Below are 144179 nucleotides of genomic sequence, written 5' to 3' on the forward strand. Positions count from 1 at the left end.
GCTGGGCTGCAGGTCCTTCCTACTCTGGCTTTCCCTCCCACCTTTCCCAGGGCACAGGGGGAACAAAGACTTGCCCTGATGCCAGCAGATCTGTCAGGAACAGCAGGTTCAGGTGGCACATGCTCAGAGAAGGTCCTTCAGAAAGGTTTGATAGGGTCTTTGCTTACAAACAGGCGGCACCCAAGGGCGGTATTGCATTGTGGTGTGACATATCGCAATCCACGCCACAGAAATCCGGAGCCCACGCTTTCTAGAGGCCACTGGAAATATTCTTTTTTTTTTTTTTTTTTTTTTTTTGTCTTTTTGTCTTTTTGCCATTTCTTGGGCCGCTCTCGTGGCATATGGAGGTTCCCAGGCTAGGGGTCTAATCGGAGCTGTAGCCACTGGCCTACGCCAGAGCCACAGCAACGCAGGATCCGAGCCGCGTCTGCGACCTACACCACAGCTCACGGCAACGCCGGATCTTTAACCCACTGAGCAAGGGCAGGGATCAAACCCGCAACCTCATGGTTCCTAGTCGGATTCGTTAACCACTGCGCCACCACGGGAACTCCGGAAATATTCTTAATGTGGAAAAAAGGGTGCCTAGGATGGTTTTGCAAGGGGTCACTACAGAGACAAACACTCCTGGCCCTCGACCTTTGTTGTGGTGGGTGTGTTTGTAGATGCCCCTTAGCTTGGTGGACATCTAGAAAAAATACTCATGGCTCACTCACTCCTGACCCTTCATCTGGAATGTCCTGCATGTTGGCATCTCTGTGACGCCTCGAGACAGTGTACCCTGAGGAAGGGTCTCACACATGACAGTGACCGTGACACACAAGGACAGCTTGCTCAGGCACAGGATTAAAAGATCGGTACGTTGTCAGAGTCCATAATTAACGCTGTAAAATTCCAAAATAAGTCCATCGATTCTATAAAGATTCAAGGGGTTTCCATTCAAATACACTGGCCTCACATAAAACAGAGGTTGGGCAACTCCTGTTGGTACAAGCTGAATCTGGCCCTCTGCCTGCTTTTCTAAATAAAGTTTTATTAGCACACAGCCATGTCCATTCGTTTACACATGTCTGCTCTCATTCCTGGAGGGCAGGGTTGAGTAGATGCAGCAGAGACCAGATGGCCCTCAAGCCCGAGTTGTTTCCTGCGTGGGGCTGGACAAGAGAACCTGCCCCACGTCTGCTCTGTGCCCCAAACAAAACCATAGTCATCTTTAGCTCGGAGCCCTGCAGCTGGGGGTGAAGTTTTAAGCTACACAGTCAACAAGGGTGGAGAGAAGGAAAATCCTCGGCGTGTAGCCAGAGAAACCCAAACGAAGCCCTCTGGTTTGCCCCGGAGCTTCTAGTCTATCGTTTATCACCGAGCTATGCTTTTCCACAAACAGATGGTGATGGTTCCAAAAATAAAGTTTTTGAGGAGGTGATTTTTCCCTAAACATTCTGCCCTTGGGAAGCAATACATATTGGAGGCATTAAAAAGCCGCCTCTCTATGATCTAATGCCCACGTGGCCTCAAGATGGTGTTCGTGTGATCTCTGGATCTGAGAGCTGGGTTTGGAGTCCGAAGGCCTGGATTCCACGGGCTGAACCAGGCCCCGCGGCTGGAGGTAAGACGAATGTGCCACGTGGCTTCCGTCTCCCACCCATAAAATGACGCATCCGGGAAGTGGAGCGCTGACGCCCGTTCCAGCGCTGCACCCCGACGCTGTGATTCCAGGCGACTGGGGAGGTTGGCCCCAGTCTGACTCTACCTTACGAGAATGTGTGGCGTGACATTAAAACAAGAAGGAAGCTCTAAACACGAAGCCCTGATGTAGCACGTAAGTGCTGAAGAACCAGCTGAGTGAGTGGACGACGTGGCCGTGCAGCTAAAGCCCTTCTGGAAGCAGACGCCCTGGGGCCAGGAGGAGGAGGGGGTTCGGGTCCGGGGAGATACCAACTGGAAGGCCCACTCAGACCTGACGAACAGTTCTCGTGGGCACGGCTCTCGCGCCGGTGACACACAATATACCAGAATCTGTTTTGTATTTACGAAAACATTTTCGGTGAATACATGACTTATTTAAAACACTCTCATTGCAGATGATTTCAATTTGAGTCATTTTTAAATGTCTGCAAATCCTAACACCTTTCTGGCCTCCAACTTGGTTCTGCTCTGAGTGGCGTGTCCGTAGTTGTCCCCTCTCAAGTGCGTGACCCTTTGCTAATTTCACAGGCTCTGCCCCCCGCCCCCGACCCCGGCATCTGGCGTCCGGGGATCCGGTGGAGATGAGGTGACTCGCTCAGAGTGCGCCCAGCCCAGCGCTGCGACTGAACAGAACAAGCAGAATGCGATTCACACAACGCCTCGCGGTAACTGGCTGCACTGAGATAAACACTCTGAGATTGCAGCGGCCTGCCTGGTGGGGTCGTCAGGGGCATCCGGTACGGATTTCCAGGGTGCAGCCCAGTGCTCGGCAAAGGACAGCTGTCCGGACGGCACTGGAAAAGCTGTCTGAAAGCTGTTGAAGAGCAGACGTATATACGATCGTATCTTGGTATTTCTGTTTATTTTGGTTATGACCTCGGCTTCGTGCTCAGACACTGCAAGCCTGTGAGATGTTCCGGCTGGAAGGAGCTGGGGTTGTGGAGATCACTGCTGGGAGGAGGGCCCGAGAGTCAGAGAACTGAAGTGGCTCATTAGTGGCCGCACAAGTAACTAAGGGCAGGGTGGCTTTTTTAAAAACATTTTCAAATTGTGCTTGATTTACAGTATGCCGTGTTAATGTCTGCCCTTCAGCAGAGCGACTCAGTTTTACGCATCTATGTGTTCGTCCTCTTGCTCTTTGCCTTATGGTTTATCACAGGGTGTTGACTAGAGTTCTCCGTGCTGCACAGCAGGGCCTTGTTGTCTCGCCATCCTATGGGTACCAGTTTGCGTCTGTTAATCCCAAACCCCCAATCCTCCCCCCTCCACCCCCTCCTCCTGCTGGCAGGATGGCCTTTAGCCTTTTCTTCTTCTTTTTAGTTAAAGAGTCACAGGAGAGCAAAGCATCCTCATCTATGTCCCTTAGAACCCTCCACGTCACTAGGCTATTTGGCAATGTCACCGCAGCCCAGAGTCCATGGTCCTCCCCAGGGGCCCTGGAACAGGTGCGGTCACGAGCCTTAGGAGACGTGGCAGAGTGGGGCGCCCTCCCCCACCCAAACTGCACACTGGGGCCCAAATCCCACAGACGAGGGGGAAGGGGGAGCCTGAGCTGTTCTCGAAGGCCCCGCTGGTCACCCTCCCCGGCGGCTGATGATGAGGGCAGGAAACACTTACGACCTCTAAACAGATGAGCGGAACTCGTGTGGGTGCAGCAGGCAGCTGGGACCATATTCAAAGCTGACCGAGCTGTAAGCGATGGAGTTGTTCTTTCCTGGGAAGCCGCAGGTCCCGGAAGTGACAGGAGTTGGAATCTTCTGGCAAACTGGGGAAGAGTGTGCCCACTGATTCCAACAGGCAGCTTTGCCTGGGTGCCCCCTGGAACTGGCCAGGGTAGAACACAGAATCGTGGTATTTCCTCAATTTTGTCCTATTGAATGAACGGACTCCTGGGATCCATTTGTAGGTAGCTTCCCACACCACTCACACGCAAAGGATCCTGGGGGTCAAATAAGTCAGAAAACACTGTATCCCCTTTCCCTCCTGGAGCTTTACTATGAACATTAAAGGCACTGAGAAGGTCTGCAGTGAGAAGAAGAGTGTTTAACTCTGGCTTAAACAAGGTTTCTAAAACTTGGCAGAGCCAGAGTACTTTTTTTTCTGAGTACCGTGATGAGTATCTGCTTTTCTGAAGGCTTCAATCTGGGGGACACTGTTGTCATGGAATCTATACTCTCCTCCTCTGACAACCATTTCTCCCAGGAAATCTAGTCTCTCCTTGTCAGGTAGCAATGGTGATAGGATGAAGGTACCTGACCTTCCATAATTTAAAATTTAGGTCATCGTTTTCTTTAAATAATGTGCTCCTTACTTTTTACGCTCCTTATTTATTTCTAAAAAAACAAGAACTACCCTTGGTTTTTCACAGGGACTCAGGCAATATTGGTTTTTTTTTTTTTTTTTTTTTGCTTAATGAAATAAACTCATCTGTTAATCTATCAGCAGCCAGCGGCTGGCGCATTACTGCCTGGCATTTGCAATGGCGTTTGGGAAGGCTTCTCACGGGGCCGGTGGACGGCGTTCGGTAGGCAGACACTCGGAGCCTCTGTCAAGCCGTGAGCTCAAAACGAGGCTGCTTCTGCTCTGGTCCTTTCGAGCTGAGTTCTGGGGCCAGTGCGAGGACCAGGGCACAGAGTGCTGGGGGAGGGGGCTCGGAGCGCAGGGACAGGCCGAGGCGATCTAGTTCTGAGGGACGCTGGTCATCAGTCGGGGACCCTCTCCCTAGAACGCAGGTGCCCACTTATGCGGCCAGAGGCCACGTCTTAATGGGACCTGATGCAAAAGCCCTTTCTCCCCGCCTGAGGCCTCAAGGAAGAGGGGTCTCAGGCCCCGTCTACTCAGGCCAGTTCTTCACTCCCTGACCAGGTGTGTATGGAGTGCGTGGGGTGTGTGTGTGTTTGGTATGAGCTCTGTGTGTGGTATAAGGTGTATGAGCTGTGTGTGTGTTGTGTTTGGTGTGTGTTTGGTGTGTGGTATGAGGTGTGTGGCGCAAGATGCATGTGGTGTGTGTGTAGTGTGTGGGCTCGTTGTGGTGTGTGTTGTGTTTGATGTGTGTGTATGTGGTGTGTGGGGCATGTGTGTGGGTGTGTTTGTGGCGTGGGTGTGTTTGGTGTGTGTGGTGTGTGGTGTATGTAGTGTGGTGTGTGTGTATAGTGTGGTGTGTGTGGTATGTGTGTGTGGTGTGTATGGTGTGTGTAGTGTGTGTGTGTAGTGTGTGTGTAGTGTGTGGTGTGTGTGTGTGTGGTATGTAGTGTGGTTGTGTGTGTGTAGTGTGTGTGTAGTGTGGTTGTGTGTGGTGTGTGTGTGTGTGTGGTATTCGTGTGTGGTGTGTAGTGTGGTGTGTAGTGTGGTTTGTGTGTGTAGTGTGTGTGGTGTGTGTGTAGTGTGGTTGTGTGTGGTGTGGGTGTGTGTGTGGTGTTCGTGTGTGTGTAGTGTGGTGTGTGTGTGGTGTGTGGTGTGCGTGTGGCGTGCAGGGACGCCCCCAGGCCCCGAGGAGCCGCGGGGGCTTCTGCCCAGAGCCTCCGTGGAATGGCTGTCACCGGGAAGCACTTGTCGGCGACCTTGAGAGAAGCCCGGGCGCCGGCGCCGCCTCTCTGCCTCTGGGGCCCCCGCCCGCGCCCCGCGGGGCCAGGCGGCGGGGCTCCCGCGCAGGGGCCGTTGCTGGGCTGGTTTGCTCCTTTGGAAGTGGATTCTTACCGGCACAAATCTTCGTCATTTTGGGGTATGGATTTTACGTTTTTACGGCTCGGTCTGTGTTTTCGATGTTAGTAAAACTTAATTTTTGTTTTAAAAATCCAACATTTCCCCCAAACCCAGAGAGTCATCTTGTGCTCTTAGGGTGTCGCTTCTTATTTGGGGACCGCGGACCTGAGAAGCGCAGCTTGTCCCATATTGTTGCTTTTGGTTACGTCCCCTGAGATCCACGCACATCGCGTTGTCACCTCTCAGGCAGCTGTAAAGAGCTGAGTAAAAGCAAATATATATCTCGGTTCAGACACCTCGGGTACTAAGACAGCGTGAAAGTCCCACCAGAACCGTTTTACTGAGGGCTTTATTTTTTTATTTTAAAAATTTTTGGCTACGTCTGTGACGTATGGAAGTTCCTGGGCCAGGGATCAAGCCCCCGCCTCCCAGGGACCCCAGGTGCTTCAGCGACAACACTGGATCCTTAACCCACTGGGCCACCAGGGAACTCCTCTGATGGCCTTAGAACCGAGATCTTCGGCTCGGGCCCGGTCACCCGGCCGCAGGAAGTTGGATGTCACAGAGGCACCCCGAACTCCCCCGAAGGGCACCGTCACCACCTCCCCCTCCTGCTGTGCGTTCTCCCCCAAGAACGAGGCCATCATGGCCCAGGTGCCCGAGGCCCATGTCTAGCGTGACCCCGAGTCTTCCCCCTGCCTTGTTCTCTCTGTCCAAGTAGCCATCCAGCCTGAGGAACTGACCTCCTCGGCATTCGGAGGCCAGGCCCTTTGCCCCACTGCCACTGTCACACCTTAGCTCCGGACACCTGCAGCTCCCAGTGCCTGGAAGCCTCGGGTGTGGACGGAAAGGCTGGTGTACAAAGTCCTCCCTCGGGCGTAGACACGTGGCACCTGGGTCCTCTCTTCCAGCGCAGAGACTGCGACCCTTCAGGAGGCAGGAGGCCCCAGGCCATCAGTTTGCACCACAGAGTCCAGGCAGGAAAGGGCCTTTGGGAATTAGAGGGTGTGGCCCCAGGGGAGAGGTGGCTTGTGAGGCTGAGGCCCGGGCTTGTCGCTCCCGCATCTCTGCTTCCCCGTGGGCCAGGAGGACGACACAGCTTTCTCGGGCTCTGCTCTGCCTGGGACCTGGGTGGACCCTCACGTGTCTGGGCACAGCCAGGGTGGGACGGGCCATGAGCTGGAGCTGGGTGAACCCAGCACGTGGGTGCAGCCCAGCCATCTCACCCGGGCTTGGGGTCTGGGGTCCTTCTGGAAGTGGGGACGGCTGGGAGGAGGTGGTGTTTACTAAACCCAATGCAGACGCGACCGGTCCCTCGTGGACGTTGTCCCCTTTCCTCCTCTCTCTGCCTTCCCCGCCACAGCGCCCACCTGGCAAGCATCAACGGTGCTCTCGCATCACGTGTTTTTTTTCGGGCCTGACACGCACAACTCTGATGTAGAAATTGAAATTTCACACTCCGAAGGGCCCCAGCGGCTCCAGAGGTCGGCCAGCAGCTCTGGGGTCCACCCAGCCGTGAGTCACAGGGAGAGACGCCCGCCCCAATTAACATCAGCGGCTCTCGTGCGTCAGAGGTTCTGCGCTAGAGCCCTTTGCTTGACATCTGTGTCCCCACCCCCTCAGCAGCGCACAGCATTTTAAGCCGAGGGGCACGTCCCCTCATCTGGTGAACACATCAGCTGAATGCAATCTGTTTTCCCAAACAGATGTCCCAAGAAGGGGGGGGCGCGGGCTCCGAACACGGGTTAGAAGTTGCCAGAAGGTTCTTTACGAGGTTCTCGTTTTGTAGATGGGAGTGCAATGGCCAGGGTTTACTTTAATTGAAACACACCTAATTTGGGTGCTCGGGCTAGGTATCTAAAACGACTTTTTCAAGTCCCCGTCCAAAGGGACTTTTTCTTTCCCATTCTTTCCTTGGCCTCCTCAACCTGTTTTCCTGAAAAGACCAGAAAGGGATGCAGGGACTGCCGCCCGACCCGGGCAGGCTTGAACAGGGGTGGCGGGGGCGCAGGCTGTCAGCTCACAGAACCGTCTGGGGCATCTACGCTCCAGCAGTGCTTACGGCGCCCCTGCTGCCACCCGCCCGGTAATGTCGCCTTCCTGGGCCCGATCGCTTGCTTATTCCTGACCGTTTTTGTTTGGCCCGCAGGTGTGACTGCTGCCCGTGAGCGGTGAACACAGCAGGCCCACCTGGGGGATGCTTGGGGAGCTGAGGTGCAGACCTCTGTTCCCCACGGAGACTGAGCGTGGTGTTGGGACCCCGTTTTATTGTTCACATTCTTCCAGTGTTAGCAGCTTCCCCCTTTATACAGACCTCAGATGCCTCAGAGGAATGTTTAAATTATTGCAGGGTCCCAAAGGAGACTGCTCTTTCCTCTCAACATTTTCCCCACCTTGCGTTGCTCCCTCGTGAAGCGACTCCCCTGGGAGCTCCAGCTGAGGACCCTGTGCTGGTTACGAACCAGAGAGGGGGTGACACCAGCACAATCCTCGAGAAGGTCTGTAACTGCTTAGATCTTTCTGGAAGCCAAGCACCAGGACCTGAGGCCAGCTGTTCTCCATGGCGAGGGAATGACCGAGCACGCAGCCAGCCTGGACGGCGGGATGCTGTCCGCTTGTCTCTGGTGGTGAGGCAGATGGTGCTTAGAGATGGCAGAGGCACAGCATCCTGGTGGGGGGCACGGGGTTCATCCCAGCCTCGACTCCCGCCGGGTCCACAGCCTCGTGGAAGCTTTTACGCTCCCGAGCTTGGGTGCCCAGCCCAGGAAGCAAGGGCCTGGACCTGGGAGAACCCCCCAGAGAACAGGGTGTGTGGGGGTGACTGTGGCCCCTGCCCCACGCTCCTGGGTGACCCCCCTCCCCTTGGGCAGGGGGACCACCTGCAGCTTGCTCTGAGCCACAGAGGATGGCACTGGGATGGGTGCCTCCCTCTGTCACGTCCTGCGAAGCTCCGTCATGGAGATGCCCTGGGACGCGGCCAGGTGGAAGGAGCATAGGTCAACCTCCAGGCCAGGGGTGGCCCTGCCTGGCCACCAGCAAGAGAAGGACCTCGGCCCTGCCCCCTGGGGGAGGTGCTCTGCCCCCAGCCACGCAGAGTCGGGAGGAGGCTCCTTCCAGCCTGGCACCGCGCTTTGGCGCTTTGGTCAGATCCCGGAGCAGAGAGCCCGGCCAAGCTGCGCCCAGCACCCAACCCGGATGAACCGTGGCATCACAAACTGTGTTGTTTAAAGTCTGTAAGCATGTGGCATTTTGTTGCTCTGACAAACACTGATAAAGGGACACTTGGTCCCCCATGGTGGCCTGTCCCCTGAGAGACCCCTCCCCCCGCCCGGGTCCTGCTCGGTGGGCTCTGGCTGTTCAGAGCTTCTGCCAGGTTGTAGATACAGTGCAGAAATGGGAGCCAAAGACTGGCCACCCTGACAGGACACTTACGCAGAGGACTGGTGATTGTGTCCCCAGGACTGGGGCCCAGGATGGGCTTTCAGCTCAGTGCCATGTCAGAGCTGAGAGGATGCGGACAGGTAGGGCCGGGAGCAGGGGTGGCAGGAACATCCTCGGGCCCCAGGAAGGAGGGATGTGGGCGGGAAGATGGGGCCACAGGGAGCCGGAGTGGGCGTTTGGTGGGCAAGCACAGAGGCGGCCAACGGAGTGGCCTTCCCTCTGGCTGGGTCCCTGCCTGCCTCTCCTTTAAGGAGTGAGGACGGGTGCCTGCAGGTGGGTGATCCCGTCTTGCCAGTGGCAGCCCAGGCACAGTTGTGTCCACTGCAGGAGGAATGTACCCCCCGACACACATCGGCCAAAGCTGAGGTCCAGCTGAGGATGGACTGGACACGGGCACCAGATGCCTCTGGCCCCCGGCTGTCTGCATGAGCCGTCAGGAAAGGCACAGGCTCCCTAAGGGGCCTCTCTCCAGGGGCCTCTCTCCAGGACACAGTGGTCTCCTGGGGACACGTAGTTAGGATACAGATGAGGGGGGTCAGCGGGTGCTTTAATTTTTATATGCAAATTATTCCCATGCGCAAACCGCCTGCCTTGGGAGGGTCTGGGTCTCAGAGGTCCACCTTCCCCGCCCAGTTCTGACCACGGAGGTCCTGGGTGTCTGTGCTGTGACTCGCGGAATCGCGTCTTCCGTTGGGGCTTTGACCGGCTGCCAGGCAGTGCCTGAGCATGGTTTCCGGTGGGCCTGGCTCTGCCTGACTCGCAGTCTAAGAAAGACAAGGCCTGCACGATTGGAGCTGTTCTTATATTAAGCTCCGAGATGTTGGGTGTTGATGAATATAAAAAAATTGAGAAGAAACCAAAGCTGATCTTTTAGGGGCACAGCTAGCATAACCCTGGGAGACAAGAAGCCAGAGGTTCAGAGCAGTGACCCTCCTGGGGCCGCAGAGGTGGGACGTGGCAAATCCACAGCTGATCTGAATCCACGGCTGGGAGCTTGGAGCCGCGACCCGCGTGCTGCTCTCCGGTGGAGCCTCGTGGCGCAGGTGAAAATTCCCATCTCCTCGGTGTTCCGCGTGCCACAGGGGTAGCAGCCTGACTTCAAGGGCTTCAGGAATCTGTCCTCGTGCCCTCTCTTTTGTCCTGACAGCTGTCACTTGGACATGTCACAGTCATGTTTGGATGTAAGCGTACGTGATCCAGGCCCACGCTTGATCGATGGGCTGAGGTGTCCGCAGCTGGTTCTCCCTCTCTCGGCGCCTTTGAGAGTTTGCCACCCTCAGTGTGCTGACCTCCCTCGGACGTGGTGTGCCTGGGAGATGTCCAGTGACTCTGTGTCCTCAGGGAGGCAAGCCTCAGAGCAGAGATGGGGACAGTGGCACCTTCCTCTGGAGCACCTTGTGCTGTCGGCTCGTGACACATACTCAGTGGAGCAAAGAACAGTTTTTCACGCGTTTCTAACTCAGCCAGGTGAGACTTAACGAACGCAGGACCAAGTCCTGGGTGCAGGACCCACTCCCACCCGTGGACAGGGCTGTCTGGCAGACGAGGGGGGCAGAGCACCCACTCCACGTGCTTCCCTCCCTTTGGGTTGAAATGCATGCAGCCGAGAGGTGGGATTTGCTGTCTCAAGGCTGAGGGGCTGATGCCCATCGAGACTCAGACGCAGCTTCATCACTACCTGTGCCAGGTAGTGCAGTCTGTGGGTTTCCAGCCACCTGAGTGTAGGTGTGTGAGGCAGATGTTCAACCACCTCGCGCCTCAGTCACACACAGCGGTCAGGCTCCCAGGGAGGACGGTGTCACCGAGACCCTGTGACACTGTCACCCCCACTCAAGGAGGGGGGCCTGGGGAGATAAACAAACTGCGTTGCCAGGTACCTGAAGCAAGCAAAGTGCCATTTCTGTCCCCACAGGCAGGAGGTCCCCTCAGGCTCTCTTTTTAGAGAAACGCTGAGCTTCTGTACAATTCAGAGCTTCTGTAAACTACCTGAGACCTTTAGCAAATCTCTCTGCTGAGATTCCGACTTTCTCCGCTTGATCTCACCGCAAGGCGACTTTTCTTCCATTTTCTGGGAATCTGCATGAGATGCGCTCAGCTGCTAGCTGTCACTGAGAAGAAAAACAAAGCGTCTTTTCATCACGCAAGGGTTTTGCCCCCAGGAAGGCTCTTGACAGCCTGCGTCCTGAATACCAACGCTTCCCAACTTTTGGTTCTTGTCAGAAAAGAATTTCCTGGTCCTCCTGCACCACGAGTCTAACGTTTGTGGAAAGATTCATCTTCGTCAACATTTAGAACTCAGTCTGTAGGCAGCTTGGGACTATTTGAATTCAAATGTTGGAAGCCTTCAAAGAAACGGAAAAGAAAATTTTGTATGTTTTACTTTCCAGGAGAAAGAGGAAAAGCACTTATTTTCCAAGGAATCGGACTGATTATAAGGATTCACTGGAAAGAAAGAAGCTCTGATGCATTCAGTCTAATGTCTACGCTTCCTGCAGGTGCCTGCACGTGCCCGGGAGTGTCTGGTCCCGATTGCTCCGGGCTCACTCACCTCTCAGTAACCTTCCTTTCCTGTACACATGAAGGCAGAGAGGTAAACGAGAGTGAACCACATATTTTCAATGAGAACGCTGAAGAGTTTTTCTGGGTGGTTTCACTTTCCAGAAGATTCTGTCCATCCGGATGAAGCCATCACCTGCGTGTCCCTGAGCACTGTGGTTTCGGGACAGTAAGGTCTGGGGTGACGTCCACACTTGGGTCAGCCCACGCCGACGCGTCTAAGGCGGGAAGCGAAGGCTTTTTGTTCTCTTATTGAAGGGGTCAACTCTGGTGCTTGGGACGGACGGGGCCCATCCTTAGATCCCTCACTGGAATGGGGTGCAGAGGAAGGCACAGCGACTCCCAGGAGCCAGCGCCTTCAGACGGCCGTTCAGGTGACACCGTTCTGACGAAGCACGGAGAAGAAAGACGTTTCTGCAGAGCCGGGAAGCGCGCCTGGCTCTCCGTGATCACCGGGCCCTGGCAGGTCATATCCTGGCAGAATAAAAGGAAACAGGCTTCCAACCCCGACTCCACTTAAAGAAATTCTCAGAAAAGACGGACGCATGGAACAGCTCCGAGAATTCATTAATTCACCTCAACCCTCCTCCTCCCGTTCACATATAATACGAGGCACCAATTGCTAAAAGTCGAACAAATGGACATGCTGAAGAGATCACCCAGTAGGAGGCAACTTGGGGAGAGGCTCTGAAGTGAAGCCTACTCAGATGGGTTTGAATTATGCATCGGCGGAGACATTCAGAGTTTCCATGACTGTAGCAGCAGTGATTGCTGTTTGTTTTTAAGGGCAACACACATGTTTCAAAGACTTTGTTTGGTTTTGTTTGTTTTTCCTACAAAGTCAGGCTTTGTAAGACAAACACGGCTTATCCGTTAGAGACACAGGATTGAAAAACTCTGTAAATAAAATGCCAAATTCGCAAACAGTTTTGGGGATATTTTCTTTCTGATTTCACGATTATTCCCGTTAACAATGACGAGGACGCAGGAGGCGATTACATTTCTGGTGGGCTCAGAACTCCTAAGTACGTGTCCTTGTTGAGAAAACTTGAGGTGTGAGGCAAGCGCCAGTGTCTGCAGAGGGAAAAAGTCCTGGTTTTGAATCACGGTTTGTAGCTAACGAGCCCCAGACCTTAAGGAAGTCATTTTCTTCATCTGATGTGTGTGCCTAACTGATCCACTCTGCTGTACACCTGCACTCTAAGTCAGCTATACGCCAAGACATTTTTTTTTTTTTAAAAAAAGGCTTAAAAAAAAAACCTACCGCATGGGTTGTGGCACCCTGAAACCTAACTATGCAACGTAGTTCTTTCAACTCCGGCCCCATCGCATCAAGGATCCTACCACATCCCACAGCCTCCTTGAACCAGAAAGTAAAGAAGAAGGAAACTTAAAGACCACCCTTTACCCCTGCGTCCAGGATGGTCGGAGGCCCGTCATCAGCAGGCATGATGCTCGGACACAGGCCGACTGTCGGGTTTCGAATGCGACCCTCCGTTCTGCGGGGATGCTTCGCAGCTGGGGGTGCTTTTCTACTATAGGCGGGGGCTGCCTGTTTGTCTCTCTGGTGGTGCCTGGCAGGGGTGATCACGAACAGGTCTGCTCTCTCACAGCAAAAATGACCCCGCTCTTCTCCTGCCATTCTTTTAATTAGATGGGGTTTCTGCAGAAAGAGAACCTTCCCTCGGTTACTCTGAGTTTGTACAGGAAAAGCAGGATAGGTGCTTGGTTCTCTCGCTCCCTTGTGTCAGGTTTGTAAAGTGATGCATTGATTTACCAGAATCCTTCAAATCTGAGCATTTTTTTAAAAAGAAAAGTATCATTATAAACGCATAGGTACAAATGTTCTTGGTGGGTTCCAGTCCACGGCAGAGTATTCCCTCTATTGATGCTCCGATTATCTCATCTTCGGATGGGAGGGGGTCTCTTCGGACTCCTTTTGACCCCATCCCAGGATTCCAGAGACCTCCCTTGCTTCTGGCTTTTGGAAGAGGTTCCAGGCTCATCCTGCAAACTTGCTGGCTCCAGCCCTGGAATCAGCCATTTTTCGGGGTAACCCTGATTGCTTTGCATGGGAGATGGCATTAGAGATCAGCAGCCTTGGGGCGCTCAGGGGTCCTGAGCGGGGTCCGTGGCTAGTAATTTTTATGGTGTTTTTTTTTACAAGATAAAATGCATCATGAGTTTATTCTGTTATTTCCAGTTTAAAGTCAGGACAAATCTGGCTTTATTTTCGATAGATTGGCCCTTGTTTTCTCTTGGCTAACACCACATTTAGGACTTTTGCATCGATGTTCACTAGTCTATACTTCGCTCTCTGTTTTGATATGTCCTTTCTCACATTTGGCCATTGATGCTCTCCTTGCTTAGCAGAAAGACTTGCGGGGGGGTTCTTCACTTTTGGGGATCTAGAATAATTTATTTAGCAGCAGGATTTTCTAGTTTTTACAGATTTGATAGAATTTCCTTGTCTTTTGTTTGTTTGTTTTTGCCTTTTCTAGGGCCACACCCGCAGCATATGGATGTTCCCAGGCTAGGGGTCTCATCGGAGCTGTAGCCCCTGGCCTACACCACAGCCACAGCAATGCCAGATCCGAGCTGCATCTGCAACCTACACCACAGCTCACAGCAAGGCCGGATCCTTAACCCACTGAGCGAGGCCAGGGATCGAACCTGCAACCTCATGGTTCCTCGTCAGATCTGTTAACCACTGCGCCACGACAGGAACTCCAGTAGAATTTCCCGTGAGAGCATCTGTTTGCACTGCTTTTTGAGGGGATACTTTACTTCTTTTTCTTCCGTGGCGATTGACTTAAGTTTCTGGCTCTACTAGGGTCAAGTTGGGTATATTGTTTTTTCTCAGAAAATATCTATTTCATCTGAGTTTTCAAATATATTTTCACGGAATTGCAAGTTTGTGCTTCGTCTCTCATTTTTTTTCTCAATTAGGATTGTTAGTGAGTTGTCTGTTTTGCGGAATTTTTAGGAGAACAGAGGCTCTTAGGGTTCTTTGTTAGCCCCACTGCTTCCCTCCGCCCATAACCTATGAATTTCTGCTTTTATCATCATCAACTCCTTCCTTCTGGCTTTTCTGGGTTACTTTGTGCTTTTTCTTCTGTTGCTAACTTTTTGACTTGGATTTTTACTTCATTTATTCTAATCTCTCTCTCACTCTACACACACACACACACACACACACACACACACACACGGACAAGTTAAGTCACTTTACGTTTCCTTAATGGGATTAATGTGCCCTGAGTTCTACCAAGAGTGTTTATAAATTGCTTTTCCCCACGTGGTCTATTTTATTTGTCTCTTTCTTTTTTTTTTTGGTATATGTTTTTGCATTTGGGGAGTTGTGTCTATATTTTCCAAGTTTCCCTGTACACTAAGACCTTCATCTAAGCCCATTTTTATCATTCAGGATCCAGTCAGGAGACAGAAACCCAGCAGCAGTTGGATCAGGAAGCCTTTTTTTTTTTTTTTTTTTTTTTTTTTTTTGTCTTTTTGCCATTTCTTGGGCCGCTCCTCCGGCATATGGAGGTTCCCAGGCTAGGGGTCGAATTGGAGCTGTAGCTGCCAGCCTACACCACAGCTCACAGCAACGCCGGATCCGTAACCCACTGAGCAAGGGCAGGGATCGAACCCGCAACCTCATGGTTCCTCGTCGGATTCGTTAACCACTGCGCCACGACGGGAACTCCCGGGGAGCCTTTGATACAGAGAATTCTACCTGGCGAAAGAGATGCACTGCCGAGGGTAAGGGATATGGTGAGAAGAATCCAGCTGGCCTGGGAGACGCTCGGCCCCGGGGGCAGAGGCAGAACAACGGAGCAAGACGGGGACGTAAGGAGCAAGGACTCCCTCTCTTCAGACCTTCTCGAAAGCCATGTGGCTCGGGCCCAATGGCTGTTATATCCCTAAAGACCAAGCTGTCAGAGGAACCTGTGACAGACTCATCTGTAAAATAACAGTGACGATGAGGAGAAAAAGGCCAGCACCTCCAAATAAAGCACACACAGCACACACACACACACACACACGCACGCACGCGCACATGCACGCGCGCACACACGCGCGCGCACACACGCAAAGCTACCTACGTCCTCGTTTCTCCTTTTAACTTTTACAATGATTTCTTTCTTTGTTTTAGGGCTCCCTGCGGTGGAGCCGACTGGCGAGGTTGGGAGCACCTCTGCTGTACAACCAAGTGGTTCAGTTATACGTACATCCCTTCTCTTTGGGGACGGCAGCCCATGCCGCACACTGAGCAACAGGCTCCGCTGTAGGAGGTCTGGTTCTTTTAGTCATTCCGTTGTCGTCAGAGAGACGGGACCCTGCCAGGGGTGCATGGCCACTCACGGCGTGGGACTGACCCCGTCCGCTGCCTCTCGGCGGCATCAGACTCTGGGTGGTCTCACCTGGTTGGGGGTGGCCCAGCTGGAGAGGGGGCTTGAAGAGGAGGAAGCAGGACCCACAGGAGAGATGGGCCAGGGGCGCGTCCCTCTCTGCAGGCTGAGCCACTCCGTCCACAACATGCGAGGGCGCCTGGGTCCCAGTCACCCCGTCACACCTGCCGGGAGCGGCAAGCTTCTCCGCAAGTTGCTCGGACCAGACCCACAGTCTTGGCTGTTAGCAAACACGCACACTCCTGTCAAGGGAAACAAGATTTACTTCTCGCTGAAATATCTGCGGGAGAACAAAGTGCACATCATTATTCCAGGCTTCACCCCCTCCCTCTGCTTTGCTTCACACACACACACACACACACACACACACACACACACACACACACACACACACCACATACAAATGAGTCATACGTCAGGCTTTCTGAAAGTCAAAGACGAGAAAATAAACAGATGCCTCAGAGGAGAGGCAGAGGAGAGGGAAGACTGGTGTTGTTTTAATCAAAACCGTGAAGACAAAGAAAGGAACGGAAAACTCAGAGATTTAAAAGAGCAAAGCCCAATGGCAGACAAGCTCGCACCCGGGGACGCACAGCTTAAGAGGGAAAGCGGGATCTGGAAGCCTCTGTGCCACACACGCGCGCACACCAGTCCAGAAACCAGGGGTTCATTAAAAAGGATGACGGTCCCAAAAGAACCTTAAGAAGCACATAGAAATACGCTCAGGTTTGCAAGGCCATGCGCCCAAAAGTAAGATTCCGCCTCTAAGTAGTGAAATGACGCGCGCGCTTAGCTTGCTTTATTATATGTGTGTAATAGATTTATAATGTATAACCAATGACGTGATTCACCAGACACACGTATGGATTATTCAAAAAACTAGTCCTCTGCCTCATCAGACCAAAGCCACCCTGGTGGATCACCTGCCCCAGATCACTGGCCTACGTCCGAGCAGAGCTGGCAGGGGGACCCTGGTCTGGAAGGTGCTTTGTTTGCAGGATCCTACACACCCTCACCCAGAGTTACGAGCCTTGCCAGCGGGAGGGGAGGGAACTCTGAAATGATTTTTAAGTTAGTTTATTCAGGAGTTCCTGCTTGGTGCAGTGGGATTGATGGCGTCTCTGCAGTGCCAGGATGTCGGTTTGATCCCCGGCCAGGCACAGTGGGGTAGGGATCCAGCGTTGCCGCAGCTGCAGTGTAGTTCACCACTGCGACTCAACCGATCCCTGGCCTGGAATCGCCGTATGCCATGGGGCAGCCAAAGAAGAGGAAAAATAGTTTATTGAGGCGAAACGTGTACAACATGAAATGAACCATTTTGAAAATGAGCGACCTAGTGGCACGGGGTGCATTTTCAGGGCTCTGCCCCTTCCCTATCTAGTTCCAAGGCATTTTCATCTTTCCACAGTAAATCCTACACTTAGCAGTGTGCCCCCTCCTGCCCCCCATCCCCCACAGGCCCTGGCAGCCACCAACCGACATTCAGTTGGTAGGATTTTTTTTTTAAGTGAAAAATTTAACTTTCCTGTTGTAAAGAATTTTTGGAAACCAACCATAACTCCGTTTCAACCTCTGCAGAGGCAAATAGTCTGCTGTTGCCCAAGAGTCATGGGGTTTCCAGGCAGCCTCTTCCAGGTGCAGCCGCTGGCGCCGGCTGGATTGCTAGCTGGCAGAGCCTGGAGGGCAGAGGCCCTCAACCTGGAGAGGCTGGGATGCGCCCCACCAGCCACCCCAGGGTAAGTGCGGGCCTCTCCGGGAGGCCACACCACCTGCTACGCCCTCTTGCAGGGAATCTGTGGATTCTTGGCCCCGCGATGCTACCTGGAGAATATGCAGCGTTAAGAATGACTCCTGGGAAAGCACACGCGTGTCCCAGAGCAGGGCGTGTGATTTCTCTGGTTAAACTAACAACGCCAGCATCCTGCCGTATCCCTCCCAAGGGCCCACGAGGCCATTTCCCTCCCAACAGGCTCCGAGGGGCGCAGAAAGCCCCTCGAGGAAACAGTACACAGTACACGTGAGGGATTTTTGAACCAACTCAAGGACGCTGAAGGTGAAATTTCCTGACAGGCTTAAACGTCCCCTTCAAACGTAAGCATCTTCAGTAATTTAACATAATGGGACTTTAGACTTTGCAACTGCCTTTGGAAGGAAGAAAATGTAACTACTTCGTCCTTGCAGTTGAGGGGGCGAAGAGGAGGGAGGCGGAGGGAAGGGGATGGCAGAGTCAGGCGGAGGCTGGGGTGACTGGCAGCCCAGGTGCAAGGCATTCGGCCTGACAGCCCCGCACCCCACCCGGCGGGCACTTGGGGGCATGGAGGGTTCTGCCTACATTCTGGTTATGTCATTGCAGCCTTACAGCATCCGCAGGAGGTGGGCGAGGACGGTAGCATCTCTGTGTAGGGCTAAGATACCAGGTCTTGGAGAGGTTCCATGAGGCCCTTCCCTAAGCCCCGAGGTCACCTGCCTAGTAAGTGGTAAGAATCCACTCTGGTTTAGAATCCACCCCGTGCTCTGATTTCCACCTCATTGAGCCCTGATCCTTGGCAAGACCTTGACCGACAATTGCAAATTGTTTTTTTTTTATTACTCAATGAATTTATGACATTTATAGTTGTACAATGATCATCACAATCCGATTTTATAGGATTTCCAACCCACAACCCCAGCGCATCCCCCCACCCTCCAAACGGTCTCCTTTGGAGACCATAAGTTTTTCAAAGTCTGTGAGTCAGTATCTGTTCTGCAAAGAAGTTCATTCTGTCCTTTTTTCAGGTTCCACATGTCAGTGGAAGCATTTGATGTTGGTGTCTCACTGTCTGACTGACTTCACTCAGCATGATAATTTCTCGGTCCACCCATGTTGCTAAGAATGCTGGTATTGCGTTCATTTTAATAGCTGAGTAATATTCCATTGAGTATATGTGCCACATCTTCTGGATCCACTCCTCTGTCGATGGACATTTAGGTGCTTTCCATGTCTTGGCTGTTGTAAATAGTGCTGCAATGAACACTGGAGTACATGTGTCTTTTTGAGCCATGTTTTCTCTAGGAGTGGGACTGCTGGGTCAAATGGGAGTTCTATTTCTGGTTTTCTGAGGAATCTCCACACTGCTTTCCACAGGGGTTGCACCCATTGACAATCCCGCCAGCAGTGTACGAGGGTTCCTTGTTCTCCACACCCTCTCCAGCACTTCTTGTTTGTAGACTTCTTGATGATGGCCATTCTGGCTGCTGTAAGGTGGTGCCTCCGAGTGGTTTTGATTTGCGTTTCTCTAATCATGAGGATGTTGAACATCTTTTCATGTGTCTTTTGGCCATCTGCACGTCTTCTTTGGAAAACTGTCTGTTTAGATCAGAATATTTTCTGAAGCCAAACTGAATACACTGCCTGTGGCATCCTTCTCACCCCCATCTCCCCTCCCTCCGTGGGCCCATCCCGAGGCCGCCGTGTCGGCGTGGCGTTGATGACATGGTGTATGTGTTGGCTTTTTCTTGGAGTTTTCTACGGAGAGTAAGAGTGGGGCAAAGAGAAGATAAAGAAGGTTCTGAACTGCTCCGAGTCAGCCCGGCCCCTCTTCTGCCTTGGTCATCAGGAGGTGGGGTCACGGGGACCCCGCGGGGACTTCTGCTGTACTTTTTTTTTCTTTTCCTTTTACGGCCACACCGACGGCATATGGAGGTTCCCAGGCTAGGGGTCGAACTGGAGCTGTTCCCGCCGGCCTACACCACAGCCACAGCCAGGCGGGGTCCAAGCTGCATCTGCCACCTACGCCGCAGCTTTCGGCAACGCCGGATCCTTAACCCACTGAGCGAGGCCAGGGTCAAACCCGCATCCTCATGGACACTGTGTTGGGTTCTTAACCCTCGGAGCCGCAGGGGAACTCCCCGCTTTACCCGTTATCTACCTCGGAACAGTAAAGCGGACTCCTCGGGGCTCCCTGGCGAGTGTGGCGAGTTTCTTTTTATGACGTCGCGCTCTCGCTCCGCGGGCACAGGGCTTCTCTTCTCTCTGAGGGGTTCTTACAGTCCTCTGACTTTTTTCCTGCCTTTTTGCTTTATGTGCTTGTTTTTTTCTTCTTCTGAGTTTTTAAAAAGCTTTTTATTGGTTCTGGTTTCCGCCTTTCCTGTTAAACGCTTCACTCAGATGGCGAACATGGGCTGTCCGCTCACGTGAAATGCCGCAGCGGGAGCTGCTGGCAGTGGGGCTCCCCACGGGGTGCTGGGGAGCTGGCCCCCCATCAGTGTGTGCAGCTCTCTCCTCCTGGGCCCACCAGGTTCTGAGGAGGGGAGTCCTCCGATGTCCTCTCCGTGTCCTTGGACTCCTGTGACAGAGGGGCCTGGGGGGACCTTACCATCCAGCACACAGACCTCTGCTCCCACCTAATTCAAACTTTCACTGAAAATATGCGGACGCCAAGGCATCTTGTGGCCCCTGAAATACAGACCGAACCGAAAATGGGTCCCCAGGGCAGCATTTCTGATGGAGGAGGACCAAGGGGGTCCTGCAGATCCAGTGGGATGCATGGTCTACACCACGCTTTGACCCTGACCTCCTCCAGTCATGGACACACAGGCATCAAAGGTGACACGTGACGGGGGGAGAGACCACACCTGGAGCCAAGCTCCTACTGGTGGGGGTGGGGGGCAATGGGAAGGGGACTCCGGAGAGGGGGCGGGGCAGCCCTGGGAGGCGAGGAGGGCTTCTTGCCCCGGGGAGCAGAGCCCAGATGTGCGCCTGCCAGCTCCCCTCGGCTGGCTGGGGGCCCCAGGAGACCATGTCGGGCCCACGCTTGAGGGTTTGTGAGTTGGGGCGGGGGCTGGCAGGAAACAGGACTCAGCGCAGTGAGGAGGGTGGGCGTGGAAGAAGGAGGAAACACCCCTCGCGCCCTCCTGCTGGCTGGACAGCCCCCAGGGATCTGGGGGTGCAGCAGCAAAGTTGGCAGGAGACTGATCGGGTGGGGGCGGCCGCGGGAGAGTGGGCCTTGCCGCCCAGAACCCCTCCTTGCCTTCTGTTCCCATGAAGAAACGTCCCTCCCCTCCTGGGGGACAAGTATCATTCACGGTGTCCTTGCAGGATAGTGTCACTCAGTCATCCTTCTGCCTGGACCTGGCACCTGGCACCCCTGGTGTCCCAGGGCTGTAGGCAGGCAGAGGACGAGAGAGAAAAACACTAAGAGAAGCCACGCAGGGCTGGTCAGAAGCCTAACTTCCTGCTCCCACGCGGCCCGCGTGCGGCCAGCGTGCGGCCCCCGCTCCCGGCCCCAGGCTTCTGGGCTCCAAACCTGCCTCGGCCCCTGCGGCCCACGCCGTCCTCGTCCTTCTCGCGCGCCCGGGGGGCAGGAGGCTCGGCTGTGCGGGAGGGACGCCCTCTCCCCATGTCGCTTAGAACTGCGGGCACAAAGTGGTCCCCAGGACAGAGCACCTGGAGGGCAGTTACCCGTTTCAACTCCTCCGCGGAGCATCCCCTGCTGGCTGCCCCCCCAGAGCCGGCCGCTCCCACCGTCCCTGCCCCGGTAACTGCGCTCGCCTGACCTGCAGGAGTAAAGCAGCCCAGGGTTTGGGACCAGCCGTCATCATGGGACCAGGCGGCAGGTCTCGCCCTCGCCCAGCACGGCCTCCTGGCTGGTCGCCAGCACCCTCGCGTCCGCGCGGGAGGGGGCTGCAGGCGCTGGGGAAGGGCTGAGTGTCTCCCCCTGGCCGCGTCCCTGCGCAGGTGCAGCCAGCGACTTCACTCCTCTCATCCCTTCTGCCTGGGTGTGGGGTAAAGTAACCAACAGACGCTTTGTAAAAACTGCGGGCATCAAGTCTAACTGCCCCAGGCCTGGCATCCTGACCCAACAGGCCCATTTTCACTCTCTTCAACCCTTCAACCCTTGTCACGTCTGTCCTCTGCCCTGGCCTGTCCCTCCTGGGGCTTCATTGTAGAAGAGAGACAAAGGCCGGATGAGCTGAGTTTGTTTCCTTACCTTAGAAACAAAGTCAGTGCGCGAGAGGGGACGTGGGCATTCAGGTGATCTGGGCATCCTGCGACGGGGCGGGCTCCCCAGGGTTTTCAGGATCACCTCCCGTCCGCTGGCGGTGGGCTTGCCCTCCCCACCCCCAGCGAAGGGGAAGAGCTTCAGCTCTTCCCCTCTGATGTCAAGCAAGGACATAAGCCAACAAGGGTCAGGTTTTGCGTTCGATCTTTGGCCGCCGGAGACCTTTTGAGGAAGTCACTTCTTGGGAAGGTTTCCTCATCTCGTTCCTTTTCTGAGGAGTAACCCCAGGGCATGAGCACAGAGTCGCAGGTGAAACTGGGGAGAAATGGACGCAGGCTCGGCTGCCAAACCCCAAGGTGGAGCTGGGCCGTCAGGATATTTAAATAAATTGCTGCTGCGGAGGCTCAGGTGTGGCCCCAGAGATACCTCAGGAGCCACAGAAGCTTAGAGAAGGGGCACCACTGGGGAGGCAGGCCACCGTCCCCTGCAGGTCCCCTGCTGAGTGTGCTGTGCCATGCATGCCCTGGCGCTGAGCGGTTTCTGCAGCTGGTCAAGGAGGCAAATAGGTAGCTCAAGTCCTGGTGTGACTGTTGCATCTGGTGCCCGGAGGTACCATTCAGCTCTGCAGTCAGGGTGTGGTCCTGGCTGCGGGTGGAGAAGCCAGGAGGTCACTCGTGTCCAGCTCAGGACGGCCCTGGTCTCTGCTCGCAGTGCAAACGCTTCACCATTTACCCCCGTTATGTTCCACATGTAGAAAAGGCTCCAGCGAAACGGCGTGTTTCTGAGTGTCATTAGAGGTAATTCTTGTGGCGTGCTCTCACCCGCGGTTACCTAATCTGGTAACCAGCATGGGCGCAGACGGCAAAGTCAATATGAAAGTATTTGTTGATGCGTCGATTTTATTTTTAGTCACGAAGTTGGCCAAGTAGGCGGCCACATGCTGGAGATTAAGGTTTAACAGGAACCATCGCATCAGACGGGTGTGGAAGACGATTCTGAAAATGCTACTAGGACTCCTACGTGGGCCTGAGATGCAGGGCTTCCCTGGAAGGGCTTCGGTGCCCGGGAATAAAGCTCTTTGGTCTCAATACTTCGGAGGAAGCAAATGTGGCCTTCATCCTCCAGCCTGCGGGCAGCGCCGCTGGAACCCGCCGTGGGTTTGCCCGTTCCCTCCACCTCCTCTCCGAGTGCGCCTCTGAATCGTCCAGCTTCTGAATTCCTGGTTACGCAGGACTCTTCCCCCGTGAACAGAGACTCCCACCTCTCCCAGGAACAGCCCAGGCAGGGGCCCGTGAGCTGTAGGAGAGGTGGGGTCCTTGTGTCAGTGACCGCCCCTCTGCCCATTTCTCTTTTGCTAAACTGTCTCTGCCGTTTCATCCCAGAGGTGGCAGAGGTTTAGGTCTCCTCCACGTAGCCATCGCAGGAAGCCTCTGGGCCTCTTTAGCCCACACTGCAGGCTGGGGCGAGGCCTGGCTCCAGGGAGCCCCGGCCTGTGCGTCCAGGGTCACGGGTGCCCATGAACCTGTGCATCGCAGCAGCTCTGCTCTCAGAGCAGGGGAGGGGGAGCCTACAGGACGAGGGTTCAAGGGACGCCCTGCTTCTGATGCTGCCAGGGGGCTTGGGAGAGACCCTGACAAAGCAGCAGGGCCTCCGGTCAAGGCTGGTCCGACTCGGTTCTGCTGAGGTGGTTCTGGGCTTAGTTTGTTCCCCAGACGCAGCAGGAAGAGATGCAGATGGCTCATCACCCACCTGGCACACAGCTGGGGCCCAGGCAGCTCGGCGACTGTTTAGGTCCTTGCAACGGGGACGTGGGAGATGAAAAGAGAGTGGGGACCAGCCGCGGCCCAAGAACCTGCGTTCGAGGCTTGGGCCTTGTTTCCCTGGTGACGGTGACCTTCCTTTTTTTTGCCCTTTTCTTTAATTGTTTTCTTCAAAATGTTATTGACGTAGACTTAATTTACAACGCTGTGCTCATTTCTGCTGGACAGCACAGCGATTCGGTTAAACATCGACCCACACACTTCCCTTCTTTTTCAGACCCGTTTCCCACACAGGCCGTCACAGAGTGCTGGGCAGAGGTCCCTGTGCTGCGCGCCGGCTCCGTTGACCTTGCTTCCTTCATATACGTCAGTGCGCGGACACCAACCCCGAACTCCCAGTAACTTCTCAGTAACTTCCGAAATGCAGGCGTCAGGAGCCTTTCACAGGCTGCTCTGGCCCCGAGGGCTGTGGGCGGGTGAGGAGAGGGGCAAGGGCAGAGCTCCGCGGATGGAGGGTGCCCAGGGCCGTCCGTGCCTTCAGGGGCTGCCGCAGGGAAAGGAGCCCAGGAGCCTGGAGGCACCGAGCGTGGAAGAAAACAGAGGGGCTCAGGTTCTGAGGTCTGAGGCCCGGACTCCACCTCGTCCCAGGACCGGAGGCCCAGCACTGCCTGGGGCTCAGGTGGGGAGCGCGGTTCCCCCAGGACGCAGAGCCTGGGAAGCTTGGAGCCCCTCCCAGGATGCTCTCCACTAGGCCAGCTGACACCTCCCGGAGCGCCCCAGAAACTCACTAGGGGGCCCACCTGCACCCCGACATCGGGAAATCATCTTCTGCCAGGGCAGGGATCCCTGCAGAGCGCTCAGGCCAGCCTGCCTGGACAGCACACCCTCTGGGGCCGCTGCCCCTGACAGCCTCCGTGTGTCACTGTCACCACTCCCCCATCCACGACACCTACCCTTGTGCCCACACAGGCCTGCAGACCCCACCCCCCACCCCATGTGTCACTGTCCCCACCCCATCTGTGAAACCTACCCTCGCAGCCTCCCTTCTCTCCCGTGCCCCTCACGGCCTGCTCTCTCGCCAGCCCCCAGTTCCTCCCGCTGAAACCCACAGCCTTGGCCAGTCCTGATGGGCCTGCTGAGTCCTGTGGGAGGAGAGAGCGACACTTGGTCGCCTGGTGCCACCACCACTGTCTTCCACCGTGCTCTGCGCCCCTCGGGCCACTCGTGCATTTGTAAACGCGACCCTGGTGACCGTTCCGGGCTGGAGCTGTTCTGAACCCCCCCTTCCCTTCCAGCGTGTGCCCACCCCAGCCCTTCTCGCCCTCAGGGGATGGGGGAGCCCTCTTCTTGACAGAGAAAACTAGGTGGAATCACAAGAAACTGCCCTATTTGTTTTGTTCCTTTTCTGGTCACATCCATGACATGCAGAAGTTCCCAGGCAAGGGATTAAATCCGCGCCACAGCCGCGAACGGGGCCGCTGCAGTGCCAGTGCCAGATACTTAACGCAATGAGCCACATGGGAACTGCGAATTGCCGCTTTTGTAGGTTAAAAACTAGCTAAATATCAGCAGTTTTCTAGAATTCATCCTGTCCCCAGCAGCCACACAGGAGGGTGTATTCTATGATGCACTGGCCTGCGGGCTTCTGCTGAGTGTGTTGTGTTTGTGGCTCAGTGGTTAATGAACCTGACTAGTATCCATGAGGATGCAGGTTCGATCCCTGGCCTTGCTCAGGGGGTTAAGGATCTGGCATTGCCATGAACTGTGGCGTAGGCTGGCAGCTGTAACTCCGATTCAACCCCAGCCTAGGAACCTGCATATGCTGCAGGTGTGGCCCTAAAAAGACCAAAAAAAGAAAAAATCTGTCCTACTGCAAGATCAAGATTATATTTTATGTTCTGTTCCAGAATGTTTAAAATTTTGTTTTTCACTTTAAGTTCGTTGATGTATTTGGACTCAATAATTTTTTTCCAAATCATACTGATACCTGTATGAATGTTGTAAGGAGGAGATCTATTTTTTCCCATCAGTAGTCCCAGCACTGCTAACAGGCAATGACATTTTGGTCACCTGAGACATTTCCCCACCCAGAGAGGTCTGTTTCTGTTTTCCTCTCTGTCTTGGGGTTGTTCACCTATCCTCATACATTGCAACAATCTCTCAGCTTTAAAAGAAGTGTTGATGGGCGTTCCCCAGTGGAAAAGTGGGTTCTCATTGTCACAGCACTGGGAACTTGGTCTTGACGATGGTAGAACAGGCGGCCTCTCTATTATTCTTCTAAATAGTCAGGGCTTCCACTCATCTTCACCCTTGTTTAATAGGAGGGACACCCTGAAAATTTCCAGGGGGAAAACATTCTGTGGGATTTTGGTGGGAAGTGCATTTCATGGGAATGTTAGTTATATTTTCCGATGGTGCGTCTTCCCATTTGTGAACATGACTCTCATTTTTCAAATATTTCTTTTTTTCTTTTTTTTTGTTGTTGTTGCTATTTCTTGGGCCGCTCCCGCGGCATATGGAGGTTCCCAGGCTAGGGGTCGAATCGGAGCTGGAGCCACCGGCCTACGCCAGAGCCACAGCAACTCGGGATCCGAGCCGCGTCTGCAACCTACACCACAGCTCACGGCAACGCCGGATCGTTAACCCACTGAGCAAGGGCAGGGACCGAACCCGCAACCTCATGGTTCCTAGTCGGATTCGTTAACCACTGCGCCACGACGGGAACTCCTCAAATATTTCTTATATCCTCTAATGTTATGCGCTTCTTCCTTTAGAACTTGCTACAATGTTGTTTGATTTATTTCTTATGGTTTTATGGCTGTTTTGAATGATATGTTTGGATTTTTGTAGTTTTTTAATTGGTTGCTCTCATGCATGAGAAGTTATTTATTTGTCAATGTCTTGTATTCTTAGCTTTTTCTATGTATGAAATTGTATTGCATGTAAAAAACATACTATTTTTTCTTTTGCAATCCTCATTTATTTTTCTTGTCTTGTTGCATTATCCATATCTCCAGAGAAATGCTAAATAGATGCACAACAGGCATATCCTTGTCCTAATCCTTTGAAGAGAACAAAACATCTCTTAACTTTTCATTTTCTACCATTTTTAAAAACTCAAAAGAGAAAAGAATGAATACCTGCAAATCCTTCACCTAGATCCACCAGTTATTAATATTTATCTGCTTTTTCTTCTCTATTATTTTTTTCTGAATCATTTGGGTAGCAGTTACTGACACTATGATATTTTACCCTAAGTGCTTCTAGTAGTTATAGACTAAGAACTGGGTATTCTACATAACCAGAGTTGGGAAATTCATCATAGCTTAAAATGCTATTAGCTATTACACATTGTATTATTTAAATTTTACCAACTTGCCCAGTAAGATTTTCCACAGCTGTTTTTATTTTTTCTTAATCCAGAATCCAACCAAGCATCACGCATTGTATTCAGTTGTCACTTTTTAATCTTTAATTGAGAACAGTTCCCAGTCCCCTCACTCCATTTTTGGTCTTTTGTGATCTTTTTAGGAATCCAGACTACTTATTTTTTTGTGGCAAGTCCCTCAATTTGGATTTTGAAAGAAACATTTTTATATTCCCATAAGAATATCTCGAAGGTTTTTGGTAGAAATCTGTTAATAGACTAAGAAATTACCTTCTCTTTGTACTTTGTAGGAATTCTTTCCCTTAATTGTTGATTAATATTTAGTATTATCAAATGCCATCTCTTCCATTTAATTAGATGATCATTATTTTTCTTCTTTGATCAGCTTTTAAAAAAATTTTTATATAATGATTTTTATTTTTTTCCATTATAGCTGGTTTACAGTGTTCTATCAATTTTCTACTGTATAGCAGGGTGACCCAGTTACACATACATGTATACATTCTTTCTTCTCACACTACCATGCTCCATCATAAGTGACTAGACATAGTTCACAGTGCTACACAGCAGGATCTCATTGCTAATCCACTCCAAAGACAGTAGTCTGTGTCTATTAACCCCAAGCACCCCGACCATCCCACTCCCTCTCCCGCCCCCTTGGCAACCACAAGTCTATTCTCCAAGTCCATGATTTTTTTTTTAATTTTTTATTTTATTTTCCCACTGTACAGCAAGGGGGTCAGGTTCATGATTTTCTTTTCTGTGGTAAGGTGCATTTGTGCCATATATTAGATTACAGAAATAGTGATATCATATGGTATTTGTCTTTCTCTTTCTGACTTACTCAGTATGAGAGTCTCTAGTTCCATCCATGTTGCTGCAAATGGCATTATTTTGTTCTTTTTTATGGCTGAGTAGTATTCCATTATGAATATATACCACATTTTTCCTAATCCAGTCATCTGTCAATGGACATTTGGGTTGTTCACATGTCTTGGCTATTGTGAATAGTGCTGCAATGAACATGTGGGTGCATGTGTCTTTTTTAAGGAAAGTTTTGTCTGGATATTTGCTTAAGAGTGGGATTGCTTGGTCATATGGTAGTTCTATGAGTAGTTTTCTAATGTATCTCCATACTGTTCTCCATAGTGGTTGTACCAGCTTATATTCCCACCAACAGTGTAGGAGGGTTCCTTTTTCTCCACCCCCCCCAGCATTTGTTATTTGTGGACTTATGAATGATGGCCATTCTGACTGGTGTGAGGTGGTATCTTGTAGTTTTGATTTGCATTTCTCTACTAATCAGTGATGTTGAGCATTTTTTCATGTGCTTGTTGGCCATCTGTATATCTTTCTTGGAGAAATGTCTATTCAGGTCTTTTGCCCATTTTTCAATTGGGTTGTTGGCTTTTTTTGCTGTTGAGTTGTATAAATGGAAACTATTTTCTCTCATTCCATAAGTTGTCTTTTTGTTTTCTTTTTGGTTCCCTTTGCTGTGCAAATCTTGTCAGATTGATTAGGTCCCATTGGTTTATTTTTGCTTTTATTTCTGCTGCTTTGGGAAACTGACCTGAGGAAACATTTGTAATGTTGATGTCAGAGAATGTTTTGCCTCTGTTGTCTTCCAGGAGTTTGATGGTGTCTTGTCTTATATTTAAGTCTTTCAGCCATTTTGAGTTTATTTTTGTGCATGGTGTGAGGGTGTGTTCTAGTTTCATTGATTTGCATGAAGCTGTCCAGGTTTCCCAGGAGTACCTGCTAAAAAGACTGTCTTTTCCCCATTTTATGTTCTTGCCTCCTTTGTTAAAGATTAATTGACCATAGGTGTCTGGGTTTATTTTTGGGTTTTCTATTCTGTTCCATTGGTTTGTATGATTGTTTTGGTACCAGTACCACACTGTCTTGGTGACTGTGGCTTTGTAATACTGCCTTTGTAATATTGTCTGGGAGATTTATGCCTCCTGCTTGGTTTTTGTTCCTCAGAAATACTTTGGCAATTCTGGGTCTTTTGTGGTTCCATATAAATTTTTGGATTATTTGTTCTAGCTCTGTGAAAAATGTCATGGGTAAATTGATGGGGATTGCATTGAATCTGTAGATTGCTTTGGGTAGTATGGCCATTTTTACAATATTATTTTTTCCAACCCAGGAGCATGGAATATTTTCCATTTCTTTACATCTTCTTTAATTTCCTTGATTAATGTTTTATAGTTCTCAGCTAGAAGTCTTTTACCTCCTTGGTCAGGTGTATTCCCAGGTATTTGATTTTTGGGGGTGCAATTTTAAAAGGTATTCTATTTTTTTCCCTTTTCTAATATTTCATTGTTAGTATATAGAATTGTGACTGATTTCTAAATGTTAATCTTACATCCTGCTACTTTGCTGAATTTGTTGATCAGTTCAAGTAGTTTTCTGGTTGAGTCCTTAAGGGTTTTCTATATATAGTATTCTTTAATCAGCTTTATGGCAAGTTGCATTACTGGATTTTCTAATGTTAAGCCACCTTGGGGTACAGCTAACCTGGTCATGATTTATATTTTTTTTCCAATGTATTTTAGGATTCTAATTGCTGGTATTTTACTAGGATTTTTTTTTTCCCTTTTCATGGCCACACCTGTGGCATATGGAAGTTCCCAGACTGGGGTTGAATGGGAGCTGCAGCCACAGCAACACCAGATCTGATTGCTTCTGTGACCTAGGCTGCCTTTTGCAGGAAAGCTGGATCCTTAACCCACTGAGCAAGACCAGGGATTGAACCTGCATCCTCCCAGAGATAATGCTGTGTCCTTAACCTGCTGAGCCACAACAGGAGCTCCTACTTTGAATTTTTGGCTCTGTGTTCATAATTTTCCTTTAAAAAATTAATCAATTTCCCCAGCTTTATTGAGGTATAATTGGCGAAAATTGTATGTACTTAAAGTGTGCGCTGTGATGATGTGATCTATGGATACAACGTGACATTACAATTACGTTGATTAACGCATCCACCACCTCACCCTGTTACTCTTTTTTTGTGGTGAGAATGCTTAAGATCTACGCTCTTAGCAAATTCAAGTATGAAATGCAGAATTATTAACTCCAACCAGTAGGCTGAAGACCCGCTCCCCAGAGCTTACTCATCTATCAGCCGAATGCTTGTGCCTCCGGTGAGCAGCCTCTCTTCCTTTACCCACCTCCAGCCCCTGCTAAACCCGCGCATTCCACTCTCCGTCTCCACATGCTCTACTTTTTCTGGCTTTAGATTCCACATTTAAGTGAGATCATACGTACGGGTCTTCATCTGGCTGATTTCACTCAGCAGCCTGTCTTTCAAGTCCACACATGCTGTTGGAATGGCAGGATTTCCTTCTTTCTCATGGACGAATAACAATCCATTATCTATCTCATCAATCGATTGGATCGATCTATCATCTATCTATTCATTCATCACATCTTCTTTATACTTTAGCCCGTCGATGGACACTTGGGACTTAAGTTGCTTCTGTGTCTTGGCTATAGTGAATAATCCTGCAATAAAGACGGGAGTGCCTGTACTGCTTTGAGATACTGACTTAGTTTCCTTTGGATACACTTCCAGGAGTGACATTGCTGGATCCTACGGTGGTTTTACTTTTAATTTTTTGAGGAACCTTCGTTCCGTTTTCCGTGTTCCACCCGTAGTGCACAGGGGTTCCCTTTTCCCTGCATCCTCGTCAACAGCTGTTGTCTCTTGACTTTTGATAAAAGCCCTCCTAACAGATGTGAGGTGATGGCTCACTGTGGCTTTGACTTGCATTTTCATAATGGTTAGTGGCATCAAGCATCTTTTCATGTTCCTCTCAGCCATTTGTACGTCGTCTTTGGAAAAACATTTATTCAGATCCTTTGTCCATTTCTCAATTGGATTATTTGGTGTTTTGCTATTGAGATATTTGAGTCCCTAATAGATTTTTTAAAAATATTAATCCCTTGTCAGATGTATGATTTGCAAATATTTTCTCCCATTCTATAGGTTACCTTTTCATTTTGTTGACTGTTTCCTTTGCTGGGCATAGGACTTTTTCATAATTTTCTTTTTTTTTTTCTACCTTACCTTGTTTTGTTACCATGGGTGATGCTTGCCTCATATAAGAGGCAAGAGATAGTCTTTGCTCCTTTTCTAGTCTTTGGAGCATATTAGTTAAAATAGAAGCCTCAGTAATTTAATTTTTTTTTAAAGAAAATTGTCCACCAAATATGATTTCAAATTATTAGTGCAAATTTTTTCATTTATTTTTATCTTAATAACAATTTCTTTTTCATTTTAATATTTATTTGTGCCTTCTTCCTGGATTAATCAAGAAAAAAGATAGTTGTATTTTTTATCAGTTATTTCTAAAGAACCATCTTTTTGATTCTTTTGTTTCTATTGCTTCTTTATTTACTATTTCCATAATTTTGACCTTCATTATTTTTTGTTTGTTTTTCCTTGGTTTTATATTGATTTAAATTATCTAAATTCTTATATTGCATTCTTAGCTCATTAATTTAAAATCTCTCTTTTTTACTAAAACACAAATTTAATATTATAAATTCTTTATAACATCCCCTTCATCTACTTTCCACAGATTTTTGTGTATTGTTTTTTGTCATCATTCAGTTCTTAGTACTTATAATCTCCATTATAATATCTTCCGGAGCCATGAATTATTTAAAAGTGTTATTTAGTTTCCAAATGTATGGATGCATTTTAGCTGACTTTAAAATTTCACTCCTCAACTTGTTGTGGGCTGGGTGTTTTCAAATCTTTGGTATTTTTAAAGACTTCCTTTGTGATCTGTTATGTATGCATTCAAATTTTAAAAACGTATTTTATATGTTTGAAAAGAACGTGTAGTCTGTATTCGTGGGAGCCTCGACGACCTCTCTCTCCCTCTCCCTCCCTCTCACCTGTTATTTCTTTCTGACGTGTTAACTATTTTGCTTTTTTCCCGTGATGTTTCTCATTATATGTCTGTGTCTGGATTTCCTTTGAAAAATTTAATCCTTCTCATCTCCCAGGGAATTTAATTTTGGGACGCCTGCATTTCTTCAATTGTGGATAATTCTGTGCTGCTGTCTGCGGAAGTGTTTCTCCTCCCCGTTGTCTTTATTCTCTCCATCTGGAACTCTGATTAGGTGCTATCTTGGACCCAACCAACGCTTCACATCTCTGAGCTGATTTTCGGCTCTCTGTGCCGCCTTCGAGTTAGATATTCTTAGTTTTGTTTTCTAATTCATTGGTTCTCTCTTCTGCTCTATCTAATAAGATATATAAGCCATCCATTGGCTTTTGTTGTTTATTTCAGTGTTTTTCAGTTTCCTGATTTCCAAATGGATCCTTCTTAATATTGAAATTTCTATCCTCTCACGTAATAGTTGTTATTCATTTTGTTTCTATAAACTAAAACAATTAAAAATTCTAACAATTAAATTTTAATGTTCTTTTCAAATTGCTTTATTTCTTCCTTGTTCCATTTGGTGTGAATTTTCCCATGATTTGGTTCTATTAACTGTGTCTTATGGCAGTAGATTTTGACAAGTGTTTTATGGTTTTATTTGAAACTTCACCTTACCAGGGAATTTTCCCTCCTGCAAATTTGTGTGTAATTCTGTAATCAAAGAAAAAGAAAACAAACATCAGTGAAAGGTAAAGGTTAGTGTCTAAAATCTTTGCTAGGAAGAGGGCTCATGTGAGTAATAAAGAAAAGAACGGAGTTTTCAAGGAATTCAAAAACGGTCGTCCGCAGACCCTCTGCTACAGAAGGTGTCGAACCTGCAGCGCCAGCATTCGGCCTCCCTGGTAGTCCCGAAATACGCATTAGAGTGAGGTAACAGTGAATTTTATCTTCACCCATTAAGTTACAAAAACGTGACGAGATGGTGGTATTTAATGCCAGTGACGCTTTCATGAGACAGAAACTTGCACTCTGCTGGGGAGAGTTAGCTTTTCAGGAAAGTAACCTAGCAATGCAGTAGTAAGGACTGCTCACTTTCTGGGCACTTGCTACGCCTCGAGCTAGGTGCCGAACCACGCGTGTAACGGACAGGAGACATACCTATCAAGGACAACATCTCATTATTTGGGTGGCTTTTCTAAAAGCTCAACAGTCGGAGGATCGTTAATCAAATTACGATATATTTCATTTCCAAAGAATTTTCTCGGCGGGAAGAACACTCCTGAATAGGGAATTTTGAAGCAAAACAAAGGCACTCAACAATGGAAGAATATGCATAGAACATCGTCTGGCTGAAACACACACCTATATCAAGAGCAATTTCTTTCGGTCAGATTGAGGCTGACAGTTTGTGTCTCCGTGTCCTTTCACGTGCTTCCACATTTTCTACAATGTGACGTCATTACTTTAATCAACCTAAAAACATTTAGCAATGGAGAACACGGCTTTAAGCAGTGAATGTTTTACAGACAGGCAACTTTTTTTAAAAACATGCCGATGCCCGTCTCCTGGCCTGCGATGGCTACGTGCCCTCATGGCCCAATTCTGTCTGCTGTTAGCAGCCTCTCTCCGCATCTCTCTGGACCAGAGAGTTTTCCAACCCTCTTCTGTCTTGGGCACATCTGTTGATAAACAATCTTCCATTTCCTTGGGCAGCTGGTTTCTTTGGCAGCTCTGCCTCCTAGAAAGTTCTTTTAAATTGAACTTGAGAAATGTGTTTGGTGATACTGATTATTGATTTTATCCTAAAACTCCCTGGTTCTGGATAACAGTGGGCACTCTGCCCATTCAAATCTGAGATGCACGGTCAGTGTTTAGCTGAATGGTGATCAGGGCTATTTTGGCCCCCAGGGGACATTTGGCGATGTCTGGAAACATTGCTAGTCACCACAGCTGGTTGGGGGGCGGGGGGAGGGGGGAGGAAGAGTGTTCTTCCAACCTCTACGGGGTGGGGGCCAGGGACAGTGCTCAACTTTGTCTGGTGCACAGGACGAACTGGCAGACCCAAAGCTATCTGGCCCCAGACGTCAATAGTGCCAAGGTTGACAGACTGTATTTCATTTCAAAATCCTTGTTTCCAAACACATACAGAGGAGTTTAAAATTGATTTTCATTTTTTGGTACACAGAAATCCTATCAATGCTTTATAGCAACACATCACAGTTAAATTGAGTTTTTGCAAATCATTCTTAAACTTCGAAATGTCCCTTATTTACTTATTTATTGGGCCTTGCCAGCAGCACGTGGAAATTCCTGGGCCAGGCATCAGAACTGTGCCACAGCAGTAACCCCAGCCTCTGCAGTGACAACTTGGGAGCCTTACCCCACGGCACCACACAAGCGAACCCCCAAATGTCCCTTATTAATAAGAAAAACGAGCATTGAGTAACATATTAAACTACTTCTCACTCTTTGATAAGAGAGATGATTGGTTTCAAGGACGGAGGGAATGAAGTGGTGCTCCCGGGAAATCATTTTGGACGTTTCCATCAGGCCTTCCTGGAGAGCATGGTCATCAGAGCCTGCAGTGAAGGCTGTAAGGGCTGCTGGCCGACCTTGAGATGCCCTTCAGTGGGCATCGCTTCTCACCCACTCTACCACTACCCCGCCCCTATCTCCCACAGAGGAGCATCAGGATGGATCCAGACACACCCACACGGAAGATTCTCCTGCAAGGGGCAAAGTGAAGACAGATGTTCTGTCTTGGTTCAAAACAGTAACACACGAGCATCTGCTAATTGACGTCATTTTGCATTTCCATTAGCAGCACCCTCTGCATGAAACCATAAGGGGTTGGAGACATCTCAGGGGGGCTCCCTGGCCCTGTCCCAGGAGGCAGGGAGATGACCTGGCCACATGAAAAGCCCCTGAGCACTGGGGATCTTGGGGCAAGTCCCTCAAAAGCTGTGTAGCTTGGAGAGAGTCCCTTCATTTCCCTGTACCAATTTCTTTATCCGTAAAACAAAGAGGTTATATCAGAGCATCCTCTGGTTTCTTTATGCTTCTAAAATGCTAGGATTTTAAAGCATTGTCTCAAAAAGACAAGACGAGCATCAGCAGTGCAGCAGTTCAGTGCACTTTATAAATATTTCTTTCACCACTCTTTCCTCTCCAACTTTGGAGATGGACTCAGTTTTCTTTCCATGAGGTTTCTTTAACAAAAGCAGCCTGACTCACTAGTTAATATGCGTTTATTTGGGATGACTTTAGAAAGAAAATAAGTTCAAAGAATATTTTGATAGGAAATGAAACCAGAAGTTAGTTGCATGTGGAGGTTGACCATAAATTTATAAGCTAAAAGGTATGACACATTTTTTTCCTACCCAGTGTTTCTTTAAAAAAAAAAAAAAGATACTTCAAAATAAAAGAGTTTGAGATCTTCACATTTGGTTGCTGCATTTCCATTTAATTAATAACTGTCTCTGGCCCTTTTTCATCTGGCAAAGCATCCTGACCAGGAAATAATCAGGAAAGCTTTACTGAGCATACTGCCAATAAATTAGGACATGGCAGCTGAAGACATCTGAGTTTGGTTCATCCTTGATCTGTTCATGGATCATGAGGAGTAATTTCCACAGGACTCTTGCAGGTGGAGGAAAAAGCTGGATATGCTCAAAACAATTGAGTCCAACCAAAGAGGCAGAGCAGAGAATTGGTCATGCTTTGACTGAACTGGAGCCGTCACCCAGCTAGAGTCAAGTTCAGACTTGCCATGACAGACAGATCCTGCGAGCTGACCTTCCTGGCCCCCGAGGTCCTGCTTAACACTCATGACGGCGGCAAAGATGTGGTGCTGGGTCCATGGACCAGTGTTTAGGCTCTCGGGGCTGCTTGGGGACAGTGCCTCAGGCAGGGTTCTAAGAACGCCCCCACATCCCACTCTGGTGTAGATACTCTGTGTAATATGTGAATATGATGCAGGGATTTCACTCCGTGGTTAGGTTGTGAAAGGCACCGTTGACTTGCAGGAGGAGAGGTGGCTGTGTGAACCTGACCTGAGCACATGACCCTTGAAATTCCTAGAAGTCAGAGACAGGGAGTCAGAGCACCAGGGCATGAGAGGAATTCCACATGGGATGGAGGGTAGCGTGTGGCAGAGGATGTGGGCTGCCCGCCAGCAGGGAGGCAAGGACCTCCATCCTACAGCCACAAGGAACTGAATTCCGCCAACAACCAGAATGAGCTCGGGACTGGATTCTTCCCTACTCGAGCCTCCAGATGGGAACACAGCCCAGCTGACCCCTGGATTCAGCCTTGAGACCCTGTTAGGGAACCCCGTCATGCTGTGCCTGGACCTCCCATCCTCAGACCAGTGAGCTAGCAAATGGGAGTGTTGTAAGCTGATACATTTGCAGTAATTTGCTAGGTGGCAATAAAAACGAATACAGCAGCCACACACCCAAGCTGAATGCACACAAGCAGTGCTATTGGAAACGGGAGGGCAATGCCACAGACACGCGAATGTCATCCCCTTGCCGGCATCGTGGCATCTTCAGGGAAGGTGGCTCCTGACAGCTGTACCCACCCTCTCCAGGATGGTTTGAGTCCACGCTGCAGTGTAAAGTGGGAGGCAGCCCTGAGCCAGAGATTGGAGGACGTGGATTCTGTTGTTTTGTGCTTTGCAATTGCTTGATGGCATTTGACCAAGTCTCTTTCCTCTGGGGCCATAGTTCAAGTATCTGTGTGACAGTAATTGAAGCAGATGCTATCTAAAGCCTAAGAGGCTCCGAGGATCTGTTCTGGTTTTGTGATTGCTCACACCCTGCCCTCCCCAGATGGGTGATGAATCTGTGAGCACCTGAAGGCAAGGTGTTGGCAGCTCACTCCACATGTGCTGGCCAGCTACTGCGCATGTGGCAGCAGTTGCCCTAGATGTCATGAAATCTTCAAACTAGCATTCTGAGAACATGCTTAAAGTTCGTTAAGTGAAAGGAGGGGATCTCAAATAGCAGGTGTTGGAGAATCAGGTAACGTCGTTGCAGCTGGGTCTGTTAATCCATCCAGCTATTCCTGGGGATGCACATGCCACAGTGAGGTAAGGGGCGGGGCTGTGGGCTGGCCCCCTCCCTGCCCCCTGGTAGGCTTTGCACTGGAGTCTCTGCTGGCCAAGTGGAAAAGGAAGTGGGTCAGGTATAATAAGAGTCACCACACGCTTCCATTATTGGTAGACATATGGTGGGTTCTCTTTGCTGTTGTTGCTTTCAAACTTTTTACTGTGGTCAACTACACATCACATAAAATTCGCCATTTTGGTCATTTTAAGTGTGTGGTTCCGTGACATTGAGCACACTCATGTGAGTGCAGCCATCCCCAGAACCCTCTTCATTTTGCAAAACTGGAACTCTGCACCCGTCCAAGCCCCCTGTTCCCTTCGCTCAGCCCCTGGCAGTCCGCAGCCCACCTGCTGTTTCTACGAATTTGACGCTTCCAGGGACCTCATATAAGGGAAACCTTATAGTGTTTGTCTTTTGTGACTGGCTTCTTTCACGCGGCACAATGTCCTCAAGGCCCATCCGCGCGTCAGAATCTCCTTTCCTTTTAAGACTGAATAACATGCACTCTATGGATAGACACATTCTGCTGATCACCTTGGGCTGCTTCCGTGTTTGAGCTGCCGGGAATACTGCTGCGACAAACAGGCGTGTGCTCCGTTTTGCTCTAACTAAACATTCTTTTGATGAAGTGCACCACCCCGCGCACAGTTCAAAGGCTGTTGCGACAGTGAACACACACATCCACGTGACGTCTCCCAGACGAAGACACTGGACCCACAGCACCCAAGAACCCCTGCCCGTGCCTCCCACGCATTTCCCCATCTCCCTCCCCGCTGGTCAGAGCCATCCTAGCCTCTGACACCGCTGTTAGTCACACCCGGGCTGGAGGTTTACAGGAATGGAGTCACAAATCCCCACTCCTCATGCTCGGCTTCCTTTGCCCAACACCGTGAGCACGTGCGCGTTGTTGCAGGAGGCAGTGCTCCCATCATGCTCCTGACTGCACACTAAGAATTCCACTGCATGGAAGCACCTCCATTCACTGACTGATTCTGCGGCATGATGGAGCTTTGGTTTGCTCCCCCTCTGGGGCTGTTCTGAACAAGAGGGCTATCAGCGTTTTCACAAGTGCTCTTCTAGGGGTGGGATGGTGGGGTGTGGAGCAAGCGTAGCATCCTCTGGTAGATGCTGCCAGAGTATTTCTAAAGGCTCGTTTGGTGCACATGCTCCTTGCAGTGATGGACGAGGGTTCCAGGCTTTCCCCATCTTCGTCCACACTTGGTCTTGTCCTTCTTTTGGTTTCAGATATCCTGATGCCTGCTTTGTGTTGTCCTACTGTCAGGCACGTCCACTGCCCTGATGACTGGAGGGACTGGCACCATTTCTCACCCTTGCTGGACGCTTTGCCATCCTCCTTGTGGTGGGTTTCCTTTTGTCTTTTTAGGGCTGCACCTGCAGCATATGGAGGTTCCCAGGCTAGAGGCTGAATTGGAGCTGTAGCCACCAGCCTATGCCCAGCAATGCAGGATCCGAGCCTCGTCTGTGACCTACACCACAGCTCACAGCAATGCTGGGTCCTTAACCCATGGAGCGAGACCAGGGGTCGAACCTGTGTCCTCATGGATACTAGTCAGATTCGTTTCTGCTGCGCCATGATGGGAACTCCAAGGGTGGGTTTCTTCAAGTCTCTCACTCATTTAAACATTTGGGTTGTCTTTTTCTTACTGATTTATAGTAACTCAAAAAAATGCCTCCTGGATTTAAGGAGTCAAATTTAAGCCCTGGATTTAAGAATCAAATTCATAGAAACAGAAGGTAGACAGCAGCTTATTATATTAAACACAGATATCTTGTTTGTGTTTACGCTATTTCTGCCGGTGTTTGGCTTTTTATTCTTAGATTTGTTTTCGATGAACGGAAGTTCTCAGTTTTCATGTAGTCCCTCAATCCGTCCTTCACGGTCAGGGCTTTGCGTGGGCTGTGTGGGAAACATTTGCCGGCTACAGTCTCACGCCACCTTCTCTTTGGAGCTGCCTGAAGGCTTGTCGGGTTTCACAGGTTCATCTCCCACCTCTCCAGACCATGTCCCAGTATGATGGGAGGTTCAGGTCCACACTCACTTTGCTCTGGATGAATACCTGGTTGACCTGCATTACTTATTGGAAGAAGAAGCCTTTTGCCTTTGTTATGTGGACTTACCTTTGTCATAAGCCATGTGTCTGTGTATGTCAGTCTCCTCCCGGGCGTCTTGTATGTTCCTTGGTCTTTCCTCCACCCTCCCTGCCCACTGTTGCCCCACATCCTGTGCCCACACGCCTGTGTTAACCCCTGCAGATTAGAGCTTTGTTATATCTGGTATGTAAGTCCTCCAGTTTTCGTCTTCCTCAATATTGTCGGCTCTTCACGGCCATTTGCACATCCGTATCCACTTAAAAAATCATCTTGTTAAGTTTCTCGCCAAAATCATGTTGGGATTTGGATTAGGACTCCATGGAATCAAAAATCAAAGAGGAGTTCTCATCGTGGCTCAGCGGAAACGAATCTGACTAGTATCCATGAGGACACAGGTTCAATCTCTGGCCTCAATCAGTGGGTCAAGGGTCCTGTGTTGCCCATGAGCTGTGGTGTAGGTCATGGTTGTGGCTCAGATCTGGTGTTGCTGTGGCTGTGGTGTAGGCCAGCAGTTGCTGCTCCAGTTCGACACCTAGCCTGGGAACCTCCATATGCCTCAGGTGTGGCCCTAAAGAGACACACACACACACACATTCAAAGAACTGACATCTTCAGGAACAGGGTATGTCTTTCTACCTGTTCAGGTTTTCTTTAACTGCTTTCAATACTACACAGTTCTTTCCAGCACTCTTACTATTTACTAACCTATAGTAAACAGTATCGCCTTCATTTCAAATTTGAATTGTTTGTATACAATTAGAAATAAAATTGTTTTTATTTAGAAATTTAGCGTACTTAGTTATTTTGCAGAATTTGCCTATTGATTCTGATTGTTTAGAGTGCATAGAATATTTTTTCCTCAAATAGGCAGCAATCATCTGCAAATCATGACTGTAATTTCCCTGTTTCCAATCATGATACTGTTATTCTCATTTTATTCTCCATGAGAATATATTCTTCCTTATCTTACGGGCAAGGGCATGATCTACGGTCCCGTTGAATGAACGCCGTAAATAGCGAACACCTTTATCTTTTCCCGTGTTTTCAACATTTCAAAGTTTTCACTATTTCCCCATTAACTATATAATGTTGGCTTTAGCTTTTTTGTAGATGTTGCCTATTAGATTAAGAAAGGTTCCTTTTCTATTACAAGTTTGCTGGTAATAAAACTTTTTATTATGAGTTTGTATTGAAGCTTCAAGTCCTTTTAAAGCATTTATGGGATGATCTTAAATTTTTTCTTCTTTAATGAATGTGGTGAATTATCAACCTTGCATTCTTGGAACGAAAGCAACTTGGTCGTGATGCACTGTCCTTTCCATATACGGCTGGATTCTATTTGCTAATATTTTTATTTAGAATTTTGATCAGATTAAAGTTTTTCATTTTTTACAAAATCAAAATTCTTCATAAGTGGTTTGTATTTTTATCGGGAGGCATGCGATTTTTGGTGTTGTTTGTGCTGTTAGCAATCAGTGGTATAATCTAGATCCATTGTTTCAATGAGTTTTGGGGGTGCAAACTTGGGATATTCTGATTCTATTATTTCTTCAATTATCAGTATAATGCATATGTGAATAAAACTTCCCCTTATCAATTTTTCTTACCCCAGAATATACTTCATTTAGGAAAGATAGGATAAGTACTTTACTGTTTTCCTTTATTTATCTTTTTTTTTTTTTTTTTTTGTCTTTTTGCCCTTTCTAGGGCTGCTCCCGTGACATATGGAGATTCCCAGGCTGGGGGTCTAATCGGAGCCATAGCCACCAGCCTACGCCAGAGCCACAGCAACGTGGGATCCAAGCCGTGTCTACAACCTATACCACAGCTCACGGCAACGCTGGATCCTCAACCCACTGAGCAAGGCCAGGGATCAAACCCACAACATCATGGTTCCTAGTTGGATTCGTTAACCACTGTGCCACGATGGGAACTCCATCAGTTTTCTAAGTAATGATTCTTCAGGGCTGAGCATTAAGACTTCTTTAGTGTTATAATTATGAATTTATTGATTTAAACCTATTAATGTATTTTAGTCTCTTTCAGTTACTATTCTTACTCATGGTCAAATTGTCCCATCTTTGGTCAACAGGAGCCTTTTCAAGTTGAGTCATAGACTTTTTTATTTCCCCGATACATTTTTTTCTACTGTGCAGCATGGCAACCCAGTTGTACCTACATGTATACGTTCTTTTTTCTCACGTGATCATGCTCCACCATAAGTGACTAGACATACTTCCCAGCACTACACAGCAGGAGCTCATTGCCAATCCATTCTAAAGGCAATAATCTGCATCTTTTGACAGGTTCTAATATTATTTGATATCTTACTTGCTTTTGATGTGATGAAATTGTGCCTGGAACATCCTGAATTTCCCTGCCCTGGATCTGGGCTCAGCCGTTTCTCCAAGCAGTTTTAGATCCTTTCAAGGGGAGACGGTATATAGAGGCCAACATCTGGGCTCCAGGAGTGCTCGTTGCTGCTGGGTTTCCCTCACTACTGGGCCTTTCCGGAGGACAGTGCAAGGAAATAGTAGCTTTTTAAAAAGACAAAATATAATTTGCATGAAATAATTTTCCTCCCAACTCAAATTTATGACAATTACAGTTTACTAAACTTAATTGATTCATATTTATCTCCTTTCTCCAAAGTGAAAAATTCTGGTTCTCCATGACAACAACATAATCACTAACTTGTCTTATCCGGTAACACATACACACAGCCACCTCAGGATAGCAATGCAGCACTCACTAGTAGCAATACAATGACTGAAAATAGTTTAGTGTGTGTGTGTGGTGTGTGTGGTGTGTGTGCATGTCTCCCGGGGGTATATTCCACTAGGATGGATAGCAAAATCAACATGTTTAGAAGCCACATTTCAAATAGTTGCTTTATGCTTTGTTTCTCACCAACCTGATGCCCGGTTTTATTTGCTTTATTTTGCTTTAGATTTTTAAGAGTTGCTTTTTAGTTGTTGTTGTTGTTGTTTGGTGCTGTAATTATTTATATGGATCCTAAGTCAGACCTGTAAGACAATGTTACACTCAGAGGAGCCCAGATTTTATCCCTAGCCTCATCATCTTATCCCCTCAATTTTCCCGTATGTAATTTTGTATAAATTTACATTTTATCCTTTTATTTAAAATAGAAACAAACATTTGTATATTTTCACATTCTCCCATTTTTTTCAATGCATAGTGACATACTATACATAGTTATCCATCTTGCGTTTTTCTTTTTCTTTTCTGTCTTTTTTACCATTTCTTGGGCCGCTCCTGCGGCATATGGAGATTCCCAGGCTAGGGGTCTAAATCAGAGCTATAGCTGCCGGCCTATGCCAGAACCACAGCAATGTGGGATCCGAGCTGCACCTGTGACCTACACCACAGCTCACGGCAACGCTGGATCCTTAACCCACTGAGCAAGGCCAGGGGTAGAACCCGCAACCTCATGGTTCCTAGTCGGATTCATTAACCACTGCACCACGACGGGAACTCTGAGTTTTTCACTTACCAATATGTCCATACTAAATGTCAAACCAGAGCAGTATATGGAAATATTCTTCATTTCTTTTCATAGCTGTGTAGTACTCCACTGTATAGAGGAGTATCACAGGTTTCTCAATTAGCCTCCTTTTGATAGGCCTTTATATTGCTCCCACTCTCTTGCAGTTACAACAGATGTCGCAGTGATTAGTCTTATGCATATATGTTTGTGTATTTTCCCCTGTGTATCTTTTGGATACATTTCTAGAGGTGGAATTGTTGGGTCAAAGGGTAAATGAAGATGTTAATTTGCAAGGTATTTCAAGAGCCCCCACCCAGGATCATGTGCATTTTTCATTCCCATCTACAATGTATGAGGGCTCCTGTTTGCTACAGCCAAAACTGTATCCTCAGACTTGGGAAAACTCAATGTATTTTCAAATTCATTGTGCTTGGAAAAACTCTGGAACATTTGCTCTAAAGTGCCTGTAACTTTAATATACAAATAATGTGCCGCTGGAATAAACACTGAATCATAGAAACACGCAAACCAACTAAAAGGAAAACGGCTTAAAGCCCACGCAGTTATAAAAACGGCTCACAGAGGGAAACTCGGGCCCCATTTCTGCAGATGGCAGCATCATTCCCTACAGCATGCTGCCTGTTTGGTGACCGTCCTTGTTCGGGCTACTAAGTCCTCTTCCCTCACTTTTGACTCTTTATAGCCCCCCTTACAGCTGCTTACGATTATCACCTGGGAGCCTAATCCTTTCCTTAACAGGGTCCATAATCACCCCTTTACTTGGGAATCTGGACTTGCACCTTCTGATCTTTCTGCTTGTCTCTGCATTCCAGATTTCCTCCCGTCCCTCTGCATGAACCACTTCTTCTGCTCCTTCCCCTCCGCCCTCCCTCTTCCTGGACCCTTCCACCCTGGACCGTCGGAGGGGCCTGGAGACACCCACATCTCCAGGGCCCCAGTCAAGGGCTTAATTCAGAGCGGGAATCTGTTTTACCTACATCTGCGGGTCTTCCAGGGCCGACTGTAACTTCTACCCTAGCCTCATTTAACCACCCACCATTTCTGCCTATAACACTTTCACGTAAAATTCTATTTACTGTGTTTTTCCCTTATACTTATTTCCAGTGTACATTTTTTAGGATTGCAAATGAATTCATGTTCATTGTAAATTATTTAGAAAATGAATGAAGTAATAGGATGATAGGAAAAGATAAATGAACCCAAAGCCCAGATGTGACCGTATTAACATCTGGGCATGCTTGCCTCTGGGTGCTGTCTATGCTTTTAAATATAACTGAGCTCATGGTGCATATGCACATTTGTATTCTGCCTTTTTATTCCATTTATTGCTTTTTTAGAGAACACATGGTTTTATTTATTAATGGGACTATTCTCTTTTATGGTGTCTTAATTTATCTTTTATTCCGTATTATTTCCTTCTGCTTATATTTTTTAATTAGAAATATTTGGTCCCCTTCCTGTTTTACTTAAATGCCTGGATAATTTCCGTTTACTATTTTTATTCAAAAGGAAATTTCACATATCGATTTTTCTTACTCCCAAGGTAACAGATTCAAGTCAAAAAACACAGTGGGACAAGCCCATGAAAATCCCACTCACTGAGAAACGACTGGTAGTGGCTTTCAGATTGCTTTTATGTTTATGGACACTTTCCCCCCCAAAAGTTTCATAGCTCCTACTTTCTCCTAACATTTTATGAACATTTTCTATGTCAGTATATGCACTGCTTCAACATAATTTTTAGTGGCTACATAGCATCTTACTGTGTAGCTGTACTGTAGTTTATTTCATCCCTTTCATGTTCCCTTATGGCTAAGTTGTTCCTATCCTAACATTTTCCACTAGAAACTCTGTTTCGTAATTAGTATTTTCTAATACTGTTTTTGGACGAAGCTTGCATTTGGAGAAGAGGCGTATTAAAGTTCTTGAGGTAAAATTCATGGGTAAGAGGGCCTACGTATTTTGGAAGCGTCTATTGTCCATGTGTGCAGCCAACGTCCAGTTCAGGTGAGTTTCCACTTCTCTGTAGAGCTGAGGGTGGTATTGCTGTGTCTTCTCCCATTTCCAAGACATCCGACAGTCTTTCCTTCTCGATGGGAACGCACCGCATTCTCCTGCAGCTGCCAGTGAGACTAAACGTCTCCTTAGTCTCTGAGACATTTGTATGCATCTTCTTCGCCTACTTCTCTTCCCTCCTTTCTATCAAGACCAGTACCCGTCTGTCTTGTGTACTGAAAATGTTGTTCCCGTTTCATATTTTCTTTTCATTTTATTGTTGCCGTGAAGGAATTTTAGGTGTTTGTGTAGACGAAGGCATTTGTTTTCTCTTTATGGTGTCTGCTTTGGGCTTTTACTCTTCAAATTCCCCCTCCCCTTTTATGCTCATGTAAATAGTCAACCATCATTTCTTTCTGAACTTTCATAATTTCAGTTTTCTTTAATGTTTAATTTTCACTTTCCTTTAATGTTTAACAACTGGAACTATTTGAGTTTAAGGAAAAGCAGTGTTTACCAGTAAGAATTTATAAGTGTTAGTTACCATGCTCCCCCATTAACTTGAAATGCCATTATTGCGTATTGAGTGTATATTTACATATACAGCAGGCTTAATAAAGAGCTGTGAGATTTTTGCATGCAAGCATCTCTGAGTCTGGGGACCCAAATTCCAACCGGACTCTCATTTCCCCTGGGGGTTTGCAGTGCCCGGCACCCCTGAGGGGGTCCTTCCTGGTCCTCAGGGCGGGATCAGTGGTCCCTGGGTTTGTCCTGGCTTCAGCCTTTCCATCTCCAAGCCATTATCACCTCTCTCCTTCTGCTTCTTCCCAGGCTTTGATTTCAGGCTTCCAGCAATCCAGAGAGCTTTTCTCCCCACAAATCTAACCACCTCAGGGCACGAACCCCTTTAACTAGGTTGGGCTCTCCCAATAGTAGACGCCGAGATAAGGCTTTGAGTGCAAACCATTTATTCTGGAGGTGATTCCAGGAGGCACTGAATGCCGAGTGGGCTATGGAGCAGAAGCTGATGGGAGGAGCATCAGTGACCGCTCCGGGCGGCTGGACTCCTCCCACTGGGGGAACCTCTGCTGACTATGTACCATGCCTCGGAGTTGGTCCGCCCCAGGGGGGTGAGAGCTGGGGTGTTTCTCCACCACCTCTGTCCATCACCGGTGGAGAGCTGGTCCAGGGGCCCTTAATTCCTGGTGTTCAGCTGGCTCCTGCTGCAGAGCAAGGCTGGAGACAGAGCTGCAGGCGCTGTCCATTGGAGGCCACCAACTGTGACTGCCAAAGTCCACTCCCTGCAAGTGTCCCCAGCTGACATAGTCCAAGGGCTACTGAAAACCCTCCCACCTTGGAGAGAATTCAGGGTGGACTGTGCCATGGCGAGACAGCTCTGGTTAGAAAATCCTTCCCGGGGTTGAGCCCGAAAAGCCTTCAAACTTCCACATTTTGTTCTAGTTCTGACTCCTGGGGGGAAAAAGGACTAAGACATATTTTCCAGAGGCATTTGAACAATTACACGGGAACATCAGCATCCTGCACACGCTAGCAAATAGCCCATGTTACACACCTGAGTGTCTGCCTCCTCCTCTCTGAGCATCCCAGCAGGCTGCGGGAGTGGGTGCAGCTGGGGTGGGGGGCACCTCATGTGCATTTCAGTGGGTGGGAGAGAGTGAGGTCAGCTTAGCCATCAAGCACCTTGATAAGGTCAGCTGCTCCAGGGACCTGGGGGGACATGTACCACTGAGTGACGAATTCGTGAGTCATGGAATGTTTCTTCTCTTCTCCAGATTTTAAAAACTGCACAAATGCTTCCTTCCCACAAGCAAACAATTGCCGTTTTTGTTCTAAAAGATGGTAGATGGGCCAACTCTATTATCATTTTAATCTCCTCCCACGTATGAATGGAATACATGCATTTAACTTGGCTTAGAAGAAGAGGGACTCCCAAGACAAGATCTGATTTTAGCCGGCTGCCTTTCGTGTCCCATAAGCAAATCCCAGATGGAGTGAGTGGAGACCAGGGCTTGCAGCCACCCCGTAACGACACGTCCACAAGCCAGTGCACCGGGGAAGGAATCCGTACTTTGCGTTCATTGGCTTTTCTTCAAGCATTTGGGCGGGGCTCTTGAATCTCATAGTTTAATGTCAGGGCGAGTGATAAATGAGATTATAAACTAAGTTCCGTTGTCATCACTTCACAAAAGTGAAGCAGAATCAATTACAAAGGAAACGGGCTAGGAGCACCCCTCAAGGTCAGAAGTTGAGTGCAATAGCCCCGCATTTTGTAAGATGTTTGGGGGTGCCAGAACTCTTGTTTCCACCGCTTCAGTTGGGGCGCGTGCCCAGGTCAGCAGCGGGCACTGAGACTGTGGGATCCGGAGTTCACTTTGGACCCAGAAGCCAGAGGCCAGGCTGGGCAACCCTGTAAAGGGAGGTTCTCATCTACAAAGGCACCCGCTTTGGTGGTGTGCACCCAAACGCCAGTCCCCAAAGCCCAGTTCCTCAGGCTCACGTCCTCCCTGAGCCCCCGACTGTCCCGCACCCCGGAGCTGGGCGCTGCTCTCCTAGCTGGACCTTCACGGGTGGGGGGTGACCAGGGCTCAGGGGTGCCCCTGGCCCTTGGGAGGCTGGTGATGAGACTGGCTTCTGGCTCCAGCCTGCTCTCTCTTGGGCTCCCGAAGCAGCAGAGACCGGAGGAGGCGTTCCACCACGGGGCCCTGCGGGGCCTGGCCCGGGGCCTCAGACAGGGCTGGTGCCACGGCGGGAGCCACCCGTGCCCCTCCCCTGTCCATGAAGATAGGGATAGGAAGCCTGGCCCATCTCAGTACAGCGAGATGGTGGGGTGGGGGGCGGGGTGGGGGGCACTAGAGAGCCAAGTCATTGTGACGCACGGAACAGACTGGAAGCGGCTCTTTTATCTCAACACCAATTTTTTCTTTCTTTCCTTCCTTCCTTCCTTTCCTTTCCTTTTTTCTTTTTCTTTCTTTTTCTTTTTTTTTTTTTTTTTTGACTTTTAGGGCCGCACCTGCAGCATATGGAAGTTCCCAGGCTTGGAGTTGAATCAGAGCTGCAGCTGCCGGCCTACACCACAGGTGCAGCAATACAGGGTCCGAGCCGCAGCTGCGACCTACACCACAGCTCATGGCAACACCGAATCCTTAACCCACTGAGCGAGGCCAGGGATTGAACCCGAGTCCTCGAGGATACTAGTCAGGTTCATTAACCACTGAGCCATGACGGGAACTCCCTCACCACCAATTTTTCCCGGTGGCTTTCGTGTTAGGAGACAGAGGTCAAGATGGAAATTTCAGGGTTTAGGAGGCCAGAAAGGAAATGTGGTCCATGTCTAAGGTATAGCCTGACCCAGAAACCTTTGGAACAGGATCCAGAGTTAGCAAAAACACTGCTGACCTAGAAAATTCGGGAACGAATAGATGTTTATAAAATGTAATCTGTAATCTGTAGGGTATGTGACTTTATGTTTCTGCAAATTTTGTTGCCATTTCACCAGGCAAGGAATGGGTTTAAAGTGGAGGCGGCCTGTGGCATTTCCTGAAGCCCTCGCTGGGGTGGGGTGGGGGTGGGGACGTGGGGGAGGGAGAATGAGGGCCACGTGTTGGAGGCCCTTCGTTCCCTCTGGGGCCCGGCCATGACGTCATCTCTGGTCAGAGGTGGTCCTCAGACAGTCTCAGCTCCCGACTTCCTCACTGGCCCATAAGGTCAGTATGATTCGTACCTGCCTGGACCACACCAGGGGTTTCTGAAGGACCCTCGAGTCGCTGGGCAGGACAGCAGCACGTGGATTCTCAGGCGGGGCTTCTCCCTGAACTTTCCGAGGCGGGGGCTGGGCCCGGCTCGTTTCCTTTCAGAGAACTGAGACCTTCCTTTGGTGTCCTCAGACTCACGCGTTATCTATTTTTATACTAAAAGAGCAGGAATTTCATGAACTCCTAGCAACTGGGGAGAATGTCCATTGCCACATAATATCAGGGACAGATGTTTAATTTCAAGGCATGCATAAATGTCCTGTATTTTCCAACAAAGTGGAAGCCCAGATGCTCTTCGCAGCCCTTACCAATTAGCAGTCCTCCCTGCACCCCCGCCCAGCACACACTGCCGGCGGGGCTTTGTGGTCCCAGAGCCTGGGATTCAAAGGAGATCATCGGCTCCAGTAAACCCCAACACCCACCGGGGTGCTGGCACCGAGGGTGGCTGGTGTTGGAGGTTCCCCGTCCCTCCTTCTCTGCTCAGGCCACCCTTCCTCCCTGCCAGGGTTCCATGGCTCCGGGAGCCCCCGATGAGGGCTCTCCCCAGCTTCTGCCAGGAGACAGGAAGCGCCGAGAAACAAGATCAGATTCAAGCCTGGGCTCCACCGCTCTCTACTTTATGAGTCTGGACAAGCCCTCTTACCTGGGTCTGAGCCTTGGTTCCTTCTCTGAGCAGTGAAGACACACCTTATAAACAGGGGCGCCTAGGACATGTCTCGTAAGTGCGTGTTGCACTGACGTGAACAGATGGTCTGCACTGCTTGACCCCAGTTAACGCTCAGTAGGTGTGGAGCACGACAATGCTGGGGGCTAGCAAAGACCTCAGCGTAGGACTGGCTTAGACAGACACACAACCAGTTCAGGAAAACAACGTGGATGAGGCTGGACAACTGTTTGCACGAACAAGGATGCTTTAGAGTGTACAAACCGCTTGCAAATTCATCATGAACTTCCACTCTTACCTGTGCAGTAAAAACGCATGACTCCTTTTACCCCCAAGAAGGCTCAAGGTCATGGGGTGGCAAGTAGGAGCCAGGCTTGTGCGGGGTCTGTCTCCTTCTGGTAGAGGGTGGAGGCCCGTCCTCTCTGTCCTTGTGCAGCGCCCCCTGCAGTGGCACCTCCTGCCTCTGTCCCTCACACAGCCCTCCCTTCCTCTCCCTGCTCACTTTCCTTCCCCAGCCCCTCTGTTGGGAACGCCCCCCCAAATCCCTGTGAGAAGACGGTGCCTTTGCTACTACAGCCTCCTGCATGACCTCCCCCAGGGACCCCGGTAGAGAAGTGACTTCTTCCCTTTTTCATTTAATTTTTATGTTATATTGGAGTAGCGTTGATATACAATGTTGTGTTAGTTTCAAGTGTACAGCAAAGTAAATCAGTTATACATATAGCCATTCTTGTCCACACTCTTTTCTCATGTAGATTATTACAGAATATTGAGTAGATCTTGCAGTGCTACACAGTAGGTCCTTGCTGTTTACACATTTTGTGTATAGTAGTGTGTATATACTAGTCACAAACTCCTTTCTCCCTCTTCCCAGTATTCCCCTTTGGTAACTGTAAGTTTGTTTTCCAAGTCTGTGAGTTTGTTTTGTAAATAAGTTCACTTGGATTTATTTATTTTTTTTAAGATTCCACATATAAGTAATCTCATATGATATTTGTCTTCCTCTGTCTGACTTATTTCACTAAATATGATAATCTCTAGGTCCATTCATGTTGCTGCAAATGGCATTATTTTGTCCTTTTTTATGGCTGAGTAGTATTCCATTGTGTATATATATCGCATCTTCTTTATCCATTCCTCTGTTGATGGACATTTAGGTTGCTTCCCTGTCTTGGCTGTTGCAAATAGTGCTGCAGTGAATATTGGGGTGTATGAATCTTTTTGAAATATGGTTTTCTCTGGATACATGCCCAGGAGTGGGATTGCTGGATCATATGGTAGTTCTATTTTTAGTTTTTTAAGGACCCTCCACACTGTCCTAGTGGCTGCATCAGTTTACATTCCTACCAACAGTGTAGGAAGGTTCCCTTTTCTCCACACCCTCTCCAGTGATTATTGTTGTAGACTTTTTGATGATGGCCATTCATTCATTTGGTGTGAAGTGATACCTCATTGTAGTTTTAATTTGAATTTCTCTGATAATTAGTGATGTCAAGCATCTTTTCATGTGCTTTTTGGCCATCTGTTTGTTGTCTTTGGAGAGATGTCTATTCAGATCATCTGCCCATTTTTTTTTTTATTGGGTTGGTTGTTTTTTTCTGATCTTGAGCTGCAAGAAGTGTTTGTATATTTCAGAGTTTAATTCCTTGTTGGTCACTTCATTTGCAAATATTTTCTCCCATCCTGTGGGTTGTCTTTTCATTTTGTTTATGCTTTCCTTTGCTGTGCAAAAAAAGCTTTTGTGTTTATTTTTGTCCCATGTGTTTTTTATTTACATTACTATGGGGGTGGCTCCAAAAAGATACTGCTGAGATTTACTTCAAAGAGTGTTCTGCCTAGGTTTTCCTCTAAAGTTTTATAGTATCTGGTCTTACATTTATGTCTTTAATCCACTTTGAGTTTACTTTTGTGTACAGCGTTAGAGAGTGTTCTAATTACATTCTTTTACATGTAGTTGTCCAGTTTTCCCAGCACCACTTCATTTCTTGAAGAGACTGTCTTTCCTCCACTGTATGTTCTTTCCTCCTTTGTCATAAATTAGTTGAACGACCATAGGTGCTCAGGTTTATTTCTGGGCTTCCTATCCTGTTCCATCGATCTATATTTCTGTTTTTGTGCCAGCAACATACTGATTTGATGACTATACCTTTGTAGTATAGTCTGAAGTTGCGAAGCCTGATTTTTTTTCAGTTCTGTTTTTCTTTCTCAGGATTGCTTTGGCTGTTTGGGGTCTTTTGCATTCCCACACAAATTAAAACATTTTTTGGTCTAGTTCTGTGAAAAGTGCCTTCGGTAATTTAATAGGAATTGCATTGAATCTGTAATTACATTACATAGTCTTTTGGACAATATTTGTTCTTCCAACCCAAGAGCATGGGTTATCTTTCCATCGGTTTGTGTCTTGTTTGATTTCTTTCATCAGTGTCTTATGGTTTTCAGAGTACAGGTCTTTTGTCTCTTTAGGTAGGTGTATTCCTATGTATTTTATTCTTTTTGATGTGATGGTAAATAGATTTTTCCCTTAATTTCTCTTTCTGATCTTTCATTGTTAGGGTATAGAAATGCAAGAGATTTCTGTGTATTAATTTTGTATCTTGCTACTTTACTGAATTCACTGATGAGCTCTAGCAGTTGTCTGATGATTTCTTCTCTTTCTAAACCACAGCGACCCCGTGCTATTAAAGCATAAGAGAAAATAGAGTAATATAGTTGAGGTTGGGGGGACAAATACTGAATGAAGGAATAAATGGTGATGTGAAGTAGTCATAAGCTCTAGATTCTGGACGACTCATGTCTGAGTGCCATGCCTATCCTTATCAGCTCTGAGTGCCACGCCTACATCCTTATCAGCTCTGAGTGCCACGCCTACATCCTTATCAGCTCTGAGTGCCATGCCTACATCCTTATCAGTTCTGAGTGCCGTGCCTACATCCTTATCAGCTCTGATAAGAAATGACCTACTCAGTGTGAAAGTCGGGGGACGCCCTCTACCTTGCCTTTCACAGAAAAGGTGGAGAAGAGGCTCATCCCAAGGTCAGGATGATGGCGAGTACGTGCTAAATGCAGGGTGGTTGGGACCAGACTTAAAAGACACCAGGAGCGACCTACTAAAGAGAGAGAGAGGGGACCCCGCAAATGCTGCCTTCCCAGCTGCTGGCGGGGGGGGTCCCAAGACACTCAGGATACCTTGGCAGGTGGTGTCTCCTGGGCTTCCCTGGGCCAGCGGACTCCTGGGAGCTGGGACACTTGGCGGAGCATGGATGAAAATGTGCCGTGGCCATTCTGGGTTCACCTGGAGACAAACGCGAGACCAGCTGGACCGCCGAGGATGGTCCGCCTTGCATCAGGAAGCCCACAGACTCAGGCTGGGTGACGCTCCACAAAGCGAGGTAGGAACAGAAGGGAAAGGCCTGGGCAGGGATGGGCCTCTCGAGCCCCCAGCTGGAGGCCTGAGAGGAGGCTGCCAACAGCCAACAGGCAATCCCCTTCCTTTTGCTTCTGAGGAGACAAAGATGGCGCCACCCCACCGTGAAGCCCTGACTTCCACCTCTGGGTTTATACCTTCAGTTACAGCTGGTAACATCTTTCCAGGCATGACCCCCCAGCTCTTGGACTCGTCCCCAGACCAAGGCTGTCCTGGACCAAGGACAGGAGGCCAGTGCAGCCACAGCTGAGAAGACACCGTGATGAGGCCCTTCTTGAGGCGGGAGCCGCGTGGCTGTGTGGGCCTGAGACGCGTGGTTTGTGTGCACAGGACCCCGGAGCCTCTTGCCTGTGCACAGTCTCAGCAGAGGCACTGTCATACCCACTGTCATACCCACAGTGCCTCTGCTGAGACTGTGCACAGGCAAGAGGGGCCACGTGCATCTTAGAACGGCACCGGCATCAAGAAATGGCACTGGCTTCACCTCAGGGACCAGGAGGAGCTCCGGAGTCTGTCCCTGACTCTCACTTAGCTCCTGCTTGAGTGGGGTCCATGCACCAATTAAACCATATGAACAGAGACGAAGCATGCAATAGTGTAAAAGTGACATGGGTCAGAAAAGAGAGAAACACTTCGTAAGGCACACGTGTGCTACAGGGAGTAAAAGTAACCTGTAAACAGCAAACTGCTTCCCAACTTGAAAAATCAAGAACCAGATTTTTCTGTGTGAAACTGGAGGTGAAAATGAATAAGACAACCAAGATAAAAAGAGCTGGCAAGAGATGGAACGGGAACTCGGTGTGAGAGGGAGCAGGGTTATGGGGCCACAGAGGTCACTTCAGAACGACGATTCCGTAAAGGGCAACTCTGGTGCTCGGAAAGTTCACTCAGGGAAGCGGAGGACAAGCCTGAGAAAACTCCAGAATGTGCTGGAAAAGGCAACACAATTTAAAAAGAGGGAAGATGCAGTTCCCGTCGTGGCGCAGCGGTTAACGAATCCGTTAAAAAAAGGAAGACGTGGTGTAGCGAGAGAAGAACACAGGCCCAGCAGCTGAGGAATCCGTGGTTCGGAAGAGGCGCTGGAGTACATGGAGCAAAACCAATGTTCAGAGAAGCTGGAAACAAGGCGTCTGAGGAGCGCTGCTCCAGAAACGGGCTCCCAGGACCCGTCAGCTAACAAAAGGAGACATGCCTGATACATACCGATTAAACACTTGAACTTCCAGGAGGAGAAAGGGGTCCTCCCAACACGTAGGTCAAAAGGCTCTAGTTCCTCCAGGGATGCTTGAGGGCTCCCTCAGCTCCACACAGGCCTGGGAGGCGGCCGGAGGGTACCTCAGGGGCGCAGGGTCAGTGGGGACGTGCGGGTGAGGCGCAGGGGCCCCACTGCCATCCGGATCTACTCCTGGGAAGGGCTTGGTGAGAAGAGACTGGCATCATGTGACCCGTGAACGAGGCCACTGAGTCCCCCGCACAAGGCAGAACAAAAACGAGCTACAGCCAGAGAGTTGTCTCCTCCATCGACTGAAGAAGATCTGATTTTCTGAAAAATGGTGAGAGCCGGTGTGAGTTCAGAGGTAGCTGGTTATAAAATGAAAGTCTAGCAATTCGTGGCTCGTCCACCTGTTCTGGGCATCGATCAGTAAAACCAAGTTTATTTCTCTCCAAGCTTCTCTCTCTCTCTTTCTCTCGCTCTCGCTCTCTACATATATATCAGTTTGAGGAATATATACATTTCTGCTTACTCCCTTATTAATTTTCTGAAAATCGGGATATTTCCTGATGTAGTAAATATTGCCCACTTTTTTTTTCCTGGAAAGGTGACACAGGTTAATGGTGCATCTTCAAATAAATGACATCTTCCAGTTGATGACACACTTTTCATTTGCAAGAGTAATGGAATCATCAAGACTAGAGCACTAGACATCGTGAGAAATGCGAGCATGCCGGTGAAGGCCCCTTCAGAGTGAGACCTGTGCTTCTGCGTGGAAAGATGTCATATTTGAATCGGCTGGGTCTCCTGGGAAGGCACTTTGACGCCTCGTGGATGAAATTCCTGTTAAAACCCCCAAAGTCTATTGAGGGAACAAAACGATATTAAACTCCCTTGGAAGAATGGGCAAGGATAACCAAGACGACTCTGAAAATACCAGAGAGCAAAGTACCTCAAGACAGTGAGGGAAGCAGCGCAGAACTTGGGCTGATAGAAACAGAGTAAGGGTGGCGGATTCAGACACGACTGGAGACATTTTCGCATTTCTTACCTAAAAAGAGAGAATTAAGTCACTGTAGAAAAGATGGATTGTGCAATAGATGTTACTGGCATAGGTGGTTACAATCTTTGAAAAAAGAATTGCAGTTGGATTCTGACCTCACAGTAAAATAAGTTCCAGATGGTTTAAAGAGATAAGTGTAGCATAAATGAAATGGTAAAGGAATTTGAGGGAAATACGGTGAATATTTTTACACCCTGGGGGTGAAAAGGCTTTTCAAAGCAGAAACCTGAAGTTAGGAAAGAGAACGGGAAAGCTGTGCTGCTCTTTGTGCTGCACGAAACCGACACGTGGGAGGTGGAAGGCGAAGGAAGTGCTGACGTCACCGTCACCATTTGCATCCAGAGACAAAGGCTTTCTCTGTGATTTGTGATAACAGGGACTCACCCTCAGCCCGGCTCTGTCATCGGCCTTCACGAGTTACTTGTTTAGTTCAGACACAGCCCTGCCAGGTGGGTTGGGCTGATCCCCGTGTTGCAGATGGGGAGACCCAGCCACCAGGGCTCGTTCAGATCAGTTTGAGAAACGACAGGCATGTTCCTAGGAGCATCCGCCATGTATGTCAGAAGTAAAAATGGTGAATTAGGAGTTCCCGTCGTGGCGCAGTGGTTAACGAATTCGACTAGGAACCATGAGGTTGTGGGTTCGGTCCCTGCCCTTGCTCAGTGGGTTAACAATCCGGCGTTGCCGTGAGCTGTGGTGTAGGTTGTAGACGTGGCTCGGATCCCTTGTTGCTGTGGCTCTGGTGTAAGCCGGTGGCTACAGCTCCGATTCAACCCCTAGCCTGGGAACCTCCGTATGCCGCGGAAGTGGCCCAAGAAATAGCAAAAAGACAAAAAAAAAAAAAAAAAAAAAATGGTGAATTAATCTGAAGGGGGAGAGGATGGATTCACATTCACCGCTGGTCAAGAATTGGACGTGAGAGACACCCGCCAGGTACTGTTGAGTGGCGTCCGGCTGACTGACTGGCTACTGAAAGGCAGCAAGTGGGGAGGAGGGGCCCGAGCTGCCCCTGCCCTTGACCTCGGTCCTGGAGGGATGGCAGCCTCAGTCAGTCCTACAGGTGGGTAAGTTGCTTGACTTCTTGGCCTGGGTCTCCTCACCTGCCAGGTGGGGACAGGGGTGGCACGGTCACTTCGTGAAAGTGCGGGTTTTGTAACTTCAGGCGCCTGGCATGGAAACGCAGGGACCAAGTGTAAAAACAGTCAAATATACGAGCACAGGGCCCTCGTCCCGTTCGCTGGCTTTTCCCGGGGCACCTGCAGCAGGAAAAGGGGGTCTCCTGGAGTCCATCCCGGGAAACACCACACTTCCCTGTGCTCTGCCCGACTGACTCCCGCGCGGCAGTCCCCGGGCATCAGGTCCAGCTCCCGGCTCCAAAATGGAGCAAACCTCCAGCATCCACAGAGGTTCTTTCTCCTGCTCTGTTGAGGGTGTGAGGAAATCTCTCGGCTCCTTGTTGGACAGAAAGAGGAAAGGGGGCGGGGGGAGGGGGAGGGACGCAGCTGCAGCTTCTGGTGTGATGGTTCAGTGGCAACCATGGAGAAGCGGCGGGTCAGGCTGGCCTTCCGGGCCCGCCTGGCCCCTCCGCTGCCCCTCCCACGACCAGGGCAGAGCCAGGAGAGCTGGTGCCCGGGGAGGAGGAGCGGGAGGCCTGGCCACCCGGACGTCTTCTCCCGTGTCCCCACCAGTGCCGCTCTCACCTCTGACTTTTCCCTATCAGGTCAGATCTGCGGCTCTGCCCCACGGTGCAGCTGCCCCGGGCCTCCTGCCGGCGACCGTGCTGCCCGATGGGCATCGTGGCGGGCGCACCAGCCTGTCCGCGTTCCGCTGGCTTGTGGGCATGCCGAGGACCTCTCACCGGGTCCCCTCTCCTTGGGTTGGTCTGTTGCCTCCCTCACCGTGACCCTGACTTCCCTCACCAGGCTCCCAGCCCGAGTCACCCTGACAGCACCCTAGACAGTCACCCTAGACTCCCGAGGGGGGGTGTGAAGTCAGAAAGGAGAAGAGGGGCAGTCAGTTTTTGTGGGGCGGCTGTCAACCCCACTGACGCCCTGGGGAGGTTCCCGAAGCCCCTTGGACAAGGGTGGCCTCTGGCGTCCTCTCCCCTCCCCCCACTCTGGATTCAGGCAGGCTGGGTGGCACTGGGCACCCGTGTGAAGCTGGCCAGCGCCTGGGGGCATCTGGTCCCTGCAGCGGTGGCTGATGGGAGCGGTGGGGCTGAGGGTCTGGACGTGTTACATGAGAGAGGTCCTTTTCCGGACACCTAGTCAGAGGACAGACACCCTCCCCAGAGGGCCCCCCCCAACCCCTTCCATGAACTTTGCCCCCAGCGTCATTTCTACAGGTAGTTGTAGTTGTCTCTGCACCAGGAGGTTGGGGATCAGTGCCCTCGTGGCTTTTGTTCAAGAGGTTTCAATAAGTTCAACAAGAGCATGGTAGATCGGGGCCGCCGAAGGTGATGGTGACATGAGGTCGTGTTAATAGAAGTAGAGTGTCTGCAGTAAAGGAGGGTGGAATCCCTATCCGTCGGGGACTAGTCAGATCCTCGCCAGAGCGCCTGCTCAAGTTGTGCTTTTGGAGGTGCTGGGTTCCATCACCTTTCACCATCTGGTTTGCAGGTGAATCCTGTTTTCCTGCCCTGAACACTGGTCACCTTTCTCATTATGCCAAGTGTGATGTAGGATGTCCTCCTGCCATGCCAGCCCCGTCTCCCGGGGCTGGAAGCTTGGTGACTCAGGGGCACTCACCCTACCCAGGTGGCCACCTTCATGGGCCTAAGGACCTGAGGGGTGAATTTCTGTTCCAGAAGGAGCCCCCTCGTAGGCGGAAATACAGCTTCCATCCACATCCCTAGGACCCCAAAGTGCTACCTCATGTGGAAAGAGGCTTTGCAGTTCTGACTAAGCCAAGGACGAGGAGATGGGAGGTTATCCTGGACCCTCTGTGTGGGCCCAGAGTCAGAGAGCAGGTGGCAGGGGGACAGCCACGTGATGCTGAAAGGGGAGGGGAGACCTTGGGACCTGGGTCGAGAGAGCAGCCACCTCACCCTGCCCCCACTGGATTAAGCCCGTAAAACTCACTTCAGATTTCTGGCTTCAGGACCGTAATAGAACAGAGCTGGGTCGTTTAGCGACCAAGTTTGTGATGTTTGTTCCAGCAGCAACAAGACAGGAATACGAGCCCCATATTGCCTGTAAGATGGGTTAAAAACATTTAAAAAAAGTTATAAGCGAATTCCTGTATCTGAAAGAATATGCAGCCAGTCTTAAGATGGTGTTTGGCCCGACGATCAGTTCCTATTGCCAACCACGCCGTGAGGGGTCCTGTTTTCCCTGCTTTATGGATGGGGAAAGGGGGCGCAGGAGGTCAAGGATCCTGCTCAAGGTCACAGGGCCTGTTCCGTTCCTTCCGGTTATGAAGCAGAACCTCCTAGCGTGGGTGAGCGGTGGTGCCCAAGTTGTGCCCCCTCCCTGCCCCTCGCCCTCAGACAAGGCGGCCCAGTTTGCCTCAGGACAAACGCATCCCTGGGGACAGGGCTGCGGCAGAGCCTTGGGCGGGGGGCAGAGGGAGAACCGCGAGGGCAGCGAGGGCCGGGCCTGCGGGGCCCAGAGGGACGCAGCGCTCCCCGCTTCCCCTCAAAGAAAAGCTCTCGGTGGCTCCACCGCAGAGTACGTGGGGCTCGAGCTCCGGGGGAGACGCCCTGCAATGGGGGAGGATTCGGTTCGAGGCAGGCAGGTCGGGATGTGTGCAGTGTGGCCACCAGGGCTGCTGCTTCCTGGTGGGAGCCGGGGCCCAGGGCTGGAGCAGCTCAGCACGCCTCTCCTAACCCTAACCCTAACCTCAAGCCTAATGCCTCTCCTGGTCATGCCCTTCCTGCTGACGCATGCCACCCCACTCGGCCGCTGGCTGTCCCTGCAGACACGGAAACTGTGACAAACGGTGCAGGACAGGATGCTACAGCACCCAGTGTGCAGACGGGACGGGGCGGGGACACCAAGGATGCCGCTTTGGAAGAGGTGGCTGCCCCTCACACCCACCCCTCCGCTCATCCTGCCTCTGGCACAGGTGCCAGCCAGACTAGGGGGCCGTGGGGGCGGGGCCCTGGGAAAGTATCCGAGGAGGACCCTCTTACACCTGCGCTTGTACAGCTGCGCTTTCCCAGCTCCGGGGAGTCGGCGCTCCATCCCGTCAGTGGCTTGTGGGCATGATTTCCAGAGGCTTCACCTCCTGCCCTCCGCCTTCTGCTCCAGAAAACAGGTCATAGCTTCGTTTCCCATAGCCGGAGGACCGTCCACAGATGTGTTTGAGGAACGGAGAGAGGGGTGGCAGAGTGGGAGATACAGATGTCAGCTTGAAAGGTAATCGCACCTCTGACTGCTTTTACTTGTGTTTCCAGTGTTTCACCCGGGAGCACTTTGCAGGGAAGCTAATCGCGCGTCGTCCTCTGTTGCGGTCCCGGGATTTCTCTCAGAGCCCAGCCTTTCTTGAGGATGGAGGCTGCGTCTTTTTGTCAAGAGCCTCCTTCTATAGGCTGCTCTGTTAGATCTCTGTGACAGAGAACTGGGGCGAAGCAACTCCCTGTTGGCCTGGCTGCAGCGTGTACACACACACGCACACACCCTTCCCAAGCTGTTTTCTCTGAGATGAGAACCTGAGCCCTCCAGTTCCACACACAGGACTCTGCACAGAGCACTCAGCACTCTGGACACAGTACTCAGCACTCTGCAGTCAGCACACAGCACTCTGCACAGGGCACTCGGCACACGGTACTCAGCACTCTGCACACGGCAGTGGCTTGAGCTCCATCCAAAGCCCTCTGCTCTCTGTCTCGGGCCCTGGTGCCTTCGTGTGCTCTCTCTTTAATTTGTATCTGTCAAGAGGCTCTGGCGGCCCGATTTACACCTTAATCCTCTCCCGGCCTCTCTCCGCCGAGTCTCCCGAGTCTCCCGGCAGCCGGACTGTGAACTTTTCAGCGTCTGGGCTGCCGGCTTCTCCTTCTCTTGGAAGGGCTTCCTTCCCTACCAGAGTGGGGCCCGGGGCAGGGGAGGGCTCTCAGTCGCCGTGACCTCCCACCCTCAGGCCCGACTCCCCATTTCCACCCTCAGCAACCGTCCCCCTCCCCCGGGACCCTGCTAGGCTGGCTTACTTGTGCTGGATTTTCATTCTAGACAATGTCCTGGTTGAGAAATCCTTACACCCCGAGGCACGAGGCTGTGTGTTTGCTCAAACCCACAGTCAGGCCCCTGGATCTAGCACCTCGAACCCCAGACAAAGCTCCTGGGCCGCTGTCCTCAACCGCAGGGTCCCTGGCGTGTTGGGGTCAGAGCAGTAGCTGCCCAGAGGAGCCCCCACAGCGGGGACGCCTGGCGGGCTGACCGCAGGACTGACCTCTGGCGGGTTTGCCTTGACGGCTGGAGGAGGCTCTTATAGCCCTTGTCGGCTTCTCGTATAAGTCAGACTGTTCCTCCTTAGGAACCTCGTAAATCCAGGGTCTTTACATTAAAACGCTGGCTTGTGGCTCAGAAACATAATTCTAGGAAGAAGGGTTTTCTGCGTTGGACACATACTCCACTTTCTCCGCGGTCTGTTGGACCCTGAAAACCCCCGAAGAGGGTTGTCTTGGCTGCATTTTGGGATGTCTCCAGTCCCGGACCTGGGAGTTGCCTTCCGCGGCCTCCTCCGGGTGGCAGAGGCATCCACGTCGCGGAGGCACTTGTTTGATGGGGTCTGACTTAAAAAAAAAAACGGATTCCTACTAAGTAGCCTGTGTGTAACGGTGACAGGCCTGGACCTGGGACCCGGGACCCTTTGCTGCAATGGCTGCGCCTGGACAAACATCTGGAACAACTAAATACAAAGAAACTGTAAGGCACCTAAAGAGAACTGCATGCGGGAGCAGGTGGGGCAGAGTATGGGCAAGAAGATACCAAAAAGCTAAAACCCAACTGCCGCTTGTGAAGACCCCAGCGCAAAAGTAGGTACTCTGCATGCCCCCTGCACAGACCACTGTCAAAGGCGTGGACAGACCACCTGAGCCCCCCTCTGGCCCCGGCCCCGCCCCTACTCTCCCCCCACATAAGGAACTAGCTCCCCCAAGCAAGCAAGGGAACCTGCGGTTGTCCCTCCACCTCCCCACTGCTGCAGCGGTCCCAGCAAAGCCTTGCCCGCATTTACCTGTCTGGCCTCTTATCAATTTCCAGTGATTAAGGCTCCCAAGAGCCCGGGACAGCAACATAACGGCAGCAGGCAGGCCTGGGGCATCACCTCTCCTTTCAACGGGCTTCATTTCCTTCGATGCTCAATGGATTACAAAATACATATTCCTCATGCAGATAAATAGTTTCCAACTTAAAAAGATTAGGCTAAAGCTGGAAAATAAAAATTGCTTAACTCTTCGATGAGATGCATTTGAAATAAATTTTAAAAACAAGGCTCCTTCCTCCGCTAGCCAAAGAAAACCGGCATCTGGCCTTGAAATGCCACAAGGCTGAACCTGAGGCCCCATGACGAGGTCCAGAATAGAAAGCTTCCCATGTTGCCCAGGGCTGCTTCTGCCAGGTGGACCAGGCAGCAGGTATGTGGCGGGAATAAGATCTTGCTGCCTGTAGTCAAGCTTGGCGATACAGTAGTTGTGCCCGGTTGTTCCAGACAGCGGGTGAAGATAAGTGTGACACAGCACAGGCGGTCTGCCCAGGGCGTGGGGCCGCGAGGAAGCAGCAGAGGCCTAGGAGGAGAATGTCTTTGTCCCCCTCAGTCTCATCCCCAAGGTGCCCCATCTGGTGTCTGGCACAGCGACTCTTCCTCCCTATCTACCTGACCCTGGGCAAATGACAACCAGGTGCTAAGAGGAAATAATCATTTAAGTCAATTCACACTAGCGAGTAAATGACTAACAATCAGGGAGATGTTTGTCCTTAAAGGACATGCTTTGCTACATTGTTGAATTTTTTAAATGTAACTTTTGAACTAATTACAGACTCACAAGGAATTACCAAAATAGCACAGGGGCAGTCCATGGACCCCCCCTTCCCCCAACCTCCCCCAGTGGGCCGTATTTGCTTAGCAAGACCGGGAAAAGCAGCAGAGTACAGGTGGGCGGGGAGAGTGCTGAGCTTGGGGAGTGTGAATGTGTGTGCATTACAAGTCTCTTGCTTGAGGAGTCTTATTTTCCACAGTTTCTTTCCTCCTTTGACTGGGCAAGTTCTCTCAGCATATTTGTAAGTGCCCCTGCTGCCTGGCCACACTACTCCCTGCCACCCCCACGGTATCCTGGCAGGAGGGTGGCTCTGCTCTCTGCCCAAAGTGTGTAACCTCCGTTCTAGCTGAACTGACCTCTGCTGTCCCAGGTTCAGGGTTTTTCCCCCATCCGGGATCCGGGCTGCCCAGATGTGACCACCCCCGGTCGTGGTCATCACACCCTGCCGCCATCAGAGGCTGAGCACCCCTGGGGACCTCAGATTATATGAAGGTCGAAGCCCCATGTGCAATTTTCCCAGGTCACTGGCTCAGCCAGAGACACCCCGTCCATGCAGGCACCCCAAGAGCTGTGGAGCCCCATGGCTCCCAGGGCTCTCTCTGGAACGGCCCTTCGGCTGGTCCAGGGCCCCGAGAACGCCATCTCAGCTGGTCTACCTGCCTGTCACAGTTCACTAGAGTCTCTGAAGCTGAGGGGCTGGCTGGCAGCAAGTGTGCGAATTAGAAATCTTAAACTGTTGCCAATGCAGAAAACCCTCCCCAGGGCCTCGGCTTAACTCACATCAGCTCCCGAGGACACCCTCCTGGGCCTTGGGTCTGTCTCCACCTTAGAAACTGGCAAGCCAGGCCTCTCAGGTTGCTGCCCACCCAAAGCGGGGGGCAGGGGGCTTTGTTCCAACACTCACGGGGCTCCCAGCCTCGGCCGTCTGCTGGAGAAACGCGCCACGCCGACCTCCGAACACCAGCTCCGGGGTCTGCCTCGAGCACCGTCTGAGATGCCCACGTCCTGCCCTGGTGGCTTTGGCGTCTGGATCAAAGTGATGTCTGCCCACTGCCCCCCCCCCGGCTTTGACTTGGTGTTAACACTTTATTTGTGCCACTTGCGTCCAGCAGGGCGGTCCCATGTGCCTCCATCACCTTCAACATTTCAGGACCATCTTGCGCCTGTGAGAGACGGGTCTGATTTTTCACCCAAGAGGAGAGCCTCTGCCTGTTAATTAAGACGCTTTCAGTTGCAACGACTGTCAACTGGTTCCATCTCTGACCTTGTGCTCTCCATTTTCCATGTTTTGATTTCTTTCTTTTGCTTCTTTGCTGTTTCTTTGTTTGCCTCGCTTCATCCTGGAGGGTCAAACAGCAGCCTGGTATTTCTGCTAACGGCCAACCTTCTGAGGGAAAAATGTCCCCGTGAATCTGAACCGTCACGGTCACATCCAAAGGGAGCTTCTCCATGCAGCTGTGTGCGGGTGTATGGGGTGAGCCGTGTGGACCAGGGTCTGGGGTGGCCTGAGTGCCCCACCTCTGCCCAGTGCCTCCAGTCTAGCAGGACTTGGTCTTGGGGTTGAGGCAGGGTCACCTGGCTGACCCCCAGGCCTGAGACTGGCAGCAGGGGGAGGCTGTGCTGAGCACAGGGCTAGCTGCTTCCACGCAGCAGCAGGTGGTGCTTCCTGCCCGTTCTGGTCCATAAAACCAGAGGCACCCAGGGGCCAGGCAGAGGTCTGTGCATCAGAAAACTCAGGGGTAAGGGGGCCTCTCAGGATAGCGGATGCAGTCCAAGAAGCCAGCCAGCCTCGCACCAGTAGTGAGGCTGGGAGAACTGGCAGGGGACCTGCCGCTCTGCCCTCAGTCCCCTCCCCTCAGCCTGCGGCTCTGCCTCCTGCCAGCTGAAGTCCAGCTCCCACGCCTCGTGGGACAAGCCCGACATCGAAGCTGTAAGAAGGGTGGCCTGTATCCAGGGCGCCCCTGGGACCAGGCTGGGCTCCCCTGGCGAAAACCACAGCCTCCCGGCTTCTCTCTCCCCATCCTGCTCCCCCTACGGTGTCTGTCTGCGGATGTTTCTCAAGGAGGCCGCCAGAGAGAGCCCCCTGGGGGACCAGCATCAGGTTAGGACCCCACCCACCCACCCACGCCGTCTCCCAAGCTGCCCCAGCCTCTGGTCCACACAGCATCCTGCTGCCCTGCACAGGTGAGCAGGAGGAAGGGCAGTGGGTGTCTTCCCTGACGGCTCCGACCACCGTCTCCACTGGACTGTGACCACGGCTCCTGGTACATTTCAGCAAAAGTGTCCCAGAGGGAAAAATATTTAAGGCTTTACAAGCATCTTCACTCTTCATCTTAGGTGCTGTGTCTGCGCCACCCCAGGGCAGCTGGGTGGGGGACAACACAGGGAAAAGTAACAGGAATTGGAGTCTTATCATCGCTCAGCCGTTTTCACCACGTGGTCCCAGCTCTGCTCAGCTGGACATGTTTCTGTGTCCAGAGAATTAGTGTCCTGAAGCCCTGACCACTGAAGTCCCTTCTGGCTGTGCCAACACTGTGACACATAGGCAACAGGTGACTCTCCCTCCTGGCGATTATGTGGCTTCTGTCCGTTTCCTGCTCCTTCTCCAAAATCATATGACTCATCATAGACTCATGGCCCCTGGATGGAGAAGGAATCTTGGGGCGGGGGCGGTGGGGGGAGCGTCCCAAAAAGCTGAGAGAGAGGCTCTCGGTGACCCAGTGAGCGACTCGCTCCTGGCGACGGTTAGGGGTGGGTGAGGTGCTGCTGAGCTCGCTGTGAGGCTGGGGGTCAGGGGCACCTGGGGACCCACTGTGCACAGCCAAGAAGGCCTGGGAGGTTAGCATTTAGGGAGGGTGAGAGGAACGCTGAGCAGGCTTCCTATATGTTTTTTCCGAAGTCTGGTTTCAATTGGATCCCGTTTCTGTAAGAAGAAAAGACATTCATAATAATTTAGCCAAAAAAAAGAAAAATCTTCCAGTGGATCTGCATGAAAGACACGGCGCGGGGGGGAAAGGAGGAAAGCGGCTGGGGACAGAGGTGCTTCCAGCTGTGGCTCAGTCCAGGGAGGACCCAGGCTGGTGGGACAGGGATGGGAGACTGACTGCACCCACCGCCCCACCCCCACGCAGCGAGCGCAGAGCTGCTGGCAGCAGCCCCCGCAGACGGTCCTCCTGCCCTGACCGCTGTCCTGGGATCCAGACTCGGTCACCAGCCACCTGCTGGCGATGCTCTCCGAGGGTCCCCAGGGCCCTCCTTGCTGGCCGCTCACCCCTCTGTAGGGGACGAGTCTTGCCTCTCCTCCTGCCACCTGCCCCATTTGCTGCCCCCAGAGCATGTCCTGTTCTGCCTCTTGGATGGCACCCCTGTTTGTTGCCCGTTCTCTGGCCTCACTGCACAGCCTGCATCACCCCTTCACCCATCGCCTGAGGCTCGGCCGCCTCTAGAGTCCTTCTTCCAAAGTAACTTTTCAAGGAAAACCCTGGCAGTCTCTGCTTTGCTGAAATACTCTGGAAACTTCTTGCTGCTGGAAAGACGGAGGCCACAGGTGTAGCCTGGCCTTCGGGCCTCTGTGATGGGGCCCTGATCTGTGTTCCAGCAGCACACGGACCATGGGCAGCTCACATCCTCCCCCTAAACCGCCAAACGGGGCAAATGCAGAGGACTCAGCCTGACCACTGGGAAAACTGGGCCAACCAGGAAAGGGTAGGCCAGGGGCACAGGCACTGGCGGCATCTGCCTCTGAAGCCACTCTGGGACCTTCAGTGTAGTCACCACAGCCAGGACTCAGGCTGAGGGGCCGGGGTCCACAGGGGGCCTGATGGGAGTGGGTGGTGCCAGGCGTCACGGACCTGCTGGGCCTTGACCCTGGTTTCCAGACCAACAAGGCCCAAGAAGGACCACAAGGCCCAACAAGGCCCAACGAGGACCACAAGGCCCAACAAAGCCGAATGTCTTACCTGAGTCTAGATGTGCGTAGAATCCACCCTCTTCCCTCCTCACAGCCTCGCCCCCATGCTGGTCCTGACGGACCATGATCGTGTTACCTCACTTTATCTTCTTTTTAAATTATTTATTTATTCATTCGCTTTTTAGGGCCACACCCACGGCATGTGAAGCTTCCCAGGCGAGGGATCAAATTGCAGCTACAGCTGCCAGCCTACACCACAGCCACAGCAACGCAGGATCCGAGTTGCATCTGTGACCTACACCACAGCTCACGGAAACACTGGATCCTTAACCCACTGAGCGAGGCCAGGGATCGAACTCTCATCCTCATGGATGCCAGTCGGATTCGTTACTGCTGGGCCACAATGGAAACTCCAATGAGTCCTCATTTTAGTGCTTTTATTTTTTAATTTAATGATTTTTATTTTTTCCATCATAGCTGGTTTACAGGGTTCTGTCAATTTCCTACTGTACAGCAAGGTGACCCAGTCACACATACACATACACATTCCTTTTTCCTCACATTATCAGGCTCCCGTTGCTTTTGATTCTCATCTTCCTTTGGAAAAAAGTCTCAGATTGACAGGAAGGGTGGAAGAATGAGATACTGAACAGTGGTTCACCCCACTTACATTTGATCATTTGCATTTCTGTCTAGTCTCGCGCCTTCCTTCTCTCCCTTCCCTCTTTTCATATCATGGATATGATTTAGGATGCATCCTGGATCCTGGAGGTTGCCGAGCCAGCCTCTCTGCTGAACCCCCCACCAGCCATCCCGTTGGATCACCCTCTCAGGCTGGCAGCTCCTGGGTGGTGCAGTGTGAGATGGGACCAGTGTGTTCCCTGACCACACACAGGTCCTCCCACTCCTGTGCTGTGAAGTCAGTTCCTGAGTCTCAGGTGAGGTGAGGCAGGACCCTTGTCAATGGATCAAATGCTCCCTAAGCCCCCAAACAGTGATGCTGGCTGGGCTCTGTGGGTGAGAGTGGACAGTGACGCTGGCTGGGCTCTGTGGGTGAGAGTGGACAGTGACACTAGCTGGGCTCTGTGGGTGAGAGTGGACAGTGACGCTGGCTGGGCTCTGTGGGTGAGAGTGGACAGTGACGCTGGCTGGGCTCTGTGGGTGAGAGTGGATCAGTGTGATGTTCTGCAGAACCACCAGATGATCCGGCCTCCTTGGGCTCTGCTACGTTGGAGGGAAGGAGAGTTGACCCAGCCATGGCGCAAGTCCTTTAATGGCGCTGTTGCCATCCAGGTGAATGGACACTGTTTTGTGTCCTCCTTTCTGAGAAAGATATGAGAGGGTGCACTCGCCAGGTCAAAGGCTGTGTTCTATGTACCTCCAGCTGCAGACTGACAAATTCAGTGGGAATAGCATGAGTACCACCACTGTTGATAATTAGGTGTTTGACAGTGGTACTGATTTCTGTCCATGCCCCTGGGATGCAATATTATTTTTGATGGACTGTTGGCTTGGGAGGGGGCACATTTTGGAAGTCTCTGCTACTTCACCTGGACTGTGATAGCTTTATTGCCTGGCCAATGAGCCTCTGTGGGTTTCTGGACATTACCAAGTCTGTCTGTTGCAATTAAACATGTGAGGATGACGACTGACTTTCGGGTGGGTTTTTGGACCTTGAAACCCCCGATGACCCATCCCGAGGCCAGGACTACCTTTAGTATTACATGGCCCCATGTGCCCCCACTCTCACAGATGAATGTGCACCAGGTCCCTGGCAGCAAGGTCATGATGGGAACATTTGGCTATTCCCTTTCCCTACTTGGCTTTGATGGTTAGGTGCCTCCACCTGGCCTCTGTGATTTTCCACTCCTGTTTCCCTCCTTGCCCTCAGAGTCTCATTCTGTAATGCCATCTCATACCATTCTCCCCAGCAACCCTGAGCTTCTCCCTGAAGCCGACGCCTTCTCGTCACTGCATCCTGAATCACTTTGGCAAATGAGGTCTCCTCTAGACCTTCCTGCAGAGCGTAGTCACCCTGTGGTTCTCTGGCCTCATTTCTCTGTCTTTTCATCCCTTCTTCCATCCTCTACCACTGTAGGTTTCTGCTCCATTGAGCATGAGTCATTGCTTTCTTTGAGCTCCCAGGAACCAGTGCGGCAGCGTGCTAGCACTGTCTCCCAGGGCCTTGCAGGATGCTAACTACTGGATCAAGGACAATGCTCCATATGAGCAAACGCTCCCTCAGTCAACCCAGGTTCCGTGCTCTGGGTCCAGCACCCTCAGGACCTGGTCCTGCAGGTCCTCTGCTGACCCTGCTGGTTCACAGTGCCTGAGTTCTGTGCCTCCTCCGGGATGTGGTCCCTTTCTTCTCACAGGAGTACCCAGCTCGTCCCTGGTGGGGCAGCGTTCTAACATCAATAGGTTGTTAGCGAGGCTAAAACATGCATGGCTCAGTCCTTTTAGTTCCCCTTCAAGCTCAGGTCCACAGGGTTCTTTAAATAAGATCTTGTTGATCTTCCATCTTTGAATTTTTTTATTTTTATTTTTCATGGTGAGAATCCCAGTTCCCACCAATACTATGCCTTTGTTTCGGTTCACAGTATCAAGGTTCTCAGATAGCTATGGCAACACCAGCAGCAACAATACAATGACTAAAAAGATCTTAACAAGGGTTTGGCCACTCTTTTTGTCCTTAGGGTGTATCCCAAGAACAGTATATCTTTCCATTGGTTCCTAGGTCTTTCAGGTGAATTTTTAATTGTCCTTCATAGATTTGGAACATTTTTGTTACATTTTTCTAAGTATTTTATCTTTTAAAATTATTATTGTAATCTTCTCTTGCATTATGTTTTCTGAGGATTGTCTGGATAAAAGAAGTGTAATCACTCTTTGCAGTTACACTGATGAAACTTCTTTTGCTCTTCGTATTTGTTTTATCATTGATGTCCAGGAGTTTTCCAGGAAGACTCTCATCATCTAGAAATAGAGGTGGTTTTATTACTTCTTTTCTATTTATTAAGCTACTTGATACTGCTTTGGCCTGGTTATGTGGCATAATACGTTTAACACGCAGCCCGGTTGTTGTGGTGCTGGAGGACGTTTTTCTGTTTTCTCTAATTCTAGGGAAAATGCATCCAGCATTTGTCCATTAAGCAGACTTCTGGATTTGGGGGCTGAAATACATACTTCGCCGATGAGTATCAACAGTATATTTCAGAAAAATCATTTAAAAGTTATTTTTCTTTTTCCGTCTGGAACAATTTAAGTAGCGTGGGAATTATCTGGCCTTTGAAAGTTTGGTGGAATTCCCTGTGAAACCATGTGGGTGGGCCTGGTGCTATCTGGGTTTCAGTTTTTTGATAATATTCTATGGAATGATTGACTTAAACTTTCTATCTCCATAAGAATTGATTTTGATAAATCATATTTTTGCTAGGAAGCTATCACTACTTTGAAGTTTTCACATTTGTCTGTATAGTTTTGCAAAGTAGTTTCATGTTTTTAAAAAAATCTTTTATTCTAACAGTTATTTCACCCTTGTCATTTCTTATTTTTTGTGTTTGCGTTTTCCCCCTATTCATGATTAGTTTTGCTTGTGGTTTTTCTTTGTCTTTTTTTCCCCCAAATAACTGGCATTTAAATTTTGTTATTAGTTCCATTGTTTTTCATTATTCCAACTAATTAATTTTGGCTTTTATCTTTATTATTTCCTTCTTTCTGCTTTCCTTTAGATTACTTCTTTTTCCTTTTCTGGGTTACTAGGAAGACTACTTAATCTATTTCTTTTCGTTGTTTCAGCAACTTAGGCGTTAAACTATGAACTTTCTTATGATGGCTGCTTTAATTTCATCCTCTTGATTTCTCTGTAGCTTTTCCATTGTCATCTTTTTTTAAAGAAAATCTATAATTTAGATTTGTTTTTAGCCTTTGACTCTAGAGCTTTTAATGGACAGATTTTTCTCGTTGTCTGGTAGAAGGGCTTTTTGTTATTAATTTTGAGTTTTGTCTCATTATGAACTGAAAATGTTGTTTGTATTATTTCTACTTTCTGGATTTACTGAGCTTCCCTTTGTGGCCTGAAGTCAGTCAGTTTTCAAGACTGTATTGAGTGCACATGCTTGCTCTGGCACTGAGAGCAGGGTTTTGTGTTTCCTTGCTAAAGTCTGCTGTTCAGGTTTCCTACCTCCTCAGTGATCTGTGTTTGTTGCTCACCAGACCCACGTTTAGCTCAGAACAGGGGTTCAGGCCTCTGGCTATTAGACCGTTTCCATGTCTTTCTCTTGTCTCTGTTGTGGTGACTGTTTATCAATGCTGTTGTATCATTTGGAATATAGATGTTAACATTTAATCTTCATTCTGAATTCTAGTTTTTGTAACAGTGAAGAACAAATCAGACTCTATGTTATATCTGTTTCTTTTACTTTAACCTTTGTGCTTTGTTTCCTGTGCTTCCTCAAGCTGGTTCTTCACCTTTTGTAAAAGAATGTTGACTATCGCCTGAAATATACAGAACAGCCCATGCTCAGGGCTCTGACCTTTGAGTCATTTATATGGAGATAGAAAGTTGCAGAACAGAGACCAACATTTGTCTGGTGGGACGTTTATGGGAACGTCATGATCTGCCCTAGGTGCACAGCCGCAAGAACAAAGGATTCCAACACCAAGTCGTTTGCAACAACCAACCTTGCCCCTCCCTAACCTTGCCTTTAAAAACACTTCCCCGAAACCCTTTGGGGAGTTCTTTCTTTTCTTTTTCGTTTGGCCATCCGTCTCCTCCTATGGCCCTACAGTAAAACTTCTCTGCTCCAAACTCCGATGTTTGGCCTCACTGTGCATTGGGCACCAGAACATGCGTTCAGTAATATTTTCAGCACTATAAACTGTCATTCGTGTCTCACTTAATGCTTTTTTGGCGTGAATCCTACCTTGTCATAGATCAAGAGTACAACTCCTGCTTTCTGTCTGTTTGCATGTTCTCTTTCATTTTAGCTTTTCTAAATCACTTCATTTTAGGCTTGTTTCTTACAGACAGCATGGAACTGGACTTTGTTTTTGAGTTTTTCATTTTAAAATATTTTCCTTCTAATTCATGAGTTATGCCATTTTAACTTATTGCTACGACTGAACTCTGAACTCTCCAACTGTCACAGTATTTAGTGTATATTTATCATATTAAGTATGTTATTTTTACTTGAGTTCCTTTACCATATTTTCTGTTTTCTTTTTTTGTTTGTTTGTTTTATGTGTGTGGTATTTAGGAAGGTTTGTATTTTTATGTAAATTTTAAGATACATTTATATTTAAGTATTTATAATATTTGTAGGTATACATCATATCCCTCATATAATGTCCTCAGTCCTCCCTCCCTTTATTTCGGCTTCTGCTGTTTGCTTTGTCAGTCTTAATTACATCTCTTGGCCCTTATCCATTGGTACTTATTACCTACAAATCGATGAATGAGCTTATTCTGTTTTTCATTTATCCCCCCGAATGTCCCCCCTTGTCAAAGGATATAACTCTTACATAATTTTTCTCACTTGTATCTTCTTTGCTTTGTTGTTGTTGATGATGGTCTTAAGTCTCCAGGGCATCCTCAAAGCCTGACATGGAGATAACATGCTTTTTATAGATTGAAGATATGCTAGACAGCAATGGGTACATTTGTCTGTGTTTCCAGATTTTACAGAAATCTTGTGCAATTCAGTACATCCGGTACTTGGTGATGTTTGGGCACACTCTCTCTATTCTCTCTGGGAATCCAGTTATACCTTAAATCTTGTTACCAAGTGTGTTACATGCTTTTCTCTATTCTTCCTTTTGCTTCTCTGTGTTTCAGTTTGGATGTTGTCTTTTGCTCTTAAATTCTCTAATTCTGTCTTCAGCTGTGTCTAATCCATTAAATTCATTCCTTTTGTTCTTGTTTTGTTTGTATTTTATCACATCCATAATCTTTACTTTTAAACATTTCAGATTCATTGTGAAAATTTTCCATCTGGTCTTTTATTCCCTTAAACATACTAGTGATAATTATTTTAAAGTGTATGTCTGACACTTCCATTATCTGAGTCCTTTTTGGGTTCATTTCTTTTGTCTGTTTTCCTTGGTTTCGATTTTTTTTTTCCCTTGTCATCTCATAAAATTGGTTATATTTTTCCCTGAGTACCAGATACGGTTTGTGAAGAATTGTAGAGATAACTGAGGTTTGGGTTGATATTACATTTCTCCAGAGGGGATTGACGTTTGTTTCTGGGCAGTGACTACAGGCACTGATAATCCCAGATGACCTTAATCCAGTCAGGATTTGAGAGGAAGCTGGGTGCTGTCATTGCAAGAATTCTCTATTTCTGGTTCACTCATGCTCTATAATCTTCAGATATCCAAGTACTGTCTTCTTGGCAGGCTCTAATTTTCCTTTTATTCCTCTGAATCGAAAGCACTGCTAGCTTCTCATCCGTTATTTCTGGAATGGATGTATGGCTCTAGGGAAGAGCTGGGCTCTCTGAGTTTTTTATTTTCCTGGATTTTTGCCTTATAATGTTTCTTTGCTTTGTTAGCTGTCTGATGTCTTCCAACAGGTTTTTCTGGTCCAGCGTTTCTAGTTTTTCTCAGCTGAAGGGTTGGCAAGAATTAACCTACTCTATCATTCCTGGACGTGGAACTTTTGGATAGTTTCATACTAGGAGGCATTTTCCAAATTTGCTATAGTAAACATGTATTTATTTTATAATTATAGACAATTAGGTGTTAAAGTAACAGATAGATGTAGGGGAATATGTCAAAGGACATGGATGAGAATGCCTGAGCATCTCACTCTGCGTTTTATTAAAGAAATGAAGCTGTGGGGGGGGGTGCTTTAATTCTCCTCACCGTGGGGCTCTCCGTTCATTTGTTCTGCAGGAAGAAACAGAATGATGGGGAGACAAGCATGGGAGGAATGTATACTTGGATGTTCTGCCCGCCAGATGTCTGTACTTGCCCCAAGATACATCAGAACCGAATGGCTTTCTGAACACCAGTCAGTATTCGTAAACAGGAGAGTGGCAGTACGGACAGTGGAGTCACCTGCATGTTTTCAGAAGTAAACGTTTTGAGTATTTCTCTTCATGTATCTTGAGCTTTCACCTCTTTTTATGTAACTTTCTTCTCTTTGGCTTTTGGATCGGTCGAAAAGCCCATATAAGTTTACAACATTAATAGCATATAATGTTGTGATATTTTGCAACTTGAAGCCAAGTTACACATATGGCTTTTTTACTGTTACATTGTGGAAGACCTTTTTTTGGAATGCCTTTTATTCATTTCTGGGCAGATCTAATTATAGATGGATTTTTAGCTTGCATGTTAAGCACATGATTTCGTATGTCTGAACAAGCGAGAAGGGGCCAAATCTCTCCTATGGGAACAGGCAGATCTTTTGGTTGTACTGGAGTTTTTTATATCGACTGTTTCTCCAGTGATATTAGTCATTCTCTTGAGCTTCCAAATATCTTACTTATAACCCATTTGTATTACAACAGGACTTAATCTGTGTAATCAGATGAGCAAACTGACAAAACTGACATCCTTGATTTTCAAGTTGACCATCAGTTTAAGTTTTCAAGGAGATGGCTGGTTAGCAGAATGCCTAAATTAGTACTGAGAGCATGCCCCCACCCTGCCTTCTGTCCACCCAGGTCACCAGTGACCTCTGTAACCTCTTTATTGAGCACCTGCTTATGTTTATTCCAGAGCTGGGTCCGCTGGAGGCTATAAAGTGTGGTTCTTGCAACCCAGGGAGAGGGACAGTGTCACAGAGAATAGCATGGAGCATCTCTGTGTTCATGGGATGTTATGTGCAGGTAACTAGCCTCCCTGAGCTCCAAATGTAATAGCGTCTACACCACAGAGTCACTTAGGGAGTTAAATAAGATCATCCATGGTAAGAAACTTAGCTCATCTTCTGGCTCATAGACGCCTCTGAGACGTGTGTGTGTGTGGACTGATATGGCAGTTACTGTATTATTGGTAAACACTTTTGTTTCAATACGCGTTTCTTTTCTCTCTCTCTCTCTTTTTTTCTTCTGTCTTTTGTCTTTTTAGGGCCACATCTGCAGCATATGGAAGTTCCCAGGCTAGGGGTTGAGTTGGAGGTGTAGCTGCCGGCCTACACCACAGCCACACCAACATCAGATCCGAGCCGTGCCTGTGACCTACACCACAGCTCACAGCGATGCCAGATCCTTAACCCACTGATTGAAGCCAGGGATTCAACTTTCGTCTTCATGGATGCTAGTTAGGTTCACTTCCGCTGAGCCACGACAGGAACTCCTAGTTTCATTATTTCTCCTGTTTTCCATGTAAAATTTCTAAGCTGTTTCCCCCCAGTTTTATTGACATAATTGACATGTAGTGTTGCACTGGGTTAAGATTTACAGCATTGTATTGTGAAGTGACCACCAGGGTAAGTCCAGCTAACACCATGACCTCATAGAGTTATAACTGTTTTTCTTGCGATGAAAACGTCTAAGCTCTACCGAGTAATTTTCGTATGTAGAGCACAGTGTTGTTAGCTGAGGTCCTCACGCTGTACTCCTATTTCCAGGACTTACTTATCTTCGGACTGGAAGTTTGTACATCTTGACTGCCTTCACTGCCTCCGGGGCCACCAATCTATTCTCTGTTTCTATGAGTTCGGTTTTGTTCAGATTTACACATACAGGTGAGGCCATGTGGTACCCGTCTTTGTCTGACTCATTTCGCTTAGCATAATGCCCTCAGGGCCGCCCATGTTGCTGCCAATGCAGCATTTTTATGGCTGGATCATATTCCCCTGGAGAGGCAAACCACATCTTTATCCATTTCTTCAGTGATGGACAGTCAGGTTGTTGCCGTGTCTTGGCTGTGTGGGTGGGTAAGGCTGCAGCAGGTGGCAGATGTGATCTTGAGCACTGTCAGGAGAATGGCAGGGAGAGGAGGCAGGTGAGCAAACAACGGCATGAGATGCTGGGGTGAGAATCAGCAGAAGGGGGAGCCCTGGGTGGAAGGCGAGTGTCCAGCAGATCAGAGAGCTGTCTCGCGCCACATCTGGCAAAAGGGCGGCTTTCATGAGATGGAGGAGCAGGGAGCACTTCTAAGGTCCCTTCCCTTTGGGGTTTCCTCTCTCGCTTCTCCCCTCCCAGAACTCACAGCTGCCTCATTCCCCTGCTACCCTGCTCCTAGTGCCCCTTGTCCAATGCTGGCTGGAGGAAGGAGGGTGGATGAAGCAGATGTTGACTTAAAAATACGCACAACCTAAAAGTTGACAGTTAAGTTTTGCTTGGGGCAAAATGAGGACTGTAGCCCAGGAGGCAGTGTTTCAGAGATGCGCTGAGATACAGCTCCAAAGGGGCGGGGGCAGGGCGGCGGGGGGGGCGGGGAAGGTCAGTGTAGACGTGATTTTGGTGAAGGGAGAGGTGCAGGCAGCCAGGCACGCATTTTGCAGGATGTTGCTGCTGGTCTTGTGAAGGTCACTGCCAGTCATGAGGAGCAGCTGGCAACGTGAAGGATTTTAGTGCTTTTCTAGATAGGAGGAGATGCAAGAATTAGACTCATCAAATCTTCTCCTGAAAATTAACGATCTGAAGCCCTGCTCTGCCAGTTTCCCCAGAGCACAGAGCGCCTCCCTCCCGGTCTCCATGCCGAGCTCCCTTCAGGGGGTGCTGAAGCCCCAGCAGGGAGGGTGACTCTGAGCCGTGACTGCAGTGCAGCCTGAGAGTAATTGGGGGGCTCTCAGTGCACAGGCTGACTTCCCACTGGGGCTCCAAAGGGGAGGAGCTGTCGCTGGATGGGAGGGCTGGGGAGGGTGGCATGGGGAGGGGACAGTATTCCCCGGGGAAAGAAACAGTGTAGGCAGAAAGCCCGCTGTTCTTTTTTGAAAATTGCATTTTATGGAGGGATAGCTGATGTATAGTGTTTCAGGTGTACAATTAGTAGGGACTCAGTTATACATATATGTACATAGCTCTTCCTTTTCAGATTCTTTTCCATGATAGCTGATTACAAGATGCTGACTCTAGCGCCCTGCGCCACACAGGGGGTCTCTGTCGGTGTTCTCGTTCACATGTCGTGTGTCCGTGTCAGTGCTAAATGCTCAGACCGTCCCTCCCCTTCCAGAACCGTAAGTTTGTCTTCTGTGTCTCCTGAGTCTGTTTCTGTTTTGTAAATAAGTTCATTTGTATCATCTTCTTAGATTCCACATGTAGGGATGTCACATGATGTTTGCCTTCCTCTGAAAGCCAGCTTTTCCTTCGAGCTCAGGAAGAATGGGACTCTCTACAGCTTTGCTCGGGGCGGATGCAGCCAGACTCGTGAAGGCCAAGAATAGAAACTCAGTTTTGTCACAAAGCTATTTTAAAAAATCGGCCAGAATTATTTGGGGGGAGGAGTTTCTATATCTTCTAAACCAGATATGATATTTATTTATTTATTTATTTATTTATTTATTTATAAGTCCACACCTGCGGCATATAGAAGTTTCTGGGACCTAGGGTCAAATCAGAGATGCATCTGCAAACTACGCTGTAGCTTGTGGCAACACCGGATCCTTAACCCACTGAGCAAGGTCAGGGATTGAACCCGAGTCCTCATAGAAACTGTTGGGTTCTTAACCCTCTGAGCCACAACGGGAACTCCAAGATATGATGATTTATTTTGATTTATTTTCATGTTGTTTTTTCAGAGCTGCACCCCGTGGCATATGGAAGTTCCCAGGCTAGGGGTCAAATCGGAGCTGTAGCTGCTGGCCTACACCACAGCCACAGCAACACCAAATCCAGGCTGCATCTGCAACATACACCACAGCTCACAGCAACACCGGATCCTTAACATCCTTAACCCACTGAGTGAGGCCAGGGATCAAACCTGCATCCTCATGGATACTAGTCAGGTTCGCTTCTGCTGAGCCATGATGGGAACTCCAAGATATGATCATTTAAAAGCAGGTTCATTTGTATAACTTTTAACATTCTTAGACCAATGAAAGGATTGGTGACCTCTAAGTTTTACATATACTTTCATTTAAAAAAAATTCCCATATACATAATACCCCCAACACATACACACGCAAATTTTTCCTATTAACCTCAAAATGTTCTGAAAACTTGCTACTTCTAAGTGATACCTTACTTAGAAATTGACTTCTACACATTTCTCTCTTTTTTTTTTTTTTTTTTTTTGCAGTATATGGGTTATTGCCTGAGGCTCTAGTTCCTGGAAAAGTGGAAAAAACAAGCCTCGGGTTGTTACAGCTCCAATTCTAAATTGCTGAGCTGTGTAGGTTTGGCTCCACCAGGCTAAACACTTAGCAAAACTAGAGAAGAGCTGCAAGTATCAAAACCCTAACGACTGAGTGAAGTTTCTAAGGGAGCGATTTCCCTCCTCTCTATTCGGCACGAAGAAATTAAGCATCTCGGCCTCCTGCCTCACCCTGCGGGGCTGAGAAAAGCGGAAGAGGAGGGGGCTTCGGCTGGAGGCGCACAGTGAGCAGAAGACGCTGCACAAAGGCGGCCAGGTGGGCAGCATCCACACGCATCCGGAGGCACCTGGCCAGTTCTGTACATAAGATGGTAATCCCTTTGGGACGGAAGGTTTTTCTCAGGTGCCAGCCTGAGCCTAAATGGCAGGAAGAATCCGCATTGTTTGAAGCAGGCTGAACTGTAAAGAAAAGGAAGCACGACAAGGTGACCCGTGCTTTGGTCTGAAAACACGGAGGGCCTTGGGCAGGACTCCTTGGGGATCTGGCCTCTGTCTCCCCAGCACGCTGTCCCAGGCCTGATCCGACGAGGCCTCAGCAGCTCAGGGACGGTTTGGGGGAGAACGGAGAACAGGTCTCTCTAAATGCCAAGCCAGCCAGTGTCCTCAACCACCTTGCAAATGTTTCTAAGCTGATGGCAAACAGTGGCCCTTCCAAGGTACCAGCGAAGGCGTGTCCCCAGCCCCACCCACAAATAGGACTAGGCAAGAACTCAGGAACACTAGGGCTCCAGAAATAGCTGCTGATAAAGCCGGTCTTGATCCTGTGGGGCAGGTTAGGGTGGAGTAGCGAAGCCCAGGGGGCACAGTCTCCTCCCTCTGCGGTTGGGGGCCACGTTCTCACGGAGAAAAGCGGGTGCGCTGCTAACGCAGCCCCACCGTCCATCCCACCTGTGGGCTCCCAGCAGGGTGACTGGAAGCACAAGCGGCCACCTTCCTACTTCACGCTCATCACTTCCTCCTCTGCAGGTGGAAGGAAATGGCAGCGCCAGTGTCTAAAAATGGTGCTTTCATTTTCATATCTTCGCCCAGTTTTCACCTGAAGGGAAAGTCTCTCTCCAGTTACTACAGCACGGCTGGATGTGAAGCCCCTCCCCATATCTGGAAGCTCAGGTTGAAATGTTATCTCTTCCTGAAACCATTTTGGAAAAAAAATAGGGAGAATGGGAGAAAATCTTTGCAAATGAAGTAACCCACAAGGGATCAAGCTCTAAAATATACAAGCAGCCCATGGAGCTATATATTAAACAAAGTTAAAAAGTGGGCAGAAGATCTAAATAGATATTTCTTCAAAGAAGGCAGACAGATGGCGCGCACACACACACACACACACACACACACACACACACACACACACACACACAGATGCTCGACATCACTAGTTGCTAGAGAAATACGAGTCAAAACTACAATGAGGTAGGTAGTTTTCGAACCTCACACCAGTCAGAATGGCCATCATCAAAAAGTCTGCAAACACAAACGCTGGAGAGGGTGCAGAGAAAAAGGAACCCTCTTCTGCTTTTGGTGGGAATGTACATTGGTGCAACCAATAGGAAAGACAGTATGGAGAGTTCTTAAAAAACTAAAAATAGAACTGACAGATCCAGCAATTCCACTCCTGGGCGTATGCCCAGAGAAAACCGTAATTTGAAAAAATACCTGCACCCCAATGTTCCCTGCAGCACTATTTACAACAGGAAAGATCTGGAAGCCACCTAAATGTCCATCTACAGAGGAACAGGCAAAGAAGATGTGGTCCATACATACAGTGGAATATGATTTGGCCGTAAGAAAGGATGAAATGATGCCATTTGTAGCAACGTGGATGAACCTAGAGATGACCAGATTGAGTGAAGTAAGTCAGACAAAGACAAGGATCATATGAGGTCACTTACATGTGGAATCTAATAAAAATGAGACAAAAGAACTTATTCATAAAACAGGAACAAACCCACAGATTTCAAAACCAAGCTTCTGGGTACCACAGGGGAAACCATTTACGGGAGGAGGCGGTGTGAGGGTGAGAATAACAGACACACCTCCTGTATCAAATAGATGCTGAACAAGAACCTACCGTGTGTAGCACAGGGAAGTCTACTCACTAGTTCGTAATGACCCATATGGGAAGAAAGGATGGATAGATTTGTGTGTGTAACTGACTCACCGTATGCTGTACACCTGGAACTATTACAACACTGTAAGTCAACTATACTTGAATAAAATTTTACAACATGGATTAGAACTCTTTATAAATTGTTTCTAGAAGAACAATTTCATCTCAACTTTAGAATTTAGCTGGAGGTCAGTCATCCTTTTGTGGAATACACTCTATAAATAATTCCTACTGGTCCCATCTTTCTGGGGTCTTAGATCTGAACACCCAGCAGGAGAAACAACACTTGATCAGTATTTACATATGGGCCAATCATCAAAGTGGACCCTGGTTACATACCATGAATATTAATTTTTCTCTTGGCATAGTGGGATACAATTAAAAGAAGATACATGTAATATTCAGTACTGAGCTTTCAAAGGAAGCCTGCTCTCGAGGCTGTGTATCTGGATGTGCAGACTACTTTGACCATAAAGAGGAGAGTCTTTATTTAAAAAAGAAAAAACTGTAAAAATTAATAAGACTTGGAGTTCCCGCTGTGGTGCAGCGGGTTAAGGATCCAGCACTGCTGCCACTGTGGCATAGGTTGCAGCTGTGGCTTGGATGGGATCTCTGGCCCAGGAACTTCCATATGCCTTGAGTGCAGCCCCCCCAAAAATTAGTAAGACTTAGTCCCCAAATGAACATCGAAAGTTAGGGGTACCAGAAAGGGAAGGCTAGGGGTACAAGAAAGAGAAGTCTAGGCTATCTGACACATTTCTGGCTTCTGTGTGTCCTTGGAGGCACTCACAGGAAGAGCAGCAGGTTTGAGGGGAAGCTGAGCAGTTGTTTCATAGCTGTGGGGAGTGAGACACCTGTCTGACCTGCAGGTGGAGAGGCTCAATCAACACCTGTCTCTGTGGAAGCAGCTCTGAAGGATGGGCAGTTTCAACACAAAGGTAACAGCCAAAACCTGGCGTGTGGATGGACCATTCAGAGAGCAAGAGAAACAAGAGTCAGGGGAGAATGAAGATTTAGGGGAGATTCAGAAGTACGATTTTTAGAGGTTTATTATGTTTTAAGATAAGTATGTGACACATGTTTATATATTGTGTCTAAACCCCCAGCAGGCAGGTCCCCCAGCAGGCAGGTGGGATGAAGACTCAGAAGAGAGAAGAGATGGTGGGTGAAATGGGGTTTCCAAGGAGACTTGCAGTTAAATCCTAAGAGAGGGGAGGGAGTTTATGCTTTAACAGGAGGAGAGACCCATGTCCTCTGAGAAGGGGAGGAGGGTCGCGTGGGGTCCCACGCAGACCGCAGAGGCAGGGCTCCACTCATGTGACCCAAGTCTTGGCAGAACAGCCGGTGACCCTTCTAGGAATAGGGCCAGCTGGAGGGTCCTGGAGGAGCCTCAAGGCCATTTCTCAGCTGCTCCCCGTGTCCCTGTGTCGCAGGAGGCTCCCTGTCTCAGAGGCTGCCACGGTGTCTCATCACTTGTTCACACCAGGTGACACCCAGGCCCCCTTAGGGCACAGCTGCAGCTGTAAGGCCACTTGGGTGTATTTTAGAATTGGCTTCCGGGGACAGACGCCCTCTGCTCGTGGTTGTCATCTGTTCCTCCAGTTCGGTGTCATCTTGTGCGACTAGGGGCAGGCAGCTGGTACCAAGTCCGTCTGGCCTGTGCTGCTTGTGTGAGTAACAAGCGGCTCAGAACCGTCTCCTCACCGCGGAGATCCGCACAGTGTGGCCTCTCCACCTGCCGCAAAGCCCCAGCCTGCTGCTCGGGGACGCACGGCAGAGTTCTGTGTGGAAGCAGAAACGTTTGGGGCGCAGAATCTTCTTGGAGGCAGGATTTTCTGGGGCCGTGGCGGAGAGTGTTGGGAGGAGGATGTGATGGGAAGCGGGTGTGAGAGACGGAGGGGACAGCCGGTGCTGCCTTCATGTCGCCGGGCGGGGATGTCAGCGTCCCTCCCAGGATGGGGGTGGGGGGCTCACAGCGAAGGGAGACAGAGCTCGGTGGCCTAGAGGATGCTGGGACAGCCTCTCGCGGATGCTGGGACAGCCTCTCGCGGATGCTGGGACAGCCTCTCGCGGATGCTGGGACAGCCTCTCGCGGATGCTGGGACAGCCTCTCGCGGATGCTGGGACAGCCCCTCGCGGAGGGCAGAGCTGTCCACTGCGGAATTGGATGTCCTGCAAGAGGCAGCGGTGACTGTCCCACGAGGACCCCACGTCTCCCTCCCAGCCGTGTCCAGGATGGGCCTGTGCCTTGAACGGTTAGAACAGAGAAGGGCTCGGGAGGAACGTTCCTGTAGAAAGGAAGCCTTTGTTCAAGCAGCCTCTTTCTCAGAGCCCTGCACGTGGAAGAGACACCTGTGGATCGACTCGGGTGGTGTGGGGTCGGGATCAGCGATGAGGACGCCAGAGGTCTTGGAGGGAAAATCGCCTGGAGCTTTTGTGGACCACAGACCAAAAGCCACTGGCCTGGTGCAATCGGTGACCTGAGCAGGGAAGGGACACGCCTGAAATCATGTGGGTGATTAGTGATGGGGTCAGTAGGGGCCCGGGTTCTGATGCTTGGAGCAGAGCCTGTTTATCCTCTCATCTAGTTTGTTGGGACGACATCCTGAGGGGGCGGTGGGAAACATGGGCCGGGCAAGGCGGGGGAGGGGCGCTGGGAGGATGTGGGGGGTGGGGAGGAGGCGTGTACGTGGGAGACGCTAACTCAGGTTTGTACACGTGTGTACGAGTATTTCTCTGTGCGCCGTCTTCTCGTCTGGTAGCTTAACCGTGAGTTCTTAGTGCTTCTGGCTGTGATCCAGCACCTCGAGGCTCATTCTAGCCTCATGGAAGGTTCGGCTCTAACAGCGGCGGCCTGGCGCCCCCATGCTCCATCTCTCCTCCATCGTGCGGTTCCCGCGGACGCGCCCAGCAGCATCCTAACTGTGACCCGCGCTTTACTGAGTAGGGTACTTGCATGGCCTTCCTTTCGCTTTCCTCTTAGACTCCATTTATTTCCAAAGTCACCTAAGTCAGCACTTTCCCACCACCGCTTCCAAGCGGTCATTTCAGACATTTGCAATGTATTTCTATTCTCTTTTCAAAATCTGCATTTTTTCCCCCTCTGGGATTCCCTCGATGCCTAAACAAATTTTTAAAAATTAGCATACGCTAAGATTCACTCTGTGTCCTTAAGTTTTATAGATTTTGACAAATGCAGGATACAGTGTATCTGACATTCCGGCATCGTGCAGAGGGGTTGCACTGCCCTAAAAATCCCCGCATTTCACTTTCAACACCGCGCTCTCCTCCCAAACTCCAGGCAACAGCTGAGCTTTTTACGGTCACGTGGCTTTACCTTTTCTGGACTCTCAGGCACTTGGAGTCGTGCAGTATGTAGCCTTTCCAGACTAGCTGCTTTTATTTAGTAATAGCCCTGTCTTTTCATGGCTTGATAGCGCCTTTCCTTTTATTGCTGAGTAATATCTCACTGTACAGATGGACCAGCATGTTGCTCCATTTACTATTGAAGAATATCTCAGTTGCTTCCGGTTTGGGGCAATCAGAAATAAAGTCTCCATAAACATTTGTGTTTAGGTTTTGTGTGGACATATGTTTTCAATTCAAGTGTGTAAAAATACCAAGAGCACAAGTGCTCGATCGTATGGTGAGACTATATTTAGCTTTTAGAGAAACTACCCAACCACCTTCCCAAGTGGCTGTGCCATTGTGCATTCTCACCCGTCATGGGTGCGAGTTCCTGTGGCTCCATATCCCAATCAGCATTTGGAAGAGTCAGAGTTTGGGATCTTAGCCATTTTAACAGGTGTGTCGTAGTATCTCATCGTTATTTTAACCTAAAATTCCCAAAGGACAAGACAAGGTGAGCATCTTTTTGTGGGATGATTTTCCATCTGTACATCTTACTTCCAGAGGGTCTGGTCTGATTTCCTGTCTTCTTTAAAGCTGAGGGGTTTGTTTGTTTGTTTGCTTTTAGGGCTGCACTTGCAGCATATGGAAGTTCCTAGGGTCTAATTGGAGCTGCAGCTGCTGGCCTGTGCCATACCCACAGCGTAGGATCCCAGCTGCATCTGCGAACTAAACCACAGCTCACAGCAATGCTGGATCCTTAACCCACTGAGGCGAAGCCGGGGCTAGAACCTCCATTCTCATGGATACTAGTCAGGTTCATAACGTGCTGAGCTACAATGGGAACTCCTTGTTTTCTTGTTTTTGAGTGTTCTTTGCATGGTTTGGATACAAGTCCTTCATCAGATATGTGTTTGGTAAATGTTTTTCTCCCAATCTGTTGTTTATTTTTTCATTCTATTAAGTGTCTTTGGCAAAGCAGACGTTTTTACATTTTAATAAAGCTGAACATTCATTTTACTATCACGAATTGTTCTTTTGGTGTTATATTTGAAAACTCATCCAACTCGAGATCACCCAGGTTTTTCTCCTATGTAAGCGTCTCAAAATGTTGTCGTTTTGCCTTTTACATATAGCTCTATGATACACTTTGAGTTAATTTTTGTAAAATGTGCTAGGTCTTTCTCTCTCTCTGCATGTATGTATGTATTTTGTATGTGTGTGTGTGTTTATATGTGTATTATATATATATACACACATGCATGCATGTGTGTCCATGCCTATATCTATACATGCTTTGGTGATCTAGGCATCCCAGTGTTGCAGAACTAGTGTTGGAAAGAATATGCTTCCTCTGTTGAATTGCCTTTGCATTTTCGTCAAGGACGACATGTGTGTGGGTCTGTTTCGGGCTCTCTGTTCTGTTCCGTCGATCTGTGTGTATGTTTGTTCACCAGCAGCACACCGTCTTGTTTACTGCGGCGTTAGTAAATTTTGAGGACAGGTAATGTTAGTCCTCCAGCCTCGCTCCTCTCCAGTATCGTGTTGGCTCTTCTGGGTCTCTCCTCACACACGTTAGAAGCAGATGCTAATGTCTACAGAACAGCTTGTTGGGAATTCGATTGGGGTTGTATTGAATCTGTAGATGAAGTCGAGAAGTGATATTTTGCCAATACTGAGTCTCCCATCCATGAACATGGAACATCTCTCCATTTATTTGGATCTTCTTTGATTTTTTCATCAGGGTTTTGTAGTTTCCCCTGTATAGATCTTGGACTTGTTTTGTTCGATTGATACTTAAGGATGTCATTTAAAGGCAAATGTATAAGGTAATTTACATTGAAGTCATTTCAAATTTCAAATACCACTGACTTTTGCATATTAACCTTATATCCTGTGACCTTGCAATAGTCACTCCTAGGAGGTTGTTCTTGTTGTTGATTCTTTGGGATAATCATGTCATCTGTGGATAAAGTTTTATTTCTTCCTTCTCAGTCTGTATACATTTTATTTCTATTCTTTGTCTTAGTGCACCAGCTAGGGCTTCCAAATAGAATGTGGACGAGGAGTGGTGAGAGGGGACATTTTTTCCATCTTTCCAACCTTTCAGGTAAAACATCTCGTTTCTCATCATTAAGTATTGTATTATTAGCTGTTGGCTTTTTGCAGATGTTCTTTGTCAAGTTGAGGAAATTTCCTTATATTTCAAGTTTTCTAAGAACTTTTACATGAATGGATGCTGGTTTTGTCTAAAGTTTCCCTGCCCCCCAAATCAGTTGATATGATCTGTGGTCATTCTTCTTTAGCTTGTTGACATGGTCTATCACATGAGTTGATTTTTGAATGCTGAGCCCATTTGTATATACGGCATGAATCCCACTTGGTTTTTGTGGGTAATTCTTTCTATACATTGTGGGATTTGATTTGCTAGTATTTGGTTAATGATTTTTGTATCTTTGCATAAGAGATATTGGTCTGTAATTTTTCTTAGAATTCTTTATCTGCTTTTGGGATGAGGGCAACGTTGATCTCACAGCATGAATTAGGAAATGTTCCCTCTGCTTCTATTTTCTGGACGAGTTTGTAGAGACTTGGCAATATCGAATCCTTTAATCTTTGGTAGAATTCACCAGTGAAAACATCTGGTTCTGGTGCTGTTTTTTGGAAGATGATTATGTATTGATTCTTTATAAAAATCGTTACAGGTCTTTTCAGATCATTCAGATGTTGTCAGTTGGGGTAGTTTGTGTCTTTCAAGGAAGTGATCCATTTCACCCCGGGTGTCAACTTTGCAAGCACAGACGTGCTCTTAATATTCCTCATTATGCTTTTACTGTGCATGCAATCAGTAGAGATGGCCCTTCTTTCGTTTCTAATGTTAGTAATTTGGGTCTTCTCTCTCTTTCACCCCCCTGGTTAGCCTGGCTAGAGGCCTGTCAAATTTCTTGGCCTTTTCAAAGAATCAGATTTTGGTTTTGTTGATTTTTCTCTCTTGATTTTCTGTCTTTAATTTTATTGCTTTCTGCTCTAGTTGTCATGATTTCCTCTCTTCTGATTGCTTTAGGCTTACAGACAGAGACTTTTCAGTTCTCGTACTTCTCTGAACTCCTCAAGGCATTCTCTCTTCGTGCACGTTTTGTTGTTCTTTCCATACAGGACATGGCCCGAGTGAGCTGCATGGAATGAGATGAAGCGGCCGGTGTGTGCGCAGCATCCGGAGTTACCTTGAAATAGGAACTGGCTGCAGTGCAGCCACACGGCGGCATTTGGAAGAGCAGGGCTTCTTCCCGACTTGTGTTACTTTTTCTTGTTATCATGGGGGAGGAAGAGTGGGAAGCACAGCTGAGCGCTGTGGGTGCCTCCAACACACCTCCTCCTGGACAAGTGGTATTTCCTCAGGGCCCTTCCAGCCGCCGGGACCTCTCAGGGTGCGGTCCTGGCAGAGGAAGCATCCTACACCTCGCTGCCATGCACAGGAGGAAGGGGCGCCAGTCTGTGAGCAGCAGGACCCCCTCCGGGCCTCACCCCCCGCAGACCAGACCTGCTCAGGTGTCACTCAGCAGTCGAGGGAACCAAAGATCAGACCCCTGCCCTTTTTGTTAGAGGTTTACCGGGCGTGTTGGAGGTTTACTGGGCATGTTGGTCTCTCGGTGACACAGCAGCAGCGTGATTTGGAGGCTGGGTCGGAACCGTGAAAGGAATCGTTGTTCACAACCTAAGGAGGCAACACTGCCATTTCTGCCTCTCTGCAGACCGCTCCTCTTTTAAACACACAAGGCTGCTGGCGTTGCTGGCAGGAATTCTAGACAAATCAGGTGATGCTGGGCAGTGTGCCTTGTGGGGGACGTGACCTCTGCCGTCCTATCAGCCGATCCTAGCCGCGCTCAGGTGAAAGGTGGTTCTGAAGACGAGCCCTTGGAGCTGGGGGAAGGCCCAGTCTCTCTGCTTTAACTCTGTCTGGGGATTAAACCCGGAACAATGGGATTGGAGCCTGGACAGTTGCAGCCCAATTTCATACTTGTGAATTTTAATTTTAATCCAAGTGTGTGTTTAAAGACCCTGGGGCGAGGATGGGCTTTCTGAAACACAGGGGCGAGGGTCTGCTCCACGTCCACCAAGCACCCCTGGATGGGCTGGAAGAGAAATGGCCACCAGCAGGAAGTGACTTGGGAGGGTGGACCCCCCAGGGTGGGGGTGGGGAGCAGGACCGGGGGTGAGGGGTGGTTCTGTGCATCTCAGAACGGGCAGAACAAAGCCAAAGCAGCCCTGGGACATTCCCGTCTTCTCTCTTGGATGTCTGTCTTCATTAAATCAACTCAGTCTACATTAAGCTCCCGCCGCAGTAAAAATATACACAACTGAGTCACTTTGACGTATGGCAGAAATTGGCACAACCTTGTAAATCAACTCGACTTTGACTGAAAGCCCTCCAGGGCTTCAAGATGCTCAGGGATAAAATCCCAAAGTGGCTTCCAGGCCACACCGGACCCTAACTAACGAGGCTCTGCCTACTTCATCTGCAGCTCTCTCTTACTCTCCAGTCCCTCCAGACCGCAGGACCTTTGCATATGCTGTTTCTGCTCCCTGGAAGCAGAGTGGGCCCTGACTCACCCATATTCTGTAGAAAGTTTGTGCTCCTAGGTCCGTATCCATCATAAGCACATCAGGACAATCTCTTGTTGCTCCCTTAGCAACTCGGAAAGCAGATTCAGAGTCCCACAGGCACAGGCAGCCACAGCCCCCCCCTGACCACAGGAGCAGGGCTCTGGGCTCCGGGAGGGCGAACCGGGACGACCTGGGTGGTAGAGCCCCATGCCACCCTCCTTGGGAGTTCTGATGTTGCCACTGTCCCCCGAGAGTTCCCAAAAGCCATGCTCTGAGAAGCTGGGGGAGGTCTCCATCAGGGGGCGCTCTGCTTGATCCTGGGTGTGGGCTGCGGGACCGGCAGCTTGTAAATCAGTGCACGCTCGGTTTTGGCAGGTGCCCCGGCGCCACAGCAGAGTGGGGCAAAGGGCACTGAGTCATGAGCCGAAAAGCCAGATACCATCCCGCTCCTGCGTCTGCAGAGGTCTGACTCTGTCCCCCCCATGCCTCAGTCTCCCCATCTGCAGACAGAGGTGGTAATCCAGGCTCTGCCCCGCACAGGTGGTTCGAGGATCAACTGACGCCAAAGCTGCTGGTGGAGCAGCTTCCTGGAGCACCACGGTCAGGAGCAGCCTGGAGGCCAAGGCCAGAATGGCTGAGGGTGGGGCAGGGACCACGCAGCGCTGGGAGGTCTGGAGATGCCACACGGCACCCACAGGGGAACCCAGGCGCCAGGGTGACATTCCGTTGATGATGTCCTGCTTCCTGATCGTGGCCTCTCCAAGTGCGACTGTCATGCTTTTTGCCTCTTAAATATAAACCTCTTCCATTGACTGTCTTTTGGTTAAATCTCATAAACACTCCTGCAGAGGAAAAAGGGCCACAGGACCAAGGAGGTGAGGCATAAACATCCCACCTTGCGGTCCTCCTGGAGCGAGGAGTTGGTTCCACTTAACAGCCCGCCCCCAGCGCCTGCACAGGCGTCCGCCAGACCCCTGCTCTTGCTCACATGTGAACATCTGCCGCCGGCAAAGCAGCCGTCACTACACCCCCAGAGTCACTCCGTAAATCTGCAGGACAGCCCGGTGAGATGGGAGGGGCCGGCAGGTTAACGAGGTGCCGCCTCTGTGATTAATGGGCCGGGGCTGTGCTGGAGGGACCAGGGCAGGGAAGCAGGGCGGAGAGCAAACAAGAGCGAGGATGCACATACATACACTCACGTGTGCGCACACATGCACCACACACATAAATGTGCGCATACCGGCATGCGCACGCGTCACATACATGCAGGCACGCACGCATGCGCAAGCGCCTCCAGGCCTTGCCAGATTATTCCAGGGACCGTGAATGCATTCTCTTTCAGAACTTCGTTCACGGCCTGCCTCCACCCCTGCGCACACCCCCACGCTGGAATAGAAGATTGCAAAGTGGAGAATCGTAACTGGGAAATCCAGATACCGGCGGTGCATAAAGGAGTCTATGGTTTTCTCCAGTTTGGAAGTTTACATTGCATATTTGGGCACTGACTAGGTTAGGAAAAACCTAAACTGTTAGGTAGTGTCCATAGTGGGAAGGCAGAGGAAACCAGAGGAAGCCACTTCCGCCGAGCAGCTGTTTGTCAGAGCTGCAGCCTCACCGCCGCCTACGTCTGTCACTGCCTTTAACGCTCTCGGGGACTCTCTGAGAAGCCCTGCTTCCACACCTTCCAAGTGAGGAAGAGGAGGTTCAAACTGCGTCCAAATGGATATGCAAGGATAGTGGCAGGGCTGGCTCGTGGAATCCACCCCCTGCGGGATCAGACCGACAGCGCAGTAGGGCTGCAGCCTAACTTCCAGACTTACCAGCATTTACAAATGAAACGGCACACCTCTTTAAAACCCTCCCCTTGGCAACTTATTATTTCACTTGGAGGTACCGTCAATTCCTGGTGTCCACCCAGCCTCTCTGATTTTTAGAGCTTAGAGCCCTGAAACGGGCCACGCCTGCCCCGGAAGCCCTCTCAGGCCCCAGCCCAGCACTGCAAGTGGAGGCGCTCATCGGATGCTTGTTAATCAGAGGGTGATGAGAGGAAGGCATCAGTGAGTGAAAGGAATTGCCCTCAATTTCATGGTTGAACAGGTGGTGCATACTTGTCAAATCCGCGGTTGTTAGAAATGAACTAGGGGTGAGAGGAAGGACCATCGCTCTGGCCACCCCCACCTGTGCACTCAGCGCCCAGGCTGGCCCACGAGAGACAGGGACTCACCTATTTGTACATGGGGAGTAGCCTGGTGCCCAGATAATATGCAGAGGCCACCATCCAGGAGGAAGGATGTGGCACTAGTTTGCCTGAAGACCATGAAGGGCTGCAGATGAGAGGGGGGCTGGGAAGCCGAGGCAGCCTGCCCGGTGGCAGGTGCGGAGGCTGCAGCAGCAGAGATGGAGGAGGGGTGGGGTGGGTGGCGAAGGAAAGTAGTGCAGTTGATTTCAGTGCCCGCGGTATGTGAGGGCAGAGGGCAGTGGAGGATGGCACTCAGGTTTCTAGCTTGGTCGATGAGCTGACTACACAGTGTGATCTTTCTTGAAGAGGGAAAATGAGGGACAGGAATATTGTCACAGAAACCAAAGGAGGAAAAATGCTCAGAAGGGGAAAAGTGGCCTACACTGTCAGTCTCTACCTGGCAGTATGGTTTAAAAAAGAACTGAAACGCGGAAGCAGTGATTTCTTCTGCTTCCTACCATGTCTGGATAAATCCCCACCATGGAATGCCCAAAACGTTGTAGAGACCATATGAAGAAAACGGCTTGTAATATGCATGACTGGGTTGGTGGAGAAGGAGAGGAAATTGTTAGAACCTGAAACAAGTGTGAATCGAGAAATAGTCCAGTTGCTGGAGATGGTACTTTCCTGGGGATATCTGCCCATCCCCCGGATTTAACAAGCCGCTTCATTCAGGGATGGAGCATGAACATGAGGGTCTGAACCTGGTTGGGAGTCAAAAATGAAGAACTTTAAAGCTACAACCCCTAAAGGGAGCATCTTCATTGGTAAAACCGGGGGGACCCCAAACAGCGTGCTTTGCTGAAAGAGATGATCTTGCTCCCGGAGGGTCTGGACAAAGGAAGAGAACCCTCGAAGAGTTCCTAACGCAAAGCCCGTACTCACAGCAGGGAGAATGGGATTCACACGGGGCCGTTCCTGGTACTGGAAAAAGGAGTTGAGAATTTAGTCTAAAGATGTTGCAGGGGGTCAGAATGCAAATTTGGAGGAATAAACTTTAAACTGAAGCCTCAGCAGGTAAAATCCTATGGACTATGGAATTCACTATCAAATCCCCAGTTCACACGAAGAAGCAAGACGCCAAGAGACGGTCAGAAGGAACTCCAAATTTCAGAACATGGAGTTCCTGTTGTGGCGCAGTGAGTTAAGAATCCGACTGCAGTGGCTCAGGTCGCTGTGGAGGTGTAGGGTTTGATCTCCAACCCAGTGGGTTAAGGATCCAGCATTGCCATAACTGTGGCTCAGGTTCTATCCCTGGTCCGGGAACCTCCACATGCCATGGGTATGGCCAAAAAATTGTAAAGTGAGACCCACAAAGATGAAGATGGCATTTTTATCAGACACTAGAACATCAAATACACTTCTTTTATCTATTTCAAAAAATAAAAAGATTTGAAAGTATCACAACAATACATTATCATAGTAATGTGTATGAGTAAATACCAAGCAGAACTAAGACAACAGTAAAATATGAAAGATATTGTTAAAAACTCGATAGATGGAGTAAACAACAGAGGCAATACAGCTGAAGAGAGACTGTATTAGAAGATAAATCTGAATAATCTGCATAAAATGTAAACTGCAAAATTGACGGAAGTTGTGAAAAAATAAAGAGATGGAGGTGGAGAAAGTGGGAACGAGACAATATTTGAAGAGCATTTTCTGTACTGTTGAAAGGCTCTAACATGCAGATTAAGAAACTAGTGACCACCAAGCAGAATAAAAAAGGAGAAAATCACTCCAGAAGTAAAATAGGGAATTGAGGAACATCAAAGACAGAGAGCATCTAAAAAGGGAGAGAGAAAACAGAGTCCTTGAAGATGGAGAAGTCTGATCACTGACATTTCAACAGGGGAACCTGGATGACAGTAGAATGATGTCTTCCAAGGATTTTGAGAAAATGATTGTCAATCTAAAATTCTATGCCCCGCACATCTATCTTCCAGAAAATGAGGGTGAAATAAAGGTTCCCCAGACTAACAAAAATGCAGAGAATTCACAATAGACTCTGCGGAAAGTAATTCTAAAGAATATATCTTAGGAAGGAGAATAGTTTCAGAGGAAGGTCTGAGAGTCAGGAAGAACAAGTTTGTGGAACAGTGGTAAACCTTTGGGTAAGTCTGGACATTGGCTGTAAAAACGTGGAAAACAATGCATAACCTGAGAGTGAAAGGAAAGCAAGAGAGCCACACATGAATGAAAGCAAAAGCATGCAAATTGGGAGGGGCAATCAGAGTTAAAGGGACGATTGAAAGTCCTTTTGTAAGGGAGAAAGGTAAAAATATTGCTTTTAGAATTTAAGTGAAAGAAAGGTGGGTAATTAAGGAACAGAAAAGGACAAGGTACCCAAGGAAAGCTATTATACCTATATTAATATTAATATTAGAGCCAAAAAGGCTAAGGCACAAACTCTCCTGGAGTGAACACATATTGATAAAATGATCAGGGAAATATGATAGTTTTAGTCTTATGTGACCTAATAACATCGGTTCAAAATATATAAATAAAAATGGACAGAACCACTAAGGGAGGTGGACCAAATCGCCCACCTAATGCGTATTTTCTCCATTTTTTAAAGTTTTATTGAAGTGTAGTAGATGTTGTGATAATTTCTGCTGTACAGCAAAGTGACTCAGCCACACATATACACACGTCCACTCTTCTCCAGATTATTCCCCACAAGGATTACCACGGAGTATTGCGTGTTTTAACATGCCACACCTAGAGATCGACAGAGGGAGAAGACGACCCCCAGGAAGGGTAGACGCGGCTTAGACGACGTAGTTCAAGGTCTGGGTCGGATGGACGTATGTAAAGCATCACCCCAGCCACCGGAAGGTACTTCTTCTTCTCCAAACACATGGAGCATTTCCAAAAGCCAGCCATACATGAAGCCCAAAGCAGGTCTCAACAAAGTCGAAAGACTCCGTCTCCCATAGACCTTGTTATCTGACTGTGCTATTTGACCGTATTGCAATTGTTATGAACCAATAAACCAGGATACTCTGTCTACGAACCTACTGCAATTGTTATGAACCAATAAACCAGGATACTATGTCTACGAACCTGTGACTAATACCAGCCCAGACTTGCTGATGGATTGACTCAGCAGGTTGATGAGAGCAGGTTCAACCATTGCTTCTGTTAATGGACTCAGGGCAACTCGGGGCACTTTTCTGGGGTGGATGTGCTGCTGGCCTCTCATTCTAGAACTTCTCACCGTCATCCTGCTTAGAGAAATCTTCTCCACGAAAGCCGTGCACTCATTCCACAAATACCAATCAGAGTTTCTGAAAAGGACCGGTGTCACCTTCCTTTATGGTTCACGGGCAGGTCTCTCTGGGCACTAGTGCTCAGACTTGAAGCCACCCTGCAGCCTGGGAATGATGGGCCCACCCCTCATTTCCTTTCAGGCCCCTGCCGCAGGTTGGAAGACTCAGCCACTGTCCCAAGACCATTGATGACAAGCAGATGTAACCCATCCCAAGGAGAATTAGTTCCAGGCTTCTGCCACCTGCTTCCCCAGGAAAGCACCATAGCCCATCCTCACCCAGGCTTTGAGGAAAGAAGCTGCATGGCACATCCTTCTGTTCCCAAACTGCAGTGTATACGCAGCTTCACTGGGGATGTGTGGTCTGAGCTTCTGCCCAGCAGCAAAGTGCACACCTGCAGCAGCCACCCTGAAGCATCCATTGAAAACAGAAGAAAATCCTTCCACACGCCCTGCCAAGGACCCCATCTTCCTGGTCTCTGCTGGGGTGGGGAGGGACCACGTCTTTGCACGTCCTTGCACGTCCATCGCACATCCTCGGGCTCCTTTGCATGTGTTTGCTGGTTGCATTTGAAGTTTTCCAGGCACGTGTGTATTCCAACATGTATTAGCTAGGGTTCCCCCAAGAAACAGACTGATAGGCTGTGTAGGTAGTAAAAGGAGATGGATTAGGAGAAATGGTGTCATGTGATTATGGAGACTGGGAAGCCCATGGCCTGTCATCTGCAGGCTCAGAACAGGAAGAGCTGGAGGTGCAGTTCCAAGGGCAGAGGCCCGAGGGTCACAGGGCCCGCTGGTGTCAGTCCTGGAGTCCAGAGACCTATGAACCGGGAGCACCCACGTTCTAGGGCACAGCCAGAAATGTTTCACCACCCATCCCAGCTTCCCTTGGCTAAGTTGGCATATAAAACTAACCACCCCATGACACCCATTCATTTGGCATTTACTGAGGGCCTGTCGACTCCCGGCTCTAGTAAGGTGGAGATGGAAAAACGGGCCTCCTTCTTCTTGAGTTTATAAACAGGCAGAGGGGCTGCAGGATAGAAACAGGGAGAAATGGTCAGGTGCAAAGGGCCGTGGGGGCACAGACTATGGTATGTGTGTGCATGTGCGTGTGGTGCACGGGCACGCGTGTGCACGTGCATCTGTGCTGATACAGACTTTGCAGAAGCAGTGACATCTGTGGGGGTCCTACAGTTTTCTAGGCCGCCCATGAAAAGAACTCATTGCACAGAAGGAAGAATCAAGGAGAAGGTGAAACCCGATTTCACAACTGATACCTAATTAAAGCCTTTATTCCTTGGCCGGGGCCAGCGCCAGCATCCGTGTCCGTCAAGCTGGGTTCTACAGACATATCTTCTAGTGGGATGTTAAAAAGTTGTCTTCATTTTCTGGATCAACTGGACAGCCAACTGAGAACCAGCTGAGCCTCATAAGGTCAGGCCCAAGTTTGCGCTGTGTTCATGCTGGAGACGTGTAGGCATGGAATTGCTCAAAGGTGCAGAGGAAGAGCAAAGCCAGTCTGTGAGGAGGCAGAGCACGTGCGCAGGTGAGCCCCGGGCTGGGGGCACCGCTCAGGTAGAAAAGAATTCTGAGAGAAGGAGCTTTTCACAAAACACGTGGACCTGGGGGTGTAGGGAGATGCAGAAGAGGGCCCGAGCCACCCAGGATAACAGCATCTTTAGAAGAGACACATGCATTGCTGCAAAATCGCGTCATCCATTCATTAAGATGATGCTGTAAAGAATGATCTTAATGGTTTTATCTGTCCTTATGCATATTTCCTTTCAATATTTTTTGTATAAAGCTATAATAAAAGGTCAATACTTTGGTTAATATTTGTGCCTACGCAAGTGCCACTGTAATAAAAATAATATAAGAAAATGCCGGGCATCCATAAAAATTGTTTTGCCTTAAATGAATCCAGAGAGTCTTCAATTTGGAGAAACCCCGATCACTTTATTTTTCTTTTTAAAAAATAATTGCCTCAATACCCCATACCATATTGCTTTTTTCTTATTTTTTTCAATGTTTAAAACTCTGCTTTTCATTATCAAAAAAGCCAGGCTGTTCTCTTCTTAGATCCATACTATAAAACAAAGAACATGACATTCCATTAAATTAGGCTTTATAAAATGTTGCCATACAGTTTTTTTTATAAAGATGATGAAAAATGTGAAAACATCAATGACTTTTTATCAGAGAAATTTCTTTCACCTCCAAAAGAGACTGGAATTAATTTGTGGAGCTCTGAATGCAGAAGTGGGGGATTGAACTGGCCAAGTTCTTTTTTCAAGTAGTAAAAATGAAAACTCTTGAAGACGAATTTTTCTCATAGTTCTCACACTGGCAAAAGTAACCTCACAGATCCGCACCGTCCTAATTTGGACAGATCACGTAGCTGTCACGTGAATGATAACTTGGGCCGGGTGTGGGTAAAACCAGCTCACCCCATGCATCCAGCAGACTTCACTTAGAAGTCATTTCAGCTTTTCCAAAGGAGATTGTGTCCCTTTGAAATTCCCTTCCAGAAGAAATTCCACCTCTGGTTTTTATTATACTATTGCATTAACTCTTATATTAGGATAAAGAGAAACATACTCTGTTCTCTTTAAACAATAGAAAAGGGAAATGTCACTCACACCCGTCTTTCTTTGGGGGGATTTCTCACACATTCATGGCCTCAAAGGCATTTTTCCTCTTTGGGGGAGAGTTGGCGGATAATTAATATTAGCCCTTGGAAACAGTAAACGTGTTCCTTCCCATGCTTCAAGCCCACCTGCCCGCTTTCGGTTTTATCTTAACAAAGAACAGGATGCCAGCTGAGGTACTTGGGATCCACAGGGACAGAGGCAAGGAAGATTAAGGCAGTTGTGTCTAAAATTACCTGGAAGGAGAAAACGTGGGACAGTGGTCCAACTTGGACCTGACAAGGCTTTGGCCCCCCAGCACCACCTCAGTTTACCAGCCAGCCCCGCACAGCTGCTGTGGGCATGTGGGAGACATGGGGAGGAAGCCTTGTTCTGTTTTGGTCTGGGGGTAAAAAGTTCTTACTAAGTCAATGCTGAAGGCTTCAGCATGCACTCTGGATTATAGTTACGAGAAGAAACACAAACTTTTTGTATTAGAAAACTAGTTTTGAGTGGAAAGCTCAGAGAAGATCTCAGAGAAGAAGGAAATTTCAGAAGGACGCACAGACTGCAAAGAATCATGGAAGATTCACTATTGTTAGTCAGTGTTTTACTGGCAGTAACACTCTTTTTGCTTTTACAGGGGCTGCTTTCTTGTATGGGTTATGTCTTCTCACCATGTTTTGTGTTGACATGGTAGCATCTGGCAATATTTGCAGGGCACATTCAAAGTGCAGGCTAAGCCATTGTCTACTGTCTTCCCTAGTATATTGTTTATTATAAAATATGTAAAATATGTCATAAATTGTTTTTGGTTCTGTTCATTTCATTAGAACATTGAGGTTTAGGCCCATTATCAAGATAGCCCCAAGATGGGATTCCTGCACTGGATTGAGACTTATTGACTAAAGTCTTATTGTCTTATTGGTGATCTGTCGAGCTATGGAGATTTGTCTTATGGAGATTTGACTTAATGCATAGATTACAACCCCGTTTATTAGCTGGATTTCATTATGGTTTTCTCCAGCCTTTCATAGCAGATAGCATAACAGAACAGCATGGCTGTGTCATGCAGAAGGGGGCAGTCCTGTGAAACAGCAGCAACGACGATGCTCTTATCCTCTTTTTTATTAGTCAGTGGATGATAGGAGTGTCTGTCTAACCAGTTTTACTCTCTTCTCTTGCCTATGCTGGTTGAGTAACTTATGGGCAAATTAGTAACCTATTTAGGTTTTTATTATAGTGGCAGCATATGGAACGTCACAACTCTGAGAACTGAAAAGTAAGACTTCCCTGGACTTATCTGAAGTAAGACTTCCCTGGATGGGCTTAGCAGCAGCACAGAGTTAGCAGAATAAAGGTTTGTGAACCTGAAGATAGTTAAACAGAAATGAGTGCATCTGAAGAGTAAAGAGAAAAACAGAAAAGAGTGACCAGAGCTCAGTGACCTGTGGTGCAATAAACCTCTGAACAACTGTTTTCTGTGCACAGCCTCAGTTTTTCTGTCACACCACACGTGAACCACACTGTTTTCCTTCTCTTCCTGCCTAAGGACCAAATCCTAGCTGCTCCTGCATCCTCAAGACCAAGAACACACATGGCATAAATCCAACACTGAGTCAGTACACAGTGAATGAATGGGTGGGTATTGTTTGCCGAATTACTTGCACGTGTGAAGCAATCAGAATTCTCCAAAGTAAGGAAATGGTTAAACTATGCATATCTGTATGATGGAACAGATTACACACCCTGAAACTTTTAACCTTGAGGAATATTGAATGACATGAGAAAAATTCTCCCAAGATAGTATTAAATGAAGATAGGAAGATATACAAGTTTATGTGCAACATGATCTTGCCTTTCCTTACACATGATATCTTTCCATTCATACAGTTATATGGGTATAAATATTCAGATGCTTGTTCATGCACGTTATTGCCAAGTGTCACTGTCCTGGGTGATACGTCTCTGTGTGTGTCTCGTGTGTGTTGTGTGTGTGTATACATCAAACTAGCCATGTCCTCACGGAGTTTATATTCAAGACGGAGAGACAGAAAACAAAATAAATAGTTGCATATTTAATTAGGTGACAAGTAGATGGATTAAAACAAGACAGGGAAGGGACATCAGGAGTTCCCAGGGGAACTTTTAAATAGGATTCTCAGGAAGGTCATTCGAACATTGAACCATGACTTGAAGGAGCCACCTGGATGTCTGAGAGAAGACCGTTCCAGAAGGACTAGGAAGTTCAAGTCTCTGAGCTGGGAGGGGACAGGAAAGTCTGAGACCAGTGGGGGGGCCGTTGTGGCTGCTGCAGAGGGAACCAGATGCAGAGCAGATGCAGGCAGAGGGGGCCTGGGCGCCAGGCTAATGGGGACCATGAAGGTCCTGGCAAGGGCTTTGGTTTTTACTCTCAAATAAGACCATTTTGAACAGACAGGAGATGTGATCTGATGTAGTTTTGAAAGACTCATTCTGGCTGCTGTATCGAGAAAAGACTCAAGGAGGCCAAGGCGGGATCGTGTGTACGTGTGTGTGCCTGTTATGTCGGCACACACATAACAGTGTGTGTATCAGTGTATCAGTGTGTCTGTGTGTGTGAGTGTGTGTCTGTGTGTTCCTGTGCGTGTGCCTGTGTGTGTGAGTGTGCGTGTGTACCTGCCATGTGACTCTGGACAAGAGTGAGACACTCACCTCAGGAGGAATCTCGGACTCCCCATCTATAAAGTGGGATCAGGGCTTATGGAGTTATTCTGGGGGAGTTTGACAAGTTTGCTATGACCTGTAAGATGGCTTCCATCCTAAGATGTCCCAGAATGTCAGTCACCTGTGTAGTTGAACAGGAGCTGAATGGACACTTGGTGAAACACATTGAAATTTTTAGTTCTTTTTCTGAGATTAAGAGCAGGTAGTAGGAGAGAGTAGTTGGGGATTCAGAGGGGCCCTACCTTAGGATCCAAACCACCCTTGACTATGGGAAGCAGTTCAGAGAACTCATTAGAATCTGTGCTCACGGGGTCTCCCCAACATAACTGTGTTTCTTGTGCTCCCGCGAGGCTGTGTGTGGAGAGGCGCTGGCTATTCTTGGGTCTTGCATAGAGTGAGGACTCATAGGCTGTTGCTCAAAGCTGTAACCTCTTTGCCAGACTGTAGACTAAGGAGAAACCTATAGACTTGTGTTTCCCGGGGAGGGGGCAGTGGGAGGGGGTGGACAGGGAGTTTGGGGTTGGTGGACGCAAACTGTTGCATTTGTCATGTTTGGGCAATGGGGCCCTGCTGCACAGCACAGGGAACTGTGTGTGGCTGGGTCATTTTGCTGCACAACAGAAGTTGAGAAACACTGTAAATCTCCATTGTAAAAAAAAGGAGAAATCTGACTGCCCGTTATGTGGCTCTGACAGTTTGTTGACTACATGCTCTTTCACAGTCTGCAGCAGGCTGTATTTTCTCATTCCATGGTATTAAGAGTGTTAATTATTCTTTTTCACCCTTCTTTCTCCTCACCTCAAACACTGAAGCCTCTGAGCACCTGTGAGGTTCCTCCTGTTAATTGTATCTGGAAATTAAACCTGGTGGGGAGGTTTAGCACGACTTCAATGCACCTTTCAGTTGAAGGTTGATCACAACTGGATCCTTTCATTCTGTCCTCTGCCCTTTATTGGAGGCCACTGCTTATAAAACAAGGAACAGGTGCCCTGATCCTGTGTGACTGCACGGGTGTAACCGTGAGCCCCGACTGTTGAGCCGCCCGAAGCTCTTGAAGCCTGTGCTGTGTGTCTCTTGATTTCACAGGCAGCTCTGCCAAATGCAGTCTTGCTGAAGCCACAGTGACAGCATCTCTCGAACAAGGCAGACAATTGAGGTCATTAAGGCAAAGCAGCACGTACGGATAGCCCGCCCATGGTTTTGAGCAAGACTGCTTGAATTTTGATTTTTGGGCCAGGCTGACCTGAGCCCGGCAGTGGCCATAGCAGAAGGACAGCTTTCCCTTTGGCTGCCCCTCTGGGGTGGGTCAGTGGGACCCTTGGCACAGTCCTGTCTACCCACCTCTTCTGAGAGTCAGGTTTCCATCCAGGTCAAGGTGCCACGTCTTGCTGGGGAGAGTAGTGCTGAAGAGGACAGCTCCCCGCGGGCCCTCTGCAAGGACGCCGCCCCGGGCTGCAGGAGGGGCTGTCTCTCTCCCTCCCGAGGTGCTGCTGAGTCTGCAGCCAACGTCAAGGAGAGGAAGCAAGAGCCTCGGCGTCGTCTCTGCCTTCCCTGAGCCGAGATACCACGTGAGAGTTTCCCCATGAAAAGCAGTCTCTGAAATCCACACCCTTTGCTCCACGACAGTCTATGTTGCCGTGGCGACATTCTCATGTCAGGCTCTGACCCCTGTCATGCGTGGAAGAGCGTGTGAAAAATGATGGCAAGTTTCAGAAGAAAGCAGTCTGGAAGATGAGCGAGGAGAGGCTGGTCCTTAAATGTCAGCCAGTATCGTGGAACTCGATGTGAGGCAGAAATTTAATCATTCAGACTAACGATGGAGACAATTTGAAAATAATATCCCAAGGAGTAGCGTACCAATAAATGGTATGAAAGGGAAGTTTAAATCGATGCATCGTATAGATTATTAGAAAACAATTGTGAGTCGTGGAGTTGAAGGTTATGAGAAAACGGGTATTCATCTTTGCTTTTTATGGACTTTATAAATTCAGATTTGAAAACCTTAACAATTCATGCACGGATCAACAGGGTATATTTCAGTGTAGACGGTCTTCAGGTATTGTTCTTTGAACTTTCACAGTTTTCATGGTGCCAAAAAGAATTACATTCATCTACCAAAAAGGTGTTAGAGTAGGCATTGGAGATTTTGAGCTGCGTAGCAGATAACAATTCTAATTATAAAAGTTATCTCTTGATTTCCCAATTGAAACGCTCTGTGGAAGTAGACGAAATGATAGTTAATGCACTAAGTGATTTTAATTTAAAAAGGAGAGAGAAAAGAAAAAGAGACAGCAAGGTTGGGAGGTTTTAGGGATCTCGTCAGAGATGAGATCACTTGCTGTAGGCAAGTTGACAGTTAAATTTCCTCTAGTGGATCGAATGGCCATTGCAGTTGGGCAGCAGAGAACACCAACTAGAGAAGTGCAGAGGACTGCGGATGTGCTGAGAGTCCGTGACTCGTTATTCCACTTTCTAGATCCTGTTGCCTGTGCCTCTTGGTTTTGTGAATAGATGGTTTCAGAACAACGGAAGACAGCACATGTCTCTTTCTAGCGAGACGTCGGTCACTGACTGTGGCCAGTCTGCATGGAGGTTAGATCAATGCATTAAATTCTCTGGGCTGGGGCTTTTCAGAGGAGTGCTCAGCTGACTTGCTAAATCATCATCAAAAACATTTAAATGAAGCCATTTTTAAAGGTTTTTTTTAAAAAAACATTTGTTTCTTAAAAGTTAACTTATGCATAATAGGAAACAAAAAACCACAAGAAGCAAAAAGCAAAGCCAACCATAATCACAAGCAGTTTACAGTTTGACGTGTTCTTCTAGGTCTTGTTTGTGAGTCTACACAACTTTAGTGGAATTAAAATCAGGCGGTTACTGGAGTTCCCATCGTGGCTCAGCAGGTTAAGAACCAGACTAGTATCCATGAAGATGCGGGTTCAACCCCTGGCCTTGCTCACTGGGTTAAAGGATCTGGTGTTGCCACAAGCTGCCGTGTAGGTTGTGGGTGTGGCTGGGATCTGGTGTTGCTGTGGCTGTGGTGTAGGCCGGCTTTGATTCAGCCCCTAGCCCGGGAACCTCCACGTGCTGTGGGTGTGGCTCAAAAAAAAAAAAAATCGTGCAGTTATACATCCCTGTTCTGTTTAGTCAAATGCTGTTAGTTTTTCCTCCAAGTCCCTTGATCCTGTACATCTGACGGCCCCCCACCCCCACCCCCACCGCCTGTCCTGGATAAAACGGGATTGAAGGAACCGAAGAAGCAAGATTCTGCAGCGAGCAGAGCTGTCCGAGTCTCACTGTGCTGGGGACCCCGCTCCCCCAGAGCGGGGCCGAGGCTCTGGACCGCTGTAAGCCACCCAGATTTGGAGGGGACCCGGCTGGATTTTTCATTCTTCAGCGTCCTGTCCTCCCGCGCCCTCTCGATGGGCCTCTCCTGGAAGCTCACGGTACGGGAGCTTCTCTTTGTATGCGCATAGTTCTTTCAGATCTGAAACACTATGCCCTTGGCGTTTGTTTGTTTTAACTTGAACTTGTATCATCCCGAGAGGCAGATAATAAGACTTTTCTTTTACAGAAGTTGGAGAGATTGGAGAACCCAAGTTCTCATCACGCCCATGGACAGGTGCCTTTAGGGGAACTTTTCCTTGTCCGCGCTCTGCCCTGTCCCTGCTGCCCACCCTCCCAGCCTCGGTTTCCCAGCCCATCACCATCGCCCTGCCCAGCTCCCCTCTCCTGCCCATTGTCCCCATCACTGTCCTCACTGGCAAAGCCATCTGCCATCACCCTGTCACCGGTGTGGCCACGAGGCCCCCATCCAAGAAAAAGGCATGACAGGCTGACTGTTTATTACACCCCCATGAGGCTGTTCATTGGTTTGAATGATGTTAAAACATTTAAAGGATGAAACAGTAAGACATTCAATGACATTAAACAATTTTAAAGACAGGAAAATAATAAGAGGAATTCCCGCTGTTGCTCCGTGGCTTAAGAATCTGACCACGGCGGCTCAGGTTCCTGCGGAGGGGCAGGTTCAAGGCGCAGCCCTGGCGCCGTGGGTTGAAGGACCTGGCGTTGCTGCAGCCACAGCATAGGTTGCAGCTGTGGCTTGGATTCAATCCCTGGTCCAGAAATTTCCTATGCCATGGGCTTGGCCGTAGAAATACCACTACCACCGGTAAGAGGAAGAAAGGGATAGTGTCTATTTACACACAGTCGCCGTGTTTGACACTCCCCATTCCGTTTGGAAGGTTTGGATCGCTGCCTGTTATCACTTTCCTTCTGCCTGAACATCTGCAACACTTAAAAAAAATTAGAGTGTGAGTTTCCTGGTGGCCTAGGGTTAGGATCCGTGCTCTCACTGACTGGTCTGGGGACTGAGACTGCACATCAAGAGGCTGCACTGAGGCAAAAAAATAGAGTTAAAATTGGTCAGAAAAAAATAAATTGTCCTCCCTGCCTGGGGAAACCATGGGTGAGCAGTTTTCTGTCAGACCCAGGCCTTTCAGGGTGTGGGTTGCCATCCTGGGGCTGCAATAACAAAGCATCACACCCTGGGTGGCTTGAAGAGCCAAATGGATGTGCTCACGTCTCCCAGACTGGAGGCCAGAGCCCAAGTTCAAGGTGTCCACAGGGCGGGTTCCTTGCGAGCCCGTGTGGGAGACCTTGTGCAGGGCTCTTTCGTGCTCTGGCCACTGCTGGCGACCTTGGCGTTTCCCTGGCTTGTGGCCGTGTCATCGTCTCCACATGGCCTCCCCCCCTTGTATGTGTCTGCACCTAAACTTCCGCTTTTTATCCGGACTGCCATCTTATTAGATGCCCCCCCGACTCCAGTGTGACCACATTTTAACTAATGACATTTGTAATGACCTTGCTTCCAAATTAGGTCCCATTCTGAGGTCCTGGAGGTTAGGGCTTCAACTATGAATTTTGAGGGCACACCGGACAACCCGTAGCAGGTGCTGTTTCCGGCCTGGAGTTCCCTTGTTTCCCACCCCCACCCCAGGCTCCCCACGAAGTAGGCAGGGACCAAGGCTGCAGGTGCCAGGCAAGGGGGTTGGTGTCAGGGCACTGGGACACCCCCACTGGACCTGCCACCGGTCCCCTGGAAGGCAAGCTCTGTCACATGATGCTGTCACCCCAAGATCTATCCCCTAATCATCTTGAAAGAAAGGATAAAAGGGGAGTGTCTACTGTGGCTCAGCGGTCATGAACCCGACTAGTATCCATGAGGATGCGGGTTCAATCCCTGGCCTTGCTCCATGGGTTAAGGATCTGGCATTGCCATGAGCTATGGTGTAGGTCACAGATGCGGCTCAGAACTGGTGTTGCTGTGGCTGTGGTGTAGGCCGGTAGCTGAAGCTCCAATTAGACCCCTAGCCTGGGAACCTCCATATGCTGCAGGCGCAACCATTAAAAAAAAAAAGCAACAAAAAAAGAAAGGATAAGGGGGTAGAAGATTTTTCCATCCTTTAAAAACAGATGCCAGACTTTGAAAACAAACTTACAGTTACCAAAAGAGACAGGCGGGGCAGGGATGGAGGGGGTTTGGGGTGGGCACAGGGGCACTAGGTATAGAGAATGGATGGTCAACAGGGACCTGCTGGGCAGCACAGGGAACTCTGCCCAATAACCTATGTGGGAAAAGAATCTGAAAAAGAGGAGTTCCCGTCGTGGGGCAGTGGTGAACGAATCTGACTAAGAACCATAGGGTTGCGGGTTCGATCCCTGGCCTTGCTCAGTGGGTTAGGGATCCAACATTGCTGTGAGCTGTGGTGTGGGTCCCAGACGCGGCTCAGATCCTGCGTTGCTGTGGCTGCGATGTAGGCTGGTGGCTACAGCTCTGATTAGACCCCTAGCCTGGGAACCTCCATATGCCGTGGGAAGTGGCCCTAGAAAAGGCAAAAATACAAAAAAAAAAAAAAATCTGAAAAAGAATGGACATGTGTGTGTATATACGTACAACTGAATCCTTTGCTGTACAGCAGAAATTAACACAACATTGCAAATCAACTCTGCTTGGATAAAAATAAAAAAAAAACCCAGACCCTACCTGCCCTGCCTGTCCCCTGCCTCTTCTGAGGAATGAAGCCATGAGGAAGAGCCTCACCCCTTTCTCAGGCCCTGGACGGCGTGGCGCTGGTGTCACCTGGGGCCTCGAATACTTCCACTCAGCCTCTTTCCACACAGCACCCTCCCCCTCAAACTGGCTCTTCCTGCTGTAACACCGAGTCCCGCCATCACTTCATTAGCGTTCATTAGGGTCCAAGTGGAGTCTGACCTCTGGCCCTCAACTCCGCCCACCCGGCCATCAGGCCAGATTCTCACTCCAGCCGTGGAAACTGCTAGACACTGCCAAGAGGGAGCCCTCGCCCCGGCCCCCACACAGTTATAAATACTTCAAAGGACCGTAAATGTTTTCAGAAGAAATCACAGCCGATCAAGAAGCCACATGGAGAGCCTTGGGTCAAAAACGTCACCCACGGATATGGTCCTGAGCGCCAAGGTCACCGAGGAGCCGCCCGGACGTGGCGCCTGCCGGGGTGCGGCCGGCTGGTCCTTCCCTGCCACCGTGGCTCTCGCCTTCGTGCCCTGCATCCTCCAGACTCACCCCCCCCCAGCCGGGCCTCTGGGGGCACGTGTTTGCAAGAGGCGGACTGTGCAGGCAGGACACTGAGACCGCTCAGGACAGCCGGGGTCCTGTCTGCTACCTCAGGACCGTTTGACATCCCCAAACCAGGCAGTCACAGCCTCTAGGGGCCAGGAAATCCAGAGACAATGTCCTGTCCACGCCACGGGCCTCAGCAAAGTGCCAGCTTGCAGCTGAAGGCTCCCCAGGCCCCAGACAGACGTGTCTGTCGCTGGTCTCCCATCCCAGGTGCTGCGTGACCAGTGGGAGCTTAGACAGGGACCCCCGTGTCTGGCGCTCAGCAGAAGAGCAGGAGGCATGACGTGAAAGAGCACACAGCGACCAGAGGACATCATGGAAGGCTTCCTGGGGGAGGTGACCTTGAAGAAGGTTGAGGGGAGGAGACTCATGGGAACAGATTTGAATAAACGTGACTATTGCAGGAATTACTGCACGGATCAAGAAGTCTTTGTTGTGCTGACTGCATGCAGGGCAGGATGTCACAGCTGTGGTAGAGGAAACAGACCAGCTCTGACCTTGACTCTCAGAGAGGTTACGTCGAGACTAGTTACTACAGAAGTAACTAGCAGTGATAAACTGCCAGGAGCTGCTGCCAAGAAGCAAGCAGGGCCCTGTGACAAGGGATGACGGGATTGGGGCTTCTCCTGGGATGGGGTTCTGCAGGGCATCTAGAGGAGCAGAGCCTGGAGTTGGGGAGGTGGGGGGTCCGGGGGGAAGCACAGTCCCAGACTCAGCACCGGAGCGGGGGTTGGGGTCCTACCAGTGATGAAGAAGTTTCTGGGCTTTGCTCTAAGCGCAGGGCGTGCTGGCCTGTCTGGAATAAGCACAGTGGCTGCCATCTGCCTGTCTGAGCCGCCCTGGCTGCAACCAGTGTGGGGAGGACAGTCAGAAAGTGCTGCTGTCCAAGCCGCAGAGGGGGACGTGGCGAGAAGCAAAGGGACCAGGCGCTTCTGCGGGTGAGGGACGGGCAGCGTTGGCACTGACGGGACATGGCGGAGGCGGGGAGAGAAGGTGAAATCGAGGTCCCTTTCATTCTGTGCCAGTGGACGGAGGAACCGTGGACCATTAGAGCCACGGAGTCGTGGGCACTTGACCTGAGCTGCATCTGGCTCACTGGCCCTGAACAGCGACACCCCCAAAGCTGGCTTTTCCTCCCTGGAAGCTGGGCCCCATGCCCAGCTTTACCCAGATGCTTGGACCCCTGGGAGGGGTTGGTTCAGACCCTTGGAGCACAGTTCCTCCCTGGGCGGAGCAAACATCATCAGAGATGTCCTTCGACCTTGAAGCTGCATGTGAGCCCTCAAATGCGTGTTCTCATGGGCAGTGTAGCTGGATTCTATTCTGCTGGTTTCTGAGAAGGCCAGCTGCCCTGGGTCACTGCCCTGTGGCTCCAACGTAACAGCAAGGAAGCCACAAAGACACCGAGAACACCCGGAGCCTTGGAGCCTCAGACCCGAGTCCACCTCGGGCTTCTCGGCCCCGGGACATCCTGAGAGTCAAGCTCCATTCAAGTCAGGGGCCGTGCCAACATTCCAGAGGGTCAGCCCGCCTGTTACCCTTTCTCTGGCCGCTCAGTCATAGGAGACCTTTGCTTTCTGCAGTCATGTGTCAGCAGATTGCTCTTTTTCAGGAAATGTGTCCCTTTCACTGGCAGCTTTCTGCAGACGGGAGCAAGGAGCGGGCAGCCCCCACGTGGGCAATGACGGCCCCACTGCGAGCCCACCATGGGCGTCTGGGCGGCACAGCCTGGTTAATGAGAAACACGCCCGGGGTTTCTGCTAATTTGGTTTCCTGCCAAGACAAATCAGCCCTGGTCGTTCCCACTTCCCTGGGGCCCAGAGCCGCCCGGGGGGGGGGGGGCTCCTTGAAACCCTGAGCACGAGGAGAAAGGTGTGTCCTTTGATAATTAACCAGGAGCTTTGCTAAGTGGGGTGGGAGCGAGGGAGGGCTGGGCATCCCTCTGCAAGGCTGGGTGAGGAGGGGCTGAGTGAGGAGAGAGTGGTGGCTTAGCACAACACCCGCCAAGCCCAGGGAGCTCCACTTAGCGTGACACAGGACAATTGTCCCCACCTTCCCCCCCTGACCCTCTCATTCTCACTCGAACCCTCTCGGCCTCCTGTGCCTTGGACAGGGGCCCAGTCTTGGCCCTGCCCCCTCCCGGGGGCACCAAAGACTGCGGGACCTTTTGTGAAGAGATCTGGGGGTAGAAGGTCAGGCTTCAGACTCTGGGTGGCAGGTGGCCCTGAGCTTGGGTCAGCAGGGTGGCCTGACCCAGTCACATTTCAGATGAAACCCCACTGCTGGCTGAGAGGAGCTGGGGACGTTGCTGTGACATGATGCCTGCTTCCCTGTGTCTGTGACTTCTAGGGGACTGATCAGGGGCCACTGCTGGCAGAAAAACATGGTCCAAATAAGACTTAGGCAGTAGACATACACCTGGAAGGCTGGGGACAATGACCTCAGATGCAGGCAGTCCAGCCCCTGCTTTGGTGGCCATAGGTCAAGCCCGTTGGAGGTAGCACCGTGGTCTGGTTTGGACAGATCTGGCAAAACAGTACTGAAATTGGAGAAGGCACAGCCCAGGTCAGAGTTCAAGTTCAGAGAGAACAGAGAACAGGGTAGCAATTGGCCTGGGGCTGGGAAGGAGCCAACTTGCGAGGGGCCACAGGCAGGACTAGCACTTGTCTGCAATCGACTTGTTCATCTCCTATTCATGGAGACTGTATTTTCCGGAATGATGCTGAGGCTGCAGAGGACACCTGCCAAAATTAACTTACCTGTCCTAGAGTGAATTGTTTCCGAAAGAATGTTTTTCCTTCACATCTCCGTATTTTCTCCTGTACTGCTGGCGGGTCTTTTCAGAACACTTATGATGACAAAGCCCGATAGTTTTCCATCAGGTGATCATCTGGGTGTGGTGCAGCCCCTTCTGGAAATACTGGTGCCCAGGAAGCCTTGAGCTTAAAGAGTTTCTGGACTGAGTGGGGACATCCTGTTTCTGCAGCCTGGTTCTCTGACTTTGGGCAAGGGGTTTTATCTGTTGATAACCCACATTTCAGCTCATGTTATCTGTGGTTCCTTTTCTAGAAACAGCAAATGAAAAACTTCAAGCTCCAGACCCAGCTACCCAGGGTCCTTCTCTAAGTTTACAGAATTCATTTTTTTAGATCTAGGAGACTTTCTTCTTGAACACCAGCTCTATTTGTTATTGGAAAAGAATTACTGAGTGAATGCTGATCATTTGTGTCTTTCAAAGAATGGTCCATTTCATCAAAGACAATGAACTTACTGACATAAAGTTTTCATAAACTATCTTCATCTCTTAACCTTTAATATCTAGGATGGTTAAGTCCTCTTGATGAATTGACCGCTTTATAATTATGAAATAGCTTTCTTTATCCCAGTTGGCGTTCTTTGTTTTGAAATCTACTTTGTCCAATGTTAATATCACTGTAGCTTTATGTAAATTAGCATCAGCAGAGCATGGTATATCTTTTCATCATCCTTTTACCTTTCACCTATTTGTGTCTTTATGTGAAGTGGGTTTTTGTGAGCAACATAGAGTTTGGTTCTTGCTTTTTATCCAACATGGCAACATCCACCTTTTAATTGAGGTGTTTAGGCAATTTATACTTAATATGACTATTGATATGATTCACCTTAAGGCTGTCTCTTACTATTGGTTTTCTTTCTGTCCCATCTGTTCTTTAATGTCCCATCTGCCCTCTTTGGGATTAACTGCGTGGTTTTTATGATTCCATTTTATCCCCTTGTAAGGGTCATCAGCCATAGCTCCTTCTTTTGTTATTGAGCAGTTGCCTTGGGGTCTCTGCCAGACATCTTTCAGTTACCACAATCCACCTTACGTGATACTATGCCATTCCCTGTGAGTGTGGGAAACGTACAGTGATGCACTTCTATTTCTCCACTTCTTTTAGCTTTTGTTCTTTTGAAAAATAAAAGGCTTTATTTTATCTTCATTTGGGGGAAGATATTATAGCTGGGTATAAAATTTAGGCTGACAGCTTTTTTGGTTTTGTAAGTTAAGCCTGTTGCTTTACCATTTTCCCACTCATACTGTTTCTGATGAGAAATCTGTTCTTGCCTTATTTTTGTCCCTCTCTATAAAATTCCATTTTTTTTTAGATTTTCTTGCCTTTATTGGCTCTGTGCAATTTTGTTGTGATGCATTTTGTATAAATTTCTTCACATATTCCTCATGATGTGATTCACTGACTTCTTGGGTCTTTAGTTTATGATTTTCACATCAAACTTGGAAATTTTTTATTACTATTTCCATATTTCTTCAAGTACCTTTTTAATTTTTAGAAAATTAAAATTATTTATTTATTTATTTAATGGTCATACCAGCATATCGAAGTTCCTGGGCTAGGGTTGAATCTGAGCTGCAGTTGTGACCCACATTGCTGCAGTCAGATCCTCAACCCCTGTGCCATGGCAGGAACTCCATTTTCTTCAAATGCTTTTATATCTTCCATGTCTTACATAACCTTTGGAACACATGGAATGCAGTTATGATAACTATTTTCATTTCTTTGCTAATTCTAACATCTGCATCTGGGCTATTTCACTTTACTGATTTTTCTTCTCATTATAGGTTCTTTTTGTTTTCTGCCTGCCTGATAATTTTTGATAGGATGCCAGCTTTTGTGAATTTCATTTTGTGGGGCATAGGGTATTTTTGTTTTTGTTTTCTTTTTTTTTGTCTTTTTGCCTTTTCTAGGGCTGCTTCCTGTGGCATATGGAGGTTCCCAGGCTAGGGGTCAAATCAGAGCTGTAGCCACCGGCCTACACCACAGCCACAGCAGCATGGCATCCAGCTGCATCTGCCACCTACACCACAGCTCACGGCAATGCCAGATCCTTAACCCACTGAGCAAGGCCAGGGATCAAACCCACAACCCCACGGTTCCTAGTCGGATTCGTTAACCACTGTGCCATGACGGGAACTCCAAGGGTATTTTTGTATTCCTGTGGATATTCTTGAGTTCTCTTCTGGGATGCAGTTGAGTTTCTTGAAAACAGTTTGATCCTCTTGAGTCTTGCTGTTGGTGGGCCCAGAGCTTCATTTAATGCAGGGTACTCATGCCTCATTACTAAGGCAGGGGTCATTGCTCAGGGCCCTTGAGGCTCTCCCATCTGGCTGGCATCTGACAGGTGTGTGAGAGTGCCAGGCACTGTCTTGCTCACCTTCTTCTCTTGGTCTTGGGTAGTTCTCCTCACACACATCTGCTGATCAGAAATCAGCTGATACCTCAGGGTGGCTTCTGCAGACCTCCAGGGTTCTCCTCTTGGGATGATGCCCCACAAAATGCAGTGGCACTGCTTCCCCCAAACTCTCAACCTTATCCTCTCAACTCAGGGGGTTGGCTGGGTCTTGCCCCCATCCCCCTTCCTGTGCTGTGTCCTGAAAGCCCAAGGTTCTATGGGGCTCACCTCACTTTGTCACCACCCCACTGCTTGATTCCACCGTCTTGAAAATGACTGACTCCTCTATTTGGTCTTATTTTTGTTTTTTGTTTCAGGTGGAAGGAAGTGATGAGGTCTTTTACAGCATCTCAGCTCTCTCCATCCCCTGGCTTCTCTCCTTCCTCTTAAGCAACCCAGGGTGTGCCTCTATGCCTGGCCCTCAGTGAGAACTGAATGCATGTTGAGCACATGAACACATGAGTTTGTGAACTTGACCAGGGAGTAACGAGGCAAGCAGAAGGCATTTTTCACACGTGTTAGGAGTGCAATCACTATGTGTACACTTTGTGTGTCTGAGTTGTATGTATCTTATTTCTTCTTGATGAAAATCTTGAGGCCAAGGAGCCTATCAAATTTACTCTTATGATATCCTTAAGGCTTAACAATTTGTCTTGCATACTATGGGCTTTTAGTAACTATTTGGTCAATGAGAAGCAAACAGTCATTTACGTGTGCGTGTGGACAAATTGGGGTTGGGGTACAAGTACCACAAATTTGTACTTAAGCCCAACTGCACCATGTCTTTATTCTCCACCTGGCACCCTGCCCCTCACAATTCTAGGCTGTTTCAACCCACGGCAAAAGGGTGACTTGAACGATGCCGGGACCCACTGTAGCAGTAAGTTTCACACACGATGTCTTAGTCTTTTCACAGTTCCGGATTGTTTGGGGGATGGAAAGAGGACCAGAGAATGTTAAAGCGGAAATGTGAGCTGTATTGAAAATCAGTCACAAATAAAGTTATAACACAAGTCAGTTGGAAAAAGCAGGAGGGAGGGTTCACAAATGGGAGACCTAGGACAGTGCCTGGCAGGTCACCACTGCTTACACATCACCCTGATTCAACAATTACTCAGCTACTATGGGCCCAGCCTTTGAGAAGGAGCCCACCTTGAGGACATTCTTTCATGCAGGACACATGACCAGGCTGAAAGCGGGGGATCTTGGAAGCAGTTTGGGTCCAGGAGTGGTTATTGGGGAGCAGGTGTCAGCCTCGAAGGAGGGGTGGTGATAACCTATCAGCAGGACGCAGTGTACACTCCCAACCAGAGGAGCTCTGTGTCCCTCAGGTACGGATGCTGGCTGGGATACAGGATGCAAAGAACCCCGGTGGTTGGATCAGGGCAGAAGCCACAAAGACAGGAGAGTGGTCTGCCTGGGGAAAGAGCTTTTCACTCTCCCCCCCTTCCAGACTAGTTTTGTCTGTTTCTAAGGCTACCGGAGTCCGTTCACCCAGAATCCAGTCTGTAGAGCACACTGGGATGCAACCAAACTCGGGGCAGCATGCTGAACCAAGACAGTCGGCCATCCAGCCTGAGCCCTTCCCAGGTTTTGAAACTCATCCCCCGGAGGCTGCAAGCCTGAGGGGTGCCCCGGATGCTTCCTAGATTACTTGGCAATGAAATCAATCCCTGACCCTAAAATATTTTATAGCTAATTTCATTACTCAACTTTCATTGTTAAATGAATGTTTCATTCACTGTTAATTTTTCATTGCTAATAATTTCATTGTTAAACTATTTGGGGTTTATAAGATATCGTATTTCTGAATAGTCTCTGCTCTTCAGATGCCTCCATATGCCTTCTCAGTAACCCTTGAAGAAGCCGTGGCATCACTGAGCCCCAGAAAGAGACCCTGAAATGCCGCTGGAAAGAACAAACCAGAAGCCTGGCTGGGATGGGCACGGACCAAATCTGCTGCCCGCATCGCCCTCTTGTGGTCACACAGTGGATGGAAAACGTCAAAGGCCAGTTACAGGGAGGCTGCAGTTTTGCCCCAGAGAAGTGGGTTCCTCCTTAGAGAAAGCGTTATGGAGCACCCTTTCTTCCACGCCGGGCATGCACACACGCACACACACCGCACACGCACACGCAGACGCACTCTTACATGTGTGAGCGAGCGAGGCGTACCTCCGGACCCCTCCTCTGTCAAAAAGAGACAGTGTGAACGTCAGAGTTTTTCTTTCTCAGAACTTCATGACTGTCCAAAATCACAGGCTGTCCGAGCTGGAAAGGATTCCTGAGATGATCCTGTTCAAGTCCTTCCTCTGTAAAAATTAGGGCGTTTAATGCTCAGAGATACAAGTGTCTTGCCCAAGATCACACGGCGGATGGCTGACGGCTTTGGGAGCAGTGGCTCCAGCCATCCGGCAGCTCCGGGCCCTCACTGGCCACAGCAGGAAGCGGAAGGGCACTGAGGGCCAGCGACGAGGGCCAGGCAGAGGCCCGGAGAGCGGGCTCTGACGCTGCCTCAGCTCCGGGTGGTCCCATGGCAGGGGGGCCTCATCTCTCCTCTAGACACACCTCTTCCTGAGCCAGCTCTCCCCCCGGCCTAGCACGGAGCCTGTAGCCAGGACCAGAAGGGACGCTTGTGGGAGGGGTGTCTGGACAAAGGGGGGCACCAGCCAGGACCCAGGCCCCCGGTCTGGTTCTGGACAGTTTGTCTTAGCTTCTGTGACCACCTCTCCCTGATCAGATGTGACCAGCCGTGGCTGCTCTGAGCCCTCCTGAAGCAGATCACGCGTTTCTGCGGCTTTTTTTTTTTAGCTTGATGTTTAAAAATGTGTTTTAGGAGTTCCCGCTGTGGCTCAGGGGGCTCAGCACCCGACCAGTATCCATGAGGATGTGGGTTGGATCCCTGGGCTTGCTCGGTGGGTTAAGTATCCAGCATTACTGCAAGTGGCCATGTAGGTCACAGACGCCGCTCCAATCTGGCGTTGCTGCGGCTGTGGTGCAGGCCGGCAGCGACAGCTCCAAACTTCCGTATGCTGCAGGTGCGGCCCTAAAAAGAAAAAAACCAAAACCAAACCAAATGTGTCTTAAATGGTGGTAAAATATACACAGCATGTAACGTTTAGCATCCTAACCTCTTTACGTTGCCAACCGGGGCATTAAGCTCGTGACCGTCGTTGTGCAAACATCACCACCAGCGTCTCCCGGACTCTCTTCTTCTTCCCAAACCGAAACTGTCCCCACTGAACCCCGAATCCCCCCCAAGCCCCATTCCACTTTCTGCCCTCATGAGTTTGACTGTTTTAGGGACTTGTCGAACCAGGCGCTATTTGTCCTTTTGCGACTGGCGTATTTCACTTCGAACAATATCCTGAAGATTCAGCTGTGTGGTAGCTTGTGTACAAATGTCCTTGCTTTTTTTTGGGGGGGGCACCTCGAGGCATATGGAGTTCCCCCAGGGATCGGATCCAAGCCACAGATGCAGTACACCTAAGCCACAGCTGCAGCAACGGCAGCTCCTTCATCCACTGTGCCAGGCCGGGCCTGGAACCTGCGTCCAGTGCTCCCAAGATACTGCCGATCCCCGTGCACCACAGCGGGAACTGCGTCCTCGCTTTTTAAGGTTGAAGAACATTCCACTGTGTGGAGGACCGTACTCTGCTTCCTCTGTCCATGGGCCCCGGGGCTTTTCCACCGTTTGCGTGGTTTTCTTGAAGCGTGCGGGGAGAGCCACTGCCACGCGAACTTGAGGGAGGGGAAGCAGTGCCGCCACATTTTCCTCCATGCGTGGGTGGGCATCCCTCCCAGCCAGGCGTCTAGGAGCCCTCCCCGCGGTCGCAGGGCCCTGGGCAGCCTGGAGGCCCTGCTTGCTGCGGGGAGCTCTCCTCTGCTGGGGTCCAGCTCCGGCTGCACCTGGGATGACATGACGGTCCACTCTTAGAACTGGATTCAGAAAGGCCCAGAACCGCAAAGACACGTCCTTGCATTTGATCTGAAAACACAGAAGACGGGGATTTACTGAAAAGGTCATTCTCAGGGAGCGGTGACCGTATGCTGCAGACAGAACGGCCATCAGAGGCCGTCGGCGTGATGCTTCGGTTACCACGGGCTTCGCCGCTCACCCAGGAGCCTGGCACCTTTGCACCAAGCCGCACCCTGGCCAGTCTCCTTAAGACGGGAGCCCTCCCGAGGCCGCGCATTCTCCCACCTCTCACTTCCTGCGCTTCCTCAGTGTCGGCGCAAAGCAGGGAAGGGGTTGTCACAAATCTCTGGTGTGACCTGTTGGCTTTCTCTCTGTAACGGTGGCCACCGGGCCTCAGTATCCCAAAGGGCTCCTTGCTCCCGCGGCCACCGCACAAGCCAGGCCGCTTCCCCAAGTCAGAACTCCGGGTCAGATTGGATGACTTACCACCCTGGCTGCCATTCTTCCACTCTTCCTGGCTCTGAGCAAATGTCCCTTTCTAAATCCTGCCGCAGGCTCACCCATTTCTATTAAAACAGACTCACTCTTCCCTCCGTATCATTAAAAGCTCAAGGGCGGTGGGTTGGTGTCGGCTTTGGTGTTGCTGACATCCTTGGTCCAAAAGAGGGCAGAGGCCCCGGCAGACCTGCATCTGCCGAGCTAGGGTGTCTGAGCCGGGGGACAGCCCGTGGGTCCTCGGCCCTGTCCCGAGGGGCTGCAGGCGTCAGTGGTTTCAGGTCCCAGGAACCCAACAAGCAGGGCATTAGGGGGTAACTGAGTTTCAGACAAACTGCTCCAAGAGCAAACAAATGCAACGAGACAAAGTTACGTAAGGTTAAGCAGCAGAGGAGCAGAAAGCTGTTCTCTTTGTGAACTCCAGCGAATCGCTTCGGAAAAGGAAAGCGCTGTAAAAGCCGTGTTTCCATGGGGACCTGGGCATGCCGGACGAGAATGGTCACCTAGAAAGAAGCCATTTCTGTGACTTCCAAGTTTTGAATATGTCAAGAGCTGTAGTCTCAGTTAACGCGACCGGATTTTTTAAAAACAACTCTTGCAAGTTTTCCCCCAAGTGATAGTCTCTTTAAGTCTTTTAAAACCAATTTTTAAAACTGGAAATGTGTTCTCATAGTGTTCCTTAATTCCCAATAAACACTACGTAGCTCATTTTGTAGTTAACAGAATTCTTTTTAAAATTACCCTTGAATTTTCACTTATTTGTGCTTTGAGAAAACTATAGGTTGCTAAATTGAAACCTAAATGAATTTTTTCTTTCTAATAGTTGAGAAGATACCAAGGCCTTAGCTAACAATTTCACATTGAATTAAAAATCAACAGTAATTTACAACTGTGCAGGAAAAGAGAGCATTTAAACCTTACAGCTTTCTTTAAAAAAAAAAATCTCTGGCTTACTTGAAAGCTCTCCTGACACTTTATATTTTGATAGACGTATTGGTAATTTAAATGTATCTCTCTGAAGGAGTTTCCTTGGAGGAAAAAGGAGATGGTTTTAAAGTCTATCTTCCTATTTTCAAGGGAGTTTCGGACAGTGCACAGTGATATTTTTTGATGAGAACGTCATAGCAAACTTCTGGGTTTTCCTGAATTTGTCTAGATAAAAGAGAAGGACAGAAATATTTTCCATCTGTAATTTTTTGAAGTTATAAGGCTTTTTTTTTTTAAAAAAAAAAAAAACAACCTGCATTAAATTAGCAACGGAAATCATATTCCCGTCTCCAAACATTCCTAAAATTGAGAATTATTTCATTTCTGTAATTCTGGAACGTATCATTCTTTTATAACATGCGTGCCCTTATTTACATTCAGATACACAAACACAATCATTGTGGAGAGCACATTTTTGTAAAATATATGCCTACGGTGTTTTAAAGGAATGTCGCTGGCCCATTGACTTGTAGAACAAAGACTTTATAAAAAAAAATCCGGCTTCGGTTTATTGGTTCTTCACTGAGCCTTTTGCCGTAGGAAGTGTATCTTATGATGAGAAAGCGGTAGGACAGGAGTGGAAAGTTTACTGAAGCTAACTTGCTGTGATATTCCAGTTGAGCACAAAATGCCGATTCAACCCCTCCAGCCGCCACTCTGCATCTGAGCAGCCGTGGGACATGCGGAGAAGAATTGATCGTCCCTTTGTCCAGGCACCAGCAAGCCAGCCTCCCTGCTCACACTCATGTGCTTTCTTCTGTCTGCAATTTCCTGGGGCTGTCTTCTTGACCAGGCGATAAACTGCCTTATTTGATCAGGCAAGGGCTCCCAACAGATTTATAGCACTGAACACACCTGCAAGGACCTCCCCCCGCCCGCCGCGCACATCTGAAAACCCTGCCACGTTGTCTCTGTCTTTAAGGAAAAACAAGCTGTGTCCTTTTTTCTGGACTCATTACAAGAGTGGACTGCTCAAGTTGGGTCCCAGCACTGCTCCTGCTTGTAAAACTCTGCAGGTGTGTCGGCTGTCATCTAGTCCAGCTAGAGAAACCGATTCCAAGATTTCCATGTAATTGGCAGGGCTTCCTTTCGCTCCTTTAATCAGTTGCTAACACCTTGCTGTTTAATATCACAGTGAGCGTGGTTACAAATGAGGAAAGACGCCCGGCTGAAATAATAATAAAAAACCCTCTGCTCAGTAACAAACATAAAATCGGTCATTATTCAATACAGAGGAATTCTGCTTGATTGTAACAAAATAGCATTTCTATTCCTGATGTCTTATTTTGATTGTGGATTTTTTTTCCCCTCGACAAAGCGATTTTTCCGGACAAAGACGCATTGTATCTTTTGTTTATTTTTGTCTCTCTGATCTTACACAAAATAGGGAACAATCTTTTACTCCAGAGCAATTAGTCCCCTTCTTGTTTCAGAAAATGGTTGAACACTTAGGCTTAGAGAAGAGAATATTCCTTCAGAAATTGCTAGCCATGAAGCCGTAAAGACATCTTAGAGGTTATTTTCCTCTAGCAAATAACCCTAATTTCCTTGAAATCTAGTTCTTTATGTAATTAAAGTTATTTATTTAAGGACTTAAATTTGCTTGAACATTTTAAATGGCCTTCGTGTCTGTGTAAAAATCAGTATTTTGAGCCCGGTCGGTGTTGGGTTTGACGACACATATGTTTTTACCAGTGCTCTGTAACGCAGGCCGGTGTTGCTGTAATAAGAGTTGAAAACGCTAGCCTGCCAAGGAAATGGATCAAGCGACCATTCATGCTGAACCCGGGCCGGGGCCGCCACGATCCTTGACCCCTCCAGGGTCCTCCCAGTGAATGGCCAAGTTTGATTTCTTACAGCAAAGCAGAGTCAGGGTCTCGAGCATGTTTCTTGATGCAGAATGTTGGAGATCGACAGCCAGGCCTTTGCGTCCGATCTGGCGACTTTCTGTGTGAATCTTATGGAATGTGGCATTCCAGACTTTAAAGGGAAGGAGGAGTCGCCATGGCAACAGCACAGGGGGCTGGGGCTGGGGGTCCCCTTGGGAGCTGACAGGCCAGCAGAATTTTAAGCATTCGCAACATTAAAAAAAAAAAAAAAAAAAAAAGACGAGGAGGAAAGCTCCATCACTCTGCCAACGATGTCTGCAGACATGGACACAGAGAGCGGGTTCCTCGGAAAGATCCAAATAAACACAGCCCGAGCCTGCACGACATGAGCTGGAAAGGACAGTTGGCTGAAAAAGAAGTGCAGATCCTGGCCTTTTCCGTGGCAGGCGGAGCCGCTGCGGCTGCCCAGCCGCCAAGAAGGAGCAGAGCTTGGGACAGAGGCCAGTAACTGGTCAGCAAGTGTCCAAGGCGGCCTGGAGACCGGGGCTGAAGTCCCTGGCGGCCCGGCCAGCGCCCCGCTCGGAGACACGTGGGGCCCGGCCAAGTGCAGCCCACGCTTGCTTCGTGGCTCCCAGGGCTGTGTCTGCAGAAACAGCTCCGATGAACACAGCCATCTAGACTCGCAGATGATAAACACGATCGAGGGAATATAAAAATGACTGCAAACCAACGCCATCTGCGGCTGTAGCATCCGAGGAAGGGAAGAGATAACAGATTTATAAATGAGAGTAATTCAAACGCACCAGAAATGGAACTTTATCCCCCCCCCAAAAGACCATTCTGAAAGTGAGAAGCAAGAGTCCATGGTAGCAGGTTGTCTGAGCATCAGAGGGCCACGTGCTCTTGGCAGCCCTGGCCCCAACAGGGAGCTGACACTTGGCCTGGGGCCTCTGCAGTGCCCCTGGGGAAGGTGTGGGGGGGTGGGGGGTGGGGGGGAGCAACGCTGGAGGCAAAATGCACTGAGGCCTCCAGGGAAAATCACAGAGGCTGGTCCCCCACCTCTGGTTCCAGCCAAGTCAACCTGCGAGGGAGGTGGGGGTGTGGCTGCCAGTTCTCAGGGTAACGGGGTCCAGCGTTCTGGACGTTTGGGGGCTAGTGCATTCCCAGCCTTGGTGAATGCACACCCGGCCACACTCCAGACTTAAATGCCACCGCCTTTATTTCACAAGGCCCCTGACAGGCACAGGCTCTAGCCTCTGAAAGCAAACCTGCTCCCGTAGGGACGATGAATGGGGATTCAGGGTCCAGCCATCCGCTTTCTGGAGGAAGTTAGACGGAGGGAGCTCCGATGTCCCCAGCAGGGCCTATTGACTTCAGGCTCCCCGCCTACCTGAGGACTCAGTTTGCCTCCTGTATGTATTTTATTTTGTTTTGTTTTGTTTTATTTTATTCTATTCTATTCTATTTAGGTTCTACCCGAGGTATGCAAAATTTCCCAGTCCAGGGATTGAACCTGAGCCACAGCAGTGACAACGCCAAATCCTTAACTGCTAAGCCACCAGGGAACTCCAGAGGCTTCACTTTTTTGGTCTGCAAAATGGGTCTAACAACATTTTGCTACCTCCAGGGACAAGCAATCAAGGAGAAGAACAAAGGGCAGGGATGGACAGATGGAGGGACGGAGGAATGGAGGGAGGGAGGGAGGGAGGGAGGGACAGAGAGGGGAGGAAGGGGACCTCGGTGAGTGGCCTGTGGTCCCTGAGCGACTGTCCAAGACAGCATCTGGCGAGCTCTCCTTCCTTCCCCCTCCTCTTGTCGCTCGCAAAGGGTTCATGGTGACAAAAACTACTTTAAAAATACGGTGTTTTATTGTGATAAATCATCCATAGCCACTATGGATGCCATCTGAACCCTTTTCAATTGTATATTCAGGGGCATCACACGCATTCGCGCTGCTGCACAGCGGCATCGCCGCCGTCACCTCCAGAATTTTCCATGATCCCAAACTGAAACTCTGTCCCCGTGAAACACCGGCTTCCCGTCCTCCTTTCCGGCGGCTTTCCCTGGGAGCCACGTCCCCCCTCTGTCCCCAGACGTTAGGTACATCGTATAAGGGGAACCAGACCGTATTTGTCCTTTCGTGACGGGCTTGTTTCAGTGTCCCCGAGGCGCATCCATGTTGTACCCTTGTCGGAATGTCCTTCCTTTCTAAGGCTGAGTAACATTCTATTGTACGGACGGACCACGTTTTATCCATCCATCCATCCATCTGTTGATGCACTGGGTGTTGCTCCCCCCTTGGCTACGGTGAATCGTGTGGCTACGAACACGGGTACACACACGTCTGTTTAAATCCCTGTTTTAAAATCTTTTGTTATGTACCCACAGTGGCTTATGTGATAACTCTGCTGAATTTGTTGGTGGGCGGCGGCAGCGGGGACCCTTTAACCCACTGTGCTTGGCTGAGGTGGAACCTGCCCCTCCGCAGTGACCTGAGCCACTGCAGGTGGATTGAGCCGCAGCAGGAGTTCCTCTAGGTTTAATTTTTTGAGGAACTGCCGTATTGTTTTCCACAGGGGCTGCTCCATTTTCCATTCCCGCCGGTGAGGCAAAGGTTCCAATTTCTCTGCTTCCTTTTGGATGCTTTTTTGTTCGCTTGTAACAGCCGCGCTGATGGAGGCGACGCGGTGTCTCCTTGTGCTTTGCATTTGTGGTTCCCAAATCGTCAGCGATGTTGAGTTTCTTTTCACGTGCTTATTGGCCATGTGTATATCTTCCTTGGAGAAAGAGCTGTTTAAGTCCTTTGCCCATTTCTAAATTGGATTATATGGATTTTTTGTGGTTGTCGTTGCTTGATATACCTGCATTTATAGAGTGTTCTTCTGATGTCATCACATACGGGGAGCATCTTTCCTTGCAGATAAATGAACATCTATGTCTTGGGTCCAACCTGTGTTTCTGCCTCCCCCCATGGCCTCGCTCCGGAAGGGGTTTGGTGGTGGTGAAACCCGCAGAGCGTGGCTCAGGCCCCACCCCGCCCCATGCCAGCTGTGAATTCCTGGGCACGCAGCTGTCTCCGGGCATCAGTTTTCTCCTGCGGAGAATGGAGACCAGTTCACGCAACACACACGTGGATGAAGTGAGTCAACCAATGCGAAACAGCTCAGACCCCGACTCAGAACCCACGAAATGCCGGGAGGTCGGAGGTAGCTATGGTGCTTGTTTGTGGTCGTCGTTTCTCACCCCACGCAGTGAGCCTCAGTTCTAGTTGAGAGGCAGAGGGCAGGCTCCTGGGTGTGCTGGCAGGTGTGAACCTGGGACGCCCACCTCAATAGCTGACAGGTGCTGATGGGGACACCTGCCCAGAGCTGCCTACTCTCCTCCCATCAACTCTTCTCACCTTACACGACCCCCGTTGGGTAGCCAACCCTGTCATCTCCATCTGCGCCTGGGAAAACCTTAGGAAGTTCAAGTTACGTATCCGAAGTCACTCAGCTGCAGGGGGGTATGGCCAGGATGTGAAACTAACCTGTCTGATATCAGAGCAGCTTCCTTAACCAGCCCTGCAGGGGCAGTAGTTTGTCCTGACTCTGTGACACACCAGCAATTATATCTTGATTGTGGTGGTGGTTCCATAATTGTATGTATTTGTCAAAAGTAAAAAGGGTGAATCTGGCTGTACTTTAATTTAAAAAGTTGGGGAAACAGGTCACATAATTTCCCTGAGTTTGCGTGGACTTTTTGTTTGTTTTGATTTGATGGCGTTTAATGACACTGATGGTGCTGTTTGCTTGGTAAGAGACCTTCACCTTGCAGACGTGGAAACATCGGCATTTACTCACCTAGCGTCACCTTCCCTGGGAAGACGTGAGCCCGTGGGGGATTCCACATGCTGGTGGCAGAGATCCCAGGCTGGCCTTTCCTGGGTCAAATGAGCTGACTCTGCAGGTCCCGCTCAGAGCAAACACCTGGCACAGAGCTAGGAGGCTGGGCCCCCGCCTGCCCTGCTTCCAAGAGCTGTCATTGAACCCAGAGGCTGGTCCTTCCTCACTTTAAATCCTCCCCTTCTTGAAGAACAAAAAAGGATCATCTGACTCTGACTGAGTTCAGACTAACTTAACCTGAGCGTCTCTGCTGCTGCAATTATTTTGGCGCAGTCTTTCTGATTGCTGTTCTGCTTTATGGGAAGGACATGCGCCGAGAAGGGTCACATGTGCGATCCCGCTTGCGTGTTGGAGAGACAAAAACAAGTTGACACAGAGCGCTCCTGCGGCCCGGTCTTCAGCTCTGAAAGGCGTTTCTCAGACTCCCACACTGGAGTCTGGGCTCTGCCTCTGCGGTGGGCGGATCCTTGTCCCCGTGCCCTCCACCACCACCGCATCCGCTGGTCCCCGGCAGCCCGGCCCCATGTCTGCTGGTCCCCTCGCATCTGCTGCCCTCTCTCTGTCCCTGAACGCTCGCCTGCCCTCACCCTGCTCGGTGCAGACTTCTTCCCAGGCCCGCCTGCCCCTCTCCCATCACTCTGCAGCCCTCCCCAGACGCCTTCCCCCTTCCCTCTGAGCATAACTCCCACTCCACTCTGTTGTGCTGGAAAGGGACTTGAACTCAACCTGGGTGGGCATTTCAAGGACGTGGGACTGTGAAATGCACACTGGCAGGAGAGAGAACACTTGGGTGGCTTTTGAAGGCAATTTGGTTGAATTAGTGTTGCTGGCATGGAACACGTGCATGCATGCACACACACACACACACACACACACGTTCATCCTACTATTCCCACATTTAAACAAATTAAATGTAAATGTGATGGAGGGTAACCACAAGTGCATCTTTACATGTTAGATATTTTAAAGCGAAATCTCATTTTCTGATGAACCACTGGTTATACCTTTGTGATTCAACACTAGGTTAGGGATTTTGCAAGGTGATAGAATTGTTTATCTCTTGATCGTGCTGGTAGTTACACAGCTATATATGTTTGTCAAAACCAAAAAGGCTTAATTGTACTGAGTAAACTATTTTCCTTAATAAAAATACAGAAAAAAACATAGGTTACAAAATGAAGACACCAATGGATTTGACAGAAACTTAGCCACATGATGCCATTCACCTACTGGCAACGTGTTGTCATTTAATTGACTTGGAAAGGACCAATGTCCGGTTCTACAGACAGACCACACCCTTTCTGTCCTTTGCTGTTTCGGCTCTTTTCTCTTTTCTAGGATCCACACCCCTCCTCCAGGAGGACTCCTCTTCCCCTGCATGGGCCAGTGGTCCAGAGGTGTTGGGCATCTGAGCAGCCTGCCCCCAGGCTGGGTGTGGGCAAAAGACCCAGCAAAGCCAGTCAAGATGCTTCCCCCAGAGGCAGGAGGTGGCTGGTCCTCTGGGAGGGGGGCAGCCATGGCTGTGAGCTAGCAAACTGCTGGGGACCAAAGCCCTTGCCAGGTGGAAGACAAGATAAGATGGAACTCACGGGCAGGAGAAATAAGGACCCGAGAGAGAGACCCCACAGTCCTGCCTGGTCCTGCCTGGGTCCTCATCCAGAACCTCCGATCTGGTCCAAAGTAATGGCAGGGTGGGTGTAACGGGTAGGCTGGAGTAAGGAGGGACATGTAACCACTATGGTGGCGAGCAGGTGGACGGAGAGACAAGAGGCCCATCCGATTGCTTTCTCTTGGAGGAGGGTAGGGCTGAGGAAGTAAGAGGGTGGAAAGCCACCCCATCGGCTCAGTTCGCCGGGTGCTCCTAGCTCTGGGTCTGCCCCCATGGCGTGAAAGAGGAGCCTCAGGGAGGAGGGGCTGGGTGACAGGACAAGGGCCAGCTGGTGTGCCCAGGGAGAAGAGACAGCAGTGGACACAGTGGGGACGGATTTCACCCACGGAAAGGTGAATTTGCAGCAAGGAAAGTAAGCCTTTGAAATGTTATCTCAAAATGCAGATAAGCTAAGAAAATTACGAGAGAGGAAACAACAGACAAAGAAGATGGGGAATGAGGACTCATGAAACCCATGTAAAAAAAGAGAAAACAGAAGGCCAAAGTTATAATAGATGAACATTTTCCCAGGCTATTTGAAAACAACTGAATATACAAATCAAGAAGATTCATCAACACATTTCCCCACGACGTGGCTTACATTCAAATGAATATTTTGAAGGAAAAAGAAAGTGTAAGCGTAAACAATAGAATAATGAACATGAAACCTAGAATTGATTGTCCCAGGTTTCTAAGTGAGGAGACTAGATCATAAAAATACAAATTCCTCCTAAATCTATTCAAATTCCAATTCCAGGTGAAAAGTGGGGGGGGGGGATAAATTAGGAGTCTGGGATTAAGGTGTACCCACTACTATTTATAAAATAGATAACAAAGAAAGACCTACTGTATAGCACGGGGAAATCTACTCAACATTCTATAATAACCTATGTGGGAAAAGATCTGAGAGAGAACGGATATAGTTATGTGCATAACTGAATCACTTTGCTCTCCACCTGAAACTAACACAACATTTGCAAATCAACTATACTTCAATAAAAAAATGTAAAAGCAAAACAAACAAACAAACAAAAAACCCCACCAAAACCAGATTCAAGTTCCTGCGGAATTTCTCCTACTTCACAAAAATAGGTGCATCTGGAAGAAGTCATGTGAAAATGAGGAAAAAAGGAAAGAAAAGAAGGAAAAGGAGAGGTAAAAATGGGAAAAGGGAAGAAAGAACATCTTAGCCACTTTCGATCTACTATAATTAAGTAGATGTCTGGTCATTACAACGGCCCCAGCAGTCATGAGATTTGTCCATGCCTGTTCCAAACACTTAGAACTGCTGATTTAAACTTAAAATCTTGAGCCAAGATAAAAAGCAAGAAAGGCAAATCTCCAGTTTCCAGAAAGAAAGAGGAAAATCTCAGCTAAAGCAGGAGTTGCGACTTCATGCTCCAGAGGGGGTGTGGGCTGGCGTTTTTACAGCCGTGGAGGCTTCACGTGACCCTGAGCAGGGGCGCTCTAGAAGTGCTCTTTGCACCTGCATCTAGGAAAGTTCTTCACCACGCATGCGCAGGGAGCAGAAAATTCTCTGCGTTCGGGCCCAGGTCACGGCCTGGAAGAAAGCTTGCTGTAATAAGCTATTGAATGAGAAGAGACTCAGTCTGTGGGCTGTGCAGGTGTGGAGTTGAAATTCACACTTCTCCTGGGGTATGAAACACCTTGCTGAAAGTCATGTCACAGGGGAGAATGGACTCTAAGTCACTCCTGAGTCAACTGAGATCACACAATGCACTCCCCCAAAGAACTAGGCTTAACAGAATAATCCGAATGAAATGAAACTAAAAACACGTTAAATATTCAAAGAATCAAAGGAGGATAAGAACATTTAAAACAAGAACAGGCAAAGCAAAAATAAACAAATGTGAGGCTGGGATAAATGAGCAGGTTGGAACTAACGTATGCACAGCACTATAAATAAATAGGTAACTAAGAAAGACCTCTTGTACAGCACAGGGACATCTACTAATATTCTGCAATAACCTACATGGGAAGAGAATCTGAAAAGGCATCTACGTATGGAATTCCTGCTGTGGTACAGTGGGATCGGTGGCATCACTGGAGTGCTGGGACAGGTGTTCGATCCCCTGGCCGGGACAGTGGGTTAAGGATCCTGCTTTGCCACAGCTGTGGTGTGGGTCTGATCCCTGCAGCTTGGATTTGATCCCTGGCCCAGGGACTCCATATGCTACAAAGTGGCCACAAAAAAAAAAAAAAAAAAAAAAAGAATATATGTACGTATATGTATAACTAACTCACTTTGGTGTACTTTTGAAACTAGCACAACATTGTAAGACAACTGTACTTCAATAAAATTTTTCAAAAAATAAGCAAACGTAAAACACATACAAATAAAAGACTTAGGCTAGTGAATTAAAAAAAAAAAAAACTCCAGTAGTAGACATGATGTAGCTGAAGAGAGAAATGATGAATTGGAAAAAAAAGTCTGAAAATTCATCAGCGTGCAGCATAAAAAGATAAAGAAGTAGGCAAAATGAGAAGCTGAGCGACTCAGAGAATAAAATAAGATGCTTAAATGTGCATCCAGTAGGACTTCTAGAAAGAGAGAATACGAAACTTGGGCACAGGCAATACCTATAGGATAATGCCTGAAATTTGTGCAGACTTGAAGGAAGAACATGAGTGCTGTGATTTAAAAATATCCTCAAGTTCTCGACAGAATAAATAAAGGCCGATTCCCATGAGAACAGAACATAGCAAACTGTCAACATGGAGAACAAGGGGAAGAAATCTTAAAAGCTACCAGGGACACAGAGGCAGACACTCAATGAAGGAATAATCGTGAAGCAGTCGCCCATATCCCATTAGTAGACCAGACGTCAGAGCACAATGACCTACACCCGCAAGCATCACATTGGTAGCTCATCCAGGAGAGACAGGCTTAAGGAAGGGAAGAGGTAACCCAGAAAGAGAGAAATGGGTATTTGACAAGGAAGGCATCGCAAAGCCGTGACGACGGGGGGATTAGTCAGCAAGGGGTGTCCGAACAACTACGTAGCTATTCAGAAACCACACTCCCTCCCGCGGTCGTTATCATGAAGGTTAAAGAGTTAACTTTATCAATAACAGTACAGGAGTTCCCGTCGTGGCGCAGCGGAAAAGAATCCAACTAGGAACCATGAGGTTGGGGGTGCTATCCCTGGCCTCGCTCCGTGGGTTAAGGATCCGGTGTTGTCATGAGCCGTGGTGTTGGTCACAGACGTGGCTCAGATGCCACGTTGCTGTGGCTGTGGTGTAGGCCAGCAGCCCCGATTGGACCCCTAGCCTGGGAACCTCCATATGCCGCAGGTGCGGCCCTAGAAAATACAAAAAGACCAAAAAAAAAAAAATACTAATATTCAGGGCTAGGGGAGCAGGGAAATAACTTGGTGTCTTCCCAGGTTTGGGCAGAGGTGGGGTTACAAACAGAACACTCTTGGAAAGTGATTTGGAAGCAATATTAACAATGACCCAACATCCGTCGTCTCTGACCCAATGATGCCACACCGAAGCGTTTACTTTAAAGAAATAATCAAAAATGGACACAGTGATTTATGCATGAAGGTGTTGTCACCACTTCATTTGTAATAATGAATCTGAAAATAACCATAAGATCCATCACCAGAGACAGGCCTTCCAGTAAATCATGGCAAATTAAGTGATGAAACACTATCGGTCTGTATAACCTCTTTCCCGAGAGACTGTAACAATGCAGAATGTCTGGGGATGATGTTGAGTGGGAAGAAGCAGGCTATGTTACTGCACATAAAAAATGATCACAAGTCTTGTATCTTTTTAAATATTTAAATGAAAGTATCGTTGATTTGCAGTGTTGTGTCTTTTTTTTTTTTTTTTTTTTTTTTTTTTTTTTTTTTTTTTTTGGCTGCCCGGAGGCATTTGGAGCTCCTGGGCCAGGGATCAGATCCGAGGCGAAGTCTCGACCTAAGCTGAAGCTGCAGCAACGCAGGGTCCTTAACCCCCTGTGCCAGGCTGGGGATCAAACCTGCGCTCCCAAGACCCTGCCAAGCCCATTGTGCCCAGAAGGAGCTCCGAGCTGTGTCTTTTAAAACTTTTTTTAATTAAAAGACTAAAGAGCATGCAGCTGCCCAATATTCTGGGTGGTTTTCTCCGAGTGGCAAGTCATTAAAGAGTTCCTTTCTCCTCTTTATGCTTTTCTGGATTTTCCAAGTTTTCTACCACATGACTGCTTTATAAGCTCAGGAAAATAAGGACTGTTCGAGAAAACTGAAGCCCTGTACAGAAGGAGAATCCTGTTGACTTGAAGACTGGCTGGAGAAGCTGCAGAGGACCCTGCATGGGGAGAAAGAAGGTTCTGGAACAGTAAGTGCCATGAGCCCGGATGTCTCTGCTCTTGACCTTCGTCACCTGTCACTGCCTCTCCGCCCAGGACGCGCTCTCCACTCAGAGAACTGCGGCCAGAGCAGGAGGCTGCCAAGGGGGAGACCAATTAGCACAAAGTAAACACTTCTCCACCAGGAAGATGGACGGAGGCCACCAGAGCACTCCTCGGAAGGCAGAAAACACCAGGCTTCGTCTACCCCGGGCAGCCACAGCCAGAGATGAAAGAGATGAGAGCACATCCCACCACCGCGGGGGCCAGCGCCGGCTGGGCAATTAGACTTCAGCATTTATTTATGGAGCTAATTTTGCATGTATCGCTCCCATTTCCGTCTGCAGATAAAAAGCAGAGATAATCAGCTTGGCGCTGGCCGTGGATGAGGCAGGAGGCAGGAGCCCTGCGCCAGGACCGCTTTAAGCCGAAGGGTCCCAAAGCCCTGGTTCTGCCTTAGGTCAAAGGCTTCATTCCCCCTCAAGTGGCACCAATTCCCTTCGCACCCCTGGGTCTCCCTGCAGCCAATCTGTGCGGGGGAAGGGGGGGATTTATGGATTTCCGCCACTTAGGGGAAGCACTTTTGAAAAGAAAGCTAAGGCCGGGGTGATGCGTTTTCCCACGAAAAGCGTACAGCTTCCGGCACCTGCCTTCCTCATCCCTGACTCCGCTCTGCCACGCCGTCAAAGCTCTTCTGTCTTTGCCCAGCACGTTTGGAGCCGCCAACCACCTTCCTGAGTGCGGTGCCCCGAGCACGTTCATGGTTAATAAGGAGAAACCCACCTCCTGCCTGTGCTCGCTCTCTCTCTCCAACAAATGCGCGTCCCTTTAAGAGTGTTCCTAGGACTTTCCAGCACGCCCCTGCGTGAACAGAGAGGCTGCCCCATCACTGTGGGGACAACTGGGGGTTTGAAAATGTATCATGATTTATTTTCAGAAAAGTTCCTCCCCTGTCACTGGACCTGCGTTATTACCATGAGGGTAAATATTTAAAAAATACCTATTAAAAACCACCTGGGGTAGTAGCTGAGGAAACAAGTGATTATAAAATTAAAGTATTCTTGAGCTAATTGAATAAAGAATGGTCAGTTTTCCCTGCTATGAAAATAACTACTGCCTCTTCAATCCTGACGTTAAAATACCAGAAAGAGAAACAGATGAGTTCATATGTTTTGAGCTGTTAATTAACTTTGTTAATTTAAGACTTTAGATGCTGAATTCAGAATTTAGATGTTATTTTAAGAATTTAGATGCTCCATCATCTATCAGCCTCCGTTCCAAGTTTTCAAAATCCCCTCATATCAATTGTATCGCCTTTTCCAATTGTAACATTTAGAGGAATGTGATTTGTTAATTCAAACATGCTCTATTAATCAGCAACACAGTGAGGACTGTTAATACTGATGAAAACAGCCTCGTGGGACAGACTCATTCTCCACTGTCTCTCAGGCGGCGGATCAGATCCAATGACTTGAGAAAATAAATAGGGCCAGGGTCCTACAAACCTTAAAAGCTGGTTTGCGTGAGCTTCGTGGCATCAAAAATTACAGTAAAAGGGGCTCCATATTAGAGCAGCCTTGCAATCTGAAAGAGACAAGAAAACTCTAAAAAGCTGACGGAATGAGTAAGGATGGCAAGCCAGTAAATCTTTACTCTCAGTTTTCAGGGAGGCAAATCGATTAGATCAGGTGATTGAACAAGGACAATCTGTTCGATCTGTGTTGGTGCATTTCACCCCAAGCCAATTAAAGCAGGAACACGGACCCTGAATCTTTCACTTTTGCCCACCTGTCGTCCAAAACGCACGTGCACGTAGAACTCATTTTTGACATTAACTATGTCTCTGAACAGCTGCCAATGGTTTTGTGCTGATTATTGTTACAAGCAGAATCTTACCTTAAAAAATGATGAAGAAACTAGAAGAAACTGCTGCTTGAAAATTTGGCTGTGAATGTTTTGTCACCAAGAGCCGCCTTGGCTGAAAGCAATCTTTCCTTGGGTTCTGCAGACCTTTGAACACCCGCTGCCTGTCCCGGGAGATGCAGGTGCTCAGAGGGGCGTGGTCCACTGAAGCCCCGCCCACCGCCCCCTGAAGGTGATTCTGCAGGCACGCCCTGGGAGCTTGTTATTGGCTCCTTGAACAGACCCTCGAGGTCTCTAACGGTGGGCTTTTCTGGAGTGCCTGGGCGGGGTCAGGAGAGCTGCTCAGCGGGGCCTGACCTCTGAAGCTTCCCCAGGGCTGGAGCGGTTCTGGAACTCTGAGGTGTCCTCTGAGCCCTGGACGGAAAGACAACCTGGGAGACACCAACTTTAAGAGATTTTTTTATACATGACGCCCGGTACGAGCTGACACTTTGATGGTATATAAAACATCCCCTGTACGAAATTTCCAAAAATCCAAGTCTGGTGCAGTGATACGGATGAAGGAGCATCTGCGACCTGCAAGAGGAGTGACACCAGCCTTTAGGGGTGGGGGCATCCCAGAAACCTCAAGGAACAATGCAGACTCCTGGTTGGGTTAAGGCAACAAGCGAGAGAGCATCTGTGCTGCAGCCAGTCAGCCTGAGTTGGAGCCTTCCCTCCAAGCTTTCAGATTTACGCACCTGCTGCAGAGTTCATGATAGGACAGATCTGGGGTGGTGGTGGTGGGGGGTGCCTGACACAGCTTCTGCTATGGGGACTGCCCTGGCTCCTCCATCCCGGAGCGGCTGGTGGAGGGGGGGTCTGCCCAGAGTAGGGCAGAGGTAGAATGGGAGCCCACTCAGAGCAAAGGAAAGGAACTGGCACCTCTGACCTCTCTTTGCTTCTTGCCTGGAGGGATTTCACTAACTCTTTTATCCATAGCCCTCTTTCTACCCTGTGCCCGGGGGTGGGGAGGGGTCCTAGCCGACGAGCCTTTGCTCAGCTAAAGCCAGCCATCTGGAGGGCTACTGAGCAAGTCATTTGGAGGCAGAAGTGCACAGTCACTGGTGGTTTTAAACCGAGAAGACTTACCTCCGAGTGCACACTGGATGGGGATAACGGGACCCCAGGTCTCAGTGATGTCTCAGCCCACCCACACTCTGGATGGGTGGCATTCCCTTTTAAAGATGTAGCTGAGGAGCTCCCGTTGTGGCTCAGTGGAAATGCATCTGACTAGTATCCAGGAGGGCACAGGTTGGATCCCTGTCCTTGCTCAGTGGGTTAAGGATCTGGCTTGGATCTTGTGTTGCTGTGGCTCTGCCGTAGGCTGGAGGCTCCAGCTCCAATTCGACTCTTAGCCTGGGAAGCTCCGTATGCCATGGGTGCAGCAGTCAAAAGACAAAGAAAGAAGGAAGGAAGGAAGAGGGAGAGAGAGAGAGAGAAAGAAGGAGAGAGGGAGGGGAGGAAGGAAGGGAAGAAGGCGTGGCATGCTTCTTGGAAGGCGGATCTTCAGCCTGGGCGGAGCAATGAGGTCCCCTAGCAAATCCAAACTTCACTTATTTTCATTATGGAAAGACCTTTTTTTTTTTTGTCATTTGAAACATTAATGATGTACCTGCCCATAGAGGAGCACACACACGTAACTCGTTACAAAGGGAACACACCTAGGAAACCAGCCCCCCAGGAGTCCCCATGGTGCCGGTTTCCCGGCACGGCCCCCATCCCACCTCTCCACCGTCATAACTCTTACTAAGAGAGGTTGGTGTGGCCGTAGATTTGCTTTGGGCTCTACACCGAGGAATTCGTGCAGCATAGACGCTTCTGTGTGTGCCTTCATTCATTGACGTGTTTGTGGGACAGTCAGGCAGAGGGGTAGCGCTTCCTCAGGGCGGGACGGTCCTCCCTTGCGTGACTGCATCACAGTAGGGACGTTAATTCCTTCTGGGCCGCGCACTGTCTTCGTATAGACGCTCATGGATGCGGGAGCAATATGACCAAGGCGTCGGTATAACCAAACTGCTTTGCTGTTAATACACATGTAATTATGGACTCTAATTCCTTCTCAAAGAACTGATAAGTGAAATATTTCCATTGAGTTTATGTCGCTGACTGTATTGGCTTTTAGAGAGCTTTTGATATGCAGGTAAATCGAGTGTTTTTATTGGTGCAAAATCATGATGGATACGTAACGATTGACTCTCTTTTTGGTGCTGCAACGGAGGCATATGCAAGTTCCCAGGCTGGGGGTCAAATCAGTGCTGCAGCTGCGGTCTATACCCCACAGCCATGGCAACACTGGATCCGAGCTGCATCTGTCAACTAGGCCACAGCTTGAGGCAATGCCAGATCTTTAACCCACTAAGCGAGGCCAGGGATAGAACCTGCATCCTCAGGGACACTATGTTGGGTTCTTAATCCACTGAGTCACAATGGGAACTCCCTGTATTCTTTACCTTCAATAGACTGTATGCGCCTTTTTTTTTTTTTTAATTGTGATTTAAACCAGCATTCACTGCTACCTCCGAGCTCCTGTGGCTCAGGAATCCAGGCACAGCTCACTGGGCTGTCCTAGCTGGGCTGCCTTCTCAGCCAGAGGAAGATTCCTCTTCTTAGCTCCTCTAGGAGGCAGGGGTTCCTGGCATCAGCAGGACAGAGCCCTCAGCTCCTGAAGGCAGGGGTTCACAGAGCTTCTCCAGGGAGCATCCTTTACAGGGATCACATTGTGGGCCAGGCAGGCCAGGATAACGGCCCCGCCCATTCCCAGGAGGGGGACTCACACAGCGGGAGGTCTCACTGGAGTTCTCCCGAGCTCATCTTCGTGGGCTCTCCAGCACGAGTCTCAGAGTAGATTCCGACTTGGTGGCTCAGGGCTCCAAACGAGCAGGGTCCCTATTTTTGCTTTTTCCATCGTTTTTCTCCCTTCCTGATGCTCCAAAGGGCTCTCAGCTCTTTCTATTTAGAGGACTTCCTTTAGCCTTTCTTTCAGAGCAGGGTTGCTGGCACGAAACCCCCTTCTTAGTGTTCCCTCGTCTGGGTTTGTTTTTCCCCTTCATTCCTAAAGGGTAGTTTTGCCAGATATGGGTTTCCGAGTTGACAGCTCTCTTATTTGTGCCCTAGGAAAACGTTGTGTCACATCCTTCTGGTTTCCATGGATTCTGTCCAGATACCCTTGGTGCTGGAAACGCTTTTTCCTTGGGTGAAGCATCATTTCTCTCTCATTGCTTAGTGTTCTGAAGTTTGGTTATGATGTTTTTTGATGTGGGAGTCTTTGAATATATCTTGTTTAGGGTTGCTCAGCTTCTTGAATCTGTAGGTTTATGTCTTCTGCCAAACATGGGGAATTATTCAGCCATTATTTTTTAAGTACTTTTGGGGTCTTCCCTCTCTCTCCTCTACTAGGAGTTCAGGGACAGAAATATTAGCTCTTTTGTTATACCTTGCAGGTCCCAAGGCTGGGTTTTGGGGTTTTTTTTCAGTCTATTTTCTCTGTTGCTCAAACTGGTAATTTCTATTATTTGGTCTTCAAGTTCACCGATTCTCTCTTCTTCACACTCCATCGTGTTTGACTCCATCTACTGAGCTTTTATTTATATAACTGTTGTTTTTTATGGCCACATCCATGGCATATGGACATTCCCAGACCAGGCACTGAATCCAAGCTACGGCAACACCAGATCCTTTAACTCAGTGCCCTGGGTGGGGGATCAAACAGCACCTCCACGGTGCAGTCAGATTCTTAACCCATAGTGCCACAGTGGGAACTCCATCCATCCACTGATTTTTTATATTTTTATTTTTTATTTTACTATTTCAGTTGTTGTATTTTTCAAGCATCCTTTGTCTTGGATCATACCTTTATTTTAAATGGACGACATGTGGCTTTTGAACTGGTGTATTTCATGTCCTCATAGATCATATTGCAAACCTCATCTGAGGCAGAAATGCCCTTTGGGGAATACTGTGCACTTTTAAAGCTACAAAACCAGCTCTCTGGAAATACCGCAAATTCTGGCGGGTTGGTCCTCCCTGAGGAGGACCACTGAGCCACGAGCCACGACGGGAACTCCTGGAAAACCTGTTATGGGGGGCTGTATTCCTCCCCCAAAAAACAAACAAGACATTTTCTTCAGCTGCCAGTCTCCCTACTTTAGTTGAAGCCTGTTTGTTCTTGGGGTAAAAATGGCTGATGAGTCTTTAATTTTAATCCTTGAATTCAGGCTCAAACACCCACATTTGAAATACGAGTGTGATTCTCTAGCTGTAAATCTTTCTTTCTTCCTTTCTTTCACAGCGGCAGCTGAAGGCCTACACCACAGCTATGGCGATGCCGAATCTGAACCGCATCTGTGACCTACAGCTTGTGGCAATGCTGGATCCTTAACCCATTGAATGCGGCCCAGGGTTGAACCCATGTCCTCACAGAGACAACATCAGGTCCTTAACCTGATGAGCCACAACAGGAACTCCTAGCTCTGAACCGTTAAAGCTCCTATGGGTCACCTGTGTCTGGGGACAATCCAGAGGTTCAGTCACCCTGGGCAGAGGTCAGACCCTAACTTCCGGGGCGCTGAAGCTGACAGGCCTGGCGTCCACTCTCTGGGTGGTCTGCGTCCGTGAGCCCACCTGGTCTAGACTGCGAACCTGACCTCTGCTGAGCCCGGCTGATGGACGCGCTGGTCCTCCCTTTGGGGCCAGCAGGCAGGGGGTCAGCACAGTCCTCCCCCCACCCCCCTCCCCCTTGTGGGGCCTTCCTGCCCCATCCAGCAGCCAGTGTTCTTGGTTTTAACTGCATGGCTCCAATCTCTGCCTTTGTCTTCACTCGGCCTCCTCTCCTCCCCGTGTCTCCTCTTCTGTTTCTTATTTTTTTGTTTTTTCCGCAGCATGTGGAAGTTCCTAGGCTAGGGGTCAAATCGGAGCTGCAGCTTCCTGCCTACACTGCAGCCACAGCAATGTGGGATCCGAGCTGCATCTGCGACCTACAGCACAGCTCACAGCAACGCCGGACCCTTAACCCACGGAGCGAGGCCAGGGATCAAACCCACATTCTCACGGACACCATGTCAGGTCCTAAACCCACTGGGCCACAATGCAAACTCCATCCTCTTCTGTTTCTCATAAGGACACTTGCCACTGGATTTAGGGTCCACTTGAATAATCCAGGGTGGTCTCATCTCGAAATGCTTACCTTAGTCTGCACGTCCCCTTTCCAAGTAAGGTCCCGTTCACCGGTTCCAGGGGTCAGGACGTGGACACACCTCTTTGGGGACGACCGTCCATCCCGATCACGCCGAAGGTCCGAATCTGTCCCAACCCCACCTCTGGATCCAGAGCGACAGTCCTGAGGCAGCCCCTCCCGGGATGGTCCTCTCTTCTCCAGAAGGTCAGGGTCACGGTTTAGCTTGTTCCAGGCGCGACTAAGGTCAACACCAACAGGCCCACGGGCAGGAACGGAGGCTCCCTGGTTCTGACAGGACCCCGCGGAGCAGGAAGTTCCCGCCATCTCCCGAGGCTGATGTGATACACTCGGGCGATAAAAATGGTGTGTGTGCGTGTGTGCGTGTGTGTTTTAAGTCATCTGGAAATCAGAAGAAGAAAGTTCTCCACTTAACTCTGCCACATCTGGGGGCTCGTGATTCATGAAGAAGCAACCTCGTTCTGGTTTTCATTTCCAGGGATGTTTACAAGGAGTTTAAAGCGGTTGCCTCTCAAAGGGTCCCCTTTAATATACGGCCACTCTCTGCTCACAGAGGCCGCGTCTCCGTTTAAAAGCAGAGTAACGTTTTCCACAACCGTATCTCAGGGAAACATTGAAAGGATTAACGAGACTTCCATTTGCAAATCAATTTCAGATCTACTGTCTGCAAGTGGAAGAGGTTGTTATTTCATTTGCTAATTAAAACCATTTCCCTCCCATTTTGCTTTCCTCCCTAATTTGAATAACAAAGAGACACGGAGATAGAACCCCAGCTGTTGACTCTTCTCAAATATTTGTGAAGGTAGGGCAGGCAGAGGGGGAGGGAACACATGAGACACCGCGGGCAGGACCCAGACACGCAGGGAACCGGGCAGCGGGCACCGCGGGCAAAGCCCAGGGAGCAGACAAGCCGCCCTCCTCGTGAGGTCGCAGCTCTGCAGCCTCCAGGGCAGAGTCAGCCTTGGGTTCCCTCTTCTTCCCTCAGGGCAGGGTCGAACCAGCCTCGTCCGGGGCCCAGACTCACTGTTGACCTGTCCTCCCTCCGTCTGTCCTCAGCTTCGACGTGCACTCAAAAAATGTCGATGACATCAGAACGTCTGAGACTCAGAAGGGAAGGAAACAGATGGACACGCAACGACTCGTATGAGGTCAATCCCAGGTTAAACCTAAATACGTAAACGGTCCTGCTGGATACAACTTTTGGGAAAGATTTTTAATGGAAACAAGGCAGTTGGTGATTCCTTACGGCCAAAGAAGCCAACGGATGTAGTTCTTTCCCTTCCCGTTTCCGCCGCGTGGCATCTGAGACACCGGGGCCCTTCCTGCCTTCCTGTGTCTTGCTCTCAGCCGCGCCTGTCCGAGGCCAGCTAGAAAGCACCGCAGCAGGGAGAGTGCTTGCGGCTTTTCTGTTCCTCATTCCCGGACAAGGAATGACCTTGGCAGAGGCCAGGGGCTCTGTCCCCAGACAGAGGGCTCTTGCTCGTACCTTGTTGGTGAGGGTTTGAAAGCCTGAATGACAAAGCTCCACGAAGAGACAGCTCCCCTGGGCCGTGGGACATGTGGACAGGCTAAGTTCTTTGCTTACAGGAAAGTCGGAGCGGGTGGGGCGATTTCGACGTCTGGGAGATGAAGCGGTTGGGACAGAGCTTACGTTTAGCATCCAGTTGCCTCGCCCTCCTTTAGGCACCAGGAGGTCTCACCTCCTGGTTCTCACGTAGAGCTGTGTGAGGGAGGTGGGCCTGGCCCCACCTGCTTCATCCGAGGGGGAGGAGGAGGGAGAGAGAGATGGGGGAGCGGGGGAGGAGGAGGAAGGGGCAGGGGGTCCACATTGCCGAGGCGAGAAACCGGTGGCTCACAGCTTCTGGCTCATTTGTGTTAGAAAGTGGATAACAACCAGGATTTGGACCAAGCCGGCCTCTTTCTGCTCCCCCTCATTCTGCGGTTCCTTCCCTGTGCCCCGCCTCCCGGTCTCATTCAGGCTCATGCATCCTTGCCCTCCCCCAGGTTATCCTAGTGCCCGGCTGGCCAATACCCGTGGTCAGTGTGTCCTTGTCTAAATCCTCCCTCTGTCACCACCAGCAGCGATTCCGCCTTGAGACCTTCAAGCAATCAAGCGCAGTGCCCTGGCCCCGCCTCGCACCTCCTCGGCCTGATGCTTCCCCACAACCTGACCGCTTCCCTCCAGCTCCCACACCAGCCCTCCTTCTCGGGAGATCATGCCATCTTTGCCCCACAGGCAACTCTCCTGCCGGTCGGTCAGGCACTGGTCCCAGGTGAGAAGCCTCTGCCTGCCCCACGCCCCCCCCAGCCCCCTGACTTGGAGGACTTTGCCCTGTGCCCCCCCCCCACTGCTGAGAACCAGTGTGCCCGCCTCGGGACACGAGGGGCTCTCAGCATCCACCCCACCTCTCTCCTGCACCACCTCATGGGGTCTGGTGTGACCCTCTCTTTCTTTTGTCTCCACTTGGTCTCCGCGCTTGCTGAGGTGGGGGCACCGGCCCTCCTTCGCTGTCTCAGCCCCTCCTGGGACCAGTCAGGCCCTTCTTCCACCCATCCATCCTCGCGGTCCTTGCAGCACAGCTCCCTGATGGATAGGGGCGGCTCTCTGGGATGCTCATCTTTCCTTCTCTCTCCCCTAGACTCTAGATGGAGCTTGCAGAACCTTCTTGGCCTCTGGAGTGCCCTGAGCAGGAAGGACGGGGCCCTTACTGAGGGGTCTGAACCTCTGCCCCCACGCCCCCCTCCAACCAGAGCAGGGAATTTTCCTGCTCCGTTTACTGACAACTTGCTAACCTCCCCGGGACCTCTTCTGGTGCTGCCTCCCTCTCGGCTTGGTCCTTGGGTAACAGAGCAGCTACCCTGTTGCCCCCTTTCCTGACTGTAAACAGAGAATGACAGCCCTGCCTGCAGGAGCCCTGAGAAGCAAGGAATCAGAGCTCGACAGCTGGAGTCTCTTGGGAAGGACAGGCCGAGGAGGCTGGCCTGGGTTCTTGTGTTGTTCCCCCTTGTGGAGCTCGCAGTCTCTTGGAGGTTCCAGCACGTCCTGGGCAAGAGTTCTGAGCGAGCCAAGGACCATGTCCGTCTCTGACTGTGCTGATCCGCTGCAAGAGCCCTGGATCAGAGCGCTGGCTCCCAGCCCCTCTCTCCAGCTCCTGCTCGGCCACCGTCTGGACCACCACTGCCCACAGCTAGACGTAGGTTTTCTATTCCAAAGAGGTGAACCAGAGAGACCTGGCATGCCCTTGGCACCAGGGGCAGCTGGGACTCTGAAGGCATGAAGCCGAGATAAAGCTGGAACTCTAAGCATGGGGTGGACTGAACAGGAGGTGTGTGTTCCTGTGAGTGGGTCGCTCTTGGGGTTCAAGGAACAAGATCTGGACTTTGGGTAAAACTCACTGGCAAAATAAGCCAACCACCACGAGGAAAGACGACTGGGTAGGTTTGGGGTTTGACTGACAGATTGTGGGGAGCAGCTCTCCATCCACTGGAGAAGCGGCCCCAAGGACGGTGGCGAGGGTGGCCCGCCCGGCTGGGGCTGGTGGGGTGGATGCCCTCGCTCGGCTGGAATGTAATCCAGGACAATCTGGGTGACCCCTGGCTCTCATCCACCTGTTTCTTTGTCATGTGGTTCTATCTTTTTCCTGGAGATTTTCTTGACTTTTATCTTGCAGGTGTTCTGTTGAAATGTTTATTTCAGTACTTGCGTGTTGTTGCCAGTCTTTTAATTGTTCATACACTTAGTTTTTGCACTATTTCTTTTTTCTTTTTACGTTCCCTTTATTTTATTTTGGAATCTTAAAGTGTTATGCATTTTTTCTTCTCTTTTTACGGCCACACCTGTGGCATATGGAAATTCCCAGGGGTCAGATCGGAGCTGCAGCCGCTGGCCTCCACCACAGCCACAGCCACAGCGGATCTGAGCCACATCGGCTACCTGCACTGCAGCTTATGGCGGATCTTTAACCCACTGAGTGAGGCCAGGGATCGAACCTGTATCCTCAGAGACTGCACTGGGTCCTTAACCCACTGAGCCACAACAGGAACTCCCAAATTTTATACAATTTGTAAAGGTTACTTTCCATATACAGTTATTATGAAATATTGGTATATTCCCCATGTTGTACATTATACATCAAAAAAAATTTTTTTTTCTAAGGGCTCGCTTTCATTCTGTTCCTTTTTCCCATCATCTTGTCTTGTTCAAAGATAAAAATGCCTCCTCACTCTGAAGATACAAGTTACTGGGTTACTTTTGTTCCCGACATTATTCCCATGTCTCCTGGCTCTCGGGCTTCAGCATGCCTGCTTCGCTTGGCATTTCATGCCCTTTCTCCTGGCCACCCCATGTCTTCATCGCCCACGTGAAAAGGCTGTATTTAAGATCTGGGTCTTAGCTTTGTGTTCTGCCTCTAACAGTAGCCGGTAAACAGACGTCACTGGTTTATCCTGGAGTTGGTTGACTTCTCTCCAGTCGACGTGTAGCTGATGTGAATGGCAAAGCGAATTGGGTGAGGGTGGCTGGGACCTCAGATGGCTCATTTGGGCTTCGTCACCCTGAGTGGAGCTCATGTCATGACGTGGTTCCTGTCACATCAGCTAGAGGTTCACGCAAGGGCCGCCACCGAAGTGGCCCTCGTCCCGGCGTCCCCCCACTCATGGCAAGCCCCCCTCGCGCCCTCGGGTCAGACTGCCTGGGAGGCCTGGTGCTTCGTTCCAGGCTTGGGAACGGCCACATCCCAACACCGCCCTGTCCTCAGCTGGCATGAGGCCACCAGCCTCAAGGCAGGAGGACTCTGTTCTAAGCCTGTGACATACCCTCCAAGGAGAAACGGATCCCGGGAGAAGCAGAGGACAGAAGGTCTGCTGAGGGGACAAGGGACAGGGCGGTTTGCGGCTCTAGGATCCAAATGTTTCCTTATTCAAACGCTCCAGAGACTGATCCAGATGCATATGTTGTTTCACTCAAGACCATGGGAGAGGCTTGGTGGTTGGGAGACCTTGGTTTTCAGTGCTTCCAGCTCTTCTCGGCCCCATGATCTTGGGAGAGTAACTGGACCTTTCCCAAGGGTCTTTCAATGAAAGAGTCTAGACCAGCCCGTCTGCTCCCCAGGCTCACAGTGCTGAGCGATGACGGAGGAGACATGGCACGGGGAGGGGACGTGGGGCACATGCCCGCCCTGGCCTCTGACACGCTTCCACTTCCCAGGATCCCGTGTGTCTATGCAAGGTGTCCTATCAGTAACCAAGACTCCCACCAAAGAAGCCTCATCACAACTTTAAGGGGGGGGCAGGAGGTCACCTTTTACTTCTCTCTTTTTTTTTTTCCCACTTTTTAGGGCCACACCCGTGGCATATGGAAGTTCCCAGGCTAGGGGTCAAAGTGGAGCTGCAGCTGTTGGCCTACACCACAGCCACAGCAACATGGGATCCTTAACCCGCTGAGCGAGGCCAGGGATCGAAGCTGCATCCTCATGGACGCTAGCTGGACTCATTTCCGCTGAGCCGCAGCGGGAACTCCCACCACTTACTTCTGATTCCGTCCTCCCTGCTATCAAATCCTCTCACTGGACATTTTTTGGAACATCTGTGTTTGCCCCAAACGGGAAGAATGATCTCATTAGACCAGGGCTGTGGTTTCACTTTAGGTCCGGGGACGAGAAACTAGCTGCTTGGTAACAAAGCCTGTCAAACACGCACATGCTCCTTTAAGAGCAAGTGGACCTTGGCCGAACCCCTGTCATTTAATTCTACAAAAACACACTCTGCTCCATGGTGTCAACATCTGAAAAATCATGTACCTTGGACATCATTTTGCGTTACAGTCGGAGAGCATCCGCGGAAGGCGAGACCGAGGGGCATTTTGTCGGGGGCGTGAGCCTGTGTGTGGGGGCAAGAGTGTTACACCTGCTCCCCAGACAAGACGACCTCACAGCTGAGGATCAGTAGTAATCACAGTAATTTTAATAGTAACAGTAGCTAAAGCTTATTGGACGCTTACCGTGCCTCAGTTTCCGGCCGAGGTGTTTCCCAGGCTCATGCCATGCTTGGCAGCCAGCACTCAATCAGCAAATGGGAGTTACCTTTCCACCAGACTTGGCTCCTGTGCAGTGTGTCCTCGGAAGGGGCCAGTCCTGACTTGACCAGCGACGGACAAGGCCTCACATATTATCTGGGCTCTGGAAGCAGCTCTAACATCAGGCCCGAGGCTGACTCAGTGCTCCGTGTCCCTTGGCCTGCCTCTGCCTTTGCACAAGGAGGGGCCTTGTGACACAGACCACGTGCATGCTGAGCCTTCTGAAGCCTCATGCAGCTCGAAAATCACTGTCATGCAGTCACTGAGACATGTCAGGTCTTTGTGCAAGAGAGATGGGCAAGACAGGTTTTGGCAAGACCCGTCTCTTGCACCAAGACCCCGTCTCTTGCACCAAGACCCCAAGTGTGACAGGTTTTTATGCCCAATTCACCTCTATTATTATTCTAAATGCGTTGTCGACTCCTCCTAAAGTTGGCAAGGTTTATTCTGTCACATGCTCTAATTTTACAGAGCAGATAGCAGTTCTGACTGTCAAAGCTAGGACGATACAAAGCGATTTGGAAATTAACAATAAACCAGTGAGGTTTCTCAGTGGCCAGAAATGTCACTGCTTCCTTCCCCCCGGGCCCTGCCATGTGACTTTTGCTAAATCATTTCTCTAATGTGCCTGGAGGTTGGTGTGTTTAGGAGATGTGGCTCTGGGGCAAATATGTAAACAGCATTCCAGGGCATCATGGAGAAGCCCAACCAGATCTTTTTGGAGTGGATTTGATAGTAAAAGAATTATTGATCTTAATGAGGTTTCACTACTATCCCTCAAAACCATTGTCTTATTTCGTCAGAGGCCTCACGTGGGGCCTTCTTGGAAGGAAAATTAAGCAAATTCTGCAATTAAGCAAATCCAATTGCCTGGTGGGCCAGGGGCTCCACCCACCAGACTTCAACCATAAAAGCAAACAGCAGCGATGGGGCTGCAAACACCAAGCCACTCAGCCCCAAGGATTTGGGCTTATCCTAGGAGATGAATCCAGAAGGAAGCTGCATTGGTTTCCCACCACAAGCCTACAAGTTTAAAATAGCACGACTGTATCATCATGTAGCTCAGAGGTAGGAAGTCTGAAAAGGTCTCTTGTGCTACATTCAAGGCATCAGCACAGCAGTGCTCCTTCTGGAGGCTCCGGGGAGAATCCCTTTCCTTGTCTCTTGAAGCTTCCAGAGGCCGCCTGCATTCTTTGGCTCATGACCACATCGCATCATCCAGCCTCTGCTTTTGTTGTCCCATTTCCATTTTTCTGACTCAGACTATCCTGCCTCCCTGGTATAAGGAGCCCAGTTATTTGGACCCAACCAAATAATCCAGGATCATTTCCCATCACAAGACCCTTAACCGAAACCCATTGGCAAAGAGCCTCTTCCCTTGCAAGGTAACACAGTCGCTGTTCTGGAAATCAGGATGTGGACATCTTCGGGGCCGTTATTCTGCCTCCACAGGAACAGTGCTTCAAGTCAGAGGATGGTGATGCTCCCTCGGGAGGGGACTCATGGGAAACAAAGTTCTGTGTTAGTCATGGGGCCCTCCTGGGATCACTCTTGGAGAGGGAACAAGGTCATTAAAGAGACAGCCTGGGAAGTTCCCATTGTAGCTCAGTAGTACCAAGCCTGACAAGTATCCATGAGGACACAGGTTTGATCCCTGGCCTCCCTCAGTGGGTTAAGGACCCAGGGATGCCATGAGCTGTGGTGTAGCTCACAGACGTGGCTCAGATCCTGCGTGGATGTGGCTGTGGTGTAGGCCAGCAGCTGTAGCTCTGACTCGACCTCCAGCCTGGGAACTTCCATAAGCTGCAGGTGTGGCCCTAAAAAGTAAAAAAGAAAAGAAAAAGAGAAAAAAGAGAAAAGAAAGGAACATCCTGGAAACCCTGAGGCAGCACATATGAGAACGAAAATACAATATCTAACCCTACAGCAGGCTTCACTCTTTCACATTCTTTTTCTTAATCATTACAGAATCTTATTAGAGTACATATCATTTTCACCTCAATTTACAGGAAAAGAAATTGAGGCTACAAAAGTTTGAGTCCCTTGCCTAAGATCACAACTCTGTGTCCGTCCATCATAAGTGGTAGAGTCTGAACATAAATTGAAGCCTGAATGCTTATTTTCCTCTTTTATGGTGAGTTTAAATATTTCAGAATCATGAAAGCAGAAGGCCCAGCTAATGCAATAAGACAAGAAAAGGAAATAAAAGGTATACAGTATGGGAGGAAATAAATAAATCTGTCTTTGTTTGCAGATGACATGAATGTTACTGTAGAAAATCCAATAGAATCTACCAAAAAAAAAAAAAAACCCTCCTGGAACTAATAAATGATTATAACAAGGTTGTAGAATATGAGGATAATCCAGGGAAGTCAATTACTTTCCTATATACCACCAGTGAGCAAGTAGAAGTAGAAACTGAAAACATAATACCGTTTATATTAGCACCCCCAAAATATGAAATATTTAGGCATAAATCCAATGAAATATGTACAAAATCTACATGAAGGGAATTACAAAATTTTGATGACAGAGATCAAAGAAGAACTAAACGGAGAGAGGGTCCATGTTCCTAAGTAGGAAGACTCAGTGTTGTGATGGTGTCAGTTTTCAAATTGATCCACGGATTTAAAGCAAATATTGACAACTGATTTAAAAGTTTATATATACAGAGGCAAAAGACAAAGAATGGCCAGCACCATACTGAAGAAAGTTGGAAGACAGATCTTATTCAACTTCAAAACTTACTATAAAGCTATGGTAATCAAGACAGAGTCTTATTGGCCAAAGAATAGACAAATAGATCAATGGAATAGAATAGAGAGCACAGATAAGCCACCACAAATACAGTTGACTGATCTTTTGGTTTTTAAAGGTCCTATTCATGGCATATGGAAGTCCCCAGGCCAGGGATTGAATCTGAGCTACAGCTGTGACCCAAGCTGCAGCTGTGGCAACATCACATCCTAAAGGGGTTAAAACCCTCTGCCCTGGGCCGGGGATCAAACCTGCACCTCCACAGTGACCCGGACCACTGAAGTCAGATTCTTAGCCCACTTTGGTATTTACTTAAAGGTACTGAAAACTTATGTTCACACACAAAAAGCTGCACACAGATGTTTATAGCAGCTTTACTCATAATTGCCAAAATGTCTTTCCGTAGGCGAATGGATGACTGAATGGATAATGTTCCAGACGATGGAATACTATTTAGTGCTAAAAAGAAATGAGCTTTCAAGCCATGAAATGATGTGGAGTAAACTTAAATGTGTTTTACTAAATAAAAGACGCCAATCTGAGAAGACTGCGTACTGTATGATTCCAACTTTAAGTCATTCTGGAACAAGCAAAACTAAGGAGACAATAAAAGGAACAGTGGCTAGCGGGGGTGGCGGAGGGGTGACTAGGAGGGACACAGAGGATCTTTAGGCTGTGAAAATACTCTGTATAGTATGACGATACACGTCGATATGCTTGTCCAAATCCATAGAGTGCAGAACACCGCAAGTGAAGCTTACGTAAACCATGGACTTTGCGTGATTGTGATGCCAACGTAGGTTTACCCGTTGTAACACACGTCCCAGACCGATGGGGAGTATTGATAATGGGGGAGGAGGTATAGGGAAATTCCCTTCCTCCCGATTTTGCTGTGAACCTAAAACTGCTCTGAAAAATAAGTTCAAAAAAGAATTGTGAATGCATGCTTTCCCTGCAAAGGAGACATTTTTCATTAGCTCTTTCTTATGGAAAGTCCTGGCTGGAAGGAGCCATCAGGTTAAGACCATCAGATACTGGAATGAAGCATTTTGCCTGTGATGCAGAAAACTTTAGCCCATGATTCATGATGCCAACAATTTCCTGTGGATTCCTCTATGTTTAAATCAACTTGACAACACACATTCTCTGTTTCATGTGTTCTTCAGATCCAGTCTCTTCACAGAACCATGCTCCATGATGTAAGCCACAGACAATGCAAGTTTGCAACGTATGATTAATGTGCCATGTGTCAGCGAAAGGATCAAAGGTTGTGTGTGTGCGGCTCCAACGTGGTGGGATGTCCTTCCAAAAGCTCAGGGCTCTGGGGCTCCCTTCCCCACAGAGAAGAGGGGAGGGGACCCCGTCCCACTGAAGAAAAGGAGGAAGAGTCAAAGGAAAATTTACATCATGTGAGATATGTTTACGATCCCAAAAGATAAGGAAGTCAGAAGAAAGGGAAGAAGGAGCCAGAGGATGAGCCTGAGCTGC

This window comes from Sus scrofa, chromosome 15 (genome assembly GCF_000003025.6).
Source record: "Sus scrofa isolate TJ Tabasco breed Duroc chromosome 15, Sscrofa11.1, whole genome shotgun sequence".
Taxonomy (NCBI): domain Eukaryota; kingdom Metazoa; phylum Chordata; class Mammalia; order Artiodactyla; family Suidae; genus Sus; species Sus scrofa.